Source organism: Anolis carolinensis, chromosome 1 (assembly GCF_035594765.1).
Source record: "Anolis carolinensis isolate JA03-04 chromosome 1, rAnoCar3.1.pri, whole genome shotgun sequence".
Lineage (NCBI taxonomy): Eukaryota > Metazoa > Chordata > Lepidosauria > Squamata > Dactyloidae > Anolis > Anolis carolinensis.
In genome coordinates, this window is record NC_085841.1 from 198,720,465 (window position 1) to 198,828,489 (window position 108,025).

Genomic DNA, 108,025 nt, shown 5'->3' on the forward strand with positions numbered 1-108,025 from the left:
ACACCTTTGTTTTCTGATGACTCAATATACACAGACTTTGTTTCATGCCAAAAATATTAAATATATATTACAAAATTACTTTCAATTTCTGTGTATAAAATACATAGTAGAAAGGTAAAGGCTTTCCCCTGACATGAAGTTCAGTCATGTCCGACTCTCGGGATTGGTGCTCATCTCCATTTCTAAACCAAACAGCCAGCATTGTCCGTAGACACCTCTAAGGTCATGTGACTGGCATGACTGCATGGAGCACCATTACCTTCCTGCCAGAGTAGTACCTATTGATCTACTCATGTTTGCATGTTTTCGAACTGCTAGGTTGGCAGAAGCTGGGGCTAACAGCAGGCGCTCACTCGGCTCCCTGGATTCGAACCTGTGACTTTTCAGTCAGCAAGTTCAGCAGATCAACGCTTTAACACACTAAATGAATGTTGGGTTTAAATGGGCTATTATTATTATTATTATTATTATTATTATTATTATTATTATTATTATTATATACAAGATTAACAGCAAATAAGATCTCTATGCTGGCTGTTGTATTGGATCACACGTCGGACACTTCCTAAGAATCTAGGACTGTTTGATGCATTGGCAAATAATGCGTGCAGATCCGAGTAGAGTGGCTTTTTGCAGCTGACCGATAGTAATTTTGTCAGCGCCAATTGTATTTAAGTGCAGGCCAAGGTCTTTAGGCACTGCACCCGGTGTGCCAATCACCACTGGGACCAGATTTACTGGCTTGTGTCAGAGTCTTTGCAATTCGATCTTTAAATCCACGTATCATGTCAGCTTTTCCAGTTGTTTCTCTTTAATCCTGTTGTCACCTGGGATTGCAACATCGACGATCCATACTTTGTTTTTTAACACGATTCTGAGGTCAGGAGTATTGTGCTCCAAAACTCTGTCAGTCGGGATTCGGAAGTCCCAGAGTACTTTGACGTGTTCATTTTCTGTAACTTTTTCAGGCTTGTGATCCCACCAGTTCCTTGTCACAGAATTATTATTATTTTCACTTATATCATGTATTTTCCTAATACTGGGATTAAAGCAGACACATACATTATTACAAGAGATACAGACTGAAAATATGTAAAAGAAACAGGAAAACAACTGATAGATCTATTTAAATTGCAATAGAAGACAAAATCTTCCCTAGCCAGTTTCAACATCTTCAGAAATTTGGAGCTTTATCAGAAAGTACAGACGAAGGATCACATCACATGGGGAAAGCGTCACCCTCACGGACTGGCCTCCCGTATTCTGGATGAAGCATCCAATGACACTTCTACCCGTTGGAGGCAGAGCCTCTGCCAGAAATCATACAATATGATGTGATGTTCAGCCTGGGGCTCCGTCCTGAAGTTGGCGTGAAAGTGTCCTAGGATGCCGATTTAGGTAGGTATGATGAGGTCATTCGTTTTCTTTACGCTATTCCTGCAAGCTTGAGATAGACATCCGTAGTACTCTTCCTTAGTGATTCACCCTTCAATCCACTCTCAATACATGCTTTTTCTTTTCTTTTCTTTTCACCTCTCCCATGGTATTACTATGCAGCCACTTTAACCTTTTCATTTGTTCCCCACTTTTTTATGGGATTATTCCTGACTGTGAGAGTCAGCATTACCATAATCCTTTGGTGCTTCCCTGTCTCGTTCTAAGTATTATGCCAGAAAACAAAATTGGAAGACACATCTTAATATTTTCTGTTCCACTTTCCCAAACCAAAGCAGCCTCTGGTTTCATCAAGTGTTTTCTTACTGTCGAGTTTTAAATGACTCAAATAATGAAGAATGTTCCATTTCCCTGAAGGAATCATCCCACAGTCTGAATGATCTCACAATGAGGATTTTCACAGTCTTCAGACTTATATTTTCTTTCACTCTGTTTACAACTAAGGGCCCTTCCAGACAGGCCGAAAATCCCAGGATCTGATCCCAGGTTTTCTGTTTATCCCAGATTATCTGACAGTGTGAACTCATATAATCCAGTTTAAAACAGAAAACATGAAATCAGATCCTGGGATATAGGGCTTGTCTGGAAAGGCCCTAAGATATTGTAAACTTATGTTACACTGTCTGTGCTCCTTAAAACAATTTTTCTCCTTTCTAGACCACTGCAGAATATAACCATTCAGAGATATGTCAGTGAAGGTCAATATAACTGTACGCCATTTGAGAAAAAGACCTCCGTAAATATCATTAAGCATACGATCTACATTCACATTATCTTTGCAAGTGTGTAAACTGAAGATCAAGAATTACCGGGAGAGCAAAAACAGCAGCATGAGACAGAAGGAAATCATGACTATCACAATGGCCATCCAATTGGTTGTCTGGCTCACTCCAAAGAAAGTTCCAGACAAATGTCAAATGCACAGTCAATTTATTTTTCAGCAGCCCAAACATATTCAGAGGAATAAGTGTACACACTCATCATCCAGGCTTGTCTATTTGGGATAACATAACTTGGGAAGCCCTTCCAATTTTGTATTTTCCATTTTGAAAATAGTTCAAAAGAGATGTGGTATTGTAGCGGAAGCCAGACTTCCCCTCTTCTCGGCTTGTCGTGTGTCTGAGCGGACGCAGTGGAAGTAGGAGACAGACAACTGGAGCTTTTTTCCAAAGAAAGCAGTTTACTAAAGTTCCTGCAGCTGCAGAGGTTCATCCCACGCACAACTAGATGCTGAAAAGGGAGAACCCCGCAGACAGGGTCAAGTGTCTATTTATACAATTCAGTGGGTTCGGTTTAGGACCGCCCACATATCAAACCATTGGTGCATATTTGTGGTGCAGTATTACATTTCATTACTTTCGTTTCTCTCAAAACACATGATTTCGGGGAAATCATGTGATATCCCATCGGCTGTGTTCCTGGCCTGCTCGTACCTCCTTATATGGCCATTTCCTCCTACCCCTTCATTCCTGCCTTATTCCCCCATTTTTTTTTTTTTTGCGAAGCGTGTATACAAAAGCTGAAGCAAACCAAATGAGCAGACTTATGGGTCCCTCCAATCCCTTCTCGCTTGCATCCAAGCTATCTTTTCAGTGGAAAATGAGCGCAGAATAGCATTTGTACATAGTTTCATCACCAGAGGTAAACAACACATGAGGATTAAAAATATTAATCAGGTTTTAGAAAGGACATAGTCCACAGTAGAATTCTGATCTAGCCCAGTCATTTGGCTTCTTCCGATGATGGATTTGTTGCTATGGCCCGAGGTGGCCATTCACATACATGTCCAACTTTCAGGTCTTTTCAGTCTTTGGCATAAAATCAAACTGGGGGTGTGTTTCCTCTTCCTTGATCAAAGGAATAATGTTCAGTTAATTTGAAGAAAGTCTCTTTGTCCAATCAAGTCTCTAGTCTCTAAGAATTGTCTCTGTGTAAAGAAAAGTCTGTAAAGAAAATCTCCATCTCTCACAGGGCTTTAGCTGTCATACCCGGTATGTGTGGCGTGGGGTAGACTTAAACTCCTGCGGGTTTTGGATTCCAAAACAGGCCTTCCAGTAATAATGCCTTATGGATCTCCATTTTGGAAAACAGGCCTCTCAGTAACAATGCCTTATGGATCTCCAATTTAGGAACAGGAGTCCAAAAAGCTGAAAAAGAAAGCAGGAAGACAGTGAGAGAGAATGGGGGAGGGGGAACGGATTACCCATCTGTCGATCATCCTGTTCGGCATCACTTTTGTCTCAGCCAATCTTGTTGAAATCCCTTGTCTCTCCACGGGTGGGGCAGGTAGGCCACTATTCAGCTCCCAAACGACCCCTCCATGGCCTCTTGAGAAATGATTCCTCCATGGGCCTTCTTTCGCGATCTGCAGTAATCCTTTTTACTCTGGTCCTGCTGCAATGGTTAACTTATTTTATTCTTTGTCACATTGCCTCCGTGCTATATCCTCCTTTTGGCTTAAAAAGCAAGGTTGTTAGATGGCATATGAAAAAGTCCCTCATTGTTTCTCAAATCCGGCAAAAATCCGAATTATTTGCAATGTCCCGTTACAAACGGTCCTACCCAGGAGAGTTGGGTCAAAATAGAAAATTGTATGTTGTTGAGTTGGTCAGCCCTTACAGCCTCCAGCCTGATGCCACACTCCATCACAGCCTTAACACTCAGCAACACCTATAGGCCCTCCCAGGCCTCTCAATAAACATGTCTCATAGACTTCTGGGTTTATCCCATACAGGAGTTCAGGACCTGTAGCAAAAAAAAAACAATGAGAGGGAAAAGAAGGGGAGGGAAATACTCATCCTTCCAGGCTGTATGGCTCTTGAAGCACTCTCTCTAGTCGTTTCGCTCACATCCACGGCAGGCCTCCTCAGAGGTTGTGCCTTTGACAACACACTCATCTGTCTTGAAATCCAACAAAATCTTTCTTCTCCGCATCTTTTTCTTTTCCTTTCCGCAAACGATTTAACAATCGTGTATCCACTTGCTGCAATGCAATCTTCCACTCCAGTCCTGCTGCAGTGTTAAACTTACTCAATTCCCCTTTTACACCGACTCGTTGAACAGATCAAAATTTGTTAGTAACACACGTTGAAAAGCCTCCTGCCGCTTCTCAAATCTGGCAAAATCCAGGCTGGGGGCGATGGAAAAATGCCCCTATTTGCATGATCTAATGTCCCGTTTACAAAAGTCCTAGTCCTCCCTTTCCGTAACCTTTAGAAAGAGTTGGGCCAAAATCACAAAGTCCAGAATCCAAATCTCACAAAATTATTATGAAGCAACATGAGACGTAGCCAATTATATCATGTCTTTGGTTCTCAAAAGGATAACTTTTTATCACTTGGGCACTAGCTCCCTTTTTGAATAAAATGTCAATCAAAAATTTAAAAATCAATGTCAGTTCTTAATCCTTCTGTGTCAGGAATATGGGATCAATTTTTTTTCCAAAAATAAATATATATTTATTTATTTTTTTGCACTGCCAACTTGTGACAGTTTTCCATACAAAGTCTCCACAACCAATAGCTCCTGTCCTTGTCCTCTCCCTTCAGCATCCATCTCCTTTCCAAAACATTCATTCACATTCCTTCTCCTTCTTCTTGACTCACCAAGATCACCTGTATTCCAAAGTGCTGCAAAAAAGAACCTCCAACATTTCCCTATAACCTGTAAGGGGTTTAAAGTCTGTAGAACAGAAAAAGGGGGAGTAGCCCACAGAGGCTTGAGTTTTCAAAAGTGCACTTGTTCAGGCTCATTTTTTTTTTCTTGAGATTCAATTTCTGGGCAGATGTCCAGCTCTTATCTGTTGTATCACCATGTTCTCTAAAAACACTGAAGCATTGTTCTTTCAAAACAAGGATTTTTTTTTTCTTCAAGCCTAAGACCATTTTTTTTTTCAAAAAAAAAATATCTACAGCTTCCGAATTACTTCTGAACAAATCTACTAACATTGTTTATAACTCTTTATGCATTTTGAATTCAACACATACATCTCATTCACACAAGGTCCACAGGAATTCTGATTAGTGGTTAGTTGTTTAGATAAAGTCACACACACTCTCTCAGCTCATGAAACATTCTCACCCAGTTGTCCCAAAATAAGTCCAAAGCAAGGATTTAAGATCCAGGTGAAAGACAGAACCCCAAAATATTATATATATATATATATATATATATATATATATACACACACACATTTACATCATCATTTTCTTTCTTTCTTTCTTTTTTTTCATATTAGATTCACATTACATTTTTAAAACTTCACTAGTTCACAGCGGCTTTCATTGACCTTGGCTGTCCACTGGAATTCCATTATCTTTCTCTGGGCATTTCGCCTGAGTTTAACAAGAATGACAGGGCGTTTTTACCTTGGACTGTCTGCCAAGATTTTCCCACTATCTTTTTTGGCATGAGGCCCAGGTGCAAAGGAAAACTTTTTAAGAAAACAGCCTTTGTTCCTCAGAAATAACAAGGAAAACTTTCTGAGCCTCAACACCACTTTAACAGCCTCCCTCCCTTTTTCTCGCCTCTCTGCAGCTTGTCAGCAAAAGCAAACTAACACAGACCCTCTTCGAATCAGATTTTTTCAACCGTAATAAAACATTTCTAGATATTTGTGCTCAACATTTTTTGTGTAAATCTATAGACTCATTTTTCATTTTCACTTCAATATTACCACGAAACATGCAGAACTTGAAACTCATTATTCCCCACACATGACAAAGAAATCAAACAGTTTTTTTTTTGTTTTTTTCCTTTCCCCGGGAGTTGCGACTCCTCATGAGCCCTGCACGACTTGGTCTTGGGGCACCCTCACAAGTCTTGTTCTCTGGGGAATTCCTTCTACGGCTCTACTTGCAACTGAGCCGAAATTGTCTAACATACACTGTAATGGGGTGGTGGATTTGAACCCGCTGCCTCCCATCCTGCCTAATAGAGGGGACTGCCTTGGACTGTGCACCTGGACACTCAACGGTGTGTGTCAGGAATCACAAGACAGAACCCCTTTATACCTCCCTGGGAACCTTTGTGTGTCCCCTCCCGGCGCTGGTAACTGTGTTCCCTTAGTGTCTCATTTAACCACTATACTTGCCAGATTGCTGTAGACGTCGGACCAACCTTCGCCCCTGGACTTTTCCCTGGATCCCTTTCCTCCTGGCTGGTTTCTTTGGAACCTCACTGTCGTTGCGGCTCCCACCGTCGGCCGGCGTTGGCATCAGAGGCAAGTACCGCAGCCGGTCTTACAATATTCAGGGGCCCCTTCTCGTCTCACGGTAGTTGCCTCTGGCCCCCACCGCTGAGTTGGGACCGTCCCGCCAACGGGATCCGTCTCCGATCTCCTGGCCCGTCTTATTGTGGAATCACGTCGGGGTCACCAGAAAATGTAGCGGAAGCCAGACTTCCCCTCTTCTCGGCTTGTCGTGTGTCTGAGCGGACACAGTGGAAGTAGGAGACAGACAACTGGAGCTTTTTTCCAAAGAAAGCAGTTTACTAAAGTTCCTGCAGCTGCAGAGGTTCATCCCACGCACAACTAGATGCTGAAAAGGGAGAACCCCGCAGACAGGGTCAAGTGTCTATTTATACAATTCAGTGGGTTCGGTTTAGGACCGCCCACATATCAAACCATTGGTGCATATTTGTGGTGCAGTATTACATTTCATTACTTTCGTTTCTCTCAAAACACATGATTTCGGGGAAATCATGTGATATCCCATCGGCTGTGTTCCTGGCCTGCTCGTACCTCCTTATATGGCCATTTCCTCCTACCCCTTCATTCCTGCCTTAGTATTTGTCATCACCAATCTAAATTAGATTTCTCCACCCGAAATAAGGGTTCGCCTTATGGAAATGCTCAAAGTCTCTTCCCTGTTAATTGTTCAAATGACATGACTTCTCTTGGTTCTTGCATATATTTTGCTGAACTGTTAAAACAAAAAATGTATATGATATTTGAAAAACCAGGAATCTCCACAGGCTTTTGGAAGCGTGATCCTTTTGGAGATTAATTGGCATTAACACTATTTGGAATAATAACTTTTGAAAAGGCATGGCCTTGAGCAGTTCGAGACAGCACTTTAATGAGAGTCCAATCGGGTTTTAAAAACCTGATCGGATTCATATTGAAGTCCGCACATGCCCCAGAAAGCGTGTGCTTTGGGGGCGGGGTGTCCACATGTCCTTCTGGTGTCCACATGTCCTTCTGGAAAGCTGGGACCCAAAACCAATGGCACACTTGAAGAAGGAGGGACCAGGAGCGATTTTCCTCCTCCCCCTCCCTTTTCCAGGAGCGTCATTGATACGACCCAGGAGAGGGCCTGAGAAGGGAAATGGAGGCCTGGTGGTTATTTCGCTTTTTAAAAGGCTTTTTAAAGGGGTTTTGGGAGGCGGTAGGGGCTGTCTTGGGTTTCTTGGGCTCCAGCAGCCCACAAATCCCAAGACAGCAGTGTGGATTGGGACCAGAAGTTGTGCAATGCAATCCCTGAGCCCAATCCCCCACAACTGGAAAGACACGCTTCTTTTGAAAGACCCACATCTTTCTAGCTGACAAATCACCTCGGGACAATGCAAGATTTTCCTGCTTTTTCCCAAAAGCATTCGTGTTTACCTGAGGCGTCATCTGGACGCCCCTCTTAAAGAAGCAGGAGCTTCTGCTTCTAAGAGGCTGTCTGGATGCACCCTTTGTTAGAGATCATAACCTTTTGTAAAGTATGATCCCTCTGAGAAGAGTTTAAAACACGCTTGAATCAATCTTCTCCTTAGTGGTAAATATCCACTAGCATTCATCCAAAGCAATTTAGGTTTTTCAGCTGTTAAGACTGATATACCTGGTTTTCTCTTTGAACTATTAGGAACAAAAATATACTAATGCACAACTTATATAGAAGATTTTCAGAAGTGTTATTTCAGTTGCCCAAAAAAATCATCTACTTTCCCATAAAATATATTGTTTTTAAATCATGTTCTCAAAGTATTGAGGATTTGGATGCTTTATTCAAAATTTAAAAAATTGTTTAGGTTTTGATGCAGACTCTTTGCAGACAAAGTTGGAACATTCTGCTTTGCAACGGCCTTTAAAATCTGTGGGAGATTAAACCCTAAAGTTTCTGAGCATTAGATATCTCTGAACCATATTTCTTTTGCTTATTAAAATGGCAATGGGATTGACACTCCGAAAAACTATTGATAAAATTCATCAAATAGAAATGGAAAAATAAGTTTTGTAAATAAAGACATTTTACATCCTTTGGGAAGGAGCCACCGGTGGCCTAGAGAATAAAAGCCTTGTGACTTGAAGGTAGGGTTGCTGACCTGAAGGATGCCAGGTTCGAATCCCACCCGGGGAGAGCGCGGATGAGCTCCCTCTATCAGCTCCAGCTCCATGGGGGACATGAGAGAAGCCTCCCACAAGGATGGTAAAAAAACATCCGGGCATCCCCTGGGCAACGTCCTTGCAGACGGCCAATTCTCTCACTCCAGAAGCAACTCCAGTTGCTCCTGACACGGGAAAAAAAAATCATTTGGGAGATATAATTATGTTTTTTGGTCAAACAAAACCTTTCCATAAAAAAGGTTATGTCATCAGCCCTCAAAGGACATTTTTGAGATGGTAGAATTACTCTGAAATAATGACTCAATTTTTAAGGAACATTTTGTAAAATTTAAATGTATTTCTTCTGAAGGGAGATTGATTCCATACTTAATTCCAAATGAATTCATACATCCTCTGGGAAATTACATCAAATAAAGAAGCAGGGGCAGACTATTTGATAATACTTGGGGATTCTTTTTGATAGAACTCCTGATGTTTCACACCATTATCAAATGTGTGGTGATCGTATTTGCTGGATAGTAAAGTTGAAATAAACCATTCTTGAGGTTCTTCCCTATTTTGAGAAGACTGCTGCCAAACTCACAAACGAAGGCTTGAAACAAGTGACACATTTCTGTGTCGTTTGCAGTGTGCAGATGTGTCGCGTGAATATAACACGAAATGACAAAAATCTTGGAAATTTGTGTTATTATCTTATAAATCATATATTTTTAAAAATATAAATGAAATGTTTTCATGAGATACACTGTGTCTCCATACATTTAATTATCACAATTTCTGTATGCATCTGTATTGTGTATAAAGGGTTGTTTGCTAATAAAACTGAATTCCTGTGTTGTGAAATGATGCATGTCAAAAATGTATGCTAGAATCCATCCCTAAGAATAAAAGATGTACACAATATAGCAATTTCTAAAACGTATTTGATGTGGATTGGGATCTTGATCCCTTGTTAACAGCTTGTTGATTTTAACTTTTGTTGTACTGTGGGTTGTATACTGTATGTATATCTGTTAAATGTGTTTGTCAAGTGTTTTGATACAGCTGATGGGCTAGTAATCAATAAAACGTACTACTACAGGCCTCCCCGTTAGTGGTAACAAGTATAATGAAGGGGCATACTTTTTTTTACAAAAAATTATCTGCTGAACCTATCTTTTATATGTTTATTATTATATATCTGTTGCTTCACTTGAAAATAAAGCACTTCAAAATTAAAAAGTATTATTTCACTAACTATAAACAATGATAGACTGATAAATATGGTATACTGTGTACTAAACAAATTTGTAAAAAATATATTACTGGAACAGACCAAAATGTATACATATGTTTACCTCTTTTTCCAAAAATAATTTTGTTTCATTTAAAAGTATGAATTACTGGCATGATTATATTTCTATTCTATTTGATTCGATTTGTTATCGATCTACTCCTTTGGGCTTCATGCAAATCTACCATTTGCCAAAATATACGATCCTATAATTTTCTTTTCCATTTCTGGTTGAATAGCTTAACCCTTGGTTCATCCCATTGAGTATGAGGTCTGCCCAAGGGCCGCCTGTGGTCTCTTGGTATCCAGTTCATGATGTTGCGATATTCATTGGTTGTCTATTGTTTGTGCTATATGCCCTGCCCATCTTCCTTTATGCCTCATAGATATCATTGACCATGTCACCTACCCCGGTTCTTTAACGCAGCTCTTTGTTGCTGACTTGATCTCTTATTGTCACATCACACATCCTTCTTTCCATTGCTTTCTGAGTCACTGCCAGATTTTCCTCCTCTAACTTTGTTATTGCCTATGTTTCACGTGCGAATAACATTGCTGGCAAAACTGTAGTGTTGAAGATATCTGCTCTGATCTTCATTGTTTGCCGTCAATTGAAATCCCGCCTTTAAATTTGATTTTTCGGAAGAGGTTTTCTAAAGTCACGGCAAACAGTTTTGTCAATATTGTGTCTCCTTGAGGCACTCCTTTGTTTATTCTAATGTGACACATTTCTGACAACAGTTTTATATCCTATTATATTTACAAAGGGCAATAAAATAATAAAATTATTGTTATTATTATTTGTTTCATTTCATGATTATTACTGAAAGTAATTTTGTCTTACAAAGTCAGGGTATCGATAAAAATGATGTGTTTTGAGTTTTAAATATGCTAGATAGTGATATACCTCTGCTGAAATAGAAGAAACACAGAATAGCTGCTTAGAAGAATCTGTTACATACATTTGCAAAATATGTCAGCAGACCCTCTAAACACAACTTTCTCACAATGATACCCTCCTCCTTCTTAAGATTTCCTGCTGCAGCAATGACGACGGCCTCTTGGCAACACAATTGTTTTTCCAGTATTAAACGCTGCCAGTGCAGCTGCTCAGATTTCACCCCCGTTCACTGTTGCTGGAAAAACCATTCTGCCAAATATTGAAATCTCATCTTCTACAATTCAGGGTCAGGAATCAATTGCCTATATATATATATATATATATATATATATATATATATATATACATACACACACACACACACACACACACACACAAAGAGAAAGGCCATCTATAAAAGTTAATGTACACACTCAAAGTTCTAGTCATGCATTTCATTCAAATGAAGAAGAAAAATGAACATTGAGTTCAGCCAACAAGATATAAGAATGAAAATATACCCCGGTGGTGCACTGGGTTAAACCGGTGAACGCCTGAACTTCCTGACCAAAAGGTCAGTGGTTCGAATCTGGGGAGCGGGGTGAGCTCCCACTGTTAGCCCCAGTTTCTGCCAACCAAGCAGTTCGAAAATATGCAAATGTGAGTAGATCAATAGGTGCTACTCCAGCAGGAAAGTAACAGCTCTCTATGCAGTCATTCCGGCCACATAACTTTGGAGGTGTGGCTCTTCGGCTTAGAAATGGAGATGAGCACCAACCCTCAGAGTCAAACTTGACTAGACTTAATGTCAGGGGAAAACTTTTACCTGTACCTATAGTATCTGTTCCTTTTTGAAGGACCATCTCTGAATGCTAGGTTCTGTAAGCAATGTTTGAGGAAAGAGCTAGCAAAACCATTGCTGAATATTCCTTGCTGAAGAAAACCCTATGAAATTCCTGAGGTTGCCATAAGTCAAGAAGTGAGTGAAAGGGGAAGGGGGGGTTGCACCAGATTAATGGCATTTAGACCTGGTTATGGGTATTAGTGCTTAATTAAGGATGTTTAGAGACAAAGATGAAGTACTTTGGCCACATAACGAGAAAACAGGAAATTTTGGAGAAGATAATGATGCTGGGGAAAATTGAAGGAAAAAGGAAGAGAGGCCAACCAAGGGCAAGATGGATGGATGATATCCTTGAAGTGAGTGGTTTGACCTTGAAGGAGCTGTGATGCCTTCAAGTTTCTTCCCAGAGTCAACTTTATGTCCCTCAAGTCTTTCTCCTCCAAATAATGTTTCTCTTTCTCATTCTCCTCCTCTTCCTCCCTCCCTCAAACTTTTCCTTTTTCCCTCTTCAGAAATGTCTTCCGACTAGTTTCTTGGGTTGATTGGTTAGTCACAATCAGGGAGGAAATATGAGGGAATAGAAGAAGAAAAAAGGCCGCTTTCAGGCCGTGTCCTCAAGAGCCTACTCAGATAGGAGAATCATTCGTTTATTTTAATAATGCCAGTGCAGTTGACACACACACATTAACTGATTTCTTACATATCGCAACAAAGCTGATGTATAAACCTGAACACCACTGGGAACGTTTTAGTACAACTCCTGATGTGGATACTCCCATATTGTCAGTGGGAGTCCCTAGAAATAGTCCCAAAACCCTTCCCTGCTCACATTTCTTTTCCATATTGGCCATATCTTCAGCAGATAATTCTCATGCCAACTTCAGATTACCAGATTCTAATCTAAGGCAACATAAGAATCCACAAACAGTGGCTTGTCACCAACAAGAATAGCAGCAGCATCAGATCTCGCCAATCCTTAGCTGTCACACACAGATAGGGCATTCTTAATTACAAACTTAGCATCTGTCAATAAGAATGAAAAGATCAGCAGAATCAGCAAAAGAGGAAACAGCAAACAAGAACTGTCAAAGTGTTCTGATGGCTCAGATCTAGGGAAGATAGCACTCAGAAAAAGAAAGGGAAAAGTAAAGACAGTGTAAAGTGAAATAAAATGAACTTCAGCATCTCAAAAAAGAGTCTACCATCTGCCGCAGTTCTACTGATTATCTTTTAGACCAGGGGTCCCCAAACTAAGGTCCGGGGGCCGGATGCGGCCCTCCAAGGTCATTTACCTGGCCCCCGCCCTCAGTTTTATAATATAATATTTTATATCAGTTTTAATAATATAATATATTGTATATACATATAATATTGATAATAATATTATGTTATACAACATAATACTAATAATAATACCATATAATAATATTAATTATATGTTATATATTACATATTATATAATAGTATAGTGGTATAGTTCAATATATTAATATATAATGCTAATATTGTGCTATGCTAATAATATAATGTATTGTATGTACATACAGCTGCTCTGAGTCCCCTTCTGGGTGAGAAGGGTGGGATATAAATGTAGTAAATAAATAATTAATTTTAGACTTAGGCTCGGCCAAAGTCTGAAATGACTTGAAGGCACACAACAACAACAACAATCCTAATTAACTTGACTATCTCATTGGCCAGTAGCAGGCCCACACTTTCCATTGAAATCCTGATAGGTTTATGTTGGTTAAAATTGTTTTCATTTTTAAATATTGTATTGTTCTTTCGTTGTTGTTGTTGCACTACAAATAAGACATGTGCAGTATGCATAGGAATTTGTTCGTATTTTTTTTTCAAATGATAATTCGGCCCCTCAACAGTCTGAAAGATAGTGGACCAGCCCTCTGCTTCAAAAGTTTGAGGACCCCTGTTTTAGACCATTTTATGGGTCTAAAAGATATGATTTCACAGTGTAAGAATCAGAAAATAAAAGTGAAGTCATGACCTTGTTAACTAGATTGAATCAAGGAAATGCCCCAACACTTTATCTAATTGATAATTGATACCAAGGGTGCATCTACACTGTAGAATGAATGCGATTTGCAACTACTTTCACTGTCATGGTTCAATGTGTAGAATTCTGGGAGCTGTAGTTTTACAAGGCTTTTAGCCTTCTCTGCTCAAGAGTCCTGGTGCATCGCCAAATGACAAATCCCATGATTCTACAGCATTGGGCCATGGCAGTTGAATGACTTCAAGTGCATCTACATTGTGTAATTAATGTAGTTTGACAGCACTTTATCTGCCATGGCTATGCTATGAAATCATGGCAGTTGTAACTTGGTGATGTATCAGCTAAAGTGGTGCTAAACTGCATTAATTCTACAGTGTAGATCAGGCATGGGCAAATTTTGGCCCTCCAGGTGTTTTGGACTTCAAATCCCATTATTCCTAACAGCCAGTAGGCTATTAAGAATTGTAGGAGTTGAAGTCCAAAACACCGGGAGAACCGAAGTTTATCCATGCCTGGTGTAGATGAACCCTTTGAACACTTGATTAACATTATTTTAAAAATCATCAGATTCCCTAAATTCAACAAAAGATACAAAATGCTTAGAAATGCTAATATTATAGGGTTGCCCTATTAATTAAAACATTGTGACTTGATATCCTGTTGGCATAAGATTTATGGGAAATTGCTATTCTGACATTCAGGAACTCCTGTAGAAACAGAAGGCATATTTTTGTGAACTATAATATTTGTGATATATAAATCACAATGTGTTCGCGTAACACCCTGAATGTTGTCCAAGGTAAATTCATAAAACAAAAGCTGACCGCACATAAGAACTTTGCTCTCAGAGAAATGTTAATAGGTTATGAGAGTAATTGCCTTTCAAATTTAAGTTCCCATTAAGCATCTAGAATAAATTCAAGTCAAAGGCAGGTCACTTCTCATCTTAAAAGATAAAATTTGATGTGTGTCAATATTTCAAACCCCCAGAAAAAGATTTTCCATTTTTTAAAGTGTGGAACTAATCATTTCTTCACCTCCAATTCTCTAGTTACATGGCTAAGTAATAATTATATTTTCCGTACAATCAAGTTATTAGCAGGGTTCCAAACCTCATAATAGAAGATACAGGGAATCCTGTTTTGAAACTACTAATCGTTAATAGTAAAGATGACATTAAAGTAATATAAAAAAGAAGGGAAATAAGGGTAAAGTAAAAATGTGTGGTTCAGCAAATAGAAACTTTATGATATAACTGAAATACATAAATAAAGCATTTTGATCATACTGTAATGTACCACAGAATGATCAGAAGAAACAAATCTGGATAGTTTCTTACACGCATTCATTATTAAACCAATTAATAATTATCATAAAGAATTTTTAAATTCCCTTAACAGACAACAAAGTCAGATAAATTATTTATATATTTTTTAAAAATTAAGTGCCCTGGTTTTGATTAATTGACAATTTCCTTAAAAATTGAAAAAAGAATTAACTGCATGTGTTAATGATTTATGTCATAACATTTTAAAGAATGAAAAATTGCCAGAAGTTTATTAGCAAAATGAGTGATTTCCAAAACTAGGGCCATAGCGACTGAATTAGCTGGTATTGTTGAGTACAGTATTGAATCTGAATCAAAAATATTCACACAGGTTTAACCCAAAGACTGAAAAGTTTAATAATGGCCTATATTCATTCTGATTCATTCTGCTCTGCATACACAAATCAATCTGTGTTTTGGATATACAAGTCCCATTATATACAGGCCTCATCTACACTGCCATATAAAATCCACATTGTTTTGAACTGTATTATATGAGTCTACACTGCTATATAATCCAGTTCAAATGAGATAATCTGGATTTTACATGGCAATGTAGAACGGGCTCTATATAATGGGATTTGAGCATTTGTTGGTCTCCAGAGGGATTTCTGGAAGCAAACTCCATCAGATAATATGGAATAGCAATATAGAGCCTTGTCACAAACAGCACCAGAAATGCCTGTAAAGCAGGCAACTCATGGTTTAAGGTGGTTTGAAGAGGAGTCAATACTTATGGGATACATCACAGTTGCAGTTATCTATTGTCCTTACAAGTGAATTGTACGCCTTCAAAACATGAGCCTTCTACAAATTTCACTCTCAACTCCTGGAACAATTCCATCAGTGTTGCCTCCAAAAAATCCTGTAAATCTCTTGGGAAGGTAGGCGGACAAATGTCACTGTTCTGGAAGAAGCAAAGACTACCAGCCATGATTCTCTGCCATCAACTTCGCTGGACTGGCCACGTTGTCCGAATGCCCAATCACCATCTCCCAAAACGATTTCTTTACTCTCAGCTCAAGAACAGAAAACAGGATGTCAATGGACAGCAAAATAGATTTAAAGATGGGTTTAAAGCTAACCTTTTAAAATATGGTATAAATACTAAGAACTGGGAATCCCTGGCCCTCAAGCATTGTAACTGGATATCAGCTATTACCAACAGTGCTGTGGATTTTGAAGAGGGATGAATAGAGGGCAAAAAGGAAAAGCGTGCCAAGAGGAAGGTGCATCAAACAAACCCTTGTCAGGACTGCATTCCACCTGGAAACCTGTATCCTCATTGCGAAAGACCATGTGGATCCAGAATAGGTCTCTGCAGTCTCTTATGGACCCACTGTCAAGACTCTACCCTTGGAAGACTCGGCTATGAGTGATCGCCTATGATGATGGTATCTCCTTCCCGTATCTAATAAAATAATATACTTTGACTCATCACATGGCAGACAGATGACTCCTTCCAATGCAGCCTATGTTCCCCTGCATCACTGTTTTCCCTTGGTTTGGGGGGTTCTTTGGCAGCTCTTTTGGAACATGCAAGTTCGTAACCTCTGTCCAAATGAAGAAAGGTAAAAAGATCTTTTTGGTCCCGTGGAGCTGTGCAATTCCTCATGATCTGTTCAACCATTTCTGGCAAAGCAAACCCCACAATTATCATTATCATCATTATATTACTATTATTTTATTATTATTATTATTATTATTATTATTAACACAAAGACATAGTATGACACTGTAGCGGAAGCCAGATTTCCCCTCTTCCCGGCTTCTCGTGTGTCTGTGCGGACGCAGTGGAAGTAGGAGACAGACAACTGGAGGTTTTTCCAAAGAAAGCAGTTTTACTAACGTTCCTGCAGCTGCAGAGGTTCATCCCACGCACAACTAGATGCTGAAAAGGGAGAACCCCGCAGACAGGGTCGAGTGTCTATTTATACAATTCAGTGGGTTCAGTTTATGACCGCCCACATATCAAACCATTGGTGCATATTTGTGGTGCAGTATTACATTTCATTACTTTCGTTTCTCTCAAAACACATGATTTCAGGGAAACCATGTGATAACCCATCGGCTGTGTTCCTGGCCTGCTCGTACCTCCTTATATGGCCATTTCCTCCTACCCCTTCATTCCTGCCTTATTCCCCCATTTTTTTTTATTTTTTTTTTTGCGAAGCGTGTATACAAAAGCTGAAGCAAACTAAATGAGCAGACTTATGGGTCCCTCCAATCCCTTCTAGCTTGCAGCCAAGCTATCTTTTCAGTGGAAAATGAGCGCAGAATAGCATTTGTACATAGTTTCATCACCAGAGGTAAACAACACATGAGGATTAAAAATATTAATCAGGTTTTAGAAAGGACATAGTCCACAGTAGAATTCTGATCTAGCCCAGTCATTTGGCTTCTTCCGATGATGGATTTGTTGCTATGGCCAGAGGTGGCCATTCACATACATGTCCAACTTTCAGGTCTTTTCAGTCTTTGGCATAAAGTCAAACTGGGGGTGTGTTTCCTCTTCCTTGATCAAAGGAATAATGTTCAGTTAATTTGAAGAAAGTCTCTTTGTCCAATCAAGTCTCTAGTCTCTAAGAATTGTCTCTGTGTAAAGAAAAGTCCGTAAAGAAAATCTCCATCTCTCACAGGGCTTTTAGCTGTCATACCCAGTATGTGTGGCGTGGGGTAGACTTAAACTCCTACGGGTTTTGGATTCCAAAACAGGCCTTCCAGTAATAATGCCTTATGGATCTCCATTTTGGAAAACAGGCCTCTCAGTAACAATGCCTTATGGATCTCCAATTTAGGAACAGGAGTCCAAAAAAAGCTGAAAAAGAAAGCAGGAAGACAGTGAGAGAGAATGGGGGAGGGGGAACGGATTACCCATCTGTCGATCATCCTGTTCGGCATCACTTTTGTCTCAGCCAATCTTGTTGAAATCCCTTGTCTCTCCACGGGTGGGGCAGGTAGGCCACTATTCAGCTCCCAAACGACCCCTCCATGGCCTCTTGAGAAATGATTCCTCCATGGGCCTTCTTTCGCGATCTGCAGTAATCCTTTTTACTCTGGTCCTGCTGCAATGGTTAACTTATTTTTATTCTTTGTCACATTGTCTCCGTGCTATATCCTCCTTTTGGCTTAAAAAGCAAGGTTGTTAGATGGCATATGAAAAAGTCCCTCATTGTCTCTCAAATCCGGCAAAAATCCGAATTATTTGCAATGTCCCATTACAAAAGGTCCTATCCAGGAGAGTTGGGTCAAAATAGAAAATTGTATGTTGTTGAGTTGGTCAGCCCTTACAGCCTCCAGCCTGATGCCACACTCCATCACAGCCTTAACACTCAGCAACACCTATAGGCCCTCCCAGGCCTCTCAATAAACATGTCTCATAGACTTCTGGGTTTATCCCATACAGGAGTTCAGGACCTGTAGCAAAAAACAATGAGAGGGAAAAGAAGGGGAGGGAAATACTCATCCTTCCAGGCTGTATGGCTCTTGAAGCACTCTCTCTAGTCGTTTCGCTCACATCCACGGCAGGCCTCCTCAGAGGTTGTGCCTTTTACAACACACTCATCTGTCTTGAAATCCAACAAAATCTTTCTTCTCCGCATCTTTTTCTTTTCCTTTCCGCAAACGATTTAACAATCGTGTATCCACTTGCTGCAATGCAATCTTCCACTCCAGTCCTGCTGCAGTGTTAAACTTACTCAATTCCCCTTTTACACCGACTCGTTGAACAGCTCAAAATTTGTTAGTAACACACGTTGAAAAGCCTCCTGCCGCTTCTCAAATCTGGCAAAATCCAGGCTGGGGGCGATGGAAAAAATGCCCCTATTTGCATGATCTAATGTCCCGTTTACAAAAGTCCTAGTCCTTCCTTTCCGTAACCTTTAGAAAGAGTTGGGCCAAAATCACAAAGTCCAGAATCCAAATCTCACAAAATTATTATGAAGCAACATGAGACGTAGCCAATTATATCATGTCTTTGGTTCTCAAAAGGATAACTTTTTATCACTTGGGCACTAGCTCCCTTTTTGAATAAAATGTCAATCAAAAAAATTTAAAAATCAATGTCAGTTCTTAATCCTTCTGTGTCAGGAATATGGGATCAATTTTTTTTTTTCAAAAATAATTTATTTATTTATTTATTTATTTATTTTTTCTTAATAAACATAATCTTTATTCTCTGTAGTTATACACATTTTAAGATGCTTTTAAAAATTCAAACTTTAAACACCTTTATTATGTAGGAGAACGCAGTAAGAAAATAAAGTCCATCAAAAATGTAAACCCTCCAGCATTCTCCTTTCCAAAACATTCATTCACATTCCTTCTCCTTCTTCTTGACTCACCAAGATCACCTGTATTCCAAAGTGCTGCAAAAAAAAAAAAGGACCTCCAACATTTCCCTATAACCTGTAAGGGGTTTAAAGTCTGTAGAACAGAAAAAAAAAAAGGGGGAGTAGCCCACAGAGGCTTGAGTTTTCAAAAGTGCACTTGTTCAGGCTCATTTTTTTTTCCTTGAGATTCAATTTCTGGGCAGATGTCCAGCTCTTATCACCATGTTCTCTAAAAACACTGAAGCATTGTTCTTTCAAAACAAGGAATTTTTTTTTTCTCAAGCCTAAGACCATTTTTTTTCCCCCCCAAAAAAATATCTACAGCTTCCGAATTGCTTCTGAACAAATCTACTAACATTGTTTATAACTCTTTATGCATTTTGAATTCAACACATACATCTCATTCACACAAAGTCCACAGGAATTCTGATTAGTGGTTAGTTGTTTAGATAAAGTCACACACTCTCTCTCAGCTCATGAAACATTCTCACCCAGTTGTCCCAAAATAAGTCCAAAGCAAGGATTTAAGATCCAGGCGAAAGACAGAACCCCAAAATATTATATATATATATATATACACACATTTACATCATCATTTTCTTTCTTTTTTTTTCTCATATTAGATTCACATTACATTTTTAAAACTTCACTAGTTCACAGCGGCTTTCATTTGACCTTGGCTGTCCACTGGAATTCCATTATCTTTCTCTGGGCATTTCGCCTGAGTTTTAACAAGAATAACAGGGAGTTTTTACCTTGAACTGTCTGCCAAGATTTTCCCACTATCTTTTTGGCATGAGGCCCAGGTGCAAAGGAAAACTTTTTAAGAAAACAGCCTTTGTTCCTCAGAAATAACAAGGAAAAAAACTTTCTGAGCCTCAACACCACTTTTTCTCGCCTCTCTGCAGCTTGTCAGCAAAAGCAAACTAACACAGAGCCTCTTCGAATCAGATTTTTTCAACCGTAATAAAACATTTCTAGATATTTGTGCTCAACATTTTTTGTGTAAATCTATAGACTCATTTTTCATTTTCACTTCAATATTACCACGAAACATGCAGAACTTGAAACTCATTATTCCCCACACATGACAAAGAAATCAAACAGTTTTTTGTTTTTTTTTTTTGTTTTTTTTTCCTTTCCCCGGGAGTTGCGACTCCTCATGAGCCCTGCACGACTTGGTCTTGGGGCACCCTCACAAGTCTTGTTCTCTGGGGAATTCCTTCTACGGCTCTACTTGCAACTGAGCCGAAATTGTCTAACATACACTGTAATGGGGTGGTGGATTTGAACCCACTGCCTCCCATCCTGCCTAATAGAGGGGACTGCCTTGGACTGGGCACCTGGACACTCAACGGTGTGTGTCAGGAATCACAAGACAGAACCCCTTTTATACCTCCCTGGGAACCTTTGTGTCCCTCCCGGCGCGGTTCCCTTAGTGTCTCATTTAACCACTATACTTGCCAGATTGCTGTAGACGTCGGACCAACCTTCGCCCCTGGGCTTTTTCCCTGGATCCTTTTCCCTGCCTGGTTTCTTTGGAACCTCGCTGTCGTTGCGGCTCCCACCGTCGGCCGGCGTTGGCATCAGAGGCAAGTACCGCAGCCGGTCTTACAATATTCAGGGGCCCCTTCTCGTCTCACGGTAGTTGCCTCTGGCCCCCACCGCCGAGTTGGGACCGTCCCGCCAACGGGATCCGTCTCCGATCTCCTGGCCCGTCTTATTGTGGAATCACGTCGGGGTCACCAGAAAATGTAGCGGAAGCCAGATTTCCCCTCTTCCCGGCTTCTCGTGTGTCTGTGCGGACGCAGTGGAAGTAGGAGACAGACAACTGGAGGTTTTTCCAAAGAAAGCAGTTTTACTAACGTTCCTGCAGCTGCAGAGGTTCATCCCACGCACAACTAGATGCTGAAAAGGGAGAACCCCGCAGACAGGGTCGAGTGTCTATTTATACAATTCAGTGGGTTCAGTTTACGACCGCCCACATATCAAACCATTGGTGCATATTTGTGGTGCAGTATTACATTTCATTACTTTCGTTTCTCTCAAAACACATGATTTCAGGGAAACCATGTGATAACCCATCGGCTGTGTTCCTGGCCTGCTCGTACCTCCTTATATGGCCATTTCCTCCTACCCCTTCATTCCTGCCTTAACACAGCAAACGAGATCTATATGCTGGATTTCGTATCACAAAATCACAAGTCAAACACTTCCCAAGTGTTTAAGACTGTGTGATGTATTTATTATTATTATTACTACTACTACTACTACTACTACTACTACTACAATGGAAATCCCATGATATGTTACATCCCTTCTGGCAAGAAAAAACCCAGGATGTCTTAACAGAGGGTAAGTTGCATACAATCTGCAAACAAGTATACCATCACATGTAAAAAACTGTGCCTCTGAAGTGCTCAGAGAGGCGTGAAGACAATTTTCCATCCGTTTTACAAAAGGTCCTGCATGGAGATCACTTATCTACGAATTACTTACAAAATGGAGCTTGCGTCATGTCATGGGAACAACAAGCCAAATTTTTCAAAATCCAATTTTCCCAGGGACAAAAAGTAAGATGAAATCTTCTGAACAGGGGCACAGATAGCAAAACAAACATCACAGGGGTGTTAGCCCTTCCTGTGCTATCCAAAGCTTGTGTGTGTGTGTGTGTGTAGCAAGCTGTAGGTACATTTACAAAATGTACCTGTTCCAACTTACATACAAATTCAACTTAAGAACAAACCTACAGAACCTATCTTGTTCGTAACTTGGGGACTGCCTATACTCTGTTTGCAACTTTTGTGTGGCTTTTCAATGATTTTATACTATTCTAATGTCCCAAGGTTGCCTACTATAATGTCTCATTTTTGAAGAAAGGTCTCTGGATTCATTAACCCAAAGAATATAGTTTGACGCCACTTTAATAGCCATGGCTCAATGCTATGAAATCATAGGAGTCTATCTCCACCATCTAGTGTGAATGCCTCACCAAATTACAGATCCCAAACAGCATTAATTTTACAGTGAAGAATAGATGTACCCAAGAAAGCAAAGGAATAAAGGGAGTGAATATTGATAAAATTCAAAGGTCACATGTGTTGGCATAATGTTTCATTGTTAATTTCAGGCCTTGTTAATGATACGTGTCAGCTAAAGTGTATAATGATGATGATGGTGGTGATGATGATCACATAGTCCTAGACACTTGGGAAGTGTCCAGCATGTGATCCAATACAACAGTTAGCATAGTGATCTTGTCTGCTGTGTACTAATCCTGTTGAGTATCAAATAATGAAAACCTTATATCTCATTGACATATAGGGAATGAGAACTCTTGTAAGGAATGCAAATTCCTAGCCTAGAACATGACAATCAAATCAGTAAAACAAAAGAGAATCTGAAATGTGTAACAATTATTTTTCCTTTTTATGAAACACTTTTTAGCATCTCATAAAAGCTTTCAAATTTTCTCTGGTTAGCAATGGGTCTATTCGGGCTTCAGATGTTAGCACTGAGGAGCGCCAGTGCTTCAGTACTGTGCTGCCATTTCAATCTTGATTTATATACGATCATATATCACTTGCGGAATATGTATAATGAGACGATTAATAAAATAAAATACATAGCATTCATGATAAATCAGAATCTCGTCAAGCTCAAAGTGCAGAGAAAGTGATGTTCCCATGAACTCTCAAAGGATTGAGTGAAAGTTGGGGAAGGAAAAACACAGGGACAATACCTTTTATAAAAAGCCTGATCTGAGGTATGAAGCATGGGAGCATTCAAGATTTACAATAGGAAAGGGAGAAATCTAGCCCATTATGTTAGCAGATTCACAATTGGCCCTATAAGCCAAAGTGTTCCTTGTAGCATTTAGTACAAAAAGAGCACTAGTGACATCATGTGGCCTTTCAGTCTAAGCATTTCATGAGTAGCTCATCCAAACACCCATCTATGAATTGAAAGCTTTAAAAAGAATACTGGGAAGAAAACTTGGGGAGAGGGAGAGTGGGACATAGATAATGCTGTTCTGATAAATACATTGCTGGTTTCTATTTAGCTTTAGTTGCTCTAGCTTTTGCACAAAGGTCAACTTCAAGATTCTAGTGCTTTCAGAAGGGAACCAGAAACCGACCAATAACACTATGTAACACGATTTCTGTTCCTGGATAATAAATGTCGTTTCCTAATAGGTTCTATCATAAAAACATGGATTTTTTTTATTAAATGGAAAAACCCTTGTTTTTGTGGGACACCCTGCAGCACGTTTTGCTATAGTGTTCAGTGAATATCTCATCAACCAATTCAACCTAGTTTCTGGAGTAGAACAACTACATGCAAAGTAAGTACTGCCTAATTAAACAGGAAATAACACTTTCAAACTAGGAACATCATTTTTTTCAAATTTGTTACATAGTTTAATTTATAACAAACCCATTTTCATTACCCTTAGGGTTGCCTTCAAAGGGCCATTCAATTTATGGATGGGGAATCAGTGGATACAGAGAGCCAACTATAATGTGTGGCTTTTTACATAGATGCCAGGATAGTTTAGTTTTTCCTACTTTGGGTCTCCAGGCATTATGGAACGACAACTCCCATCACTTTCGATTAGCGGTCATGTGGACTGGCGATGATGGGAATCGCAACCCATGGGCACTTTGTGGCTCTGTTATTGGGGAAGGGTTAAAGGACATTTTAATGTCAGGCATCAAATGCACAAGTCATGGATCTAAATCCAAACCGCATTCTTCCAACTAAGCAGAACAAACTGCAGCCTTCCAGACATTATTATATCCCAAATCCCATCAGCTCTAGTCATGATGTCTAATGATGAGGAAGACAGGAGTTGCACTCCAGCATCTGAAATGCATGGTGGGCTGGATTTAGCCCACGGGCCTTGGGTTTGAGACATGTGATTGATAGGATGCCTAGCTAGAAGGGATTTCATTTCATTGGTTGGTTTAGGGTTTGGTTTGTATTTTGTAGCATGGGATGTAATGCCATGGCAGGATGACAGCGACTGCAGGAAGTGGGTAACTGCAACTAATGTGATAAAGCTTGACCTGGAAAAGAATAGGGCCCCATCTTCGCTGCCATCTGATGCAGTTTGAAACTGCATTATATGATCAATGTAATAGACTCAGCCCCTTTCTACACTGCCATATAATCCAGATAATCAAAGCAGATAATCCAGAGTATCCAGAGTACACTACCATATAATCCAGTTCTAAAGAGATACTCTGGATTTTATGTAGTGTAGAAGGGGCCTCAAGTTCGATTTACACTGCCATATAATCCAGATTATCAAAGCATAGAGTCCACATTATATGCTTGAGTTTTAAACTCGTGTCTTGTATTTAAACTATTGTGTGTATTTAAATATGTATTTTATAGAAATACATTTCAATATGTATACTTATAGAATTTTTACAATGTTTATGTTTTAATTATACTGTAACCTGCCTTGAGCCACAAGGAAGTGGGTAAAAAATTTAATATTATCTGCTTTGAGGCTCCTTTTACACTGCCATATAAAATCCAGATTATCTACTTTGAACTGGATCATCTGGCAGTGTAGACTCAGATAATCCAGTTCAACACAGATAATCTGAATTTTATATGACAATGTAGATGAGTCTGAGGCCTTCTACACTGTTATATAAAATCTAGATTATCTGCTTTGAACAGGCCGACCTGGCCATGTAGACTCAGATAATCCAGTTCAAAGCAGATAATGTGGATTTTCTGCTTCGATAATCTGGATTATATGACAGCGTAGAAGGGACCAGACTCATCTACACTGCAATATAATCCAGATTATCAAAGTAGATAATCTGGATTTTATATGGCAGTGTAGATGAGTCTGTGGTCCCTTCTACACTGCCACATAAAACAATGATCATCTGCTTTGAACTGGATCACCTGGCAATGTAGACTCAGATAATCCAGTTTGAAAGCCAATCATGTGGATTTTCTGCTTCGATAATCTGGATTATATGGCAGTGTAGATCCAGCCTGAGTCTATACTGCTATATAATCCAGATTATCAAAGCAGATGATCTGGATTTTCTATGGCAGTGTAGAAGGGGCCTTTGTTGTTAATTATAAACTGCAGTGCAGAATCAATGCAGTTGGACCCCACTTTAACGGCTCAATGATGTGGAATCCTGGAGTTTTAAAGACCTTTCTCTGCCCAAATGTGATGGTGTCTCACCAAACTACAACTCCCAGGATTGCTGAGAGTTTCCCGGGCTGTATGGCCACGTTCCAGAAGCATTCTCTCCTGACGTTTCGCCCACATCTATGGCAGGCATCCTCAGGGGTTGTGAGGTCTGTTGGAAACTAGGCAAGTGGGGCTTATAGATCTGTGGAAGGTCCAGGTTAAGAGAAAGAACTCTTGTCTGTTTGAGGCAAGTGTGAATGCTGCAACTGGCCACATTGATTAACATTGAATAGCCTTGCTAAAACTCACCAGTGAAAGCCTTCGACTACAACTCCCAGATGCCATACCTATGACAGTTAGTTGGGTCAAACTGTGTAGAGTGCAAACGGAGGGGAATCCCTGATAATGGGCCAAGGCAGCTGAGGCTTCTGGGAGTTGAAGTCCACGTGAGAAATCCCCCACTTCCTGTTGGGGGGACGCTCTAGCCGGGGCAGGGCTCTCCCTCTATGGTGTGTTAACCCCGTGAGGGCTCTCTCGGCCCGGGTAACGTCAGCGGGAGCGGACTGCATGCCATAGAGTTCGCGGAAGTGTTTTGCTAGAGCAGGCGCGGAGGCTTAGGACGCGAGGAAGATGGTGGCGTGCGAGCAGCTCCGCGTGGTCCGCTGCGGAGGGAGCTGGCTGAGTGGCAGCCGTGCCGCCTTCTCTGCAGACTCCAAGTGAGTGCCTTTGCAAAGGGACTTTACAGCTGATGAGCTGCTTTCTGGTCTTTCCTTGAAACCATGGCTTCATTCGCACTCTAGAATGACTGCAGCCCCACACTGCTCAGATTCAATGCTATTTAATCCTGGGAGTTGTAGTTTTTACAAGCTTTCTGAAGGGTTAGAAGGCATGATCCTCAAGTTCCTCAAGCAGAGGACACCAAATTGGGAGAGATAGCTAATACTCCAGAAGACAGGAGTAGAATTCAAAACAATCTTAACAGATAAGAGAGATGAGCTGAAACTAACAAAGTGAAGTTCAACAGGGACAAATGCAAGATACTCCACTTAGGCAGAAAAAATGAAATGCAAAGATACAGAATGGAGGACGCCTGCCTCAACAGCAGTACGTGGGAGAAAGATCTTGGAGTCCTTGTGGAAAACAAGTTAAACATGAGCCAACAATGCGAAAAAGGCAATGGGATTTTGGCCTGCATAAACAGGAGCCCCAGTGGCGAAGTGTGTTAAAGCACTGAGCTGCTGAACTTGCAGACTGAAAGGTCTCAGGTTCAAACCTCGGGAGCAACAGGAGCGGCCACTGTTAGCTCCAGCTTCTGCCAACCTAGCAGTTCGAAAACATGCCAATGTGAGTAGATCAATAGGTACTGCTCCGGCGGGAAGGTAACGGCACTCCATGCAGTCATGCCAGCCACATGACCTTGGAGGTGTCTACGGACAACGCCGGCTCTTTGGCTTAGAAATGGAGATGAGCACCAACCCCCAGAGTCAGACATGACTGGACTTAATGTCAGGGGAAACCTTTACCTTAAACAGGAGTATAGTGTCTAGATCAGGCATGGGCAAACTTCGGCCCTTCGGGTGTTTTGGACTTCAACTTCCACAATTCCTAACAGTAAGTAGATCCAGGGAAGTCATGCTACCCCTCTATTCCGCCTCCGTCAGACCACACCTGGAATCACACTGTGTCCAATTCTGGGCACCACAATTGAAAGGAGATGTTGATAAGCTGAAAGTTTCCAGAGAAGGGCGACTAAAATGATCAAGTGTCTGGAGAACAAGCCCTATGAGGAGCGGCTCAAAGAGCTGGGCATGTTTATCCTGCAGAAGAGAAGGCTGAGAGGGGACATGATAGCCATGTATGTTTGGGACCCACCTACCTTAGAGACTGCATCTCCCCCTATGAACCCGCACAATCTCTTCGCTCATCGGGGAGGCCCTCCTCTCGCTTCCACCACCTTCGCAGTCGCGGCTGGTGGGGACGAGGGAGAGGGCCTTCTCCATCGTGGCCCCCCGGCTTTGGAACTCACTCCCCAGGGAGATCAGGCAGGCCCCCACCCTTCTCTCCTTTCAGAGGAGCCTGAAAACTTGGCTCTTCCAGAAGTTCTTTGATGATTGACCCTGGTAGGTTTGACCTATTTGCCCACTGAGCATAGACCCATAGATATGCCTCCTTAGTATTACACTCAGCACTTTAACGACTACGTCAGCTGGGTAACTACCCCTCCCTGATGACCTCCACATATTTTGCACTTTGGCCCAGATCCGTGAATTCAACTCATGTTTTTAATGCCTATTTTGTATGCTGACTTTTTATGACTGTTTTTATCAATATTGCTGTTTTTATTGTTGATTGATTTGTTTTATTGCATTGTTTGCTTTTATATTGTTATGTCCGGGCATGGCCCCATGTAAGCCGCCCTGAGTCCCTTTGGGGAGAAGGGGCGGGGTATAAGAATAAAATATTATTATTATTATTATTATTATTATTATTATTATTATTATTATTATGTACAAATATGTGAGGGGAAGTCATAGGGAGGAGGGAGCAAGCTTCTTTTCTGCTGCCCTGGAGACTAGGACACGGAACAATGGCTTCAAACTATAGGAAAGGAGATTCCACCTGAACATCAGGAAGAACTTCCTCACTGTGAGGGCTGTTCAGCAGTGGAACTCTCTCCCCCGGAGTGTGGTTGAGCTTTGGAGGCTTTTAAGCAGAGGCTGGATTGCCATCTGTCGGGGGTGCTTTGAATGCGATTTCCTGCTTCTTGGCAGGGGGTTGGATTGGGTGGCCTAAGAGGTCTCTTCCAACTCTAGGAGTCTATGATTCTAAGAGGGCTGGGGCCTCATCAAACTGCAGCTCCCATGATTCCATAGAACTGAGTTCAACAGAGGTGCCAAACTGCATTAATTCTATAGTGTAGATGCACCCTATTATTATTTTTATTCCTACTACTACTAGTTTGGGTACTGGGCATTGCCCGGGTTATTTGAAAAAGTCAATTGTTAATTGTACAAAATGCATAAGGTTGTGGGTGAACTACAACTCAAATCATGCCTGCTTAACCGTGAGAAACTCCAACGCTACTTAAAGTTTGTTATGTTGGGCAGCTTTACTCTAGATGCATCATCGGTGGGGTTCAGTGTGCTCTCTGGCTGTAGGGTAAACTACAACTCCCACTATGGTGAGCTCGTCCCCTCAAACCCCTCCAGTAGGTTGAGTTAGTCATGGGGGCTCTGTGTGCCAAGTTTGGTCCAGGTATATCATCGGTGGAGGTCACAATTTCCCTGATTGTGGGTGGACTACAACTCCCAGAAAGGAAGATCAGTTCCCCCAGCTCTCTGTCTGTAGGGTAAACTACAACTCCCACTATGGTCAGTCAGTTCCCCCTAAGCACCTCCGGTAATTAAATTTCGGCGTATCAGGTACTGTGCCAAGTTTGGTCCAGATCCATCAGTGTTTGGGTTCACAGTGCTCTCTGGATGTAGGTGAACTACAACTTTGGTTTCAAAATATTATATAATATATTGATAATGCAAAAATAAGTGTTTATTGCAGTCACTTTAGCAGAAAAACACAAAGTTGGACATTTTACTTTATTGAAAACTGGCATTTTGTTTACTCTCTCCATATGGGCCACTCAGGGCAGCTTGAGCCCCATCTATGCCGCCATATAATGCCGTTTGAAACTGTGTTATATGTTCAGTGTTGACTCATATAATGCAGTTTAATTCCTTTTAAATGTGTTATAGGAGTTTGCACTGACCATATCATGCCATTTCAAATTGCATTATATGGCAGTGTAGTATAGATGGGGCCTGAGTGTCATGGTCTAAATCTAACAGCTAATTCTAGTTAATAAAGCCATAGAATCAGATAGCTTTAGCCAAGTCTTAGCTACCATTCAAGAGCTGATTCCATGGATATGTTCTAGTTGGAGTTTGGTGTAGGTCAGCATATTTCAATATTGTTCCATGACATATATGGGAAGAGGGAGTATTTGGATTGCCTATACTGTTTTAATTTTTAAAAAACATCACCGTTGTAAGATCTTAGATTTATTCTATAAGCTTCTGGCATTATCTCAGTTAACTTGTTTCTATATTGTTTCTTATGCCCTTGTTTTACAGGTACCTTTTGTGTTCTTCGGGTGACTATGTAAAAGTCTACAGCACAGCTACAGAGGAATGCCTCCATGTTCTCCAGGGTCACAAAAACCTAGTCACAGGAATACAGTTGAATCCCGTGAACCACCTGCAGGTTATTATTTTATATAGATTAAGGAAATCTTGAATCTAATCCAGTGCACACTGTGATAAAGCATTATTAATATTATCATCATCATCATCATTATTATTATTAGTGGCTACAAGGAGACTTAAATAACTGGTGTTTTGCTTTTTTCAAAATTTGACTTCAGTAGAAATACAAAATAACTGTTGAATAAAATAAGAACATCTATTCTAAAACTAGTAGAAGGCTACAAAAGTTTTTCTGTTACATTGAAAGAATGCTAGTTACCTGTCCACAAGGACTGTGTTTCCTGCTAGATTAAATCTTGTATATCCAAGTCTGATCATAGCAAGATTGATTACACTATGTAACAAAATTTGAAAACAATTATGTTCCTAGTTTGAAAGTGTCATTTCCTGTTTAATTGTGTGGTACTTTCTTTGAAAGCAGTTGTTCTACTCCAGAAACTTCATTTTTGTGGCTTCCACAAACTAGGTTGAATTGGTTGAAACTCAATGAGATATTCATTGAAAAACATACTGCAGGATGACCCACAAAAACAAACTTTTTGCAGTTTAATAAACTTTTTCCATGTTTTTATGATAGAACCAATTAGGAAATTGCATGTATAACCCAGGAACAAAAATCATGTTACATGGTGTTATTATTCTGCATTTGAATCATGTTCTCTTTTAAATATATTTTTTAGAGTTCAGCAATCATCTTATTTTATTTACCACACTTGTACCCCACCTTTCTCACCCTGAAGGGGACTCAGGTCGGCTTTACAAAGAGAACAGTTTGATGCCACATATACATATTGATAAACAAATGCATTAAAATCCAAACCAAGTAAAAACATATATTCAGACAGCAATTAAAAATCACACAATCCAGGTCATCTCTTGTTATAAATATAAACCAGCTATTTTATAAAGCATTCTGTATGTTCCTGCTGTAAAATGGAAAACAAGCGCACTTCTGCTTGTGTCAGAAAAGTAGCCACACCTGGAGAAAGATTCGATATGCATTTAGTTTAAATTCTTATGAACTTGCTTAAGTATGGCAGTATTACAGATTTCTGACCACTGGGTTATCTAGAGTACTTTCATTGCAACCAGATCATAGATTGCTGGGGGGAGACTGATTCCCACATTATGTCTCCGGAGTATTAAAGGATAACATAATGCTTCTTGATCTTGCAGCTTTTACAAAATCTACAAAATCCCCAGACTGCTAATATTCTAATAAAAGTGATCTATATAAGCACAAAAGGAGATTGTCGGGCTCTCCAGATGTTGTGAGACTGCAAATTCCAGCAGCCCTTGCCAGCATGGCTAATGATGAGAGATGATGGGAGATAGTGTACAGCAACATAGAGAGAAGCAGAGATCAACAACTTTGAATAGCGGACTTTTTCTTTTTCTCAACAGCTCTATTCCTGGTCTCTAGATGGCACTATTAGGCTATGGGATTTTATGGATGGCATTCTCATTAAGGTTTGTTCTGCTTTCTTTGACCTCTTTTCCCTGCAAGCTGTAAGCATTTTCATTAGCTTCAGGGTAAAATAATCAGCTCTGTCACTTAAGTATCTGATGGCTGACATGCCTGAATGTATTCTAACACTGCCAAATTAGCCAGTGCAACTTACTGCCTTTCTTACTGATGTAAATCTCATGGAGTTCACCAAGGCCCCTTGTACACTGCCCTGAATCCCAGGTTCTGATCCCAGATTACAGTAGAGTCTCACTTATCCAAGCCTCGCTTATCCAAGCTTCTGGATTATCCAAGCCATTTTTGTAGTCAATGTTTTCAATATATCGTGATATTTTGGTGCTAAATTCGTAAATACAGTAATTACAACATAACATTACTGCATACTGAACTACTTTTTCTGTCAAATTTGTTGTATAACATGATGTTTTGGTGCTTAATTTGTAAAATCATAACCTAATTTGATGTTTAATAGGCTTTTCCTTAATCCCTCCTTATTATCCAAGATATTCACTTATCCAAGCTTCTGCCGGCCCGTTTAGCTTGGATAAGTGAGACTCTACTGTATCTGCTTTAAACTGGCTTATATGAGTCTACACTACCAGATAATCTGCGAACAGATCCTGAGATATAGGCGCAGTGTGAAAGGGGCCTGAGGCTTATTGCCTGTAAGAGAGGTAGGTGTCGAATGAACCCCTTTCAAGCTACATTTGTTTGTTATTTGATAGTTTCACTCATCCTGATATCTAAAAGATGTCACAAATACTGTTTTCAATTTAGACAAAGTTTTAAGTTCTACTCATTTGGCTTTAAGGTTGTACGGTTGCCATTTTGTGAAAGTGACTGGGACTAGGGGCTGTTTGTGTGCTGGGAGAGGCGTATGGCGGTAATCATTTGAAACTCTTATGTCAGACACTGTGAATAGCAAAACCATAAATCCAAGACTGTCCTAAACCTGATACTTGGCCCTCTGAAAGTGGTTTTAAGGTTGTGTAGTTTCTCCATTGGGAACAGTGGGATGCCAGTTCTTCATTTCAGATGGATTGCACTCTTCGGCTAGCAAAAGTTCAATACTGAATATCATGGTCCAACAAACCAGTAGGGATCCTTTATTTTCTTCTTTAGATGCTGCTACAGGCTTGCAATGGACCATGTTTTCTCAGAGTGAAAATTTAGATTATAGGCAAACCTAGACATGTACCTAAAATATAATGTAATTAAAAAAAACACATCCCCATATTCTTGAAATTAGGTTAGCTATGTGAGCTGAACCCATTTTTCAGTAGTCTCCATTTTCAGATCAATTGTTAACTTGAGCTATAATGTATTGCTTTGTTTCTTGGTTCTTTTGCAGACATTTGTTATCGGGTTCAATCTGTATGCATTTTATGCACTTCCAAATTTTGAAAATTCGGGATTTCTTATCATTCCAAAGGATGGAGATGAAAAATCAGGTATAGCATACTTGTCTATATTATGGCATCTCTTTTTTAAAAAATTTGCAAACCTCTTTAGAGATTCAATTATAGAATGGAAAAGTGGGGTGAATAAATTAAATTTTGAAAATGGGAATATTGTAACTTTGTTAAAATGCAGGGATTAATTATTTCAGTTTATATTTTTGAGGCACTTCTGTCCTACCCTTCCCTCATGTTCCTCAGATTGTGCCACAATTTCCTCTACCGGTTCTGTGAAACCTTAACACATGTCAGATGTATGTCTGTCATTCAAATGTCACAAGGTAGTGGTGGTTCTTCTTTCTGCAGAAAAACACATAACGCAATAATAGGAATAAGTTTCCTAATTGCAGATATTGTAAGATAGTGAATCTATCTTACTAAAACAAAGTTACTTAGAGGACTCTGCAGCTGCACGCCAAGCTCAAGCCTCAAGGACGCCTGAAGAGACAGCTATCACTTTAACCAACAGATTTGAGCCCTTGAGGGTTGGGGAGCTGACACCACTCCCTGATCAATTCCACAAGGCTCGTGATATATACCTGAGTCCTGAGAGGGAAGATCTTCAGATTCCTCAGGTTCCCCAGTCTCCTCAAGTTTTCCAGGTTTCTCGGGCCTCAGTGGATCTCCATGAGGGGACCACAAACAGCCCCGTGCGATTCCTGGATCTGAATGCGATCTTGGATCTACCGAAACCCCTGGAAGAAAATCTGAAGGGGCCAGACCGCTCAAACTGTTCGGATGATCAGAGACCTGGTCAAGATGGTGGAAGATCAGATTCAAGATTGGTGAGTCTGCTGTTTGCAGAATTCAACCAACTGGCCGATCAGCTTAATCGGTTTGGGAGATTGCTTTGCCTACTGAACCACCCATCAGCTCAATCCCTAGATTACACACAAGGGAGAACCATATGGAATTCATTGGATCCTGACCCTCAGAATGCCAGAGACCTAGCTTGGGCTCAAAACCGGGACCACCCCATGGAGCCTTCTTCAATTCTGCGAAGAGCTTCGCTGGAAACTGGAGAGCCATTTGAGAGTCCCATGATGAGCCAGGATGCGCTCTCGATGCCGAAGGGGGAGATTTTAGAGTCAGCTTCCCATGGCTGCTTGTTTGGTGGTCTATGCCCTCTTGATCTTGGGCCGACCAACCCATGTCCCTGGTCTGGGCAGGGACCCCCTGGGACCACCAGACAGGAAAAGGACTGGCCCTCTCTGCCTGAAATGGACGCATTGGATGTGACAGAGATCCTTGGACGGGTGCCTGTCTCTCCTTCAGTGCCCCCCTTTTGTGGAAGCCCCCAACGACGTCGCTGCCTCTCCCTGTCAAAGAGGCAAGCACCAAAGATGGCGGCTGACCTTGGGGACGCCATCGGTGAGCTCATGCCTTCTTCTCCAAACCCCAAAAAGCTTCGGCACAGGCGTGCGGGTCACACCGACTGGAGACAGAAACGCTGCCATGATATGCGCCGGACTTCTGGTGAGAAGCCAGAACAAATTATTTTTCTAGCAGAGGGAGTTCCTGGCACTTTGCAGAGTGCTGGATTGGCAGCGGGCCAAGATGGTCTGACCACAGACTCTGGAGAACCTGAAGCCCCAGACATGGACAAATATACAATGATGGGAACCGGTAAGCCTCCAAATCGTAGGTCTCAGAGACGTGGCTGTCATCAAAAGAAATTTAAGACTAGAATCTTCTGGGGAGTAGGATTCGGTAACCGGACAAGACCTGCAACTACTCCCTTCTCCCACAAATTGGCCAATGTTCCACCAAGTGGTTCTAGATCTGTTAATATGGAGAAGGGAGCACGCCCCCAAAACACTAGTACCTGGGATTCAAGTATCAGAACTGTGGACATAAAAGAGAGAGTGACCTCCCGGTGTGGTGGAGTTAAGAACTTATCCCAACACTCTCGAGGGAACCTAGACTTGACGTCCCCTAGATCACCCCCCCACCCACAATGCTGGCCGGGTGTTCTGGCCTTTACACCTGCCCCTCATTACTTTGAGGGCTCTATTTATGACCACTTGGTAATTGGCCATGCCCCACCTCCTTTTCAGGGGGCCAGTCGAACATTGGGCACCTAGTTTCTGCTGTAGAGCCCCCAAGAGAAGTAGGTCTGTGTATGGGAATTCCTACGATCTCTGGGAGGGGGAGATATGACGGTAGGCTCAGGCCGAATATTAGAGGGAGGCTGAGTCGACGGAAGACTCGGCCCCCCTCTGACCTGCGGCCTATCCCCAAGTGCACCTATGACAGGCGACCAGTTTCCTCCCCTCCTACCCTGGTGTTGGTGAATGCTAGGTCCATAAGGAATAAAACTGCTACTATCAGAGATTTTCTTACTGACCAGGGAGCTGACCTAGTGTGTATCACTGAAACCTGGATCCAAGAGGGGGACGAGATCCTACTCCAGGAAATAACATCTCCAGGTTATGTAATCACCCACCAGATGCGGAGTGGGAGGCGGGGGGGTGGGGTGGCTATGCTCTCCCGAGAAAGCTTTTCTCTTAGGGCAGTTCCTGTTGTGGACATCTCTGGCACTGAATGTGTTGGTCTGGTGTGGGATTCCCCTGAGAGCATGGCCTTTCTGCTGGTGTACCGTGCGCCTAGTGCACCAGCAGACAGCCTATCCCAGCTGCTCGAGACTGTGTCGGAGTGGTCCTTGAGGTTCCCCAGACTTGTTGTCCTGGGGGACTTCAATGTCCACGCTGATACGGACTCTTGCTCAGCAGCGGCTATGGACCTAGTGTCTACCATGGAGACACTAGGACTCTTGCTCTGCAGTACTGGGCCCACGCATCAAGCAGGACATACGCTAGACTTGATCTTCAGCGCAGGAATTCAAGTGACCCAAGCCTCTATTTTAGAGGTTCCATGGTCGGATCACTGTGCCCTGAGAGTCAGGCTGGAGCATGCCTACCCACCTGGCAAGGGCGCCGAGCCGATTTGGGCTCGCCCAAGAAGACTTATGGAACCTAGTAGGTTCCAGAATGCTCTGAAGGATCTGGAGCCTGTCAGCGACTCAATCGATGTGCAGGTGGACATGTGGAACATCAGGCTGTCCAATGCACTCGACGAGATCGCCCCTAGACGCCCTCTCCAACCCCGCCGAAATCGGTCTCCTTGGTTCACCGAGGAACTTCGATCGATGAAGCGGGAAAAGAGACGGCTAGAGGGCGTGTGGCGAGAACTTCATGACAGAGCTTCGAGATCAGCTTACAGGGCATTTATGGAGTCCTATGAGCATGCTACCATCGAAGCAAAGAGAGTATACTATGCCTCTTTGATAGAGTCCGCCAGCTCACGCCCGGCAAAATTGTTCAAAATAATTAGATCTCTAACGACGGTTCCTACCAATCCAAAAAGTGATGATCAGACCCCTTCAGCCGAGGCTTTTCAAAGCTATTTTGCTGACAAGATCTCACTACTACGCAGGGACCTCCCCGCCACAACTGATACAATGAGAGAACTTGAGACTCCGTGGCCACTTGCTGGGCCCACCCTCGACCAGTTCATCCCACTGGACGCAGAGGGTCTCGATAGGCTCATAGCTGCAGCTAGACCGACCACTTGCTCCCTTGACCCGTGTCCCTCTTGGTTAGTAAAATCCTGCTTGGAGGGATTACGTGACCCGCTGCTGAAGATAATAAACAGCTCCCTTGAGCAAGGAGTCTTTCCAGAGGGATTAAAAGAGGCAGTGGTCTCTCCTCTGCTGAAAAAACCAGATTTAGATCGTTTGGTTCCCTCCAGCTACCGCCCAGTTTCGAATCTTTCATTTCTGGGCAAGGTGATTGAGAGGGCAGTAGCGGTGCAGCTGCAGCAGTTCCTAGACGACACAGCCGGACTGGATCCTTTCCAGTCTGGCTTCCGTGCGGGGCATGGGACAGAGACTGTATTGGTTTCCATCACAGATCATCTCCGATGCCAGCTTGACCGGGGCGGGTCGGTGTTGCTTGTGTTATTGGATCTCACAGCAGCATTTGACACAGTCGATCACAATCTTCTGACCCACCGCCTTGCCGTTGCTGGAGTTAGGGGGACAGCTTTAAATTGGCTGGCCTCCTTTCTTCACAACCGTGGACAGCGAGTGGAGAGGGGGGGCCTGGTCTCTGAGAGGTCCCCTCTACATTGTGGGGTTCCTCAGGGGGCCATTCTCTCCCCTCTGTTGTTTAACATCTATATGCAACCACTTGCTCAGCTGGTCCGAGATTTCGGGCTCGAGTGTTATCAATATGCTGACGACACTCAGCTTGTGTTAAAGATGGAAGGCCAACCGGAGTCTGTACCCGACAGTTTTCACCAGTGCCTCGAGGCCATTATTGGATGGTTGCGTTCCAGTAGTTTGAGGGTGAATCCAGCAAAGACGGAGTTCCTATGGCTGGGCCGACCGGGCAGTGGGGATATCCAGTTGCCAACCCTGGATGGTGAAGTGCTACGCCCGTCTTCACTAGTAAAGAGTCTGGGAGTCCTCTTGGACCCTTCACTGACGATACAGGCCCAGGTCTCCGCCGTTACCAAAACTGCCTTTTTTCATCTTCGGCAGGCTAGACGGCTAGCCCCCTATCTATCTAGGGACAACCTGGCTACAGTGATCCAGGCTACAGTCATCTCGAGACTGGATTACTGTAATGCCCTTTACATTGGCCTTCCTGTGTCGGTGATCCGGAAGCTCAAATTGGTGCAAAATGCAGCTGCCCGGCTCCTTGCGGGAGTCCCCATAAGATGCCACATAACACCAATCTTACGGCAGCTGCACTGGTTACCAATTGAGCACCGGATCACTTTCAAAGTGATGGTGCTTACCTTCAAGGCCTTACATGGTCCAGGGCCGATGTACCTGAGGGACCGCCTCACCCCTTACAAACCCCAGAGATCCCTCCGTTCTGAGGACCAAGACCTGCTGGAAGTCCCCAGTTTTAAGACCTTGCGTCTAACTGCAACTAGACGCAGAGCCTTTTCAGTAGTGGCGCCATCTCTGTGGAACACCTTGCCACCTGAAGTTCGTGCCTTGCGGGACTTGTTGGCCTTCCGCAGGGCATGTAAGACACACCTGTTTCGGCAGGCTTTTGAGTTCTGTTGCTGATGTTTTAAAAGGTGCTTTTAGGATGTTTTAAAGATTTTTTTTAAATGATGTTTTTAAAATGTTTTTTAAATTGTTGATTTTAGCCGGTTCTTGTAAGCCGCTCCGAGCCCTAGGGGAGTGGCGGCATATAAGTTTGAAAAATAAATAAATAAATAAATAAAATAATTGCTGTAAAACATACCAGCAAAAGCCCAAAATACATTTTGTGAAAGAACACATTAAAATGGGCTTGGAAACTTGAAAACATCTTAGCAGAGTGAAAAATAGATGAAACAATCAAATGTAGCTATAATTTTAGCTGCTCAGGATAAAAAAGATTACTGATAGTTCTTGCTGATCTGATTGACAGATGTTTGTGATTTATAGCAACCTATAGTTTGTCCCGATACAGGAAAGTAAGCCTTAGGCTTGCATCAGTTCAGAAGGATAAGCCAACGCTGCTAAACGCACTCCCAGTTTAAAAGTGTTATTTCTGTTTAATTGTGTGACACTTACTTTGAAATTGGTTGCCATAAGCCATGTTGAGAATTGGTTGAGACTTGATGAGATATTCATTAAGAAACTATAGCAAAATGTGCTGCAGGGTGTCCCGCAAAAGCAAAAGTTTTTGCAGTTTGATAAACTTTCCCCATGGCTGTTATAATAGAAGCAATTAGGAAATGTCATATATAACCCAGGAACAAAAATTGTGTTACACAGTGTAATCCGATCTCACTTTAGTAACCTGCATGGTAGAGATCAATGTTTGCACCCACACAAGCAGGGAAACCAGCTTGGGAACTGTGATTATCCACAGCTTCTCAACACATCTCAGCTGGAAAACTATGGTTAATAGCTTCCTAGGAAAACTGGAATGTAGAAGTCACCTTTTGCCTTCAGAAAAGCCTTTTGCAAGAATTGGGACGAATGTCAGTTAGATGAGAAAGTGTTGAGTTCATATAGCTTAGATCAAAACCTCAGAGCGACGTTCCCCTTATGGTTGGTTGTTGTTACATATGACCTGAGACCTCTAGCCGGTTTCTCCCCAAACAAGCCAGATTCATCTGATAAACTCAAACATGATAATAGAAAAAAGAATCAATATGGAAGAGTGGTTTCAGTGTTGGATTGGACTCTAGGCAACAAAGTGGCTTTGGGCAGATCCTGTTCTCAGCTTCAGAGGAAGGTAATGACAGCACTCCCTACTCCCTAAGCAAATCTTGCTGGGGGGAAATTTCATAGTAGGGTTTCCATAATCTGGAGATTTGAAAGCACATGACAGTAAATAAACAATGACCAAAAGACTCATGGTTCTGTTTGCTTGGGGGGAGATAGCAGAAATGATCCAGTAGTCGGCACCCGCAGTGTTACTCAGGCACAAAAAACCAGAAGTTCCCCAGTTTCAATTTTGAAGGCACTAGCATTATGGCTAGACTGTGTTGCTGTGTACATGTATCATTGACTTACCTTAATGGCATTTCTGTTTCACTAGGTGTATTTCAGCTCGTAACAGTGGCACTTCCAAAAGTACCAGCACAGGAAGTAAAAGCCAAAGAAATGGAATTGGTTTTGGAAGGGATAAACGCATCACCCAAATGTACTGCGTTTGGAAGAGATGTATGTGTGCTTTTATGATTATGGCTTCTGTGATACTACAAGATTGATGATATTTCAAGTCAGCATGAATGATTTTTTCCATTTCTGAACAATGAACTCTCTTCTCGCCCAGTTTCCAGGGCACAGTCATTTCCTCTTCTGACCTTTTTGCCACTAGAAGTTCAGCCAGTCACACAGTCAAACTTTTGCATTCCCTAGTTTTAATGTTAAAGCTATTACGTGATATGCTCCAAAGGAGACTTGACACTTTACCAAACTCCTTTCAATTTTGGGCTAAAGCTGGGATGAATTCATAGGGGTTTGGAGTGGGTCTCCCCAGCATTGAGGTCCAGCTAAGATTATGGACAGATGCAGTTCTTGCCATTTAAGATGTTTTCCTACTACACCTATAGAACACAGTGCAGTTCTATGCAATATTTTTCAGGTTTCAAAGGGAAAGTCAGTTCTGATTATAGTCATTGTTCAAAAATAACAGAAGATGCTTACATGCTGGATGGTGAGCCTATTTGCAGGGTTTGCAATCCCTACTGTGAAGGGCATTTCTATGAAATAGTCATACTCTGAGTCTATGTGATTTGGCCAACTTGTGTAACAGTTAGCCCTATTTTTGTCCATCGGTTCTGCACATTTCTGTAGCTGAGCACCTTTTTAAAAACCGCTTCGACTTTGCATAGGCTATATTTCAACCTCTGCTTTGATTCCAACAGGGTGAATATGTGGTGTCGGTCTTGGAACTTCATCTTGTGGTTTGTTTTTTCAAGAAAAAGAAAATGTACAGGTGAGGAGAAAAGAGGGAAAAGACAAGGCTCATATGCTAGTGCTGGTTCCAAACAGATTGGGATATTTGCTGTTTCTTAGGAAAATGTCTGCAACAGCCATAAAGTAGTACAGCACAACCCCCATATCCACAGGGGGTATATTCCCAGAAGTCACTTGGATGCATGAAACCATGGATCATTGTGAACTCTGTGTATTGTGAAAAACAATAATCATGTTCCAGATAGAGTTTCTACTGGACATTGACCATAGATTTGCACTAGAGGACCTATGGATTCCTAAAGAGAACATTTTAATCAAATCCCTGAATAATCAAATCAGCAAAAGTCAAATCTGCAAAGGTGGGAGACAAACTATATAATGTTTGCTGTCGCAGCTTAGTTTGGTTCATAAATATGAATTGGTGAACCTTTATTTATTTAATTTATTAAAGTATTTTTATCCCAGCTTATATCTCAAGATCTCAGGGTGGCATCCTGACACTTGTAATGGCCATTGTGTGTATTATCTCTCCTTAAGATGAGATTGTTCTCCCAACCTGTATATATGCCCACTGTAGGGCGTTTTTCCCAACATTGGAACTGAACTAATTAAAGCCATACCTTTTGTTTCTGAAGGTTTTCTTTGGGTTCAAAATTCAAAAGTGGCACAACCAGCCTTTTTACCTGCGTCGCCTGCCATCCAAAGGAAGACTGCATAGCAACCGGACACAAGGATGGCAAAATACGTTTGTGGTGAGTCCAGTATTTAAGCTATATTAGTGGTGGTGGTTTTCGTCCGCTATGCCCATATCCTGGTGCCCATTCACACTGCACAGATACTGTTCTATGACTCCACTTCAGCTGTATCTCGGCTCTAGCTGAGAATCCAAACACCCTTTCCCTCACCTGCCAGTCTCAAGATTCCACTTTAATTGCTATAGCAAGTGGAATTATAGTTCTATAATTGCAAAGTGTCAATGGACTCCAGGTTAACGTGCATTTCTGTACTCTTCTGTGCTATACTGGATTTTTTTTCTTTATCATTTTTTTAGATGTTGTTGAACTTTGCTACTCACTGAAGTTGATGTCATCTTTTGTGGATGAAATTTAAGATTCAGAGATAAGCCTTGTCAAAAAGAGTGAGATAGAAATTCAGCTTCTTTGTTATTTATTTGCATTGATGCTTCATTTTTACTGCCAGAGGATGAAAAAGCTGCTGCACCAGAGGCTGCCTTCCATGATTGGTTTTCTCCAAATAAAACACATTAGCCTTGGAAGTTCTTTGTGATCATTCATTTTTGGATCATTGTTATCCCTATCTTGAGAGTGATTAGATTTGGGAGTAGGCATAGCTTATGCCCATTTTCCTTTTTGCTTGAAGAGCTTAGGAGGAGAATTGCCAAATCGGTTTCTTGGGTTTTAGATGTTTTATGCACCATTTTAGAACAAGACTTTTGCCCCATGAGTTAGCAATAGTTAGCTTTTGCCAAAATGACTTGTAAATCTATTGATCTTGGAGACTTGGTCTGAGATCAGCTTTGTTTCAATCCTGGGAAACTGGTCCTAAATTAAATATTGTTCCTGTTTCTTCCCATAGGAGAAATTTTGATCACAGGAGAGAATACACATTCTCCACCATGCACTGGCACCATGATGAAGTTATGGATCTTGCTTTTTCTATAGAAGGTAAAGCCAGGAACCCCTTCAGCCTAACCTTGAGTCCCTTGGAGTGGTGGTTTGAGCAAGCTTTTTTTCCTTCAGTCTCTCTCCCCAGTTTCTAGTATTGGGGTAATATTAGGACTTTATTGCACAGAGATGTCAAACCGACACAGTAGCAGGACCATTACCTTTGGTGAAGGTCCACATTGCATGGCGTTGTGCAACACCTGTTAGAATAACAGAATCATAGAGTTGGAAGAGATCTCATGCCCATCCAGTCCAACCCCCTGCCAAGAAGCAGGAAAATCTCATTCAAAGTGATTGTGGTCTGTTGTGGTCTACCACCAAACCACAATGAAGCCATTCGGAACTATTTATGAGCTTTGTCAGTCAGTAAACCAACAAGAGCTGCTGATTTCACCAAGGTCATAGGGCTTACCTTGTTCAGTGAGTCTACTGTGGCATTATCCTCAATGCTGGGAAAACAGCTTTTTATTTTTTAAAAAGTTGAAACAGCACATGTGGAGGGGGAGACTGCCCACATGGAAGTGTGACTTTACACATGAGACATAGCAATCACACAAAGCCGCCCATCATGGTGGCAAGTTACAACTATTCCATATCATCGGAATAGCACTGGATGGCATCAGTTGTGTGGTAATGTCCTTATTCACCTTCTTTCTCAACAGTGTGCTTATGATGCTTAAAATCTGCTCTGTAAATCCTAAATATTATTATATAATGAAAAATGTGGGTACTTGTTACACAGGGTGGGCCAAAAGTCGCAAAGACATCTGTTGTTTTAATAACTACAGTAGAGTCTCACTTATCCAAGCTAAATGGGCCGGCAGAAGCTTGGATAAGCGAATATCTTGGATAATAAGGAGGGATTAAGGAAAAGCCTATTAAACATCAAATTAGGTTATGATTTTACAAATTAAGCACCAAAACATCATGTTTTACAACAAATTTGACAAAAAAGGTAGTTCAATACGCAGTAATGTTATGTTGTAATTACTGTATTTACGAATTTAGCACCAAAATATCACAATATATTGAAAACATTGACTACAAAAATGGCTTGGATAATCCAGGAGCTTGGATAAGCGAGGCTTGGATAAGGGAGACTCTACTGTATCAGCTAAAGTGGTGCTAAACTGCAGGTTTTCAACTCCTTCCTAAAAGCTATGAGGGTGGGTGCTTGTCTGATTTCCTCGGGGAGGGCATTCCATAGTCGGGGAGGCCACTGCCAAGAAGGCTCTTTCCCTCGTCCCCACTAAAATCACTTGTGAGGGAGGTGGGATCGAGAGAAGAACCTCCCCAACAGATCTTGGAACCCGAACAGTCTCATAAGGAGAGATGTGATCATGTAAATAGGCAGGACCTGAACCATATAGGGCTTTATAGGTAATGGGTAATAACTATAAAAGTTATTTATACTATAAATGATGCCGTGGTGTTGTAAATTAAAAACAAAAAATAAAGGTGTACCGTCCCTGAATTACAAACATTGGACTTACATACAACTTCTTAATTACAAACGGGTGAGACAACAAGAAGTAAGGAAATCAATCCCTGGCAAGGAAAATTCACTCTTGAAAGAGGTATCATAGGAAAAAAGGTGTCGCCGCCAAACCTTTTTCACCAATCCTTGTTTCTAACAATCCAAAAATTTCAAAATCCAATATCACAGGTACAGAAAGTGAGGGGAAAGTCTTCTGAACAGGGGCAGAGGCAGAAAAACAAACACAATAAGGGTGTTAACCCTTTCCTATGCTATCCTAAGCTAGGGTTTTTTTTTAAGTTGAATTTGTAGGTAAGTCAGAACAGGTACATTTTTAAGTGTCAGGCAAATATATACATATTTGCCTAGAGTTACACTTAAAAATGTACCTGTTTTAACTTATCTACAAATTCAACTTTAAAAAAAAACCTAAAGAACTCGTCCACAACTTGGAGATTGTACCTGTATTGAAACCATTTTGTGACTTATGGCCTACCATGAGTAAAAAAGCTGCCTAGGATCCCATTTTGAGAAAAAGACGGGCAATAAATTTAAGAAATAACTATTTAAATAAACAGACCCACGGAAAATTGTTGAGTTTCTCTTTTTCCCCTCTGAAGCATCTTTCTCTGGCTTGCATGGCATTAAAAGATAATAAAACACGTAAGCCTGTTTTATGCCACCGTTCTGGTTGACAGACACTTATAAACAGCTTGGGTTCATAAGAACTGAAGAAGAAAGCTGAGTCACTGCCTCAGTGGAACCAGGAAAAAAAGAATCTCTGTTCCTGTTAGAAACAGCTGAGATAAAATCTTAACCTCAGTGGGATCTCACAAGTGGCCTCCTCGCTGTGTTTATTTTAATCCTGGCTTCTCTTCTGAAACAGGAAATAGTTTGACAGGGCAAACAGGAGGATTTTGCTGCGTTGCCACATTTTCAGATGTATTTTGCTTCCACAAGCACAATTTAATCACTCCTAGAATTGGTTTGGCTTTAACCCTTTTCCTTATGGAGCCAAATATACAATCTTGTAGTTGCTGTGTGGTTCAGGTTTCCTAAATTATATCTGTAAAATTCTTATTCTTATTTAACTGAAAGCCTTTATTTTGCCAATTTAGTTTTATTTTATATTTGTATTTTATCTTTCTTAAAATAGTCTATGTATTTCAATATAAAAATATATATTGATCATTCAAATATGTAGAAACTTAGTGTGTTGATCTCCATAAGACTACTGCATACCATACAGCAGGTTTAATGCTCAGTAAACATGTGTGGGATTCTTTTTTTCTCATCAGTTGAATCCAGAGTACTAGAGCACATTTGCACAAACTATGGTGCACAGCAGCAGAAGATGGGTGGCTGTATTTGTCGCCATTTTGTTTATAATAATAATAATAAAACTGCAAAAGGCCACCCTACTGGGATCTGCACGCATCATCCGAAAGTACATCACACAGTCCTAGACACTAGGAAGTGTTCAACTTGTGATTTTGTGATACGAAATCCAGCATATCTATCTTGTTTGCTGTGTCATACAATGTTGTTATGTCAATAATAATAATAATAATTTCTTTATATACTGCTCCATTTCCTCGAGAGGACTCAGGGTGGTTTCCAATATATGTGCAAAAACAGTCAATTGTCCAAAACATCATACAACAACTTGATCATAGTAAAACATAATAAAACAATATCATAAGACAGAAACCAAAACAGTTCTATTAAATGGACACAGTTACAATCAATACATTCCATCAAGGAATCAAATACCAGTATTAAGTTACAGTTAGATTGTTTATAATGTCTAATGTATCTTTCCTGGTTTTCTTTTGGCATTAAATGATTGCCATATTGTTGGAAACCGCCCAGAGTCCCTTTGGGGAGATAGGGCGGTCTGTAAATGATGATGATGATGGTGGTGATGATGATTATTATTATGATTATTATTATTGTAAGATTCAAAATGGTATGAGCTCCGCCGTCTGATATTTCAAAAACCAGAGAGATGAATGAATAAATGAGATGAAAGAATTAATAAGATTGTCAAAGGTCATTGCTTCCCTCCGAGCAGAGGAAACCAAATAAATGTAATAGATAAAAGAAACATCGACATGTATGGCTCGAAAACATCACATTATGGCATTGGGATTACAGAAGAGTCTCACTTATCCAAGATAAACGGACCAGCAGAACATTGGATAAGCGAAAATCTTGGATAATAAGGAGGGATTAAGAAAAAAGCCTATTAAACATAAAATTACATTATGATTTTACAAATTAAGTACCAAAACATGTTTTATAAAAAAAAATTGACAGAAAAAGCAGTTCAATACACAGGAATGTTATGTAGCAATTACTGTATTTACGAATTTAGCACCAAAACATTGCAACATTTACTGCAAAAACAATGCCTTGGATAATACAGAACCTTGGATAAGTGAAGCTTGAATAAGTGAGACTCTACTGTACTTTGATAGTAAAGGTTGTGTTGTTGTCTTCAGTAATGTGGGAATCGTTGGAGTTTAGCAACTAGATGCCCGTACATCTTGGCATTGGGCAGCTTGCAAAAACATGCATTTGGATTGAGGTGTTCATTTTGGAAACTGAAATGTGTATTTCATTTGGATCCGGTAGGAACAAGCCTACTGAGTGGAGGGATCGAGTCAGTCCTAGTTCAGTGGCGGGACGCTAAGAAGGAATTCCTGCCTCGTCTGGGATCCACAATACAACATATCTCTGTCTCACCAGATGGGACTTACCTTTGTACTTCACATTCTGACAACAGTAAGTACAGACAGTGGAAAACATTCATAACATTGAAGCCTACTATTACTTTGGCTTTGAAACAATGATTGTTTGAACCTTCCCCTGATCCAAGCAGACCCAAAACCAGGAAATTCTGGTTCCAACATCCAGCCGTTTCATTCTCCTTTCTTCTCCCTACTTTTTTGGCTGAGGAAGCAGGTATCTCGGCTTTTATTGGCTTATATCATATTAGCTTTACAGAAAAGGGAAATATGAAATTGACTTCTATCTGCAGACTTAGCCTTCTCCCTTTTATTCCCTGTGGATTCTCCTGCTTCCGTCTAGAGAAAAGCCAATAGCTGGCAGACCTACCCAAAGTGCCAATTCCATGCCCATCTACTGTTTTATATCTAGTACCCTTTTTGCTGTAGTTCTGTCTGCAGGAATCCTGCCTTTCTTGGAATATGACAGCTGTGTGCGCTCTTTTATTGCACAGACCTTTGAGAGAAGGTTCTCTCCTGAGGTTTTTTATTCTTAGCTCAAACTACAAAATGTTTTAAAGATAAGCTCTACGACAAGGAGGGAGCAGTTCCTAGGATCCAGGATCAGTTTTCTATTCTCAGGATATCTTGAAACCTAGGCCCCCATACCTGAAATTCAGAAAAAGAAAAAATGAAAACAGGGAGTGACCATTTAAGTTTTGCCAAGATGGAGGAAGGGATTTGGGGAGCTTCCAACACAATGGAGAGTGTTCTAGGAATTAGCATGTGAGTGAGAACGTTCATTTTGTTTAGTTGCAGTTTCATTTTTTGCTTTGTGGTATAGAACCAAGCTTCTTAAACTTTTTCTACTCATGACTAGAGATGGGAAGGCCTGGAAAAAAAATTGAAAAATTGAGAAATAATATAATAATAATAATAATAATAATAAAACTTTATTTATACCCCGCCACCATCTCCCCGTGGGGACTCGGGGAGGCTCACAAGGTTACAAAAGTAACAGCACAAATACATTAAACAATATGCACAGTTTAAAACACAAGAAGATGATAAAACAGAAGTTAAAACAAAGGTTTATACAACAGAAATAATATCAAACAACCACCAATGCAAATCCGTCAACTTCAAAGGTGGGGGGGGGACTATAGCAGCAATATAAGATAAAATCATTAGATTAAAATACCCCGATGAAAGGAACCTAATAACATTCAGAATAGAATTATAATGAGGCTGGTCATCCAATGGCTGTCTCTCCAAAGGCCAGCCCAAACATCCAGGTTTTCAATTGTTTCTTAAAGAATGGTAGGGAGGGTGCCAACCTAATCTCCCTGGGGAGGGAGTTCCAGAGCTGAGGGGCCACGGCCGAGAAGGCCCTCTCTCTTGTCACCACCAGGTTTTTTCAAAAATAAACAGGTTTTTTCAAAAAAAAAAATTCTGGAAAAAATGAATGGAAAAAAGGGTAGCAACAAAAAGTCTCAGAAATTGTTCATTAAGGTCTTCACGTTATATAGTTTGGATACCATGTCATAGATATATTATTTATCATTGGAAAATAACGTATTCTATACACTTTTTAATTTTTTTAACCCCTTTCCACCCAAGAAATTTTCACGTGACCTCAGGTATATAGGTACATAAAATAGGTATGAAATTCAAACATTTACTGATAACAAATTGGCATTTGCAAGGCTTGCTAAACAGGCTGATTTCCCCTTTTATGAAGTACAGCTGAAGCATCTTCTGCGGAGTCCACTGTAAACACTACATGTTCTTGCTAAGAAATTGATATAAATGTCTAGGTGGCATTCATAAACCTTTTACTGTTGCCAAATTTTTGGGACCCCAACATTGAGCTAAAAGGACCCCCATTTGGGGCCAAGATGCACAGTTGGAAGTAGTGATAAGCAGTTGGAAGCCTCAAACAACTGAGAGATTGCTTGCACCATCATTATATTTGTTTCAATTTGTCTGACAAAAAACCTGAAAGCTTATAAAGCATGGGTGGGGGAGCCGTATTCCTTGCACAACGTATTGGACCACAGCCCTTTCTGTCTTGCATCAAAGATTAATCTAACTGCCCTAGTCAAAACTAATTGCTGTTTACATGCAACTTTATGTTTCAGCAGTGTGGTGTTAGGTCTTCCAAATCCCTCATTTCAAAGTAGAGGTACAGCTGGCAAATAAGTTGAAACTGATCAAATGTGCTATTTGTTCCTTCCTCTGTTTGGCCATCGGAAGAAGAGATGATTCCAGGAACATTTTTTATAAATTTTCATTTAACTATTTTAAATTAGACTTGTTTTTCTGGCAGAATGATTTTGGAACAAATGCTAATTCATCAAACGATAATCTAAGCAGTATCCTTTTTATATATATTTATCAAGCTCTCGTTTTCAACTTCGTTTTTTCTTCTCTCAATACATATAGAAATAGTAATAATACACAGCAACTTGAAAGTGGCTGGAATGATTCAAGGATTAAGCAAAGGTATGGTGTTTTTTTTTTTTTTTTTTAAAAAAATATTGTTTTCCTTGCTATATCTGAAGAAATGGCATTCTAGCAAGTTAGACCTACTTATTTCATTTCAGGCAATGAAATCAAGACTGGCTTGATAGTTGACCCAAGAACTAAAGCTTTAGTTATGAATGGAAAGCCTGGCCATCTGCAGTTCTATTCATTGCAAAATGACAAGCAACTGTACAATGTAAGTTGATTTTTTAACCCATACTTTGCCATATTTTGACTCTATGGCTCTTGCTAATTTTCTATGCTGGTTTAAAATGTGTTATTGGTTTTAATGTTTATATTCTATATTTTATATGTTATATGGGGTCCCTGGTGGCGCAGTGAGTTGAACCACTGAGCTGCTGAACTTGCTGACCCAAAAGGTCGGGAGTTCAAATCCAGGGAGTGGGGTGTGCTCCTGCGGTTAGCCCCGGCTTCTGCCAACCTAGCAGTTCAAAAACATGCAAATGTGAATAGATCAGTAGGTACTGCTTCAGCAGGAAGGTAATGGCACTCCATGTGGGCATGCTGGCCACATGACCTTGGAGGTGTCTATGGACAACGGCAGCTCTTCGGCTTAGAAATGGAGATGAGCACCAACCTCCAGAGTCAGACACAACTAGACTTAATGTCAGGGGAAAACCTTTACCCTTACTATGGCACCAATGTGTGCTATTTGTAAGCCGCCTCCAGTCCCTATGATGGTGGTGGGCTATAAATAAAAGTTTGTTGTTGTTGTTGTTGTTGTCTGGAAAGGTCACCAAAAACACAGTCTTGTGTGGTCCCACCTCAGTGGAGGAAAGGGTGTATTAGTCTGTTAGCAAACCACCTCTTTAAACATTGCCTTCTGCCAAACATTGTGGCAGAAGTTGGATATACCAGAGGTGTGAGTATTCCATGTTCTCTGAAGCAACCTGGAAATCAAGCATATTGATGACAAAAATAATGCAGAGCCCCTGTATCCAGATTATCTGATTTGAACTGGATTATATGGCAGTGTAGATTCTTGTAATCCTATTCAAAGCAGATAATGTGGACTATCTGTTTTGATAATCTGTATTATATGACAGTGTAATAATAATAATAATAATAATAATAATAATAATAATACATTTTATTTCTGCACTGCCCTCAGGGTGGTTTACACATACAGAAGGCAAATATTCGATGTCGTATACAATCATAAAAACAGAAGCAATTATACATAAAAACATAAAATGATAAAATACAGATCATAATTAAAAGCGCATATAAAATAAGCTCTATGGGAGAGAAGGTGACGTTTGGGCCTCCTAAAGTGCAATAACCAAGTACTGTTCAGATGGATTCTAGAAGGGGCCCAAGTCTTCTTCCATTATAGACTTGTTTTGAGGAATGACCACCAGGTCGATATTGGTTCACAGAGCTGCTTTGCTTCTCTTCCAACCTTTGCAGCTGGATATTGTGCACCAGGAGTATATTCATCAGCAGGGTCTGAACCAGGTTGAGGTGGTGAAGGCTGCGTTTGATTCCCAAGGCAACTGGCTGGCCACAGTGGAGCAGCGACAAGAAGGGGACACCGAACTGGAATTGCAAATGAAGCTCTGGGCTTATGATGAGCAAACACAAAGGTAAACAGGCTTAGTTATTTTGAACCGGTCAGCAAAAAGCTTTCTTTTCTTACAATGACCGGATGGGCAACTTCCTCGATTTGGAGCATTGTCCCAGCCTCCACTGGATCAGGGAAGATATATCCTCCCCACTTCCCAGTTTTTTTCTTTCATTACCAAGAAAAGCTCTATGTCATGTAGGAGGGAAGTTTTACTAAAATTTTGGCTGCTCCAGCTTGTTATAGGGCAGACGTGGCCAAACTTCGGCCCTCTGGGTATTTTGGACTTCAACTTACACAATTCCTAACATCCAGTAAGCTTACTGGGATTCCTGGGAGTTGAAGTCCAAAACACATGGATAGCCAACATTTGCCCATGCCTGTTCTAGAGAGAGGCTGCTTTCCGACAGGAATGGCTTCCAGATTTGCGAAATCCCTCACATGCGACTTTTGCCTTTAGGAGCTTGGGGGCTTTTCCTCCAAAAATAAATAATTTGGAAAGATGCCCTCAGAGACTCAGAGGCAACACATGCCTATCTTCGTGAACACATCTTCCTCTTTGAACCCATACAGCCCTAAGATCTGCTGGGGAGGCCCTCCTCTCGATCCCACCTCCGTCTCAAGCATGATTGGTGGGGACGAGAGAGAGGGTCTTCTCGATGGTGGCCCCCAGGCTCTGGAATTCCCTCTCAAAGGAAATTAGATTAGCTCCCACCCCGTATTCCTTCCAGAAGAATCTGAAAACGTGGATGTTCACAGGTGCCTTCTCATAACTGATAATTGATTGTCTATGCGCTTTACCTAGGCCTTGGCCATTCCATGCACTTTATTACCTTTAGTCGCTCCCATCCCTAGTCACCGAAGAATATGCACTTTCAGGTTTCCATTTCCCCTTAAAATGGCCCATGTCCTATGGTGCTTGACTACTTATTTGGATTACTGTCTGTGTTTTAAGTTATTTTAATTTTTGTAAGATGTGTTATTATACTGTGATTTTATTGTGTTACTGTTTTTATTGATGTACAGTAGAGTCTCACTTATCCAACACTCGCTTATCCAACGTTCTGGATTATCCAAGGCATTTTTGTAGTCAATGTTTTCAATACGTCGTGATATTTTGGTGCTAAATTCGTAAATACAGTAATTACTACACATCATTACTGCGCATTGAACTACTTTTTCTGTCAAATTTGTTTTGTAACATGATGTTTTGATGCTTAATTTGTAAAATCATAACCTAATTTGATGTTTAATAGGCTTTTCCTTAATCCCTCCTTGTTATCCAACATATTCGCTTATCCAATGTTTTGCCGGCCCGTTTATGTTGGATAAGTGAGACTACTATAATACTGTTTTGGGCTTGTCCCAGTGTAAGCTGCCCTGAGTCCTTTGGGAGATGGAACGGGGTATAAATAAAGTTTATTATTGTTATTATTATTACTCTCTTCACACCTCCCTCATACAATGACTGCCTAACAGAACAACAGTGTTTCATGAGATTGTCTGAATGACTGCCGTAGGGCTTTTGGTGTGTAAAAGATGTGTGATCTCCATCACTAGAAACTTCCCTGACCTTGTCTATGCTCATCTAGTGTTGTTGCCATACATCAATTATCAGCAGGTCTTCAGACATGGACTGGCATCCTGTTGGTTAGTCCCAAGTCGAGTAAATAAATCCATCATCCACAATCCAGTACTGAATGGGCAGCTTGGCTTTATAGAAGTGACCTCTCTTTATTCTCTTGTAGCTTTACTCTGAACACAAGAATAAATATGCCACATGAAGATCACATCACAGCTGTGTGTTTCCGTTGCACAGATGAGACTGAAAACACAAATCCCACTTTGGTAACAGCTAGCAATGATGGCCGTTTTAAAGTCTGGATGCTGGTGGTTGAAAGTGATGGTGAAGGTAAGTTGGGTGGTGAAGGTGATTTTTTTCCACTTAAGAGGTAAAGAGGGAGCTGAAACATGCCATAGTATATTTTTATCCTTCCATCACAGTTCAGTTCAATGTGTTATGGGCACTGTTTGCCAAAAGCGATGGAACCTGCTGGGATGTTTGTTGGGTTTTCAAAATTTCAGAAGTTATCTCCTCGTGCTAGTTTATCTTTCTCTGGCACTTGTGTAGGCACAAAAGTGGCCCCAGAATCACTGCAGTTCTTGTATTTTAGACCCTGCCTCCTTCAGATCTCTATGATAGAAATAAAACAGCCATAGAAAATATTAGGAAAATCCTATGTACATGTGATTCAGCAATGGCAAAACAAAAGACCACAACAGAAACAGAAGTTTCCTTTTTCACATTGAGAATCCAGAAATTCCACCTCTCAGATAATGAGATACATTACTTCTAATATGTTCTTATATATTACTGTCTCTTGGCCCTCACTTAATGCTGATAGCTAGTGAATATTTTGTCAACTGATCATGAGAATACAATTTTCTCCTTGCCTTAATTTGAAAATGGCATTCCCAAAATATGCAGAAGTATTCCCCTCTATTTGGTGTGGTTGCTTACCATCAAATCAGTATTTGATCACTTGAGTTTGCTACTAAAAAAAATAATACAGTACCTCCATTTTGATAATTTAGTGATTTTTGATAATACATGCTTGTCTTATGCACTTGAATTGGAAAGCTGGAGCACACCTACTTTTGAGAAAGTGCCCAGCATTCTGTTTCAGTTGCTTGGTTTTCTTTCCCGAGCAGGGGAGTCCAGACTTTAGTGCCTCTTTAATGTGGTACTGACTTCTTTGAAACATATTCTAAAAATGACCGTAGCTTTAATCAAGGCCTTGGGCTCATCCCAGGGGGAAAAAAATGCTGGGGTAGACATATTCTAACTCAGGAGGAAGATTTAAATATTACTTTATACTAAAAAAAAGAGGAGTCAACTTTAAACCAGGAAACCTTATATGTTTGTGGTTAATGTTCTAGAAGTGATGTTGAACAAGGTGGTAGGAAAAATACATAACTTAAGGTAACTAGTTTTAAAGAGTTTCCACTAACTTTGATCCATTCTTAAGGAATACATAAACTCAGATATCAGAGAAAAACTTTAGCACTGACCCAGTGGCGATCAATGCATACAATTGTCTAGTAGCTCTTCACCCATTTCCTAGCCTTGAGCTTGGAGGGAAGTTTAGGAAAAATTGACTGTCGTATTGGAAGGGCAGTTGTAGCTTTGTGACAGTAGAGCTTGAGACCAGCATTTGCCATGCCACCATTTCCGACTTTAAAACAGGAAAAGGAAGTAAGGAACTTCTTTGGCTAGTGTTCAACTCAGAAGACCATATGAACGAACCCCAATCACACACAGAGATACTCTTATTTTTCCATAGAGCATGGAGGCACAGGATTTTCTTAATACATTGATGTTCACGGATGCATAAAATCAATAAAGTGGAACCTCGACTTAAGAGCATCCCACTTAAGAGCATTTGAGTTAAGAGCTTTAGCTTGACCCAGGTTTCACTCTGACATACAAGCAGTGTTTTGAATTAAGAGCTAGGGCTTTAGGGTTTCAAGGGAGCAGCCTCCGGGCCCCATGCCTCATACCCTTTTCTGCTCTGGGAGATTGCTGTCTGCTTTCCTCTTGCCTGCTTTGAGAAACTTTAGGTTAGTTGATTTTGTGTGATTTTTATTCCTGATATATTTGACTTCATGAAGAGAGGGAGGGAGGGAGGCTGGAATGAGTACAGTATGAAGAAAATGATGTTTCTGCCTTTTCACTTTGTGCTTCCTTGTCACAACTGTGCTTCTACCATTTGAAACTGGATCTTTCACTTTTTATTGCTCCATATGAAAGTATATATTTTATGTTTCATCCTGTTTGCATCAGTTCTATAGATCTGTATGTCTCTTCCTTCAGCAGATCAAAGCAAAACCTGGACATGTGATTTTGTAGGAAGTTACCACAACTACCGAGCAACAAATTGCTGTTTCTCCGAAGATGGTTCCCTGCTTGCGGTTAGCTTTGATAAAATCGTCACATTGTGGGACTCTGAGACATGGGACCTCAAATGCACATTCTGCCATCCCCCTGGAACTATACTGTAGGTTGCTTTCTTTGATCGTTCATCTTCTGCTGCCATGCCAAACTTAAATCTGTTCCTTTTTTTTTCAAAAGACATGTGTTTGAAAAACATAGTGACTCTAAATATAAAGCCATACCATTTTATGTACAGAAACAACTATTTGGGTATTTCCAAATTTCCCACATGCTTATTTTTCTGTTAATCTGTTTTCAAGGCAGCATTTTAAATAGAAGCAAAGCTCTCTGTGTATTTATTTTTGTGTTCAAAATAACTTCTATACAATTCAGAATTGCATAATTTTGATATACATTAATTCGGATCTTTTAGCATTCAGACCTTAAGAAAAAGGGTGGGAAGTGATTATGAGAAAGGCAACAAAAATGATGTTGGCATAAGAAAGCATTTGCAGGGCAGCTCCTTGATAGTTAAGAGGCATTTTTAAATGCATAGAGTTAGTCCTCCACATTTGTAGTTTAACTTTTGCTTCTTTTTAGGAATCACCAGGTCCTCCAGTGCAACTCTATGTTCACATTCTGCCAGAGGTTCTCTCAGGTTAAAAAAAACAACAGGTTTTTATTTGTGGTTTCTCCCCTTTTGTGGGGTTTGTGTATCCCTAATGTCAGAAAATATGAAGGACTGGTTGTACTAACAAAAATATGGAAGAACATAATTCAGTACTGCAACTCCCACAACTTCTGAGATAAACCGCTTTCAGATCAACCAGCGCTGCTCCACATTGCCTGTATAAACTGCAATAGTGAATACTCAAGAGAAAGGACCGGGGAAAGCAATGACTGGCCAGATATAAAACTCTAGTTTCCATTAACTTAGCCCTAACTGGTAGTGAACTATTTATAGAAATAGTAAGTCATTCCTATGAGATGAACCAGAGATTTCCCACGTCTGCTATACAAAGTTCTAGATTCAAAGAGAAGTGAGAAGCTTTCCATTGAATTGTTTCCTTGCTCCCACATATTAAACACTGTTGTCAGCTCTCCACATAGGCAGATATCACTTTTGCAGTTTTAATTATTTGTTATTTTGACTGGTATATTCTCTCTAGATATCTCTAGCTCCCTCCAGTACAGTTTTATTGTCTGGTGGAAATTGATCAGAGTTGCACTGTAGGACTAAGGTCTCTTCTACACTGCCATATAATCCAGTTCAAAGCAGATAATCTGGATTTTGTATGGTAATGTAGAAGGGACCTTAGAGATTCCTAAAGAGGTGATCTCTCGGGTTTGAAAAAAGGATGCTCTTTTATTGGCTTTCCCCCCACTTTGATGTGTCCCCTTTGACCCTAACTAACCCCAGTGAATTTGGAGGGCTGACCGTGTTTTTATAGCATTCATGTTTAAATGTGTCATCAGCCTCTTCAGGTCACAACGTGTGTGTGTGCCTCCTGTCTCATTGAATGCATTGAAATGTTTTATTTTTCCTACAAGCCATCTCTCTGTGTGCAAAATAGCTCCAGGAAAATTCAGCAATAGATAAAATACTTCTTATGTAGCTTTATAACACCACGTACCACTCTTATCATAATGGTTTACAAGGAAGCTGCTGTTTATTTATATATTTATTTATTTACAGTATTTATATTCCATCCTTCTCACCCCAAAGGATCACAATGCACATATAAATGGCAAACATTCAATGCGATTAGACATACACGACATATATAGACAGACACAGAGGCCATTTAACATTCCAGCTTCCGGCTTCATGAGGGTATACTCGATACCGGCCACAGGAGGAGCTGCCGCTTCACCGTCCACTTGTGACACTGAGTCCTTGAATTGAGTACTTCTTCATTCTTCTGCATGCTGCTGGAAGGTTTTATGGTGTTGTAAATTAGTTAAATTAGCCTCCCTGCACAAAGCGGTATCTAAATTTCCTATTTGACAGATGCAACTGTCTTTCGGCCTGCATAGGTCAACAGCAATCTAGACTATTAAATGGTTGGGAGCTCACTCCAACCCAGGCTGGCTTCGAACTCATGACCTCTTGGTCAGTAGTGAGTTATTGCAGCTGGCTACTAACCAGCTGCGCTACAACCCTGTTCTTCAGTTTGTCTGTAGAATGCCTCTCCTGAGCCAGTTTGCATTGAATGTAAATATTTACCCATTTGCCAAAGGAGGGGAGGAATAACGCCAGTTGTAATTACAGGGTTATGAGACAGAATCTGTCCCAAAAGTCTATACACGCAATGGCTCAGAAGAGTTAGGTGACAATTAGACAAATGCTGCTGGGTAGTGGACTGGAAGGACAGTGGTTACTGATAGCTGCAGTTGTCCCTCCCCCATTAAAGATGTTATTTCTTAAGAAATTCTTGGTCCTCTGGTGTGACTCTATGGCCAACTTCCAGCCATTTCTGGAGAAAGCACAGGTCTAGGAATCTCTAGATTCTTCAGTGCAATTCTGTGTTCACCTTCCACCAGAAATTCCCTATGCAGTTGTCTGAAAGACCTAGATATTCCTGAGCAGATAGTCCCTCAGGTAAAAAAAGAGCATTTTTTTTAATTTGTTGGGGATCCTTTACCCCAATCCCAACACATGAACTTCCGGTGGTGCAATGGTTAAATCCTTGTGCCAACAGGACTGCTTACTGACAGGTTGGTGGTTCGAATTCAGGGAGAGCGGGTGAGCTCCCTCTTTCAGCTCCAGCTCCCCATGTGGGGACATGAAAGAAGCCTCCCACAAGGATGGTAAAACATCAAACATCTGGACATTCCTTAGGACAACATCCTTGCAGATAGCAAATTCTCTCACACCAGAAACAATTAGCAGTTTCTCAAGTGGTTCCTGACATGAAAAAAAAAATCCCAACACATGTAGAAGGCTGGCTATACTGCGTTTCTTGTGTATTGTTTGAATGTTTATATATTTGTAGATTTTAAATTGTACTGAAATGCTTTTAATGTAAGCCGCTTTGTGTCTCCTCTTGGAGAGAAAAAGCGGGATGTAAATAAACATAATAATAATAATAATAATAATAATAATAATAATAATAATAATAATAATAATAATAATAATCTCTGAATGTCTTCAGTGTGCTTTCCATTGCAGTGATGCATTTAACATGTGGCTGGTTTCATGACTAATAAAATGCTTGCTTGTGAACTCACCTAGTTTTTCATTGTAAAATGAAATGAGCTCTTTAAACCTATATAGAGGAATTGTATATGGAGAAAATATAGAGCCATAAAACATTTAGGCATTGGCTTCATGGCAGGAGCATGTGATAAGTCCTTACAAAGACTTGTCTGTTGCCACATGTCCAGGACAGTTAAGCAACAGAAATGGCTCCTTAAAATGACCTGAACTTTTGAGTCGGACAACAACTTTGCTGATCGGTTTTGTCTTGGTCATTTATTCTTCCAGAAGCCTGTGTTTCGGAAGGCTGAGTTGTTCAAAGTACCTCCTTGGCAGCACCAATACTGGCTCCTTGTGTTGCTGGAATTTGCTGAGCTGCACATGTAAGACGGTTTGTCCTCCTTTTTATTGGGCCCCTGTTCTGGAATTTCAAATGCAGTTTCGATTGACAATACTTGAGAAGGCAATTACTGTGTGTTTGAGATGCTTCTCATTGGATTTTCAGTCACTGGAAGCTACATCTTTTGTGATCCTATAAAATTAATATGGCACAGTGCCTTTGCTTGCAAAACCCAAATGATGTTCAAAGTTATAATAACCCATGATAATCCCAGCTTCCATTATTGTGTTCTTTGTTGGGTAATGTCTAGAGTACAGGAGATAGAATCATAGAGTTGGAAGAGACCTCATGGGCCATCCAGTCCAACCCCCTGCCAAGAAGCAGGAAATCTCATTCAAAGCATCCCAGACAGATGGCCATCCAGCCTCTGCTTAAAAGCCTCCAAAGAAGGAGCCTCAACCACACTCCTGGGAAGAGAGTTCCACTGCCGAACAGCTCTCATAGTGAGGAAGTTCTTCCTGATGTTCAGGTGGAATCTCTTTTCCTGTAGTTTGAAGCCATTCTGTAGTTTCCTGTAGTTTAAAGATCATCTTCTACAGGCTAAAGGTTGGTTGGAAATCAACAATTCAATCAGATCGGGCATCCATTTGGCGGTTTATTCTTTTCCATTGAAAATGTTGATGCGCAGTGCCCCAATATCGCTAGTCTTTTTATTTCCCAAAGACTAGAAACAAGGAGATTAAAAATGCAGTAGTTTAATTCTGCAGAAGAACTAAGTTTGCCAAATTAGCAAAATCTGAGTACTACACTTGACTATCACGCATCATGGATTTTATAGTATCAGATTGATATACATACGCACACACAAAATCAAACTTCCTTTTTCCCTCTTTGCTGTCTGTAACTTTTTCAACTTTCAGCTTTTCCTTCAGATTTGCACCTCTGTCTCTTTGTACTCTGTTCTTTCTGTTCCTAAACATCCTGTGTTTCTCTTTGTTACAAAGCAAAATGATCTTTCTGTCCAATTTTTCTGTCCCCTCCCATCACTGTCGGGTCAACCTGATCTCCTTCTACCGGTCACCCAAATGTCTTGTCCTGGAAACACTTAGCAGTGCTACCTTTTCCCAAATTCCTTCAGTCTTTCACCTTCTTTCTCCCTTTAACCCATTCTTAAGCTTCTTCTTTGTGAAATTTACATTTCCTGTTCCTAGTAAAAGCATTGGAAGGGTTTCCAGCATCATCTTTCCACCAAAAAAAACCCATAAAGCCAACTCTAGGAAAACTTCAGGAGTAAATAACTCAGCGACAGACTCTGGATGGGTTTGGGGACTATAAAAATAAACTTAGGAGAGCTCTGAAAGTCACAGAATTACTGGAAATCTCATAATGTTATTCAAATTTATGAAGTCTCATTTGTAAACAAGACTGTTAACTCCAATTTTAATTAATATTCCATCAAACAGTCATAATTTCTTCCCCTAACATGTACACACAAGTATCAGAATTTGGGCAGAAAGTAGCTTAGGCCAAAAGATTTTTCTTTGAAACTATTATTTGAATGCATTGGATATATCCTTCAGTACCTTGGAAAAGAAATTCTCTGATCGCCTTGAGGTTCTCTTTCATATTCTCCTTGTTTTGCTTTTCAGTGGAATGGTGCGCCCAGTTAAATGTCACTGTTCTGCAACCTGACTGTCTGTCTGAGAACATCGTTGCCATTTCATGCGATTCTGAATTCTCAGATGGTGAGCATAAATATTTTCTTTTTGGTTGAAGGTGGTTGGCCAAAGTTGTGGGGCTGGGCAGCCTAGGAAAATATTTGATTTCCTTAGATTTCAAAGCTACTTAAAACAACCCTGCTTAAAGAAGCTAATTCTGCCAACATGGAAACTATGCAATGGTTTGCATTTGAAGAGTCATTAATTTGAGAAGATTCTTGGAAGTACAGTGTTCCGTCACTTATTGCGGGGGTTACGTTCCAGGATCAACCGCGAAAGATGAAAATCTGTGAAGTAGGGACACTATTTGCTTACAATCTCACTGTCCCCTCCTCGTCTCTCAAGCACGCGCACGCCTTGAGAGGAGAAAACAAAACTGCTTCAGCCTCCTTTTCTCTCCCTTCGGCTTCTTCCTTCCTTCCTTCCTTCCTTAGGCTTCTCCTTAGGAAGGAAGTAGAAAGAGGGATTTATAATATTATTTTATGATTTATACTATTATATAGGTACCGCTCCAGTGGGAAGGTAACGGCACTCCATGCAGTTATGCCGGCCACCTGACCTTGGAGGTGTCTACGGACAACGCCGGCTCTTCGGCTTAGAAATGGAGATGAGCACCAACCCCCAGAGTCAGACATGACTGGACTTAACGTCAGGGGAAACCTTTACCTTTACCTTCTACTATTATTTTAGTGTTTATTAAAAATCCGCAAATCAGCAAGGGTGCAAAAAGTGAACCACAAAGTAGCAAGGGAACACTGTAAAGTTTCTCATCCTTTCCTTGTCACCTCCCCACGTCAAAGATCTTTCTGAGAGGGAGCTGCTGAAGGAGAGGAGAATTGCCACAATTAAACTTGTCTTAGGCTCCAGCTCCCATCATATTGGGAATAAAGTTCTGCTACCAAGATTATTATTAGGCATCTCTCCAAAAAACCTTTCTGATGACTTTTAATTTTGCGAGAAACTTTTGAGCCCCAGCTCTGGATGGAAAGCAAAATAAAAGCCAAATGGGCTCTTGTGGAAACAGAGTTTGGCTTGTGGGCCTTCATTACAGAAAAAACACCAGAATGCTTCCATGAAAAGAGCACCTGGCAATCTTGGCGGAGCCCAATGTATTTTATAAACTGAAAACAGCTTTTGGCTTATTTTCCATATTCATCATTGCAAAAACAAAGATACTTCTGTAGAAAAGATCCTCTGGTTCCAGTGCATTCTTGTAACATTCTCTTCCAATAGAGATACATCTGGTTGATGATAATATGCTATTTGCATTCCTTCTTAGATGTCTTTATTAATATGGGCAAAAAAAACAGCTTTAATTTTAGAGTTTTCTTAATTTTACATTATAGCCCCTTTATCCACAGATTTAATATCAGTAGTTTCATTTACCCACATTCCAAAAGATGTTTCTCCCCCACTCTCTCCTCCCCCCCCAGAAGCATTTGTGTTTCTGACCCCAGTATTTTTAAAATATAGGGTTTTCTACTATTATATTATTATAAGGAGCCCCGGTGGCGAAGTGCGTTAAAGCGCTGAGCTGCTGAACTTGCAGACCGAAAGGTCCCAGGTTCAAACCCTGGGAGCGGCGGGAGCGGCCACAGTTAGCTCCAGCTCCTGCCAACCTAGCAGTTCGAAAACATGCAAATGTGAGTAGATCAATAGGTACTGCTCCGGCAGGAAGGTAATGGCGCTCCATACAGTCATGCCAGCCACATGACCTTAGAGGTGTCTACGGACAACGCCGGCTCTTCGACTTAGATATGGAGATGAGCACCAACTCCCAGAATCGGCCACGACTAAACTTAGTGTCAGGGGAAAACCTTTACCTTTTCCTACTATTATACATGGTTTCAGGTTTCCACAGAAGGTCTTATATCCTCCATGGATACAAGGATTATACTGTGCTCCTTCTTTGGCCAAGTGTCCAGCTACAGCTCAGTTGGTCAAGAGTTGAGGAGCCATATCAAACTATAGAAGGACCCCAGATGGCTCACATACAAACACTGTGTCCTCCCAGAACTAAAGCAATAAGTGTTGAGTATTTTTTTGACTTTAAAATAACCAGCCCCAAAGCCCTCCCAAGCTTCTGGGGCCCCTTCTACACAGCTGAATAAAATCTCACATCTGATTTGAACTGGGATATATGGCAGTGTGGACTCAGATAACCCAGATCAAAGCAGATATTGTGGGTTTTTCTGCCTTTATATACTGGGTTATATGGCTGTGCGGAAGGGCCCTGGGAGCCATTTTACTGGCTTTTCGGCATTTTATTACTCACCTCTTTCAAGCCTATGCAAGACTCCCTTTTCAAGATAGAAAGCCTACGGTATCTATCACGTCCCCTTTAGAAAAAAGACCCGTAGAGGCCTCAGAGGTAAGGTAGGGCAGGGAGACTAGAAAGGCAGCCAATGAAAGTGGTATACACCAAAAGCTTGGATCCCATTTTGACTACAGTAGAGTCTCACCTACCCAAGCTAAACAGGCCGGCAGAGGCTTGGATAAGTGAATATCTTGGATAATGAGGGATTAAGGAAAAGCCTATTAAACATCAAATTAGGTTATGATTTTACAAATTAAGCACCAAAACTTCATGTTATACAACAAATTTGACAGAAAAAGTAGTTCAATACACAGTAATGTTATGTTGTAATTACTGTATTTACAAATTTAGCACCAAAATATCATGATATATTGAAAACATTGACTACAAAAATGGCTTGGATTATCCAGAGGCTTGGATAAGCGAGGCTTGGATAAGTGAGACTCTACTATTTACAATTTTTTTTTGTATTTGTATTTACAAATGGGAATACATTTAGGCACCTGACCATTGAGGCCATGTGGAGACCCTTGGAGAGTCATGGAAATAGTTTAGGAGCCTGACTAGTAAAAGTACTGCTCAAAATTTCAGACTGGCCTTGAAGAAAGTGGTTTCCCTGTACAGATGATTTCATAGGAAATCCTGGAACCCATTTTGAGTCCTAGATGGCGATTTCACAAAACACTGAGATTCATTAAGGGATTTCTTCCACGCACTTCAGTGGGATTTTGTTGCCTGGCTGCCATGATTTGATGCAAGCTTCAAACTGCATTAAATGGTCAGGGTAGATGGGGCCTTACTAAACCTCTTCTCCTGTTTCCAGTGTTTGTATTTAAACCAAGTGATCCGCGGCCCTTCTGCATCCAACGATGGGTTTGCAGAGGCAAAGTGCAATGGGCTGTCTTCGTTCCAAGGGAGGTTCCTGAATCCATCAGCTCTGAAAAATATCAGTGGCTGAACCAGTCTCAGTTTTACTTCCTCACTGAAACACATGTAAGTTCCATGTTTTGTTTTATTCTGTTTGAATCAGCATTTATGGACATACTGGAAACACATAAAAGCAGTATTACAGAAAGATTAGGGAGGCCCCCACCCTATCCTCCTTCTGGAGGGAATTGAAGACTTGGATGTTTAGACAAGCCTTTGAGAATGTCTAGCCCAATGGTCTGCAATTATGACACAGCCCATTCCCTTGTTCCTTAGTTACAATGTGCACTATCCTTTTCCTTTCTTCTTGTTTCCAGTTGGCCATGTTTTTACGACAGATGACACTATAGGTTATTGACCGCTGTTCTGAGTTCAAATTGTTGTTTTATATACTCGTAGGTTTATTTTGTACTATACTGTCTGCTTATTTTATGCGTTGTCAAAGGCATACACTGGGTTGCTGTGAGTTTTCCAGGCTGTATGGCCATGTTCCATAAGCATTATTTCCTGACGTTTCACCTGCATCTATGGCAGGCATCCTCAGAGGCTGTGAGGTCTGTTGGAAACTAGGCAATTGGGATTTATATATCTGTGGAATGTCCATGGTGGGAGAAAGAACTCTTGTCTGTTTGAGGCAAATGTGAATGTTGCAATTGACCGGCTTGATTAGCATTGAATAGCCTTGCAGCTTCAGGATCTGCCTGCTTACTGCCTGAGGGAATCCTTTATTGGAAGGTGTTAGCTGCCCCTGATTGATTCATGTCTGGAGTTCCTCTGTCATCTGAGTGTTGTTCTTTATTTACTGTCCTGATTTTAGAGATTTTAATGCTGGCAGCCAGATTTTGTTCATTTTCATGGTTTCCACCTTTCTGTTGAAATTATCCACATACTTGTGGATTTCAGTGGCTTCTATGTGTAGTCTGACATTGTGGTTGTTAGAGTGGATAAGCATTGTGGACAATTTCAACAGAAAGGAGAAAACCATGAAAAGGAGAAAGCAGTCAGATCTTGAAGTTGAAAGGCTATTCAGTGCTAATCAAGGTGGCCAATTACAGCATTCACACTTGCCTCAAACAGACAAGAGTTCTTTCTCCCACCCTGGACATTATTCCACAGATATATAAACCCCACTTGCCTAGTTTTCCAACAGACCTCGCAACCTCTGAGGATGCCTGCCATAGATGTGGGCAAACGTCAAGAAATAATACTTCTGCAACATGGCTATACAGCACGAAAAACTCACAGCAACCCAATAATTGTATCTCTCCTCTTCAGCTTATTTTCAGTATTCTGTGTAAATTTATTTACATGTGTCTCAGAATTTTGCATTGTGCTTCAGTTTTTAAAAATGACTCATTGAAATTCCGAAAAAGGTTTTTCCACATTGTAAACTTGTTTGTTCATTATGAACGTTTAGGAGTTGATGACGTTTAGCACAAAAACCCCAGAAGAGAGGCTTACACCTTCCAGCAGACAGGTATGGGTTTTTCAAAGAGATCATAAAGAGGATATCAGCCAGAAAACTGGAGATTTGTTCTGTGAGAGCTATCTGAGCCACTCAGTATTATTCATATATATTGATTTATTTCTTCTATTTGCTTGCCTGCATTAAATTGGACTTTTTGGGGTTGTGTGGGGGAAGGTGGGAGCAAAAGTAATGGTCATCACTCAATTGATCTGTCAATCCAGCTTGATCATTCAATGATCACAGATTCCCATTTTCAAAGATTGTCATAAGTATATTTTTCAAGAAAAATGCCCTCTTTCGTATAGATCCATGTTCTTTACTTTTCAGGGTTTGGATTTCATTACAGCCTCTTTGATAATAATGTGGTGATTCCTTTAAAAACTAAAGTTTTGTATCATTTTTGTATGAAAAATTAGAACTTTTCAGCACTACTTAATTCCTTAAATATTCTAAGGTTACCAAATTCAGTTTGATTTTGGAAGCCAAGCAGGGTCAGCACTGACTAGTACTTGAGTGGGAGACCACTAACGAATTTCAGGTGCTATAACCTGTAGGGTCTATTTCAGAGGAAGGAGCCAAAAATGCCTCTGAGGATTCCTTGCCCAAAAAAGCCCTGTGAAATTCATAAGGTTGCCATAAATCAGTGGTTCTCAACCTGTGGGTCCCCAGATGATTTGGCCTACAACTTCCAGAAATCCCATCCAGTTTGCCACCTGTTAGAACCACCGCCATAAATCAACTGATGACTTCAAGGCGTATGCACAGACATATAGATTAAAGGGAACTGCAAGACGTTTAGGATTAGCAATACAAAGCATTATTATTTGTTAGCTGTATTTTCCAACAAATACAAGGTACTGTAGGTTGTATTTTAGAGGAACTAGCAAAACCACCTCAGAGTATATGAAATTCATGAGGTCACCATAAATTGACAGGTTACTTGAAGACATACACATACACCCCACTTAAGTTTTATGGGCATCTACGGTGGAACCTCTACTTAAGAGCATCCCTACTTAAGAACATTTTAGGTTAACAGCTGTCGTTCTGACCAGCTTTCACTTTAACATAAGAGCAGCATTCTGAGTTACGAGCTAACGCCAGAGGGAGCGCTAGTAGGAGAGTACAGGGCTTTAGGGCGTCAAGGGAGCAGCCTCCATGCCCCGTGCTCTTGTCTGCTTTGAGGAACTTTGGGGTAGTTGATTTTGTGCGGTTTTTATTCTCGGTATGTTTGGCTTCATGAAAAGAGGGAGCAAGGAAGCGAGAGCAAGAGAGGGAGGGAGGCTGGAATGAGTACAGTAGGAAGAAAACGATGCTTCTGCCTCTTCGCTTTGGGCTTCCTTACCACAGTTTTGTTCTTTTACCATTTTAAAGTTGATCTTCCTTTATGTTGTTCCATGTGAATTTGCATTCATACATTATTTGTTATTTATAAAGAACGTGCTCTTATTTAAAAGCACATAACAAAAAAAATGGGGGGAGGGTCGAGCTCCCCAGAATGGATTTAATAGCATTGCTTTGAGGATTTTGAGTTAAGAGCTCAGTAATTGAATGAATTTAACTCTTAAGTCACTGTACATTCCTAAGTATTCTTCTTCCCATTTTATCAATCATTTAGTCAGATTTGTAGAACCTTATAAGCACTGAATATTGGTCATGTTCTTTTTTTTTCTTTTTTTTCTTTCTTTCTTTCTTTCTTTCTTTTTTTTTCTTTCTTTTTTTTTTTTTTTTTGCATCTACCAAAAGTATTTTGCCTTTTTTGTACTTTTGATCATGGTGTCGTTTTCATGTCAACCCTCCTTAGCTGGCAGTAGAGGAGAGCTTCCCCGTGACACCCTTTTATCTGCTCCTGGGAAAACACCAGCAACAGGCAAAGGAGACTAGAAAAACCAGCAAAGCACCTGTACAGAGTAACATGGCATCGGAGTCACCTGCGATCAAAGACGTAAGAGGGGAACGTTTTGGTTAAAGAATATATCAATGCTGAGTTGACGATCTTAACCAGATTTTAATTTTGTTGCTCCTTTTTTATCTCCCAGCTGCTTCATACTCCTGCCCACGTCTTGCCATCTGCTACTTACCTGTGTCCTATTTTTCTTAATTCACTTCTGGTACCCAAATCAAGTAAAAGGTAAGAAATCTACTGCACGATCTCTCAAACATACTGCTTTTGGTGGGAGGTTTTTGGAGATGGGAGCTTTCTTTAGGATGTTGAGTAATGGGCAAGCAAAGGCATTCCATAGTGGAGACAGCCAGATGACTGTCCAGGCCCAAAGAGCAAAAACAGTGATCAGCAACTGTGGCGGACTACTGTATGCCAAGCCAAGTTTTGCCGAAGATCACAGCTCTGCCCATATTTGGCATTCATTTCTTTTTTTTCCTAATCAGAAGTTCCCAAATTGTTATTTCTCCTTTTATTAAAAATATGAGCTTTTTAAAGCTCTTCATTTCAGGAAAGCAAACTTCCTGGAGGTGGGAAGAGTTAAGTGCCTCATAAATAAATGCAGCTGCATGGTACAGAATTGTGTGTAGACGTGTATAAGTTAACCTCGTGTATAAATAGACTGCAGTTTTGCGGCCAAAATTATGGACCTTGATACGGCCATCGCCATCATTTCTCCACCCAAACATTTTAAAAGGCCAGAAGTGGTCTCGAGGGGAGAGCAGAAAAGATCAGTGTTTCTTTTTGGAGTAAACTATTGGCTTTTGCCACTCAGAGATGTGAATGGTTCCTTTTTAAAAATAAGAGTTACATTACAGTACTAATATTGACCCTGGGTTGGTTTTTGACCAGAATTTCTAGATCTATATATATATACAGAAAAATAATATTATTCATGATGCAGCCTAGAAGAACATTCACACATACACAGCTCCTCCTAAAGTGCGTGAAGTCTCACAATTAGACCTCTGTCTTGACAATGGTACTTTGTCATTCTCTCCTCTCACCTTCCAGTACTAACAGGTTCCTCAGTTTTTCCAAGGAAGCTTTGAGGGTATGCAAGGGGAAAGGGAATGCCCGCCCTGCTTCTATTTCATTGGATTTTACTTAATGCATGACCTATGATGGAGAATAAATTGATGGGAGAGCCCTGTTGTTGGTCTAATCTACACTATTGATGCTTTCGTTTTTTAAACAGAATTGACCAAATTCCAGACGAAGTTGAAATGGAAAGTAACAATGAAGAAGAGGAGTCAGAGGAGGAAACACACACCGCTGAAGAAGTGCACCCAGAGGCTTCAGGTCTGGCAGAGTGTTTGGAGGAAGTTATACCTAAATTATCGAAAACTCAGGAAAGAGAACTGCGTAAATTAAGAAAACTGGACTACAGCTGGGTGTCAGCTCTCTAGATGCATAATGCCATGGACTTACATTTCTTATTCATAATTTAAGACGGTGATCATGTTTTCAAATAAAAATTTGTATTTTCCAGGACACGTCTTCGAAAATCTGTAATGTAAGTTCTGTATTGCATTTGGTGAAGCAAGAATTTGTATGATTGTGTGTACTGAGCATGGATTGGTTTTGTACTGATGCAAGGTGTCACTTAAAAGAACCATATGCGACTATAGCTAGGTTTTGGGCAAGGTCTAACTGGTGAACAGAATACAAAGTGAGCATATTTTAAGCTGAGATTTACTTTAAAAATGGGAAATGTTTGGATACTAATGTTTTCCACATGCACAGTTTGCAGTTTCTCAGGTAGGATACCTTTTTCGGATAGGAAAGACAGCAAACATACTGAGTTAAATGACATATTCATTAAACTGCATTCCTGAGCTGTCCTGGGAGGCTTGAGGCAGAATTTTGAAATGTGAGACACCAAACAAATACATTCATGGCAAACACAGCAAGGTCAAATGGGTAACTTGGTTTAAGACACCACTTCTAAGTTCCAGTTGGAGTAGCCTACTTACTACCTTTTCAGCGGAAAACGTTGTTTCAAGTGTAAATAAGTCTGAGGGGGTAGATAAAAAGGTAAAGGTTTCCCCTGACGTTAAATCCAGTCGTGACCGACTCGGGGTTGGTGCTCATCTCCATTTCTAAGCCGGAGAGCCAGCGCTGTCCATAGACATCTCCAGGTCATGTGGCTGGCATGACTACATGGAGCGCCATTACCTTCCCGCTGGAGCAGTACCTATTAATCTACTCACATTTGCATGTTTTCGAACTGCTAGGTTGGCAGGAGCTGAGGCTAACAGCGGGCGCTCATTCCGCTCCCGGGATTTGAACCTAGCACCTTTTGGTCCGCAAGTTCAGCAGCTCAGCACTTTAACACACTATGCCACCAGGGGTGATAGTAATAGTGATAGTGATAGTAGTAGTAAATGTATTGATTAGCCCTTAGGCTATATCACAGTATCGAAAAGGCTTGATGAAACACCCTTAGACACCATATAGTAAGTTAAATAAAACATAACAATACAGTAAATAGGTATGATAAAACTGAATATATACATTGTGTTAAAAACCCATTTCCAGCTGCTCTGCTCAAATACAATTTAGATCTAATCCAAAAGATTGCTTCCACTACGATTGACATGTTTTGGGGTGGGGAAAAACAGTTCTTCAGACATATCTTTCACCCACCACCTGCATATTCAGTAATAGATTATTTAATCAATCAGTTCTCTCCCACCAGAAGGAATGAACAGCTAGAGCGTCCCCGTTTTATATTATAGATCAATTAAACACGTTGAACACATGAGGTTACTTCACCTGTTGTTCAATGTTCAAGAAATCCAATAGTCTAGTCAGTTCTCATTGAGTTTAGAGGAACAATTACAATTATAGGACAATGCTATGATGTGAACAGGTTTGCAATGTCTATCATGTTTTGCAAATGAAATAATAGTGGGTGGTGACTGCTGTGTTTTGAGATGCCGTAATTACATGATGACTATCATTATCCACTTGTTTTTCTAGTCACTATCCCTTTATTACCTCATAATACACAAGAGGATTTTTCCTCCTTTCACAAAATGTTACGGAAACTGTAATCCTATACATATTTAACAGGGAGTAAGACCTGTTGAACTTTCTGAGATTTCTAGGCACATACATATAGGACCAAACAGAAATCTAGTAAATAATGCATTAACCTTAGGGAGAAAATATTTCCCTCATAGGTAAAGGTAAAGGTTTCCCCTGACATTAAGTCCAGTCATGTCTTACTCTGGGGGTTGGTGCTCGTCTCCATTTCTAAGCCGAAAGCCGGCGTTGTCCGTAGACACCTCCAAGGTCATATGGCCGGCATGACTGCATGGAGTGCCGTTACCTTCCCGCCGGAGCGGTATCTATTGATCTACTCACATTTGCATGTTTTCGAACTGCTAGGTTGGCAGAAGCTGGAGCTAATAGCGGGCGCTCACTCTGCTCCCAGGATTTGAACCTGGGACCTTTCGGTCTGCAGGTTCAGCAGCTCAGTGCTTTAACACACTTCGCCACCGGGGCTCCTTATTTCCCTCATATTAAGCATTAAATTACTTGATTAGCAACCCCACCTTCCAACTAAAACCCACATCACTGTTAAGGATTTTCTCCATTATAAATCCTTTTTTCTGAATCACGGCAGCTTCATAACATACCCTAAAACAATTCAATTTTTAATTCATGATCACATCAAATTATTTCAGAAGTTTCAATGTAGCTCTGTGTACCTTCAGAGCTACAAGAAGGGGTTTTTCCTGTGATTAGTTTATCATACAGTTTTAGGAAATACTCAGATACAGTTTACTTAAGGTTAAAGGTAAGTGTCCCAAGAAACTAGCAAATGGAGAACCTGTTGTTTTCAACTAGAAGGTTCTGGTTCCTTTTAAAAGTCAGAGAGAGGATTTACAGTCTCTTTCTTTCTCAATCTTCCCCACCCCATGTTTATCTTCAGGGTGTGGACACTGCATTTTGCTGACAGCAAATGCTATGAACGTTATTTCCCTAACTATCACATGATTATGGGGTTGGGGTTATAAGAGGTAATAGCCCAGATCCATGGCATAGAAGACAGAAAATGATAATGGTGTTAGGGTTACAAGAGGTAATACCCCAGGTCCATGGCATGAAGTTCTGTTCACGGTTTTTGTTTCAGCAACTACTCTAAACATACTGTTCAATCAGTTGAATGACCGGAGAAAGGGGGGCGTTGCTAGAGAAACTCCACATTTCTTATCTCAAATTCCAAAATCCATCATCTTTTTTTTTTCCGTGTCAGGAGCAACTTGAGTCCCTTCTGGAGTGAGAGAATTGGCCGTCTGCAAGGACGTTGCCCAGGGGACGGCCGGATGTTTTTGATGTTTTCACCATCCTTGTGGGAGGCTTCTCTCATGTCCCCACATGGAGCTGGAGCTGATAGAGGGAGCTCATCCGCACTCTCCCCGGGTGGGATTCGAACCTGGCAGCCTTCAGGTCAGCAACCCAACCTTCAAGTCACTTAGTCCACTACACCATCTGGGGGCTTCATCCATCATCATTCAGATGTGTGACTCAGATAGTGACATCTTTACTTTCTGAAGAATAAATGTACAGAAACTTTGTTTCATACATAAAACATTTAAAATATGGCATAAAATTACCTCCATGACAGACCTATAGAGACAGCCTCCACTTTATGGACGAAATGGGTTCTGTAGGTTTGTTCTTAAGTTGAATTTGTATGTGTCAGAACAGGTACATTTTTAAGTGTAATTCCAACATTGGAATGACACTTAAAAATTTTTTGGATAGCATAGGGAAAGAGTAACACCCCTATAGTGCTTATTTTGTTATCGATGCCCCTGTTCGATTTCTCCTCACTTTTTGTCCCTGTGATGATTGAATTTTGAAAAATATGGTTTGTTGTGGAAACAAGGATTGATGACAAAGCTTCATTAGAGACAATTTTCCACCATGATAAGTCTTCTAGGAGTAAATTTTCCTTCCAGGGGGTAGATTTCTCCAACTTCCTGTTGTTTCACCCCTTTTTTAACTATGTAAGTCAGATGTTTGTAACTACATATGAAGCGTCCATTAATTTTGCATTTAGACTTGGGTCCCCTCTTCAAGATATCTCATTACGTGCATAAATACAAAAACGGATATTCCAAAATATGAAAAAAGATCTGAAACAATTCTGGTCAGGCCTCCACGTTCTCTAAAATTAGGGGCCCAGGACTAAAGTGGGAAAACCACAAATAAAAACAATGCATGTGAAAGAACACATCCCTAGGGATGTCTAGGTCCTCCAGCATGATTTTAAGGCCAATTTCTACACATTATGACCTACAGATTCTTAGAGGGAACATTTCAATCAAATCCAGGAAGAATAAAATACTCAAAACTCCAACCTCCAAATATGGAGGACTAGCTGTAATAAGTATGATAATTAAACATTGTTGGTTGTATTTTTTGTGCAAAATAACTTTCACTTATTCAGTCCTGAACCCACTTCAAAAAAAGTGTTCCTGAAGGTGGGTGGCTTTTATGTGTATTGAAGCAAATCTAGAGAGAAAAGATGTGTTGTCCATGGTAACTGTATAGTCAGGATGTCTATACAGTAATCCCTATACACTTCAGCATGACCCTGAACATAAAGTCAATCCTGAAAGAAAAGATTATCATTCTTTTATCTTGCTTGTAGGTTTCCCTCAGGCATTATTTAAAACCAGACAGAAGATGGAGGATTAGATGGGCCTTTGGTCTTATTCTACAAGACTTTGTATGCTCTTAAGCAGGATAACTTGTCAAAAAGTCTGTAGCAACATCTTGTCTCTTGCTTTATTTTGTCCCTTTTGGCATTGCTTTGCCTTTGAAACTCTCCTTGCACAATTTTAGCCTTTTTATGCTAAGATAAATAAGACATGTGTGTATACAGCCACCATAGTTAGTTTGGGGAATGCAGAGCCCGACAACATATGGAGAGCTGCATGCTTGATTTAGGTCAGTGGTTTCCAACCTTTTTTTGACCAGGGCCCACTTGACCAGGGACATTACTTACTTACTTAGGCGATCCCTCGTAGTTTGAGGATGATGGTCCTCCGTCTTCACTATCTTGGGGATGGACCCGTAGATGGCTGAAGAGACCTATTCTTGATCTGCATGTTCTCCCGCAATGAGGACATCGGTTTCCAGGTGGAAGGCAGTCCCGGTCAGGGTTGGCTTGACGGGCCTTCCTCTTGGCACGTTTCTCCCTTAAGCCCTCCGTTTGTGCCTCTTCGAACTCTGCAGCACTGCTGGTCACAGCTGACCTCCAATTAGAGCGCTCAAGGGCCAGTGCTTCCCAGTTCTCAGTGTCTATGCCACAGTTTTTAAGGTTGGCTTTAAGCCCATCTTTAAATCTCTTTTCCTGCCCACCAACATTACGTTTCCCGTTCTTGAGTTCGGAGTAGAGCAACTGCTTTGGGAGACGGTGATCACGCATTCGGAAAACGTGGCCAGTCCAGCGGAGTTGATGGCGTAGGAGCATCGCTTCAATGCTGGTGGTATTTGCTTCCTCAAGCACGCTGACATTTGTCCGCCTGTCTTCCCAAGAGATTTGTAGGATTTTTCTGAGGCAATGCTGATGGAAACACTCCAGGAGTTGAGTGTGACATCTGTAGACCGTCCACGTTTCGCAGGCGTAGAGCAGGGTTGGGAGGACAATGGTTTTATAAACAAACACCTTGGTATCTCTACGGATGTCCCGATCATCAAACACTCTCTGCTTCATTCTGAAAAATGCTGCACTCGCAGAGCTCAGGCGGTGTTGTATTTCAGTGTCGATGTTGACTTTTGTAGAGAAGCGGCTGCCAAGGTAGCGGAAATGGTCAATTCTAAAACAAAAGCTGTTTTTTCTGCAAATTGTACGAAACCAATGGACTGGCCATTTTTGTTGTTCTGTGCCTTAAAGCTGACTTTGATTTATGACAACTAACTTCAAGTATTTTAAAGCTGTTCTCTTATGCTTCTTTCCCTATGGCTATCTTGTTTTCACCTTTGCTGTATATAATTACTAGGACTAGCATTTTGCACTGTTTTAATTTTTTTATTGGATATTATGATACTATTTATTGAACATGGCCATTTGTATTTTAGAATGTTTTTATGAATGTTGATATAAGTTAATAATTTTTAATCTGATTTATAGTGTATTGTATAATTTTTATATGTGTGTTTATTGTAAGCTGCCCTGAGTCCCCTCTCGGGTGAGAAGGGCGGGATATAAATGTTGTAATAAATAAATAAATAAATAAATAAATAAATGTTTTAACTGTTTTAATGTTATTTTATTGTATATTGGTGTATGGGCATTAATTGCCATTTTTATAAGCCGCCCTGAGTCCCCTCGGGTGAGAAGGGCGGGGTAGAAATGATAGATAGATAGAAATAAATAAATAAGGCTCATATCTAAAACTACAGATGTTTACAAAACTCTTCCAGATATAAAAGTTCTTACAGGGATCTCTCTGAAAGGTTTGAGGAGACCAAATGCAACAAAAGATAGAATTTTGTATTTCCAGTATAAGAAAGGGTGCAGTTTTTATTGCCTACATTGGATTGGCGGAAACTGCCAAAATTGCTTCCCATCCAGTTTTTATTAAAAGTACAAGAGCCCTGGCTTTCTTTGCATTTGGATAATGTAGCCTCATCTCAAAGATGAATAACATGTTAGTGGCATGTTTATGTACATTCAACAATGCTCTCCTTGTTGAAATTCAAAGAAGGCCATTTTTGCCCTTGGATTTAGTCTGTTTACTTATACCCACAAGAATGTTAACACAAACCCAAGAGGGATTAAGAAATTCTGAGCACATAGAACAAGTTGTGAGGTTTTTGCTTTAGATGTTGTGCCAGGCTGGTAACCACAACAGCATGAATTGGTATGCCAATGGACTGGATTAAATGCCAGCGTCCCCCATCTGTCTGTTCATATTGTCCACTATGGTTCTGGAGTCTACTTAAATCATCAATGAGTTGGTTTCCAATACCGAAAAAAAAATGGAAAATGCACAGGGGGCTTCTTTTCATATAATTTTTATTGCAAATATATAAGGAATTGGGAAGGGTACAAGAGTGGGTATAGAACAGAGGCATTTTAACATCTTACATCTTTGTCTTCTTCTATTGTTTTCTAATACAAAAAAGTTTCTATATTGTTAAAAAAGAAAAGAGAAAAAAGATAATTTCTTTTCTAATCTAAAACAGGAGGATAGAAAAGGGGGTATACAGTGTTTTGACAGAAAAGAGATAGAAAAGTTGAGAAATGGAAAATAGAAAGCCCTAACTAACACTTCCTACCCTGTCGCTGCCGTCTTCTTCATAATCACGAAATCTATTCTTTTTGTCATAAAACTTTGGATGTCATTGGAGATCCTTTATTCTTGTCACTAACTTCTCTATTTTTCCTTTTCTTATTATTAAACTACTAATTTTCCCTTAATGGTATAAAAGGTAAAGGTAATGCTTTCCCCTTGACATTAAATCTAGTCATGTCCGACTTTGGGGGTTGGTGCTCATCTCAATTGCTAATCTAAAGAGCCGGCATTGTCCGTAGACACCTCCAAGGTCATGTGGCCGGCATGACTGTGTGGAGCGGCATTACATTCCCACTAGAGCACTACCTACTAATCTACTCACATTTGCATGTTTTCAAACTGAAGTTGGCAGAAGCAACACTTGGTAAATTTCTTTCTTGTGAATCACACTATCACATCTCTTGGAAGTTTATTCCTTATTGTGTATTTAGAGTGGACTTTGAAAATCCTGTCTAATTCCATCCTGGCCATTTCCTCTGTTCTATCAAGGATTCTATCCAGAACATCAGTTATTTCCATATCCAATTCCTATTCAGATTCAAAGATTCCTCTCAGTCTCAAGGAATATTCTCTTTGCAAAAATCCCTGCCTCTGTAGCTGGCTTAGTCCATTTGGAGGTCCATTTGTATCTTCTTTTGTGATTCTTCAATTATTTTTCTTTTTTTGCTACTCATTGCATCTGTCATTTGTTGCATATCTTTTTCATCTCTTGTTGACCCTTTCCTAGGTGTTTTTCTGCTTGTGCAATTTTTCCTCCAGTGAAGTCTCGATGCTTTTCATTCCATCTGTAATGGCTCTTAATTGAGTCAGGATTTTCCTCATTGGATCTTCATCCACTAAAGATCCATACCTAGGAGCATCTTTCTGAGCTTTCTGGTCCTTAGTTCTTGGTCTTGTAGTCATTTTGTTGTCATTTTTTTCAATTACCACATTTTCAAGCTATCTTTCAAATGAAGATCTGATTTTCAAAGATTTTTTTTTTTTAAATGTAGTTTCACTCCTGACCAGAAAGTGCACAGGCTTTTGATGCTGCTAGACTTGTTAATTTATAAAATAGCAAAAAGGTACAAAAGATATGTCACTTTCTGTAGTAATGTACTCAATGAAACTTGTAGTGAATGTGTTATGGTGATTTTAATGTTGGATAAGGACTCTGAAATTCTTTATCCAAAGTGTTGTCGAAGGCTTTCATGGCCGGGATCACAGGGTTGTTGTATGTCTTTCGGGCTGTGTGGCCATTTTCCAGAAGTATTCTCTCCTGACGTTTCACCCACATCTATGGCAGGCATCCTCAGAGGTTGTGAGGTATGGATACCCCACAACCTCTGAGGATGCCTGCCATAGATGTGGGCGAAACGTCAGGAGAGAATACTTTTGGAACATGGCCACACAGCCCGAAAGACATACAACAACTCTTTATCCAAAGTTCAAATGCTTACTCAGAGATAGAAACTCATGCCGGATCTACACTGCCATATACTCAAGTTCAAAGCAAATAATCTGGATTCAGAAATTGGATTATATGGCAGTGTAGAGGAGGCCTCACTGGGAGATTATAGCTAAGCAAGTCACACTCATCTACAGTGCCATATAATCCAGTTTGAACTGCGTTATAATAATCAGTGTAGATTCATATAATGTAGATTGAACCACATTGAACTAGATTATATAAATCTAGACTTCCATATGATGCAGTTCAATGCAGTTCATCTATGTTCTGACACTGAATTATATGGCAGTGTAGATGGGGCTTAAAGTCTCAGATGATGGCAATGGCAAGAAAAACCATTGATGATGCTCACCATAAATTGGAGTCAACAAAAACAGCTACAAATGTTTTCCAGTACACATATACTTTGTTTATGCAGCCATGTATTGGTCCATATGATTTTTCATTATTGTGAAATAATCTGTTTCTTGCTTTTCTCAACCAGTCATTTGAAGAGAATTGGATCCAGATGTTTTTGTTCACAAACAGAAGAAGGAGGACAACATGTGGATCAAATCCTTCAATTTACAGATGGGATAATAATCCAAAATAAGTTTCTATTGACAGTCTACCATCACACACACACCATTCTCCCTATAAGAACTTGACAGTCTGTTTCAGAGTGGCCCTCAAACTTTTGTAGCACATTTTTACAAAAAAGAAAGAGGACTACATCACTAAAATTTCCCAACTTTTCTCATACTTAGCCAAGTTCTGTTGTAAACAACTCTGAAGTTGTCAACCCTAATGAAATGCAACCATTTTTAGACAATGAAATATCAATGATTTAATGATCAGATGAAACAATAGAATAGAATTCATAATCTGGGTTTCATTTAAAGCACAACATAATTTTACAGGCATGATCATATTTTAATCTAATCCTTTAAAACCTGTGGTCATTAAAAATATCTTGACATTGGATCAAGTATAAAGCAATTATGTTTAGTGTTATAAGAAGAGAGTTTCTTACTAAGCACTGTCCCTGGGTCTTCAATAACTGTTTGCATTTACAACTTTTCGTTGAGGGAGGAAAGTTTCATTGGAGTGCATCTGCACTGTAGAATAAATGCAGTTTGACATCACTTTAACTGCAATGGCTCAATGCTATGGAATCATGGATTTTGTAGTTTTACATATTTTTTAGCTTTCAATGTCAGAGGCTGGATCTACGCTACTATATAATCCAGATTATCAAAGCAAATAATTCACATTACCTGCTTTGAATTGAATTATACGCATCTAGACTGCCATATAATCCAGTTCAAAGCAGATAATAAGGGACCAGAGTGCTGGCGCCTCAACAAAATACAATTCTCAAAATCCCATAGCATTGAGCTGTGGCAGTTAAAGTGGTATAAAACTGCTTTCATTCTATGGTTTGTGTGGACTGCACTATTTAAGGTCATAGAAATTGATTTAGCGGTAGTTTTTATGCCAACCATTTTGAAGTAACAATGCTTACAATGGGAAAGGGGAAATATAGGAAACGGGTAATGTCCAAGCTATGGGATGGGTAGGGGAGCCTATATGGAAAAGGGGAAGTATTGTTGGATCTTTAACTGAGTTTGGAGAAGAATACAAAGAAAACACTAGGAAGCTGTTTTACCAGATGAATAGCATGTTACAAACAACCAGGCACTATTTTGGGAATCAAGTTTCAAATTTCAAAATAGTTTTAAAACGTTAGATTTTGTGCCCCAGTTCTGGGGAGATGGCTCATAATAACACATGTTTAGTAATAATAGTACAGGCAAGAGGCCACTATAGCTAGAAATGTAATTCAATAATACGAACTATAAAACAGTAATTAAACCAAAATATAATCCATGTGTTACCAACACACATACATTCATAGAAAGTAAAACTCTATATTCAGAGTTTGTGAGTCCAATGCCCACCAGAGTTCATGTTCCACATGGAGGACTGTATAAGTCACTAATTGTGAGTCCAAATTTAAATGTCCAAGTAAGTGAATCCTTTTATGAAATCCAATGTTTTAAACAAGTCCAAGGTTAGTCACCATCCACAACCGGTTTCGACTGTGTAGTCTTCCTCAGGTGGTGGTTATGCAGGTATGGAGAACCTAGAGTAGTCAATTTCGTTCTTCGAGTATATAATTTCAATGTGTCATTATCAATGACGGAGTGGACCTACAGGGAATACATACAAGTGGCTAGAAACACTTGTACAGGATAAAAATTACAAATGACAAAGTATAGTAAAAGCATTGAAGACAGGAGCATGTATACTCACATAAACTCTCCTACATCAACTCTCCTACATGGGTGCTCTGCTACTGGTTTGATTCCTTAGGCAAGCACAGGAGAAGCAGGTAGAACTCACTGTATATAGGGAGAATTTTAAAGGGGCCCAGTATGGATATAGGTGTGGCTATGTATCAGCCATTTGAAAGAAGTTTTACATAAAAAGAACCTATTTGAACTTCACCAAAGGTATACACCAAGCTCACAGAAAACATTGAAATGAAATAGAATCATTGAGACCCTTAGGGTGAACTGTTTTAAGAGTGAATATCCAGAAGGCTTCCCGTTGTTGTAGTTTGGTGCATAAATCTGTGTTTGAGGAAGAAGTAACTACCTCTAGGACTAGAACCCTGAATGATTCAGGACTATGGTTCATGTTATTGAAATGTTTATACAGGCTTGAGTCAATGGCCCGATTCCTAATCTTACTCTTGTGTTCTGTTACACTGAGTTTAATTTGTCTACTGGTCTGGCCGACATACATCAAGGAACAGGGACAAGTGATAAGGTAAATGACTCCTTTGGTAGTGTATGTAGCAAAATGTTGCAGTTGATGAACTATCTTAGAATGAGGATTCTGAAACAACTTAGTATGAGTAAATTGGGGACATATGGCACAATGGTGGCAAGGAAAATTTCCTACCAAATTAGGTCTAATTTTCATACTTTGAGTGTCATGGTCAATATTTGAGTGTACCAACATGTCTTTCAAGTTCTGTGTTCTTTTATGTGCCACAATGGCACATAGTAATAATAGTTACATCATGCTGTCCAGAGAAGTAGGCTTCAGTCAAGGCTACTTGAAATAAATGGCCATGATTCACAGCAGCAGGGCCCAATGTGACATGATAAGCAGGTTTTACTTAGACTTTCTTTTTCTTTGTCAATACAGCACGTCCTGCCACCTTCTAAATAAGAGTATTAAGAGTAGACTTTAAAATTTAGAAGCTTTCCAGGAATTTATATCAGCCAGACCACCACCACCACCCCCGCGCCACCCAGCTGTCTGGCCACAGTAAAAAAACCACAACATGTTTGTAGAGCTATCCTGGTTTGCCACACACTTTTGATGTTTAAAAGGAATCATGTCCTGAGGTTTCTATTCATTCTGGTCAGGGTGTGGATGGGGATATTTAGACAAACTCACACCAGTAGCTTTCTGAATGACATCACACCCATTCGCCCTTTATCGAGATTGTTCTGGTCTTATTACCCAGTTACTCTATATATATTTCTTATTATTGTCACAACTTTCGAAGGGTGGTTGACATGGATCCTGGAGCCATATCATTGAGTGGGCATTGGTAAGTAGAGAGGGGTTCTCTTATGGGATTCAGGGATGTGTGGTGGAGGTGGACCTGTTACCTTCTGATGTCTGGGGAATCATCTCCATGGTTCTTTTCCTGTCATCCAGTTGTGGGGCTGGTTTCCAGTCGTGAAGCCAGACCATTGGGATTGTTATTGAGCCATAGTAAAAAAGAAAAAAAGAAAAAGAAAGAAATACCTTCCCCCAGAAAGATTTATAGTTCACTAAGAGATTAGATATAATAATTTTATAATAATAATAATTTTATTTTTATACCCCACCCCATCTCCCCAAAGGGACTCGGGGTGGCTTACATGGGGCCAAGCCCAGGCAAAACAGACAATGTAAAAATTCGACAATAAAACAAGTCAATCAAAAATAAAAACAATAAATACATGATTTTTTCCTTTTATTAAAAATTGTTTCCAGAGGTCCAGAGTTGTGAAGTTCAGAAGATTAGAAGATCGGAAACAGACATAGTAGCAGCTCTACCCCATGAACTATATTGTGTCTAACCCTTTGATAGATTGTATCAATTTGATGATTTCTGTGTAACTTGTATCTTTCAAACTGTGTACTTTATCAGTTTGTTATATGAAGTATATATAATCTGCTTCTTAAAAATGTATCAATCTGTAAACTAGGGACAGCCACCCTCTGTGATCCTGTTCAGATAATCTACTGAGAATAGATATGTTGAGCAAATCCCTCTAGCTATTTCCCAGGCCAGATAATCATCAGATTCATTGTATGTATGCAAGGAATATACAGAAGATCTGTATAGGAGGGATAAAAATATAAAAGATAGCTTTGACGGTGTGGTGAGTGAATTAGAACCAGACATCCTGAGGAGTGAGGTTGAATGGGCCTTAAGAAGCACTGCTAACAGCAAGGCAGCAGGAGATGATGGGATCCCAGCTGAACTGTTTAAAATCTTGAAAGATGATGCTGTCAAGGTGATGCATGCCATATGCCAGCAAATATGGAAAACACAAGAATGGCCATCAGATTGGAAAAAAAATCAATTTACATCCCCATACCAAAAAAGGGAAATGCTAAAGAATGTTCAAACTTTCGTACAATGGCACTTATTTCCCATGCCAGTAAGGTAATGCTCAAGATCCTGCAAGGCAGACTCCAGCAATACATGGAGCGAGAGCTGCCAGATGTCCAAGCTGGGTTCAGAAAAGTTAGAGGAACGAGAGACCAAATTGCCAATATCCACTGGATAATGGAGGAAGCCAGGGAGTTTCAGAAAAACATCTACCTCTGCTGTATTAACTATTCTGAAGCCTTTGACTGTGTGGATCATAATAAACTATGGCATGTGCTTGGTGGTATGGGGATACCAAGTCACCTTGTCTGTCTCCTGAGAAATCTGTATAAAGACCAAGTAACCACAGTAAGAACAGAACATGGAACAACAGACTGGTTCAAGATTGGGAAAGGAGTGCAGCAGGGCTGTATACTTTCACCCTCCCTATTCAACTTGTACACAGAACACATCATGCGACATGTGGGGCTTGATGAATCCAAGGCTGGAGTTAAAATTTCTGGAAGAAACATTAACAACCTTAGATACCACTCTGATGGCTGAAAGTGAGGAAGAGCTGAGGAGCCTTATCACCAAGGTGAAAGAAGAAAGTGCAAAAGCCGGGCTGCAGTTAAACATCAAGAAAACCAAGATCATGGCAACCAGACCGATTGACAACTGGCAAATAGAGGGAGAAAACGTGGAGGCAGTGACAGACTTTATATTTCTAGGCGCGAAGATCAAGCAGATGCAGACTGCAGCCAGGAAATCAGAAGACGTTTACTTCTTGGGAGGAGAGCAATGGCCAACCTTGATAAAATAGTGAAGAGCAGAGACATCACACTGGCAATGAAGGTCCGCATAGTGAAAGCAATGGTATTCCCCATAGTAACCTATGGATGTGAAAGCTGGACCATAAGGAAGGCTGAGTGAAGGAAGATAGACACTTTTGAACTTTGGTGCTGGAGGAAAATCCTGAAGTATTTTGGCCACATCATGAGAAGACAGGAAAGCTTGGAGAAGATCATGATGCTGGGGAAAATGGAAGGAAAAAGGAAGAGAGGCCGACCAAGGGCGAGATGGATGGACGGTATCCTTGAAGTGACTGGCTCGTCCTTGAGGGAACTGGGGGCGGCAACGGCCGACAGAGAGCTCTGGCGTGGACTGGTCCATGAGGTCACGAAGAGTCGAAAACGACTGAACGAGTGAGACGACGACAATGCAACAATGCACAAACCACAGATAAATTCAAGGGGTTTGTGCATTTACCTGAGGCTGAGAGTCTGCCACCCCACACAGAAGACTGGTCTTAGAATATGTTCATTGATTCACTTTCTTTAGGGACAGCCTAGTGCTTGATTACCCAAGTTCAACATCTTTATCTCTTGAATCTTGCATCTTTGTCTTCTGAAGTCCATGTCTTTGTCTCACATGGAACTGGACATTTGAGCTAACCAAAACATCATCAGTATATCTGTGTCATTGCTTCCTCATGGACTGCGCCCTTCCAGGGAGCGTCTCTGCAGCTGATTGGATCCCTGCATAGACCAATCCGTGGCTGCCATATCCCTGCCTACAAACAGGAGTATCCCCATCCAATCCCAGCACAGGTTCCTTAGCCAATTAGAGGAGTGGGAAGTTTGTTGGTTGGCAGAGCTGTATAAGATCTCTTGCATTTCTCTGTATGTTTATGCTTGTACATTTTGAAGCAAATTGCTTATAGTTGTATCCTTTTTGGCTAAATCATAATAAACCTCTGTGCTTGCCTTCAACCTGGTGAGTTTGTTTCTCTGTCCTGGCCTATCCAGTTTATCTTATGTTTGCCAGGCATGGACTCTTTAACTACAGTCTTAGCTGAAATCACAAGATCATTGTTCAACAGGCAGGTTGGCTGATGCCTGGATCAGAAATTTATGTGTGTAGGCCAACCCTATTTACAGCTGTTACCATAAAGTTGTGGGCTTCCTTATGCACTAAAGTACATGCATGTTGGTGTCATTTGTCTCATGGAGCCAACTTGACCATGACCATGCAAATTCTGCAAACAAGTACTCAGAGCGAGGCTGAGGGCGTTTCTGTAAGTGTGCCAATTCTGCTGATCAAGGGGAGCAATGCTCAATCCTTAAGTTATTTCTTTCTAGAAATTCAGGTGGTTCAGCTGCTGCTCCCACATACTGCAAGACTCATGATCCAAGTTCCTTCTGCGGTGGTGGAAAAGTGCACACGCTGCAAACAGAGCAGCGAAATGGAAGACTCAGCTAATTGGCAAAAGATGTTCCCAGGCTCTTATCCGCTTGCCAGGCATAATATTTCAGCTTGCATATCAGGACATTTATGTTGAATGTCTTCATTATTTGGTTTCCTACGTCTAATAAATTACTGGACATTTATGTTCTATTAATTTGTTCCTCCCTTCTGCCAGAAAATAACTGATCCTGAAATTTTTCTTGACATTTATTCCCCAAAATAATTTAGACCATCTTCCAAATCCTACTTTTTAAATGCAATTATATCAATTGTATAACACTGTTATATTGAGTTAATATATTAAATACTCTCTTTCTGTGATATGGGATCCTTCCAGTTGTGAAAAATTTGTCACACTCTGTGACTTATTCTGAAATGAGACTATCCAGATATTTAAAAGTCAAGACCATCATTTTTCTTGTATTGTCAGAAAAACCAGGTAGTAACATATGTTTATTATAATATGTATGCTTCTTGTAGCACCTTTAAGACTAACTAGAGACTTCCTCCCACTGAACATGTCAAGTGTTTGGAAGCATACTCTGTTTTGAAATTAAATGGATTATTTTCCTACTTCCATCACACACTAGCAAACTATCCGTTTTATTCAGGAGTTCTCAGTTGATTTGCCATCCCATTGTAGAGAGCTGCTTTCACTCACTGTCCCTCCCATTTTCTTTATGAAAAGAAACACCTCCTCTCCTGGTCTATGATTTTTGTTCCTAGGTTATAAATACAGTAGAGTCTCACTTATCCAAGCTAAATGGGCCGGCAGAAGCTTGGATAAGCAAATATCTTGGATAATAAGGAGGGATTAAGGAAAAGCCTATTAAACATCAAATTAGGTTATGATTTTACAAATCAAGCACCAAAACATCATGTTATACAACAAAATTGACAGAAAAAGTAGTTCAATATGCAGTAATGTTATGTTATAATTACTGTATTTACGAATTTAGCACCAAAATATCATGATATATTGAAAACATTGACTACAAAAATGGCTTGGATAATCCAGAGGCTTGGATAAGCGAGGCTTGGATAAGTAGACTCTACTGTATCACTTTCTAATTGGTTTTATCATGAACACATGGGTAAAGTTTATTAAATTGCAAAAACTTTGTCTTTGCAGGAAGGACATTCTGCTATAGCACATTTTGCTCTAGTTTCTCAATTATTGGATATCTTGTAGAGCAGTGGTTCTCAGCCTGGGTTCCCCAGATCTTTGTGACCTACAGCTCCCAGAAATCCCAACCAGTTTACCAGCTGTTAGGATTTCTGGAATTGAAGGCCAAAAACATCTGGGGACCCCAGGTTGAGAACCACTGTTGTAGAGTCTCCACCAATTTAACAATTTAACAAAATTTCTGGAGCACAAGAACTACTGTAGTCATGAGGAGCTTGGGCAAAGCTCTGTAGCTGGTAGGAAGCAGTAGAATAGAGGATGTAGTAATGGTCCAGTAAGGACAACTCACGCAGTCTTGGCCTGGTTGTTTCAGTTAGACAACAAAACAGCCCCAGTGTGGGTTCAGCCAGGTGTATCTGGCACTGGCTTAAATGACCAGTGTAAACTTGCCCTGACTCTGCAAAAGTGGCATTGCAAATAGTTCTGTAGTCTTATGTTGAAAGGTCTTCTGCCTGTCTATCTCTCATTCTCTCTGAAGCCCCTTCCACACAGCCCCTATATCCCAGGACCTGATGCCAGATTATCTGTTTATCCCAGTTTATCTAGCAGTGGAGTCTCATATAATCCAGTTTAATGCAGGTAATCTGGGATGAGATCCTGGGATATAGGATAGTGTGGAAGGGGCCTCAGTCTCTCATTCTCAGTCTCATGACCTTAACACATTGGCACTGGGATTCATCATGCATTGTGGGGAATCCACGGGGTCCCAGTGGGGAGTAGGCTGGGCATGGAGAACCCATCATCCCACAACCCACTTTGCTCGACTCACCCAGAAGCCCATTCCACAGGGGGAAGTATCTGCCGCCTGGCTACCCCCCATTCTTTCAAAGACAGAGATGTACGTTGCTTGTTTTCCCCTTTCCCCACAGATCCTGGCCGGAAGTAAATGTGCATCGTGTAATGTGCTCTGTGGCGAAAGGGGAGAGCAAGTGGTGTATGACAGACAAATTGCCCTGTCTGATGAGGTCGCGATTGACACCAACCAACACATACACACACACACACACAATTTGTTATATCCCAGCTACCCTTGGCCCCTTTGACCAGGATGAAGAATATGTTGATATTTCTCCGAGTCAGCTTGACCCAATGAATTTGCAGCTGCCACTTGTTGACGATACACAGCCAGCTCTAATTGAAAGGGTGAGTGTTGTGGATAACTCTACTCCCTTGCCAGATGTCTCTAGCTCACCGGAGTCTGTGTCCTTCAACCGGAGAGAGTATCTTAACAAGCAGAGATCTGAGAAACAAGCGCGGAGGAGAAGTGCCCGCTTGGCTGAGCGTGGAGACTCTCTCTAGAAGCCTTTCCCTTGGGAACTTTGGGAAGGAAGGCCCCCTTTTTGGAGGAGACTCTGCACTTCAATAAAAGTTTTGCTCCCAGTAGTTTCCCTTGTGGTGTCAACGTTGCTTACCACTAAGAAGGTGCATCGTCTCCAGTTTCCAGCTCCTTGACTCAAGCGGCCAGCAGGTGCCGCGACTCACGAGTAGACCCGGATTGAAGTCTACTTTCCTGTCTTTTCATGAACCAAGATTTATTTCCACGATCTCAAGTTCCTGCCTTGCTTCTAAGAACTATTGTTGAACATTAGGACCTTGCTCATCTGCCTAGCTTGCTGACTTAGTTCCGCACTCAAAGGCTACCATCAGTTTTGAGTGTGTTTTGGTTTCCGGACTTTGGACTCTAATACTGGACATATTCCTTGACATTTCTGGACTATCTGATACCTTTTCTTAAAGGGCTATTGCTTGCTCAACATTTCCACCAATTCATTTTGGGATTATTATTTGCTTTAATAAAGATATTAAAAGATTATTCGTCTCTGTGTCAGTTTTCAGTGCTCTCATTGCCTGGGCTGCAACAATTTAACTGATTTAGCTGTTGTTACCCCAATCTATTAAAAGCTTAAAAACTAATCATTTCATATTCCCAGGAAATTGTGCAGTAAGGCAATTATAGACCCTGTTGCACTTGCTAAGGTACTGAAACACTCTTGTGATGGTACCTCCATGGATAAGATGAGTATGAAAATGATTCAAGGAAAGCTCCAGCATTGCCTGAGTAAGACAGCTATGTACGATATTTGTTCTGGTACTATTAAATTATGCTTCACACCCTTTGGTAATATGATCCAAAGAAGCAGCAGTGCTTTGGCTTTTATGTACGCAATTTTCACAGACATAATTGCAACCTCTTTGAGAGTAATTATAGCCTCATGTTGCGTGGCCTTTCTCTTGTGTGGCAAAGCTCAATAGCTGTGTGGCCAAAACTGCAAATTAGTCTGGTCTTTCATAGAGTCCTGAGTGAAGTTATAGTATTATTGTGGTAAACTTTTTGTGTAATTATTCCTAGGAAATGAGCTGTTTCATCAAAGATTTTTTCTTCTCCATCCCTTTATAATTTTTTCATATATAATTTTTATTTATTTTCTATTAATATAATACATAGAAAGTGGAGGAACATATTGAATATAGTGGAGGAAGAGGAGAGAGAAGAAGAAAATATAAAGAGAGAAAGAGGAGGAGAATATACAGTAGAGTCTCGCTTATCCAACGTAAACGGGCCGGCAGAACGTTGGATAAGCGAATATGTTGGATAATAAGGAGAGATTAAGGAAAAACCTATTAAACATCAAATTAGGTTATGATTTTACAAATCAAGCACCAAAACATCATGTTATACAACAAATTTGACAGAAAAAGTAGTTCAATACACAGTAATGCTATGTAGTAATTACTGTATTTACAGATTTAGCACCAAAATATCACGATGTATTGAAAACATTGACTACAAAAATGCGTTGGATAATCCAGAACGTTGGATAAGTGATACTCTACTGTGTGTTTGTGTGTGTGTGTGTGTGTATATATATATATAATACAAATAATTTAAAAAATCAAGTGCAGTTTTACTTCCCATCTTGGGTTCGAAGAGTTTCTATTGTTCGTAAATTATTTGTCAGTTTTCCTCACCTCCTTTTGATTGCATCATTGTAGTTTTATATACAGGATAAGTCTATCGTGAGTTCCATTCTTCTTTTTCTCATGAACTTTATGCATTTTGTCTAATCCATTTTGTTTTTTCCTTCTCTTAGTTTATATGTTAAATTGTCCATTTGTATTATAGCTAGTATTTTGGATAGCCATTCCTCAGCAGTTGGGATTCTTTTCTCTTTCCAGACTTTTGCTAATGTAACTCTGGCCACTGTGCTTAAATGAAAAAATATTTTACCTTCATTTTTGTTTAATTTTAAATTTGTGAAGCCTAATAAATACATTTCTGGTTTTATTTTGAATTTCACATCTGTCATTTCTTGTGTCATTAAATGTATTGTCTTCCAATATTTTTTACTTTTTCGCAAGTCCACCATTGGTGATAAAAAGTCCCTATTTTCTTTCCACATTTCCAACATAGGTTTGAGTTCTTTTTATTAATTTTGCTAGTTTTTCCAGGGTATAATACCATCGATATTGCACCTTATACCAAATTAGTCTGGTCTTTCATAGAGTCCTGAGTGAAGTTAAGTATTATTGTGGTAAACAGGGTTGTTGTATGTTTTCCTGGCTGTATGGCCATGTTCTAAAAGTATTCTCTCCTGACGTTTCGCCCACATCTATGGCAGGCATCCTCAGAGGTTGTGAGGTATGGAGAAACTAAGCAAGGAAGGTTTATATATATCTGTGGAAAGTCCAGGGTGATAGAAGAACTCTTTGTCAGTTGGAGGCCAGTGTGAATGTTGTAGTTAATCACCTTGATTGTGGTAAACTTTTTGTGTAATTCTTCCTAGGAATTGAGCTGTTTCTCCATCCTTTATACAAGTTTACTTTTAAATGTTCAGTAATAGTAGTCATCCAATCATTTGGGGTCCTTCGACACTATACAGTTATAGAACTATGATCCCACCTTAGATGCCAAGGCAACATCTTATGCGACCCTGGGATTTCTAGTTTAGTGATTTGTGTTACAAATGTAGCTTTGTTCTTTCTGTTTGTGTTTACACAAACATATGCCTTGGAGGACTTTACTGTATGATGTCGCTATCCCACGCTGTTCGTGTAACCAGGGATTGTGGCAATTTCCTGGCACAGTGACTCTTATTATCGTGCCAGTGCAAGCATTTTACAGTTGTGATACTTTGGCAGTCCAAGTCACCATGGCTGTCACTTCCAGATTTATTTTTATTTATCGTGTCGAAAGTTAATTGAGGATACAGTTATAATGTACATAAAAACACAAACAAAGTTAAAAACTTGGCATTATACTAGATTCCCTTTGACCAGAAGCTGGCCACTTGGAGTGCCTCTGATGTCACTGTGAGAAGGTCCTCCATTGTGCATATGTCAGGGCTCAGGTGGCAAACATTCAATGCCATATGAACATAGAGACAGACACAGAGACAATTTATCCTTCTCCAGCTTCCCACTTCCTGAGAATATGCTCGATTCTGGCCACAGGGGGAGCAGCTGCTTCATCATCCACTGTGAAGCCGGCTTCCTCATTCCTCATTCCTTTCTGCATGCTGGTGGCAGTTTTATGGTGTCATAAATTTAGTTAAATTAGCCTCCCCACATAGTGGTACCTAAATTTCCTACTTGATAGATGCAACTATCTTTCAGGTTGCTTAGGTCAACAATGAGCAGGGGCTATTTTTTATTTTAATTGTCGGGTGCTCACTCCAACATGGGCTGGCCTCGAACTCATGACCTCTTGGTCATAGTGATTTATTGCAGCTGGCTACTAACCAGCCTGCGTTACAGCCCGGCACCACAGCCCGGCTCTTCTCCACACTCACATGTCACGGACTCCACTTTGTAGGTCCATTTCCTAAGATTGGCTCTGCATCTCGTGGAGCCAGAGCGCAGTCTGTTCAGTACCTTTCAAGTTACCCAGTCTTCTGTATGTCCAGGAGGGAGCTTCCCATCTGGTATCAGCCCTCACGCTGTTTCAATTTCCCCTTTTAAAAATATGTTTAAAACACTTTGCAAATCGACAAAGCAAGGATAATTTTTTTTACATTTTTTTTTTGTTTACAGTGTGGCATGAATGGCAGAAGAGGACAATCTTGCCCCTTAAAATAACCAATGTGCTGATACAAAGGCACCTAGGATCATTGTACCAGGTTGGTTGTGACACTGGGCCCTTCTACACTGCCTCAAATTTGTGTCAAATTGGCATTTAAAATGCTGATGTCATGCAAATTTGGAAGCCATACAGGGGGCCTAAACCCTGCCTTTTTGGTGAGGGGGTGGCCAGACACCTACCCATGCTTAACCTTCAGTAGCCTCCAGCCCTGGTAAGGAAGTTCCCTTTACCTTTTAAATAGGTATTTTTTTTTTGTATCAGAAGCAACTGGAGTTGCTTCTGGAGTGAGAGAATTGGCCGTCTGCAAGGACGTTGCCCAGGGGTTGCCCGGATGTTTTTGATGTTTTACCATCCTTGTGGAAGGCTTCTCTCATGTCCCCGCATAGAGCTGGAGCTGAAAGAGGGAGCTCATCCATGCTCTCCCCGGGTGGGATTCGAACCTGGCAAGTTTCAGGTCAGCAACCCAACCTTCAAGTCACGAGGCTTTTATCCCCTAGGCCATCGGAGGCTCCAATAGGGAAATGAGGTCCTGAGAGGGAAGAATGGCCATGTCATCCCATCTCACCTCCGTGGGCTCCTTGAGGCCATGGAAACAGGATAGCTATGGGGACTGTTTCTGGCATCCTGCATAGTGATCCCAGGAGCACTCTCCACAGACCTCACACCTCCAAAGATCCAGACCTTCCTAAAAGGTCCTGATCTTTGGAGGTGTTTGTTTTTTAACCCAGAACAAACCTGGTTTATTCTGCGTTAAACTGCATTATCATGAGATGTCTTTTGGATGCCTCATGATAATGTGCCCCCTACGCTGCATTTTAGGGAGCTTCCAGACAGTCCCTATATTCCAGTATCTGATCCCAGGTTTTCTGCTTTAGACTGGATTAGATGAGTCCCCACTGCCAGGTAATATGGGATATACAGAAAACCTGGGATCAGATCCTGGGATAGATGGGGACACTGTGGTACAATCAGGAACTATTGATGGGTTTTCCTATCAATCACAGGGGACAGCTTTGTCACAAGAAGGTGGCAGACCAGTAATAGATATCATATATTATCTTGCAATAAGGGCCATCATCAAATGTAACAGCCCTGCTTTCATGCCGGTTTACCATCTCAGTGCAATAAAGTTCAAAGTAACCTACTAAGCAAACCTCAGGAATTTTATAGGACTTTCTTAGGCATAGTACTACTCAAAACTAGTTACAAACATCTGGGGGCCCTTCCACACAGCTGAATAAAATTCCACATTTTCTGCTTTGAACTGGAATATATGGTAGTGTGGACTCAGATAATCCAGTTGAAAACAGATATTGTGGGATTTTCTGCCTTGATATTCTGGGATATAGGGCTGTGTGGAAGGGCCCTGGATCAAATGGCAACATTTCCTGCTTTTCATGTCTTTTTTCCTTTTGGAAACCCATTATGTTTAAATAATTACCTTATTTTTGCATAACCACTGTCATGTGTCAGGATCAGGATAGTACTTTAAGCTACAGATCATATCCATTTAATTTATACATTTTAAAAATAAATGTATATAGGTAAAGGTAAAGGTTTCCCCTGATGTTAAGTCTAGTCGTGATCGACTCTGGGGGTTGGTGCTAATCTCCATTTCTAAGCCAAAGAGCCGGCGTTGTCCATAGACACCTTAGGTCATGTGGCCGGCATGACTGCATGGAGCGCCGTTACCTTCCCACTGGAGCAGTACCTATTGATCTACTCACATTTGCATGTTTTTGAACTGCTAGGTTGGCAGGAGTTGGGGCTAACAGCGGGCGCTCATTCCGCTCCTGGGATTTGAAACTGGCACCTTTCGGTCTGCAAGTTCAGTAGCTCAGCGCTTTAACACACTGTGCCACCAGCGGCCCCATATATAGAGATATATACCCTCAAATCCCCCTGAATATCCAAGTCAAGTTTCAGGTGTCTAGATTACACAGTCTTGGGGCTGTGGAGAAGAGGAACAGACAGACTCATTTCTTTTATTATGATAGATGATCTATTGCATAACAAAGCACACTCTATTCAAGATATATAAGCAGAGAAAATAATTTGCTATAGTTTTTCACTATTTGAGGGATTATCACCACAAAAAAGTGCTAAATATATAATTTAGTCTGATTCTCCACTGTTGCCAAAGGAATAAACCTGGCCCTTCATTGTTCATTTCTCATTAGCAGAAGACTAGATATATATTGCATATAATTAGAATAATAGAATCATAGAGTTGGAAGAGACCTCAAGGGCCATCCAGTCCAACCCCCTGCCAAGAAACAGGAAAATTGCATTCAAAGCACACCAGACAAATGGCCATCCAGCCTCTGCTTAAAAGCCTCCAAAGAAGGAGCCTCCACCACTGTCCGGGGGCAGAAAGTTGCACTGCTCAACAGCCCTCACAGTGATGAAGTTCTTTCTAATGTTCTGGTGGAATCTCCTTTCCTGTAGTTTAAAGCCATTGTTCCACGTCCTAGTCTCCAGGGCAGAAGAAAACAAGCTTGCTCCCTCCTCCCGATGACTTCCCCTCACATCTTTATACTTGGCCCTCATCATGTCTCCTCTCAGGTTTCTCTTCTGCAGGCTAAATATGCCCAGATCTTTAAGCTGCTCCTCATAGGGCCTGTTCTCCAAATCCTTGATCATTTTAGTTGCCCTCCTCTGGATGCTTTCCAGCTTGTCAACATCTCCCTTCAACTGCGGTGCCCGGAATTGGACACAGTATTCCAGGTGTGGTCCGACCAAGGCAGAATAGAGGGGTAGCATGACTTCCCTGAATCTAGACACTATACTCCTATTTATGCAGGCCAAAGTCCCATTAGCTTTTTTAGCTGCCACATTGCATTGTTGGCTCATGTTTAACTTGTTGTCCACAAGGACTCCAAGATCCTTTTCACATGTACTGCTGTCGAGCTAGGTGTCCCCCATTTTGTATCTTTGCATTTCATTTTTTATGCCTAAGTGGAGTATCTTGCATTTCTCCCTGTTTAACTTCATTTGTTAGTTTCTGCCCATCTCTCTAATCTGTTTTGAATTCTGCTCCTGTCTTCTGGAATATTGGCTATCCCTCCTAATTTGGTGTCGTCTGCAAACTTGATGATCATGCCTTCTAACCCTTCATCTAAGTCATTAATAAAGATGCTTAACCAATTACAGATCCAAACTAACTATAGTTTTACCTAGCCCATATTTGACTAGTTCGTTTGTCAGAAGATCATGGGAGACCTTGTCAAAGGCCTTAATGAAATTCAGATACGCTAAATCCACAGCATTCCCTGCATCTACCCAAGGTTGGGTTGCTGACCTGAAGGCTGCCAGGTTCGAATCCCACCCGGGGAGAGTGCGGATGAGCTCCCTCTATCAGCTCCAGCTCCAGGCGGGGACGTGAGAGAAGCCTCCCACAAGGATGGTAAAACATCAAAACATCCGGGTGTCGCCTGGGCAACATCCTTGCAGACGGCCAATTCTCTCACTCCAGAAGCAACTCCGGTTGCTCCTGACACGAAAAAAAAAAATCTAATTCCTTCAAAACCTTTCCAAAAGCCAATGGTCCTACTTTGACTCAGAAGCTAGGTGGAGTTCCTTGCTAGCAGAACTCAACATTATTTATTCCAGACCACTAAATTATTGTCTGGAATATTTGTGTTGTTGCTCAAAGTGGACAGCCAAATGATCGGATGACCTTTTCTATAGCTTAGGAAGCCTAACTTGTAATTTGGGCAGACCAACATGCATAATGACAGCACTTTAAATGATTTCACTCTGACTGCGGACAACAACTCACTGACCTGGCTTCTGTTAGCACCTAAACAAGAGCAAATTATTTTGATGATGGTCCTTGTACCTATTATTATTATTATGAAATGGCTGCTCATAGACTGGACACAGAAACACTTTTGTTAATTCGCTTTTTTAAATTATGAGTTCGTGATAATGACGTGTAAAAAGATCCTAGAGCATGATCTGCATGACCCAGAAACACACTCAAGCTCCTCCCCAGCCATTTAAACAATGGTCCTGGATTAAGCATGAAGATGCCAAATCTGGGCACAGCTCCTGGGCACAATTACATCAAGTTATAGTCTTGGGCCCTAGGACTTTGAAGCATAGCAAGGCAAGATCCTAAATTGTAAAGAAATATCATTGAATACTAAAATTAAGATGACCCATACCATTATGTCTCCAGTTTCTGGACATAATCGCTTGAAGCATCTGCCTGTGGTGGCAAAACAATTCCACTTTGCTGCACCATGATCTTATGGACAGACTCTGCCCTTCTGCAGTTCTTTATTTTCAGTGTTATAATACAAATAACTAACTTTGCAATATCATGAGGTTAAATTTAAATATATACATTTAAAATAGTTGATTACTGGGAGAAGGACTGGGGGAGAGGGAGAAAGCTGGATAATCTCACCCTCTGACATTACTTCTGTTCCAGCATGCCATCAAAGGGGATCCCAGATCACATCACACAAGGAAAGTCCTGGGACCATGGCATGATCAGGGGTCTATTGACAGTTTTGTCCATTAATATATTGCTGAGGATATATTGCAGGGAGATGGTGAATTGGAAGCAGATACTACACAATGTTATGTGATAAGGATCTCTGTACAAGGAAGTCCACAGTGTATGATTGAGAAAGCTGGGCAGTGAAAAAAAACTGATAGGGGGAAAAAATCAACTCATTTGAAGTGTGATACTGGAGAAGAGTTTTCCAGGTTCCTCAGACTGCCAGAAAGACAAATAGATGGCTCCTAGAGCAAATCATGCTTTAACTCTTCCTACCTTGTTTCCCTGAAAATAAGACGTCCCCGAAAAATAAGACCTAGTAGAAGTTTTGCTGAATTGCTAAATATAAGGCCTCCCCCGAAAGTAAGACCTAGCAAAGTTTTTGTTTGGAAGCATGCCCAGCGCCTGCCAAACAGAACACCAAAGCATGCAGGATTGGTAAATGTACATACCAGTTGTACATGGAAATAATGGTAGTAACAAGAAATTCTTGGTAGGATTCACAGTTTGTCTGGTTATGCTGGTTTGTGATGACAACTACTGTACAGTATATAATAAAGGTTCGTTTTTTTGTTCAACAATAAATGTGAATTCTTCTTCATGGAAAAATAGGACATCCCCTGAAAATAAGACCTAGCACATCTTTGGGAGCAAAAATTAATATAAGACACTGTCTTATTTTCGGGGAAACATGGTAGAAGGCAAGATAACTAAACTAAAGCTGTAATACTTTGGATATATCATGAGAAGATTTCCTAGGAAGAGCAGTAAGAAGAAAATAAGACTGCTTTACAAGTGATTTGACTCAATCAAGCAAGCCATTAATGGTGTGCATTTGGGTAAAAGCTTATCCCGTTTCATTTCTGGCTTTCGTTGTGGGGCCCATTCTGTTTTCGGAAAGCCTCTTGAAACTGGGAGGGTTGTTTTCTATTGTTTTGTTTTGGGGACTCGAAAATTAGCCCATTATTGGGGGGGCTTCCCACCCACTGGCTTCCCACCCACTGGCTCACCTTCCTGAGGAGTTTGGCTTCCTGGCAGGCACAGCACTTATTCTCTTCCTCCTCCTCCCTCCCCCCCCCCCCCCTCACGCTGACAATGCCCCGCATTCACTCATAGGAGTCATGGCCAGGCAGCCCCACATCCAGACCTCAGCAAGCAAGCAGGAAGGAACCACTGCCGCTTCGTCCTTTCAACTCGGAGAGTGTGGTGGGCAGTGGAGCATGTGTGTGTGATGGGGTTTGTGACTGTGCTGGCATTCAGCTGCAGGCAGGCACTGAGAGGCGCTCACAAGCTTTCCAGGCCTACCTGCATGCCCCATGCCACACACTCTCTCCCTGGAAAGAAAGTGTGTGTGTGGTGGAGCACAAGTAAGCCTGGAAAGCACACAGTTGCCTCTCAGTGACTGACTGCAGCCGAGTGCCACCGGACAGTCACACACCCACATACACACGCCTGGAAAGGAGGGAGGGGAGGTAATTCCTTCTGTCCTGATGCTGAAATCCGGATGTGGGGCTGCCCAGCTGTGACTCCTGTAAGTGAATGTGGGGCATTGTGGATGTGAGGGAGGGAGGAGGAGGAGAAAGAGAAGAAGTACGCACACATGAAATTTCGGCTTCATACAAAAGCAGGCTTTTGTGTTGAGTTGAGTTTCGTTTGGGAAGGGGTGCTTTCTGTTTCGTGCTTCTGAATAAATGGAAAACACAAAAAAATGGAAGAAACGGTAAGAATGAATTTTGTACAACAAAATTTTAGAGATTATGAATATAGATAAACTAACTTATTTATTATCACAAAACCAAGGTAGACCAAAAAACCAAACAAATTGGGAACAAATAAAAAACTATCTAAAAAAAAAAGAAAATTGCAAAATAATCATACGATAATTAAGAATGACTGGAAAAAAAATTGCCTCAGACTAAGCTGTGCAGGTGGTTGAAACAATTTTTAAGAAAAACAAGATAGGAGACGGAAACATAATTAAAGAACATTGTCCACAACATCATACAATAGATGGAAGTCATTTTTATCATTATTATCATTATTTTCTTCTGCCTCTTTTTTCTCTCTCTCTCTCTTTTATTTTTATTTTCCACTCTTTTTCCAGGAGCAGTTTACACATTTTCTGTCGGGTGTAGGGTAAATATACCTTAGGTTGTATCGTCCTCTCACTCTAAGCAAATTTCCCTATTTGATTGGAGTCGATGTCTCTTTCCCCACCCCAATCCCATCCCAAACAGTGTTTGTTCCATCCTTTTCCCTGTCCCTACCTACTTTCTTTCTGTGTAATCTCGGAGACGGGTTTATGCTTTATGGTTTTTTGTTTTTGTTTTCGTTTCTCTTTTTGTTTTGTTTTTTGTTGTGTCAATTGTTTTTAAAAAATAAAAAATTATTGGGGGAAAAAAAGAATTTTGTGCACATGTCTACAAGCCATAGCTTTGTGTTTGCAAGGCCAGAGTGGGATTGTTGAGAACTGAGTGAATAGGAGGGTCACCATAAGTCAAAGTCTTGTGTTAGATGACAGCAACTAACAGCAATAATGGAAATAATGCAGCCCTGCAGAGTGTCTCTGTTTTTGTTTTTCTCTGCAGAAGTTGTCCTCTTATTATACATCAGGCCTCAAGGCTAACTTGGAATACATTATTTTAACGTATTAATTTAGGATTTTGCCACAGTGAACTACTTGGGGCAATAATACCCAAGGAAAAGTGCTTACAAGGCAGCTATATACTTAACATTAAACATTCCCAGTCAGCTTTGCAAGAGCTGAAATGAAAGCCTTTCACAAATAAACAAGCCTTGGCAAAATCCCAACGGCAGGCTAAATTGAAGCCATAAACTGTCTGCCAAGAACAGGAGCGACCAGGAAGCTGAACTTTACCCTATATTATGGCTGGGAAATACTTGAAACCTAAAGCACATGTGTGCCTCTCAGAGCATATTTTGTTTAGAATGTTCAGACATGCAATCAGTATCCTTATGCAAATAGCTACATGTAAAGATAATTATTGTATTGGAGGAAAAAAGAATTTGTTGACCCACTTCTGACCTCTATGCAGTGATCCCATTCTTTGCATAGACACTGGGGATGTGCATGCTCCGGGCCTGATCTGAGGTGTGCAAATGAGAAATTGAGGTGTTTTGGAAAATAATTCCAAAATTGATACTTGAGTTGCATTTTAAGGGTATCCTAATCCAACAAATCTTACTATCCCTACTAGGGTTGGGATCGAAACCTGTTTCATCTGTTTCATTTGTGCTTTTGTATTGTTTCGTCCATTCGGATAGCATGGAACAGTACAACCCCACGGAAACAAATGAAACAGTGAAATGAATGGCAGAGGGGAATGGTAGCCCTGGCTGCCAGGCCTACCATTGAGCACTTGACTGTAAGCCCTGCGAGCTGGGCCTACGAGCCATCGAGCACTCAATTTCTCATAAGCCCCATTCGCAGGGCCTGGCACTTTGCTGCCCAAAGCCTGAAAGGTTTTTGTTTTTTTCAGACCTTGGATGGAAAAGCCCATTTGTGTAGGCGCCCATTTCTGTCAACGGTGGACAGAAATGGGGCCATACGAATGGAACAAACAGAAACAGTAAGTAATTTTATACAAATGCACAACCCTAATCCCTACAAGATATAGTTTTGTAGAAACGGGTCTTTCAGCAATGCAACTACTTGCCTTATCACCAGGATAGGAGCCTCCGATGGCCTAGGGGATAAAAACCTTGTGACTTGAAGGTTGGGTTGCTGACCTGAAGGCTGCCAGGTTCGAATCCCACCCGGGGAGAGCGTGGATGAGCTCCCTCTATCAGCTCCAGCTCCATGTGGTGACATGAGAGAAGCCTCCCACAAGGATGGTAAAACATCAAAAACATCCAGGCAACCCCTGGGCAACGTCCTTGCAGACGGCCAATTCTCTCACTCCAGAAGCAACTCCGGTTGCTCCTGACACACACAAAAAAATCACCAGGATATAAGAACCAACCATTTTGAAGGATAGGTAGAGGTAACAGGACTGATCCTGTCTCCTACTCTTCTACCCACGTATCCACCCCATGTGACTCAGTAACTAAATGGGAAGTTACTGAAGTATTTAACTTGTGTTTTTTCCATCTCTCACTCTGGAGAGACCTTATCTCCCTCTCCTGTATTAAATGACAATCCTATATTCAAATGCACATGAAAAGAGAGTGCAAAGAAGGGCAGTTTTAATGAAAGCTTGTGTTCTAAATGTCAAGACTTTGGCAAGAAGTCAAGTGTGACGACATATCCAGATGGCTAATTGCTAGGTCAGGATGACACTGCAAGTTTGAGTATCTGATGCAAGACCATGAGATAATGCCCAAGCACCAGGGATGATACAACACAATAAGTGATTGGCTGGGTTTTATATAAATGTGGAGCAACCATTATGTTGAGTGTTGATTGGTGTTGTCGTTATGTTGGTAATCACTGGTGGACATTGGAGTGAGAGATCTATGTTGGTCTACATTGGAGTAAGAGAAGAAGAGGTTATGATATTTTGTACAGCACTGTTTGTATTTTTGTACTGCTGAAACTGCAAGATAAAAGCCTTCGTGATTTGGAACGAAAACTCTTCTGTTTGCCTGTATGTTGTCTCCTATCAGGTACCTCCAGATGACTCCGAGACTTAGAGCTTGCTTTCCTCGCTCATAGAAAGAGCACAAAATATCTCAACACTAAATAGGCAATCTTAGGACTTCAGCATACGCAGACTTCCCTCTGTTTTTTAACACTTTAAAATTGGAGTCCCACGGAGGCCATCAAATGTTGCAAGAATATTTCCAGGAGTTGCCCATGGGATCCCATTTTAAAGTGTTTCAAAACAAGGTATTTTTGGAGTCAGGTAGCTATTGACTCCAGACATCTCTATGTGCTTAGAAGTGGGAAATTAAAGTGTGATGGCAACTATTGGATTTCTCCATGTAGTATCATTTTATGATGTTTACTTGTGAACGGTCTTAAATTTTCCTCAATTCTACTCTTACCTCCATTGCTCCATGAGGATGGACCCTTGGTGGCCAGTAGTACAAATAAAACTGATTCAATTATTTAAAGCTATCCAGGTGAGTTAGCGGTAAGCCAAAGCAATGGTAGAAACCGTGTATGATCCCAGAAAAAAGCCTAGGTCTCATTCTTCCAAAATTGTGAGATTTTGCACTTCCGTTGTTGCGTCGTTTCCCTTTTTAAAAGAGCGGGGAAGCAATGTGCACAGAGACTACACTTCCCTGTATGATGGCAACTGAAGCGGGTGATTGCTGCTAAAATGGTAAGAGTCTATTAGATATGATGAGGAGACTATTTTTACACAAACGGAAAGGCACAGAACACAACGCTAAGAAGACAGTTCCTCCCACTTTTATCCACTTTCTCCCCTAAATGGGATGAGGTCCTTACATTAGTAAAACGGTTCCATGTACATGAGGGCACATTCCTTCATGCATTACTTTGGAATAATTACAAAATTATATATATAAAAAAACTATCTAAGGGTATATTTATTCTACACTATAGAATGAGGGACAGAACTTTCAGCTTTCTCCATGCAAAGCAGATGCTTGGCCACTGAGCAATGGCAGATGTTAAAACAGTATTGAGGTTATGGCAATAACAAGTATGATACATTTATTATTATTATTATTATTATTATTATTATTATTATTATTATTATTATTATTATTATGACATAGTATGACACAGCAAACAAGATATATATGCTGGATTTCGTATTACAAAATTACAAGTCAAACACTTCCCAAGTGTTTAGGACTGTATGATGTATTTTCGGATGATGCATGCAGATCCCAGTAAGGTGGCCTTAGGGAATCATGCAAAAAACTGGTTTGCAACCACTGAAAATAATAATGAAAATTTTCATAGTATCATAAATCATTTAGCACTTAATGATAATTTAAAATAATATAAATACAAATAACATAAGTGCATGTGCATAAGGGATAAAATCAGTGAGGCATTGGAGTCATTAATAAAAAGCCATACTTTGACTTGGTGTTGTAATGAAGCTAGTATTGATGCCAAGTGGACTTCTAATAGAAGGGTTTTCCTAATCGGTAGACCGATATCTGGGATATCTATCATTATTTTAAAACTAAAAATGAAATTAGTTAATTTTAATTTGCACAAACATTTTAATATAGGTTAATTAGTTAATTCGTAGTTAATTTAAACATGGAGCAAGCCAGCTGCAACCAGCTGCAATGAATCACTCTGACCAGGAGGTCATGAGTTCGAGGCCCGCTCGGAGCGTATGTTTGTCTTGTCTTTGTTCTATGTTAAAAGGCATTGAATGTTTGCCTATATGTGTAATGTGATCCGCCCTGAGTCCCCTTCGGGGTGAGAAGGGAGGAATATAAATGCTGTAAAATGTCAGTAAAGGAAAAAAGAATGAGTCACTTCAACAAACCCAGATAATATAAATTACAAGTAGGATAGAGAAAGGGCAGCCTTTTCTCAACCAGTTCCCATCTGATGATTTGACCTGCAACTCCAAGTCATCATCATTCATGTGCATAGCCAATGGTCAAAGTTAATGGCAGTTGTAGGCTAAAACATGGGAGTGTAAGGAGAGATGTATTAGATATTATATATTAGTTATCTTCTGTGTTAAAGAGGAATTTAGGTTGGAGTTCCAGTACTTCTAAATAACATGAAGGAAAGCAAAAGCTTGGTAACCCTCAAATTATGAAAGAAATGCTGAGTCAGGATTATTCTGTTCCAGCATGATTAAGGCATTCCATAAAATGATTTAAGGTTCTGCCTGTCTTACAACACAAAGAATGATAATTGTGTAACATGAGAGCAGATAAGATAAAAGGGACACATTGTACCAATAACCATGTAGAAGTAAATCATGTTATTCTGCTACACCCTAATCTTTGTGGTATTTATTTTTCTTTGACTCAAAAACTGCAAAGTCACTAATTGCCAAGTCACATTTTATATTGCCCAAGGAGCTTGGAAAATTAAAATAAATAAATAAACAAATAAACAAACAAAGGCATTCTTGTCTACATATTAACAGCTTCAATTATGATAGCATAGGAAGTTGTCTTCGGCTGCCTTGGATATTTTGGTCCACTGCAAACTTTAAAAAAAAACTTAAAACAAGTTCTCAAGATGGAATTATGTGTAAGCAACTCAAAGAAAGATAATGAAAATGTGGGTATGATTATGAAACTGAAGATGCATTGAGCGTTATCGAGCCACAGTGCCCCTCCCCTCAAATGATTTATAGGTTACTAATAGACCACTAATAAATATATGATTTTTTTCTCTTTTATTAAAAAATCCTTTCCTAGGGATATGGAGTTTTGCAAATTCGCAGCTTTAGAAGATCAAGAATAAATCTAGTAACAGTTGTACCCCATGAACTACAGTGTTCCCTCACCTACCATGTTTCCCCGAAAATAAGACAGTGTCTTATATTAATTTTTGCTCCCAAAGATGCGCTAGGTCTTATTTTCAGGGAATGTATTATTTTTCCATGAAGAAGAATTCACATTTATTGTTGAACAAAAAAATGAACATTTATTATATACTGTACAGTAGTTGTCATCACAAACCAGCATAACCAGACAAACTGTGAATCCTATTAAGAATTTCTTGTTACTACCAATATTTCCATGCACAACACTCTATAGTATGTACATTTACCGATCCTGCATGCTCTGCTGTTCTGTTTGGCGAGCATGCTTCCAAACAAAAACTTTGCTAGGTCTTACTTTCGGGGGAGGCCTTATATTTAGCAATTCAGCAAAACCTCTACTAGGTCTTATTTTCTGGGGATGTCTTATTTTAGGGGAAACAGGGTATCACTGGGGTTAGGTTCCAGGATCAACCGCAATAAGTGAAAATCTGCAAAGTAGGGACATTAAATTTATTTTAATATTTATACATTATTTTAGTAGTTATACACTATTTTAGGTCTTTATCAACCAATCGTGTGTTGATAAATCGCCTCCTTCTCCTCCCGTTACTGCTTAGGATCCTTTTCTCTCCCTTTGGCTTCTCCTTCTTCCCTTCCTTAGGCTGTAAATTGTAATTTTTTATTATTTATAATAGTCTTTTGGAGTTTGTTGAAAAACCGCAAAACAGCGAATCCGCGAAAAGTGAACCGTGAAGTAGTGAGGGAACACTGTACACCATACCTAACCTTTCAAAACATTGTATCAATTTTATGATTTGTGTGTAATTTGTATCTTTTAAACTGTGTACTGTATCTATTTCTCATATCTGTATCTTTCTCTGTATCTATTTCTCTTTTTAGTGATTTCAGCTAGGACCGAATCAGAGGATTCATGCCCAGTGAGCATAAGTTAAACCAGATAGGCCAGAACAGAGAAACAAACTCACCAGGTTGAAGTGTAGATAGATAAACTGGTTCTTAAAATGTATCAGAATGTAATCTAGAGTCAGCTATCCCTCTGTGACCCTGTTCAGATAATTTCCTGATAAATTTCCTGAAAAGTGAACAAAACCCTCTGGCTACTTCCCAAACCTGGTAAATATCAGATAAGCGAATATCTTGGATAATAAGGAGGGATTAAGGCAACGCCTATTAAACATCAAATTAGGTTATGATTTTACAAATTAAGCACCAAAACATCATGTTATACAACAAATTTGACAGAAAAAGTAGTTCAATACGCAGTAATGTTATGTTGTAATTACTGTATTTACAAATTTAGCACCAAAATATCACGATATATTGAAAACATTGACTACAAAAATGGCTTGGATAATCCAGAAGCTTGGATAAGCAAGGCTTGGATAAGTGAGACTCTACTGTATGTCCTTAGTGAGATATCTTGGAGAACGGACTCAATTCTAAAGGTGAAATTCATTTCTCTTTCATATATACCTAATACACATAGCTTGAAGGCAATTTTATACACAGTGTTTTTAATAATTTTGTGAATGAAATAAATTTTGTGTACATTGAACTATCAGAAAGCAAAGGAGTCACTACCTCATGTGGACAATTTTGGATTTTCAGAATTCCAGATAAGGGATGCTCAATCTGTACTTTTTTTTGGTCTTATATTTACTTCCTACCATTCAATCTCCACCAATGACTCCATAATTCTAGTACAGTAGAGTCTCACTTATCCAACATAAACGGGCCGGCAGAACGTTGGATAAGCAAATATGTTGGATAATAAGGAGAGATTAAGGAGAAGCCTATTAAATATCAAATTAGGTTATGATTTTACAAATTAAGCATCGAAACATCATGTTATACAACAAATTTGACAGAAAAAGTAGTTCAATACGCAGTAATGCTACGTAGTAATTACTGTATTTACGAATTTAGCACCAAAATATCATGATGTATTGAAAACATTGACTACAAAAATGCGTTGGATAATCCAGAATGTTGGATAAGCGAATGTTGGATAAGTGAGACTCTACTGTAAGAGGCACCTAGCTATTCACTTTCTCCATATCGTGCACAATAATCCCAAATCTCCTTTATGTTCATTTTTTTCTAAACAAGTCCCAAGTACTACAATCTTCCTCATAACTCTTTACAAGAGTGTTAGCTAGATATGTGCACTTCCACACAGCCATATAACCCAGAATATCAAGGCGGAAAATCCCACAATATCTGCTTTGAGCTGGGTTATCTGAGTCCACACTGCCATATGTTCCAGTTCAATGCAGAAAGTGTGGGATTTTATTCAGCTGTGTGGAAGGGGCCTGAGACTGCCTGTTACTTCCCCGTTTGCCTCATGTTTATTTGGAAACAAGTCTCACACTATTAAATGGGCCTAGAGTCAACTTAAGAAAGAGTATACCTTTTCTCACACTCCTAGAATAATGCATAATAGGAGAACATTGGCAAGTGGTGCTACAGCTGATTCTTGGGAAAACTTCCTGACATTCAGGACCTCAACACTTCCACAGAAGAACTAAGGTAAAGGTAAAGGTTTCCCCTGACATTAAGTCCAGTCGTGTCCAACTCTGGAGGTTGGTGCTCATCTCCATTTCTAAGCTGAAGTTGTCCGTAGACACCTCCAAGGTCATGTGGCTGGCATAACTGCATGGAACGCCATTACTTTCCCGCTGGAGCGATACCTATTGATTTACTCACATTTGCATATTTTCGAACTGCTAGGTTGGCAGAAGCTGGAGCTAACAGCGGGCACTCACTCAGCTCCCCGGATTTGAACCTGGGACCTTTCAGGCTGCAAGTTCAGCATCTCAGCACTTTAACACACTGAGCCACCGGAGGCTCCTAGAAGAACTAAACGTGTCACTTTTTTGGATGAGAAGTGCTGACTAGCATTTCTTTGCCGCTTGATCTTCTGTCAAAACAATGCTCAAACCTTTGCTCTTGTTTCACTTCCAAAAGTAGCACAGGTGCCAAGCATTTCTTACTATAAACAAGAACCACTTGGCTTCTCTCTGGGCAACAGCTGAGCAAACATTGCACACATTGGCTGCTTGCCTCTAGCTGTTTGCCTCCACTCCTGATTCTTAGCTGGAAAGAACAGTATAGTGTTGGATTGTTGTTTTGGAGAGGTCACTTTGGCATACTTGTCTATGGTTAGTTTGTAGAAATGCATTTCCAGTAATGAGAGTTAAATTTAAAAAAATAGAACCAACTTTTGATCTCTTTAAAAGCTCATTATAGTGGGAGTTTTCTTGTCAAGATTTATTCAGAGGGTGTTTATTGTTTCCTTTCTCTGACTGAGAGAGTATGACTTGCCCAAGGTCACCCACTGAATTTTCATGGGTCAGAGAAGAATCAAATTCTAGTATCCTGGCATGTTTTCCAGCACTCACACCACTACATCATACTTGCTCTCAAAAACATATTGATTAATCTTATCTCTACACTGTCAGCAGAATTCAATCGATTATATGGAATTGCAATGGTCAAGTTCAGATTAAAAGTCATCCTACACTTTATGAACAGGGGAAGGGGAAGGGAGGGTACATTTTCAGTTGCCAGGCACAACCTCAAATGGTAACGCATAGCAGAGGCATGCTCGTAATGATTTACCAAAAAGGTATTTTCTGGTGCTGAAAGAACATTGCAAGGGGCACAGGCTGAAATGTTTTCTCAAGAAGATTCTGCAAATGGGACCACCATTGAAAAGGTATTGGGAGTAATCTTGAGTTTAAAAGACACACAGCTAATATGTGCATATATCATGTGACATTTTCAGACTGTGTTCAATAACACCCTCCACATACAGCACTTTATAATAATCTAAGAAAGAGTTTAGCAAAGCATGGATCATGGGGGTAAGAGAAGCTCAAGCTATATTATTTCAAGTGCAGATAGAAATAAAATATGAGTTGGGAAGAGTGATGTGAGCTGCATGTTTGCTTGGTTAGCTGTCCAAGGCTCCTTCTACTTTGTCATAAAAATACAGATTATCTGCTTTGAAGTGGATTATATGGCACTGTAGACTCCGGTGGCTCAGTGTGTTAAAGCGCTGAGCTGCTGAACTTGCAGACCGAAAGGTCCCAGGTTCAAACCCGGGAGTGGAATGAACGCCCGCTGTTAGCCCCAGCCTCTGCCAACCTAGCAGTTCGAAAACATGCAAATGTGAGTAGATCAATAGGTACCGCTCCAGCGGGAAGGTAACGGTGTTCCATGCAGTCATGCCGGCCACATGACCTTGGAGGTATCTACGGACAACACCAGTTCTTCGGCTTAAAAATGGAGATGAGCACCAACCCCCAGAGTCGGACACGACTGGACTTAACATCAGGGGAAACCTTTACCTTTACTAGACTCATATAATCCAGATAATGTAGATTATCTGCTTTGATAATCTGGATAATATAAGAGTGTGGAAGGGGCCTAAATGCTCACCACTGAGGGACCATGTTCTCCCTTAGGGTTTGTTGACTTTGGACAAGTCACACTCTCTTGGCCTCAGAGGAAGGCGATGGCAAACCTCTTCTGAGGAAATCTCGCCAAGACAATCCTGTGATAGATTTGGCATTGGGTCACTATAGGAACCAACTTGAAGGCACACAAAAAACAACAGAAAGCCTTTCATTGGAGGACAGGAAACATTGGATGTAGCAGGTTGGTGTGACCAGCAACCTTTTTGCAGATTCCAATGCAATCTCATCTCTTTAGTTCCTCTCCATTTAAAACCCTCGGTCAATAACCCTCAGAGATATAGGTGCACACTTTATTAGATGTATTTGGAGTCGGATTGCTCAGTGCACTTTGTTGTGTGTACTTTTCCTCTTGCAAAACGCAATAAAGGCAAAATTTAACTAGGAAGAAATATTGACTTGTGTTAGGACAGGTGGAAGTATTTGGGTAAAGCACTGCCATACTGCGTGTACTTTGTCCCTGCACTTTGCTGGCCTTTCGGTAAACAATGAAAAGGTTCTTTGGTCCAATTCAAGTGCCACACAAAGTCTGCACAGCAATGCAATAATAAATGGAAGGAGAACTAACATAGGAGTGAACAGAGGAAGATTTGCAAGCCATTTTTGACAATGGGACTATGTGACACAAATAAAGCTGGGTGGGTGTCAGTTAATTATTTTCCTTTAGCGATAGACCAGGTATTTAGTAAATGGCTGTAATCTTGGGACGGAAACATAAGTATTCATGTAGCTATACTTATATAGTTGTTTTTCAATGTTATCACCCCTAAGACCCACCTTGGAGGACACACAGCTTTCCTCCCCAACATGGCTATTTTCATATTGTCAAAAAACATAGGGATAACCAGTAATACATTTAGCTTTTTTCCTGGATATGATACAAGATACACTTGGAAGGATCTCCAGAGGTTCTTAGGACATCCTTGCAGTTAAAGCAGTGGTTCTCAACCTGGGGTCTCCAGGTGTTTTTGGCCTTCAACTCTCAGAAATCCTAACAGCTGGTAAACTGGCTGGGATTTCTGGAAGTTGTAGGCCAAAAACATATGGGGACCTTGGGTTGAGAACCACTGAGCGAAATAGCTGGGCATGTCACCATTGTAGGAGCAGGAGTTTAGGAAGGTCTTTGAAAGTTGCATGCCTTCCAACTTCCAACCTATACAACAGCAAAAAGGTGAGTATTCATGGTGTGTGTTGGACTGTTACCATCATAAATCCCTCATAAGATGCCGACCCTTTAAAAATATGTGGGGGAAAGCAGTTGTTAAATGTCATCAGAATTTAGTGCAGTGGTTCTCAACCTTTGGGTCTCCAGATGTTTTGGCCTTCAACTCCCAGAAATCCTAACAGCTGGTAAACTGGCTGGGATTTCTGGGAGTTGTAGGCCAAAACACCTGGGGACCCAGAGGTTGAGAACCATTGCTTTAGTGGAAAGGCAAAATCATTTCCTGGACTTAGAGATTTCCAATTAGGATATGAGAACTTGACCACAACAAACTACAAATACCAGGATTCCAAGGATGGAAGACATGACCATGGTGTCAAAGTGCTATAATTCTGCAATGTGGGTTGCCTGTGTGGTAGTGGTGGGTGTGGGTGTAGAGGGATGGATGTGTTGTTTTGTGGTGTGTGCGGGGGAAGGCATGTAATTTCATTGTGCAATAGCACAATGACAAATAAAGCTATTCTATTCTATATTAACTAGGATATTTCTTCTGGCCAGAGCCCCATTTAAAAAAAGAAAAGAAATATTCACCCATGATCTGACAGCTAACAGAATGGATCCCCTCTCCCTTCATAACTTGTGGATAGTGAATTGTTAAAGGGTAGAGGGGAGTTACGATCATGGTGGTAGTGTGATAATCATGACCAAACAGCAACTGTGAATATGAAAGTTGCCTAGATTTACTCATTCATGACTTTTCCATTTTCATGATTTTACTTAGCCACGATTGTCCTGCTGCTGACCTACTTTACCGAGCATCAGCTTCATGGGGAGAAAGAGGTCAATTCTGCCAGTGATCTGAGCACAGAATGGCATTTTTGCCATGTTTTGGAGGGGAACGGCCAGGAAAGATTACCAAGTTAGGTATAATTAAATGACTCGTTTAGAAATAGTAACTTCATCTGAGAAAAAAGGACCTGCTAAATAAGATTTAGTTCATATCACTAGCCCACTGTATATTTTTTGCCCTTTATTTGTTGTTTGCTTGTGTCAAGTATATACCCAAAGTATTCGTCTGCTCATATTTTCCACTATTAAAATGTTTCATTTTTTAATGCTGCATTTTATGGAGACTAGATGTGGAACAATAGCTTCAAACTTCAGGAAAGGAGATTCCACCTGAACATTAGGAAGAACTTCTTCAATGTGAGAGCTGTTCAGCACTGGAACTCTCTGCTCCAAAGTATGGTAGAGGCTCTTTTTTTTTGGAAGCTTTTAAACAGAGGCTGGATGGCCATCTGTTGGGGGTGCTTTGAATGCAAATTTCCTGGTTCTTGGCAGGGGTTCAGACTGGATGGCCCACAAGGTCTCTTCCAATTCTGTGATTCTATAATTCTATGAATACAGTACAGTATAAGGTAAAT

The 108,025-nt window shown here is 40.5% G+C and overlaps 1 protein-coding gene and 1 long non-coding RNA gene across 3 annotated transcripts; one reads left to right on the plus strand and one right to left on the minus strand.

Annotated features, from left to right (window-relative positions):
• Positions 1-7,245: 7,245 nt before the first annotated feature.
• Positions 7,246-26,113, minus strand: LOC107983638 (uncharacterized). Its single transcript, XR_001730975.2, has 3 exons — positions 25,933-26,113; positions 24,023-24,126; positions 7,246-7,376 (listed from the first exon to the last, which is right to left on the minus strand). It is a non-coding gene; the product is annotated as an uncharacterized LOC107983638 (long non-coding RNA).
• Positions 26,114-26,176: 63 nt separating this feature from the next.
• wdr75 (WD repeat domain 75) lies at positions 26,177-67,586 on the plus strand. 2 transcript variants are annotated; one of them, XM_003228475.4, is made up of 21 exons: positions 26,177-26,339; positions 29,751-29,880; positions 31,287-31,352; positions 32,702-32,801; positions 39,362-39,486; positions 40,194-40,264; positions 40,881-40,997; positions 41,842-41,930; positions 46,045-46,194; positions 48,582-48,641; positions 48,743-48,858; positions 50,094-50,269; positions 51,996-52,159; positions 54,125-54,305; positions 57,669-57,763; positions 59,370-59,465; positions 62,579-62,748; positions 64,100-64,159; positions 65,955-66,095; positions 66,190-66,281; positions 67,291-67,586. In XM_003228475.4, the coding sequence occupies exons 1-21, from the start codon at positions 26,254-26,256 to the stop codon at positions 67,499-67,501; spliced, it is 2,496 nt and encodes an 831-aa protein (XP_003228523.2). In that variant the 5' UTR covers positions 26,177-26,253; the 3' UTR covers positions 67,502-67,586. The 2 variants fall into 2 exon arrangements, with proteins under 2 accessions (XP_003228523.2, XP_008120383.2); XM_008122176.3 differs by having other exon boundaries at positions 26,181-26,339; positions 54,122-54,305.
• Positions 67,587-108,025: the final 40,439 nt, after the last annotated feature.

Coding starts and splice junctions, on each gene's coding strand:
- wdr75 (XM_008122176.3), top strand. CDS start 26,254: ATGGTGGCGTGCGAGCAGCTCCGCGTGGTCCGCTGCGGAGGGAGCTGG. Junction 32,802..39,361: donor GGATGGAGATGAAAAATCAG/GTATAGCATACT, acceptor CTGTTTCACTAG/GTGTATTTCAGCTCGTAACA. Junction 41,931..46,044: donor TCTTGCTTTTTCTATAGAAG/GTAAAGCCAGGA, acceptor TGGATCCGGTAG/GAACAAGCCTACTGAGTGGA.